This window comes from Mesoplodon bidens, assembly GCF_964165515.1.
Source record: "Mesoplodon bidens genome assembly, chromosome: 5".
In the NCBI taxonomy this organism is placed as follows: domain Eukaryota; kingdom Metazoa; phylum Chordata; class Mammalia; order Artiodactyla; family Ziphiidae; genus Mesoplodon; species Mesoplodon bidens.
In genome coordinates, this window is record NC_138161.1 from 3,672,034 (window position 1) to 3,798,412 (window position 126,379).

Below are 126,379 nucleotides of genomic sequence, written 5' to 3' on the forward strand. Positions count from 1 at the left end.
AACTATGTGTGTACACATGTGCCTATGTATCATTGCATGCTCATGTATGTGTATGCATGTGTATTACGATCATGTGTACAGTGCACAGAAGCATTGTGTGCGGACACCTGTGCATATGTGTGATTGCACATGTGTAAGTATGTGTGCATGTGTCGACATGTATATTGCCTACGGGTGGTTGCATGTATATGTAAGCGTGTGTGTATGCATGTGTGGATACATGTGTATGCATATGCCTGTGTGGACATGTGTGTGGACCTATGACTGTGTATATGTGCATGTGTGTTTGTGCATGTGTGTGCATGAGTGTTAAATTCAGTAATCATTGTATGAAGTTTGATCAGGGGTAGAGTTTGGTGAGGTAGGCATTCAGCGTAACCCAGCAGCCAGAAGGCACCATTCAGTGCACTCCCTCACCGACTGGGAGGGCGGGTGATGAAGTGTCTGTATAGGATGACGTGTAGGTTGAAGGCATCAATATCTAAACACCTACTAAGTTTGGGTTGTATTTTAGCCAAAGCTGCGGTATATACTGGCTTTAGCAGGATGAAAATGAAAAACAAAAATAAGAAGAGAGGCGGAACCCAAGCCCCCTCTCCATATTGAAGTGAATTCAAGAAGAGATGGAACATTTCACAGCTCAAGAATGAATTATTCAAAGATGGGAGGTAATATTCTGGAATTCACCAAGAGGGAATAGATGCTCCGAGGAAACTGAACCAACATGCAAATGAAATGTCCACAGAGCTCAGATTATGCTGACGGCCTTTAAAGTCAGTTTTTAGAGCAGATGCTTTTGGGGGGACAGAGATGGAGCTCACAGCCCCAGGAAGCACTGAGGAGTCTAAACGCACAGGGGGAGCAGGTTCTGGGTGGGAGCTCGGGCGTGTGCAACCTGGCGAAGCCCGACTGTGAACTAGCCTGGGGCTGGGTCTCCCCTTGTGGGCGCAGGGCCACCCAGGACGTCCCCAGCGCTTGCCCCTAAAACAAAGGCAGGAAGAGAAGGACAGCTTCATCCCCTGAAACGGGGGCCCTGAAATGTGCTGAGTAAACGCGGCTCCTTTGCCTGTCTGCCCACTTAAACGTGGAACTCCCGTGCTGGAAAGGGGCTCCAGCGTGTGGTAGGTGGTACCCCACGTGGAGTTCTTGGGCTCATGCTGCCTGCAGTCTGACCGAGCTGCCTCTAGCCTCACGTCCCTGGACACAGCCCCCAACATCCCCCTCGCAGCTCACAAACAGGACACGCACAGCCCCGCGCTCCGGGCACCGGTCTGACATTTAATGCTGAATTACACGGAGGCACACAGCACGTCACCCAGGCCATCACTCTGAGACGCACGGGCGAGGAAAGCACAGTGTCCTTTGTCTCCCCCTGGGAAGCGGGGGAGATTCCTGTGGTTTATCAAAAGCAGCCCGGGATACACAACACTACCAAAGAAAAAGGACAGTACCCATTTCTGTATAAGAATATATTATTTAAAAGACAGTTTAAAAATAAAAATTCTGTACAGCATCGTGAAGTCCTTTTTTTTGTGTCAGTGAACAAAATGGTTCTAGAAAACATGATCTCATGGTGACAGACGCTCAGGACCACTTCTCCCTGCAGGGATGATCCTGCAAAGCCCAGCCGGCCGGGTCCAGAACAGCAGCCCACGGCACTCTGCTTTCTTCAGGCATGATCTGCTTGGAAAAGGAAAAAGACGGCTGGTTTGTGATTGTGGGATCGGAAATGTGCAGGCAATGCCACAAATGTCACAGGCTCACACACGAACAATGAGCATTTGTTCTGTGCCAGCACTCTGCTCGTTTAATCACTAAAGTAAGAAGAATGGGATTATTGCCTCTAGTTTAGAGACTGGGGCTTTGCGGCTCAGAGAGGTTGAGACGCTTGTAATTAGCAAAGCCCGGACTCAGAATAAGGATTGTTGGATGCCAGGGCCTGGCACCTCTCCTCTATAAAACCAACCCAGTTCTCATGCCCTGTACCCGGACTGCTCTATAAGCGAGGGTCTCCCAAGTGACCCTCATACACGTGTGTGGCATGACCTTACCCCGCGGAGGCCGAATGGGCTGGCTTGCCTTCTACCCGGACTAAATGCAAGCGCGCAGGAAGTGCTCGTGGCGACATAAGCAAAGACTTGATTTTTGAAAAGCTTTTAAAAAGTGATTTTCCTTGTAAGTAGTACCTACGATAATCATTGATCTTTCTCTAAGGCATGGCTCCTTCTTTCTGAGCCTAATTGTAAAGATTATACGCAAGGAAGAAACGTTTCATTTAAAAACCTTCATACATTCAGATTCTCTCCCTTCCTGCCCTCCGTCCCTCCTTCCTTCCCAGATTTCCACGCCGTCCCCACTTCAGTCTGAACAACCGTACGCACTGAGACATCATTCAGAACAGCATTACCTTCACTTTTCCCCCCGTCTCGGCCTTTCTCTCTTGACGTGGTGCGCTCAGGTGTCAGACTCTCAGGCCTCTGCTGTAACCAGGACAGAGTATACGGAAGGCAGAAATCAGGCTCCGGGAGCCAGTGAGTGACTGCTTGTTTGCTCAAGACCTTCCCGGGGCTGCAGATGCTAAGACGTGAGACTGGGGTCTACAGCCTTGGGGAGCTTCCCGGACAACAGCTCTGCATGGGCCACCTTCCCTGCGGTCAGAGGCCTCACTGCACGCAGCCGCTGTCCTCTCACTCATGCTGGCCGCAGATGCGGCACCAGTGCACTGGTGGATGCGGGTGCGAAGTCCGAGGCCCTTTCGCCTCTTTTGTGGGTCTGTTCTTTCTGGGAACAGGAAGGGGCCCTGGAGGGTCCTAGCGGCCCTTCTAGGCGGCTGGCCTGGGACCTGGAGACTGAGGCCTTCGCAGCGATGGCTCTCAGTTGACCCTGGGGAGTCAGGCCCCTTTAGCCCTCCCGTCAGGGGGCTCGGCAGGGGGACACCGCCTCTTCCATCTGTTCTCTGCATCATTTGCTCTTAGGTTCTTGGAGCTTCAGGACCCGTCTGTGACTTTTTTTTTTTTTTTTTTTTTTTGCGGTACACGGGCCTCTCACTCTTGTGGCCTCTCCCGTTGCGGAGCACAGGCTCCGGACGGGCAGGCTCAGCAGCCATGGCTCACAGGCCCAGCCGCTCCACGGCATGTGGGATCTTCCCAGACCGGGGCACGAACCCGTATCCCCTGCATCGGCAGGCAGACTCTCAACCACTGCGCCACCATGGAAACCCCGTCTGTGACTTCTTGGGAGAAGAATCCAAGTAGAGGAATCGGCTGCCAGCCTGGATTGCCCATCGACCCATAAGCATTTACCGAGCAACACAATGCGTGCGGCATTGTACACGAAGTTGGTCAAGAGCTGCACTGAGGCTCAGCGGGGCGCAGTGGGAGTTCCTGGCTGCAAAGACGGGGTGGGGCCCTGCCCGCAGTGGGGACAAATGGCACAGAAGGGGGCCCTTGGGGGGGTGTGGGGGGGACACCGGCCAAGGCCAGAGGGGGGACCAAGCCCGAGGTGGCAGGGACGGGCCCCGGAGAGAGGGGGTGGGAGGGTGGACGGAAGGGAGGCCACACCCAAGTGGCTGGACGTCACGGGGGGAGGTCCCAGGGGTCCCAAGCAGCAGGGGGACCTGAAGCAGATCTGCACACACTGGGGTCCTGCCTTGGCCAGACCAGCTTCTGGGGCTTTTCTGAAAACCTCTACCCCGGCTCTGAGCCTATGAACTGGGCCTCCCTGAAACACAGGACCAATCCCAACCGCAGCCTAGAGCCAGACCCAGACCCTCCTCAAGGTGCCATGCTGCCACGTGGCAGCCCTGTGGCCGGGTCGTGGTGGTGGCTTTTCCCGGGCCAGGGGGAGCGTCTCTTCCGCCGCCCTCCCTCTGCACAAAGTCAGCCCCAGGAGGAGGTGAGGGACCTGCAAGGGGCCAGGGCGCTGCTCTGAGGGGATGCAGGCAGCCGAGGCGCTGTGATGCTCTGGATTTCCCATGGGCAATCACGACCACGGGGCACCGACTCCGCCCGAGGTTCTGTGCGTTCCATGCCGTGAGTTCCCCGAGGACTGACCCCTCTCCTCCGTGGGACGCACGAGCTCCCATCTGGAGGGCCCCCTGGGTCGCGTGGCCAGGCCGTGCAGGCCCCGCGGCCCCCGCGCCTGCAGCAGCCCGGCTCACCTCCTTCCTGGCGTCGTCCATTTGCTTCAGCTCCTCGTAGCGGTCTCTGGATTCCCACAGGGGCTGCAGCATGAGCTCCTCCACTGCAGGGAAGAGCTGCGAGGGAACAAACGGGCTCTCTCAACAGCTGGTCACCCTCGCAGAGAACGCAGGAGCAAAACCGTGCCAGGTCCCGCGCGTCCCGGGAGAAAAGCCGCACAGGAAACGTGCTTCTGTCCAAGGGGCACTTTTGGACCCTCTTGGGTCTTGGCTGCGGCGGAATCCAAGGTGCCCAAGGTTTGAAGCCGTCTGGTCAATGAGTCCGGGGAGCCCTCGGGGAGGGAGAGCCCCTGCTCGCTGCCCACCCACCCCTTCCAGGTCCCTGCTTCCCGCTCTCACACTGTCCTTGCGGACCTGGCAGAAGCCACCCCCTGCCCTCTGCTTGAAGGAACCCCCGACTGTCCACCCTGCAGACTCTCATCTTCCGAACACCAACCTCGCCCACTAGAGCCCTGGCAGCCCCGGGGTGGGAAGGGTGAGGCTGTTTCCCCCCGTCCCACCGCCGCGTGGCCCAGCACCCCTCCGCCCACTCCGTGCTCAGGCCTGGCCCTGTGGCTCCCACCGCCCCGGGTTCACCTGCTGAGCATCTTCACCTTTGAGACTCAGCTCTGAGGGGCTCGCCTCCTACTCCGAGACCCCCGGCAAGCCCCAGGGAGCCCCGTGCACACAGCCCTCCGCCCCTAATGCTTCCTGTGCTTCCCCAGCCCTGCTCCTGCCACCTGTGGGAGCCACCATCACCCTGCTGTGCACTGGTACCCGGTGCCCATGGGGAAGACCCCCCCAGCCTGAGGAAGGAAGCTGCAGGCAGGGAGACAAATTCTAGGAGGAACGGAGCCACGGGGGGTGTGTTGAGGGAGTTCTGGAAGGGTGCTGAGCAGGGCATGGGGCACCCAGGCCAAGGAGGGTGGGCTCAGAGGTGGAGGCTTGAAGAAAGGCAGGACCAGGAGGGCCTGGGAGGGGGGGGGAGCTGTGTGCCCTGTGCTGGGGGCAGTGTGGAGCCATGGAAGGTTCGGGAGAGAGGCGGAGGCCGTCTCCTTGCTGAGGATTAACCTGGTGTCAGCTGTGTGCTGGGTGGGGTGGGGGGCAGGTTAGAGGGGCTTCTGTAGGCGGAGTTGAAAGGCTGACAGGGCCTTGGCGGGTGCCCTGGGAAGCGGAGCCCTGGGGGGGCCCCAGAGACACCATGGAGGAGGGTGGCCAAGGATGGGGCAGCTTTGCTGCTGGGTCGCTGCCCGGGGGGGGCGGGGCAGGAGGCCAGGAGGCGGGAGTCTGTTTTGAACACGCGGGTGTTAAGATGGATGCGGGGCTTCAGGTGGGCGTCGGGCAGGCGGCCAGTGCACATGTGTGTGTCGTGTGAGCATGTGAGTGTACGTGCACATGTGTGTGCACACATGTATTTATCATGGCTGGGTCACCAGCTCGTGGTGATGGTCACTCACCTTGGTCACCGTTTCGAACATCGGGATCAGGACAAAGTTGATGAACCCAGTTTGGGCCGTGGCCTTGGTCACTTTGTCCCGGTCCATGAAAGGGGCCACGGGAAGGCCCTCTGACTTCTCGCGGTCGCTCTGCGGGGAAGGCAGAGAACACAACGTTAAAGAAAGAAACACCCGTGGAATCTGGGAGCTTCCAGGATCATTGTGTGAGAAGAAGAGAGAAACAGCTAATACCCCAACGGAACCACCCGCATCATGCACATTAGTGACCACGTGGGAAGATGGGGACGCCGTAAGTGCGAACTAGGTGCCCGCTGGGCCTGCAGGGTTGTGCGGGGGGGGGGAGCCCAGGGAGGGGGTTTAACTAGTGGTAACAGGGGCACTAATGTGGTAACAGTTTGACATTAGCTTTTCCTGTTGGTCCCTGTCTTTCGTGTCTCAAATTACACGTGCGCCTGCTGGGAAGGCTTCTGGAGGCGGTGATGCTGGAGGCCACCTTGGCCCATCCGTCACGCTTCCAAAAGGAACCCAGTTAAGGGGCTATCGAGCCCAGGAGGCGTGATGCTGCGTGACGCTGAGTGATGCTGCATGACGCTGTGTGATGCTCCTACCTGCATGAAATACTCCTCTAATAAACAGTCCACCCAGGGTTCCGCCACCTCCATCGGACGGACCTCGTTAGAGATGTCACAGCATTTTATCAGGATCATCTTCAGCTGAAAGAAGAGATCTGGAATCAGCTGTGCAACACGGGACACATCTCACAGCGCTGTGCGTCTGGACTCACCATCACCGGCCGGCGGGGAAGGAGGGCGGGTGATGCTGGCGGAGGGGAAGCCAGCATTGTTGCCCCCTGCCCCCGCAAGGGCATACTGCCCGCTGCAGGGGGAAAACGGGGCATCCCCGCACCCCCGAGGGTCAGAACCTTTCCTGGAGGGGCCTGAGTAGTAGGAAAGCCCCTTTAACACACGGACGTTTTGTCATACAAACTATACACTGCAAAGCTCAGAAGTATCTTCTTGATGTTGAGAATATGCAAAAAATGTAGACAGACGGTATTGTCTGGAGGCAGAGGTTTAATAGATAACGAAAAAAAACCCAGCGAGTGGAGAGTGCTGGGACCCCGGAGCACTGAGGAGGTGTGTTAGAGACACTGCGTGAAGGAGATCCTCACGTAACAGCAGGGAGGGTGCCCACCGGCCTCGGCGCCCACCGGCCTCGGCGCCCACCGCCTGAACACCGGGGAGGGATGCAGCGGTGGGAACCACAGTCCTGCCGGCTGGTCCAAGGGGCATCCAGGGCAGGACTCCACCTCTACCACCCCCAGCACGGGGGGAGCAGTCACACAACTGTCAAGGCGGCCCTGGCTTCTGCCCTCTGCCCTCTGCTCCCAAGCCTGGCACTCCCCTGCGTTGGCCGGGCCTCTGTATGCTGGCTTACCTTCACCTACTTATAACCTTCAAATCGGAATGAGATGGGGGAATGGAAAAGGGGTGACTTTAACTAGGAGAGGGGGTCCTGTTGGGGTGACGGGGGCGCTTTCCCCGTTAAGTGCTGTGACTTGGAAAACCGGCTTTACCGTCACCTCGCTCCAAGGCGAGGTGACACGTTTTCCTTTGGTGTTTTGGTTTCCAGTCTGAGCTGGAGGGTGGCGCTCACTCACCGGCCCCCCAGAGAGGGAAGACAAGCCGCTCACCAGGGTCATGTGCTCGTCGTTGCTGTAGTCAAAATTCTCCATTTTTTCCTTGAAAGAATCCATAATTTCCGCGTGCCTCGCCATGTCAGTGGCCAAGATCAGTGTGATCATCCCCTGAGAAGTGAAGGCGAAGTGTGAACGCGGGGCACGATCCCAACAATTCCTCAGTGAGCGCCTGCTGTATGCGGAGCCCACTGCTCATACCACTTCATCTAGGCCTCATGCCAACGCCACGGGCGTGTCTAAGAACCACTGTCCTCATTTTTATAAAGAAACTGAGAGCCGGAGAGGCTGGGGAGCCTGCCCAGGCCTCAGCTGGCGAGTGGAAGGCTGAGGGGTGAGCCCAGGGCTGCCGGACACAGGCTGTGTCCCTGGAGAAGGCAGCGCATCGGGCCCGCCAAGACCATTCACCTGCAGAGGGCAGGCTCAGCACGTGTCTCCTTGCGAAGTCCAGACGCTTTCAGCCAAGGACAAATGCTTCCCGCTGATTTAGTAATTTAGATATATGGTTTGTTCCTCCCAGAGCTTGTTGTTGGAGGTCAGTGACCTATTTTCCAAGAGTATTTTTTTTTCCTGTTATCTAATCTGTATGGGATTATATGTGCTCATCTTGCTTGGGAGTGATCAAAGTCTGATCATATAACAGCATTCTTCTATTAACGAATTTGTAGGTAAGGATGAAATAAAGGTTGTTTTGTTTTGTTCTTTTTGGCCGCGCCATGTGGAATGCGGGATCTTAGTTCCCCGACCAGGGATCGAACCCGCACCCCCTGCATTGGAAGCGCAGAGTCTTAACCACTGGACCGCTAGGGAAGTCCCCAAATAAGTTTTTTAATACAAATATTTTGACCTTGTTAACCCAGTATTGGTTTAGTAGAAATAACATAATTTGAAACCATGATCATCCATCAACCCACTCATCCACCCATCAATTTATCTGTCTACCCATCCATCCACTTGTCCACTCACCCATCCATCCATCCATCCATCCACCCACCCGTCCGTCCGTCCGTCCGTCCGTCCATCCATCCACCCACCCGTCCGTCCGTCCATCCATCCATCCATCCATCCAACCATTCACTTGTCCACTCATCCATCCATCCATCCACCCACCCACTTGTCCATCCATCCATCCATCTATTCAGTCATCCATCCATCCATCCTACAAACATTTACAGAACACACCTCTGTGCTGAGTATGGTGTTCTACTTTTCCAAGAAAACACCACCACAAACATCAAATACAGAACTCAAATCAGACGAGACAGATAAAAAATGGGGGGGGCATCACTGGCCTTTTGAATTGTGCCATTTCTCAGTAAAGATTTAATTGTATTATTAGTGAAGGATCTATTCCTATGATGAGTTATCCCTCAAAATATTCAAGGACGAAATATTATTAAAAATTGGGACAACGGATTTTACCCTTAGAAAGTGTTAATGTCAGTAAGGTGTTTGGGGCAAGATCACCCTGTGTCCCCGTGGCGGGCGGCATGAGGAGGGCCCCGTCCACTGGGGTGCGGCTCCTCCAGCAGGAGCGGGGTGCTGCTCTGACGACTCCACGCACAAAGGGGCTCAGCTGCTTGAATTCTCTGGGCCGAGAACCTGGCAGCGTTCCTCACCCGGCAGCCATCAGGGGCAGCACAAAGGCAGGGTCCTTTCTTCAGGATTTGCCCCTTTACCTGCTTCACAGAAAGACTCACTACAGCTAGTGGAACAACGTGTAGCATGTGCCTGCTGGGTGGCTCCATAAACGTGGAAGGGAGGCCAGAAAGCCAGCAGATAAAGGGGAGATAACCGTACCAGGAATCGGTGATTCAACAAGGGTGGTAATTAAGCCCTGATTGAGCTCTGACTTCCTGGAAGCTGGAAGGATGGGGAATGAGGCTGCTGTTGTCTGATAAGGTGAAGCTACCAGTTCTCCTGGAGGGAGGGGAGTGTGTCCCGGCCCTGGGCTCTAGTGCATCTTGGAGCAAGGCCACCGAGACACCGAACAGACACAGCGTGTGGCTCCTCCTACGCTGTGGACACGGCTCCCATTCGAGTCCCAGGGCTGCCGTGCTGAGTGCCACATGCTGGGGGACAGAACAGCAGGAAGGCATCCTCTCACAGTTCTGGAGGCCGCAAGTCTTGAAACCAAGGTGTCCCCTCTGAAGGCTCCGGGGATGGTCCATTCCCTACCTCTTCCTGTTTCTGGTGGCCCCAACGCTCCTTGGCTTGTGTCCACATCACTCCTGTCTCTGCCCCTGTTGTCACACGGCCTCTCTGTATCTCTCCTCTGTGTGTCTCTTACGAGGACACTTGTCATTGGATTTCACATCCACATGGATAATCCGGGGTAACCTTATCTAAAGCTCCTAATTTAATTATGTCTGTAAAGACTCGTTCACAGGTCCTGGGGAGTCAGGAAGAGGACATACCTTTTTTTTGTTTTTTTTTTGGTTGGGGGCTGGCTATCATTCAACCCACCTCACTCCTCCAAGATCTCTCTGACATCGCCCCTCCCCCGAACACGCCAGAGGATGGGGCACAGGGCTGCGTGCAGTGGGAACTCCTGTGTGTGTAGGGGCATCACTCTTGGTGAGTTGGAAGCATCTGACCCCAGACAGCTGGTCTCCCTCATCCTCTTCCCAAAGTGCCCCAAGCAGCAGAAATGTCTCTTCTGAAGTGGGTGGTGGGGCTGCAGGGGACAAGAGCAGGGCCTAGGGGACAGTGGTCAGGGTTCTGCTGGGCTGGATGCCACAGATGTGTCTGTCCAGGGCCTGCTCCCTTGAGCGAGTGACTGCCTGTGTCAGCCTCACTTTCCTGGGCTGTGAGATGAGAAAGGACCAATCTCAAAGGGTTCAATTAAATGGTGGCCGTGATCTGCAGGTCCACGGAACACCGTGCATACGTGCCAAACACACACCTCTTCCCGGGGCGCCACTTGGCCTTGGAGGAGGTTGGGGAGGAGGGCCGGTCCCCCAGGATCCCCGGTGGGGGACTGGGAGATCTCGGGAGCCTCAGGCACGGGGAGAGAGGGCTCCTACTCTCTGGTCGGGCTCACTGTCCCCCCGGTACCTCCCACTCTGCGGTGGGCATGCCCTCACCCCGCACACCTGTCTGATCTGCTTGAAGCCCTCCGCCGGCACGCTGGAGAAGATGTTGCACTCGGGCTGGCTGAGGATCTGGAAGGCCACAGCACAGTGGTGGTTCTCCAGGGGCGAGATGTCATTGTAGCGGATGGCCAGCTCCGTGCGGGCGTTGATCTGGTACCTGGGGTTGGAGGAGAGAGCAGAAGGGCCCTCGGGCACTCGCACTCAGAGGCACCTTTGAGTCAGGGCAGCAGCGCTGGCGGGGGGTGGGGAGGTGTATGGAGGCTGGAAGGGATGGAGGGGACCACACTCTGCTCATGCCAGGAGCCCCCTTCTCCTGGCTCTCCTGGGTCTCCGCTGCCCCTCCAGCTGGATACCTCCACGTTGCTGTAGTCCTACCAGTGGAGGTCACCAAGAAGCCTCAGCGCCTCCCCATCACGTGCCCTCAAAATGGTGAGACACCCTGCAGACATTTTCAGTATGTGGAGGAGGACCAGGGTGCATTTTCACGTCAGCTGCTGTGGGCACGGCCCTTGGCTGGCCTGAGCGCGGGCACGTCATCCGAGTGTGAATTGAGGGGATGGATGCCCACGGGGACGCCTCCTCTGAGGGGCACAAATGTCCACACCTTGGAATCCGCTCTGGTCCTGACAAACGACGGCACACTTCTCGGGCAGACCTGGTATCATCACCCACCCAGTGATACTAGATACGCAAATACACAAATTCGATAGAACCACCAATGTGCCACTAGGAACACAAACCAGCGCCACCCGGCCTGGACTCTGGCAGGTGCGTGGGGTGGCACTCGGGAGCCTTTGCCCCAGAGGCGGGAGTGGACCGACGTTCCAGCAAAGCCTGGCCCGTCCTCCTGGCTGCACGCCTTCCCTGGACCCTCCCCACTCCCGCTCGTCCACAACCCTGCTCTTGCTGTCACAGTCCCTGCCTCTGCCTTGCTCCTGTTGGAAACGGGCTGGGGAGGCTGCCCACGGGGGAGTGAGATCCAGAGACCAGGGCGGGGGCTGCCCCTCCCTGTCCACGTGTGTGCGGGCGTCCCTGCCTGCTTCGGGGGAGGGAGGTCCTGCTGCCGTCGGGGCTCTGCCGGTGCAGACGCAGAGGGCTATGGCAGCCCCTCTGGGTTTGGTAACCTCCAAGGGTCCTGCCCCGGGAGGCCCAGGCCCCGGACAAAGGCCCAAGCGGCGAGCCATGTCCTAAGAGGTGGGGGCTTAGGAGGCCTTGGCCGACATCTCCAGCTTGGAACTGGCAGAGGGTTGAGCTGAAAAGTTCACCTCTGATACCCAGAGGCCCCTTTACAAGGGAAAAAGAGACAGAGAAAAAGACCGCGTACGTACGTGTTGTTGTAGCCTGGATGATCCAGATCATGGCAGATGGCCGCTGTCATTAAGATCAAGATATCCATTTGGGAAAACTTCTCCTGGATTAGAGAGAGAGTGGGATGGGGTGAGGAGGGGGCTGGAGTGGGGTGGGAAGCGGGTGATACAGGCGGATGAAGCCCCTCCAGCTGCTGGCCTGGTGGGGTAGGACCTGCCTCTCCCGGGGCGGGGGGGGGTGGGCGCCCATTTGCTCACTGACGAAGCTGGGCAGGGGGCTCCCCCAGACCCACCTGCAGCCTGCAGAGCCAGGTCATGCTGTACATCATCTGGGTGACACAGAAGCAGTGACGGAAGTTGTGGAAAGGGTTGTTACGGTAGTTGTCGTGCACGCAGAGCTGCGGAGACGAGAGGATCCGCCCTGTGGCCAGGTGCCCACCCCTCCCCCCAGCTCCTGGCACCTTCATCCCAGTGCCAACTGCCTGCTCCCCGCCTAGTCCTCATCCAACTGCCCTCCCGTTTCCCGAAGGTGAGCACCAGGGGGCCCAGGGGCCTGAGGATGTCCAGGGGCCACGGCATGGCCCCCACGATCCCACTCCGGGGAAGGGGTCCCCAGGGGAGCCACGCTGGGGCGTGAAGCTTGGGGGGAGAGCTGGGGGTCTACATGCGGGGCGCTGGGTCCCCAGCCACCATCAAACCTTCCACAGGCTTTTAACATCTGGTTGTGAGCAGTATTTTATTAAAAAGAAAGATCTGGGGCTTCCCTGGTGGCACAGTGGTTAAGAATCTGCCTGCCGATGCAGGGGACATGGGTTCGAGTCCTGGTCTGGGAAGATCCCACATGCCGCGGAGCAACTAAACCCGTGCGCCACAACTACTGAGCCTGCGCTCTAGAGCCCGTGAGCCACAACTACTGAGCCCACGAGCCACAACTACTGAGCCCATGTGCCTAGAGCCCGTGCTCTGCAACAACAGAAGCCACCGCAATGAGAAGCCCACGCACCGCAATGAAGAGTAGCCCCCGCTCGCCACAACTAGAGAAAGTCCGCGCGCAGCAACGAAGACCCAATGCAGCCAAAAAATAATAGTAATAAATAAAATAAATTAATTTAAAAAAAAGAAAGATCTGCTGCTAAATACACACTCTCTCACACACACACCCTGGCAATCACACAAACGCAGTCACGTGCATACGGTTACACACGTTCACATGCACACGTACATGCACACGCCCCACAAGCATGCAGGCACCGGCACTCACACACAATCACACGCACACACACACAAATACAAACGTACACTCACATGCACGTGCTGCTTAGAACACCCTGCTTCACCTGACCCTCCCCGGTTCTTACTATTTTCTCGCTCACCAGAGCAGGGACCTAAGGGCAGAGAGTGTTTTGGGGGAGGGGGACAGGCAGAGACTGGCTGACCGTCCCCGCAGGGCTCTCATAGAAGCGTGGCTTCCGTCTGCAGGAAGCCCAGGGCCATCAGGAAGGCGCCCACAGTCCATTCCCATGAAACTGTGTTGGGGGGACGGGGGGCCTGACACTCACCAGCCACCTCTTGAGGGTGATGGGGTTGATGCCAAACTCCCTGACTAGGCCGAGGTCGTGGTACATGTGCTCTAAGCAGCTCAGCATCTGCGGGCACAGGAGCAGAAGGACGGTCAGGAGTCAGAGCGGCCAGGAGACGCGCTCAGGGCAGGCCGGGTGGCTTCTCCAGCCGCACAGAGAGTCTGCCGGGGAAACTGGAAGCCACCCCCAGCCCATCCCAGAACTGGGATGATGTCCCAGATGGAAAGTCCTTGATGGCCACCACACATGGCTCTTTCTCGAGGGCACGGCACACATGCAGACCGGGTGCCAGAGTTTGGAAACGGGGGCCTTGAAGGAGCCCCTGGTAGAGCGCTGGGACTGCAGGGTCCCGGGTGAGAGCGGGAGGGCTGGAGTCCAGGCTGCTGGCCGGCTGCTGCCCGGATCACCCCAGCTTTGCCAGCAGCACGAGCGCCCAGCCAGGGTTTTGCCGTCCAGAGGGGCTGTGGATCCAACAGCCCCGCTCCCCGTCCCACCAGCCTATTCGCAGCTGCGGGCAACCCCCCGGAGCTGAAATATTTGCTGTGAAATCAGAGTCAAGAGGCGGAGGTGATCGGCAGACAAAACCATCTGGTGCCACTTATGTGGCAGCTTCGGAGCAGGAGTGACGCGTCTGTGCATCTGCTCGCGCGCTGACACTGCGGCGGGCCCTGGGCTGGGCAGCTGGATGATGCTGTGTGTGGAGGACGCACGAGGTGACCGAGAGGCCCCGCAGCCTTCGAGCCCGCGCTCGGCAGACGCGGCGTCGGGGGGAGCACTCAGAGGTCAGCCCGCGAGAGGGGAGCAGCGGGAAGTCACCCCCCCGCCTGGTTTGCGATCGGAGAATGCTGGGCCCCTGGGTGACGCAGGGTGCGTCACCCCCCTTGAAGGGAGAGAGGTGAACCACCACCACCCGGGAGCCCTGATGTTCTTGGGGTGCGAGCTGCTGCTTGGGTGGCCAGATGCAGTTTTGGGGGCCAGGCGGACTGTTGAAGCTTTCAGGTGTGTCCCTGTAGCTGTTCACATTTGCCGTCCACACTCCAAAGTTCCTGGCATCCCCAGAGGCCAGGGCTCCTGTCTTTGAGCATCTCTGGTTTGCCACTGTGGGCAGCTAGGTGCTTTTCGGAAGCACTGGGACCCCTCCCAGGCTGCCCGGGGTCACGGAGGTGTGCTGGCGAGGGCCTGGGCCGGCAGACGGCCACACGGGCCGAGCCCACTGGCAGGGGGCTGGTCCCTCCTTTCATCCCCGCCCTGAGGGCGGCTGCACATACATCCCGAGTGTGGGAGGACCGCCTACGCATCCCGGATGCGTGGACCCTTCCACCTCTGAAAGGGAGGGTGGCGTTCCCTCTCTGGCCACAAGCAGCCGGTGCTCCAAGGAGACAGGAATGGCGGGGGTTCCGCCATCAGGGCCCCAGCTTTGCTCTTCCTCCCTGGGGGCTGCTGAGGTCAAAACAACTTTGGGGAGAGTGAGATGTGCTCGGTAGTGGCACTCGTCCACCTGCTGGAAGCAGGGCTGCGTGTTCTGAGCTCCTGTGCGTCCAGGCCAGCTGGGTCCCCTGTTCAGCGGGAGCTTTTGGGACAAGAGGTCCTAATGCTTCTCCTGGAAGATCTGACTCTTCTCCTGCCATGGTCCCCCTCCACCACGTCCATTTCTGATCATGCATCGGTCTGGCAGTTGACAGCTGCACACTTAGAATGCCTCCCCCACCCCTGAACTTGCAGCTCCAGCCCTGCGTGCTGACTGGTTGGACGGTTTGGAGCACACGTGTCACCTAGTTCCTTTTCTCAGGCGCCAGCCAGCACGCGGCTCTTCTTACGGTGGACCAGGCGGGGTGGAGGCGGGATCTGCACTTTCCTGGCCTCTCTTGCTGGGGCTTTTCTCATCCTGGGAGTCCAGCCAGGGAAGGCAGTTCACACAGGAGATTCCAGGCCCAGGCGGGGACAACCTGGATGGTGAACGCTCAGCGCACACCGTTCCTTTCCTGGAGCGCAGGGAAGTCGCTCTGTTGATCTCGTCCAAGTGGGTGAGCCCCTCCGGGCAGCCTTTCTGGGCTTCTGTGTTACCAAAAAGCAGGCAAGAGTCTGTGGATTCTGGTGGCCTCATGTCCACGTGGAGGGACTTCTTGTTTTCTCCGGGTTCACAGAGAGGAAGGTATAACTGATATTATAGACTAAACAACAACAAAACGATCCCCATGTTTGTGTTTTCTCAGCAAAAGAGGAATTTTAAAGAAGTGTGTTGTTGCTGCAAGAAGTCGCTCTGGGTCTCCGAGGTCTCACAGCGGCCCGGGTCGCCTACTCTCAGCAGCATGTCCAGGGGAAGCTCCTTCCTGAAATACTCCCCAAGCCCGGGAGGCCTGCGGAGTGCAGGCCCGGGGATCAGGACGCAGCCCGGGGGGCTGCTGGGCGGAGGCGGTGCACGAGCAGCCAGAGCCCGGGTTCGAGGCCCCGCCGTTCACCTGCTCCTTGGCTCTGACGCCCCTTCCCGAGCCCACCAAGGGGCAGTTTGGCTGCCAACCTGGAGAATCAAGTTGAAAGACAAACAAGACGGAGGAGAAGCCGAGGAGAAGAGCGATGGGGCCGCTCCCGTCTGGTCCCCGGAGGCCGGTCCCGGTCCCGGTCCCGGGCGGCTCCTGCACTCACCTCGTTGGGTTCCCAGAGCCAGACGTCGAAGGTGGGCTTCCGCAGGGCGTCTACGGTCTCGGGGGACAGCAGGTACTGGCGGGGACAGGAGAGCACTGTGAGCACGCACGGGGGCCTCTGGGTGGAGACGACGGCTGGCTGTGCCTTCTCCACTCTCCTCTCGCCCCCCTCTCAGGACACCTGGGTACCTTCTCAAAGGCTACACCCACGAGAATTCTGGAGGGGTCAAAACTACGGGGACGGACAACCCACCAGTGGTGGTCGGGCGCCAGGAATGACCGCACAGGGGGCGAGGGGGCGCTTGGGGGAGACAGAACGTTCACCCCTTGACCGTGGTGGAGGGTACGTGACCACGTAAGCCTGTCCCACTTGACAGCGCTCTGCCCTGCAGAAGGTGACCTTTACTGCATGCTAACGACATCCCGAGAAACCTGACTTTAAAAAATGCAATAAAGTGAAATCAAGGGAAATAATTTTTACTTGGCATAAATTCAAATAATCTAAGAAGCTACTTTGAGGTTTGCTTTCGGACGCTGTCACTGGTTTAGCCGTGGGCTACAACAGCCCAGCTTGCTGGGGGCAGGCGCTGGTTCTACGGAAGACCGGAGTTCAGGTTACATTGTCAGAGGAAACAGAAGGTTTTAGACCTAAGACAGTCACAGTGTTTTGGAATTAGATATAGTCGTCTCCTAGGTCCTTCCGTTTGTTTTTTAAAAGGAACCACTGTGGAGGACTGGCACCTTTTGTTCTGGGCCTAAGCTGGGCCTCGTGACTCCCTGGGGTAGATCCTGGGGTGTGGGTCACGTACTCCTGTGGGGTAGGGCACTCGTGTCCGTGTGAAAACCTTGGACAGTATTTAGCTTGTCTTTCGTATCCGAGCTGGGGAAGCCCCTGGCAGGGAGGCTCTGGGAGGTTCTTTGCTGCTGTGGGAAGTCGGGGGGTGGCCTTGGGCACGGCCAGGCGCCCTGTCTGCAGGATCCCGGCCACTGCGAAGCCCAAATCTTAGTGGGAGAGCATGCAAAGAACAGCTGGGCCAGGATCCTGCTCAGTCACCAGCTGCAGGCGTTGTGAGATGGGGGACCACCATCACCGGACCCCTCTTTTGCAGCTGTCTGAAGAACCCTACCCCCCGTTCCCAGGGCACTGCTGCTCTAACAAGGGCTGAGGTTCTCTTGTAATGGAGAAATCCTTTGTGACCAAAAAGCAAAACTTCTCACAACAACTACATGTTGTTCAGGGACAGGAGATGCAGCGAAGCAGATTTTAAGTAATTTAGTTAAAAATGAAAGTTCTTTCAAGTAACACTTGCACGTAAGAACCGTTTGTTCACTGAGCCGGCGATGGGCGCTGGCTGGACACCGGGGGGGAGCTCCGATCTCTTGGAGCTTGGTCTGGGACCACTGTGGCTAAACAAACGTCAAAGAGAAAATATATCCTGTCTAAGAAAAACGGGAGCGTTCCACAGCCCAGGGCCCGGGAGGGAGCTGGTTTTGCAGCTGTGCAGATGGCAGGGGCCGGGTTGGGAGGCCAGGGGGGCCGAGGGTGGGAGGCTGTGGACGCTGACTGTGGTTTCTTCAGGGACAGGATGTCACCTTACCTTGGGATAAGCGGGGACATCGCGTCGAGATGTCAACTTCTTGCTGTTATCCAAAAAACTGTACTTACAGGGACAGCTGGTCCTGAAGGGAAAAGCAAAGATTGTTTCCGGCGCTGCCACCTTGGTCTTGGTGTCACTTGGGCAGTGGATTGCGGGGACCTCACGGGAGAAATACCGAAAAATGCCAAACCCAACCCAATCCGCATCCCACAAACCCCTTTGGTCTTATTTGTTACAGAAGAATAAGTCATAAAGCCAGTGACGCCTCATTGCTAAACCCCGAAGACCCTGCCTGGACCTCCTGAGATAATACTGAGCTCTCAGCAAACATGGCATCTTCATTTTAGAGAAGCTCCGGCAAATCTCTTTTAAATGATGCGAGCAAAATACGTTTCTTCTAAAAAATTCAAAAAACACAGAAGCAAAGTAAAAAAAAGTTAAGTCCCCTTTCACCCACTTCTTTCCTCTAAATCTCACACCTGGCAATGCCTTCTGTTAAGTTTGGGGTACCTTTCCAGAACGTTCCTAGGTATGGACACACACGGACAGCCCCTGGTCCTTTTAAGTAAGGATGGAATTGTACCAGGCTTGCTCTCTGGCAACTTGCTTTTCCCACTACCATGTCACAAATGCACTGCTGCTGCTTCAAAGAGCTCGAGCTCATCAAAAAGCGAGACCTCCTCGGGACCTCGGTCGTGATGGACCTCGTAAGGTCATCAATCCCGCCTCCTGTGATAGACTTTCTGGATGTCCCCAACTGTTCCCCTTACACACACGCCGAGAGGCGAGTTTGATCTCTGACTCTGCTTTGCATTCCTTAACATCAAGGCATCAAGAACAGAACAGGGACTTCCCTGGCGGTCCAGTGGTTAAGACTTGCGCTTCCGATGCAGGGGGCCCGGGTTCTATCCCTGGTCGGGGAACTAAGATCCCACATGCCTCGGGTTGCGGCAACAAAAGCAAAACAAAACAAAAGAACAGAACAAAAGGAGCCTGGTGGTTTTGGAGGGAAGCCCCCTTCCGACATCAGGGGCGAGTGTGCTGGCCCGAGGGGGTCACAGCCAGGGACTGCAGGTCGGGGCTGCTCCAGGAGAGCCGGCAGCACCTGGGCTCCCAGCCCACATGGGCACCTTAGCTCCTCTGGAAGGAACTTGAAGTCCCCCCACCTCGAATAGGGAGCACAGCGGGGGTGGCGGGAGAGTCTAACACCCCAGTCCTCGCCCTGCTCCTGCCTTGCGTGAGATTCCCAGGCTGGGGATGGGGCCAGCACAGAAGCGCATGCATTTTGGAAATAAACTTCCATCTTCCAGGAGAGCAATTTATACTGTATTGTAAGAGCCGTAAAGAAATTCACATCCTTTAAGCTGCAAGGCTCCTCTGGAGAAGTTATCATAAGGAAAGAATTAGCCGTCAACAAACAGCTTGAAGGTATTCATCACAGTGTCATCTGTTGCTGCAAAAACACAAAACCAAACTAGAACCCACCGGAATGTCCCCCAGTGGGAAATAATTTAAACCATTATGGTACTTCAACAGGGAGGGCTATTATGTCATCTTTAATTATGAGTATTATGTGAAGCGAGGGAATTTTGGGTGAAAAGGGAAAAAGAAACGTTGCCTACAGTATGTCCTGAAAGGTACTGCAAGACAATCGACCACGGAATGAGGAGAAAAGAACTCAGTGGGTGGGTGAAAAGGAGTGCTGGACCGCGGCCTTCTGGAAAAATGTCTGAGGCTGCACTTTCTTCTACTGACTGTTTACAATGTTGTAAATGAAAAAAATTACAACAGTATTTCGTAGCTGTTTTTCACAACTGGCTATCTGTGCGTAGAACATCTGGGAAGCTCAGGACTGGGTTTTGACTGGGAGCAGCGAGGTTGCTGTTATTTTTACTGACTTGCCCCCCTCATCAGTATAGTCTGGAGGTTTGACAAGGTGCCTATGCCACTTGCAAACTCAGAGTAATACGCCTGCTTCCTTTATGGAAAAAGAGCCTCAGTATTACTTTCTTGGCGTGCTGCTATTCCTTCCCTCCACCCGATGCTAGCGAAAATCATCCGAGCTGCTTAAGACAGCTTCGTGTATGGAGTGGGATTTTAAGACAGATTTAGCAAATGGGTAACCAAATGAACCAAGAAAACGCGCCAACCAAACGCTTCCCGTGGTCGCCCTTGTCAACGAGAACTCCCATGTACACACAGATGTCTGAGCCGTGAGAACCTGGTCTGTGTGACTTAAGAGCACAGGTAGCATCGTCATTATTTCTTTTCTGCTTTTAACCTCTTTTGTACAAACATCCACACACGTGCCGTGCAGGTCAGTCCCGCGCCTTTCCCAGGAGGGCTGCGTAAGCTTCCACCACCGAAGATGATTTGACTGCTGGAATCCACTGCTTCCTTGAAAATCCCAGCGTTGGGAGGTCCCGCCTCGGCCAGGCAGCCCTGCCTGCTCCCTCTTTGCCCCGCCGCCACGGGAACCAGCGTCCTCCAGCTGACAGAGCAGCTGGCATGGCGCCTTTTCTTTTCTTTCTGTTTGGGGCTGGTTTTGGCTTTCATTTTCTGCGCTCCCAGCCTCCCCCCATCCTGGGGCTCAGTCCAGTGGTCGAGGCCATTTGTTTGGGATGAAAGCGGAGAGGACAGACCCCAGAGCCCTCAGATGCCGCCCCGTGTTCCTGCAGCCCCCACGTGCTCGGCGGGGCCGGGCCCTGCCCTGAATGCGGGCAGGCAATCCTCCCTGTTTCCTCTTGGGGAAAAAGCCAAGAGAAACCCAAGGCCTGTGTCTCAGGGGAGTGCGGCCTGTTCCGAGGGTGTCTGTGGGCCTGCGCCTCATCCGACCCAACTGCCATCGCTATTCCCTAGCGAAAGGCGGCTCTGGTCCACGCAGACCCCCGGCTCCAGGCCACGCTGGGGTGTGCCTGTAGGGGGTGAAGGTGCTCATCGCTTCGGGCTCACTGGCCACCCGAGCGGGTGCGGACCTGAGCTCAGCCCGGCTGCTGCCTTTGCTCCCCTCTCCGCCCCCGAGAGGCAGGATCACCGCCCGGCCGGGTGGACATCCTCAGAGAGAGCTGCTCAGCTGTGTGACTTCCCCCCCAGGTAACGAGCCTGGTCCCAGGACGCTGAATGACTGCACGGCCCCCTTGCACGATTAAGATGGAACCCAGCCGCCAACAGAGGTGAGGGGCAGTGCAAGCAGCTTATCCTTCATCTGAGTTAACTTCTCCATAAAGAAAAGGGCAGGGCTGCTTGTACGGGGCACAAAGGGCTGCTAGGCTCCTGGGCCAGGGTCCCAGGTGGGTGATGCTGCTGTGGAGTAGCCCTGAGCCCAGGAGGCTGCATTTCTTTTTTCGCAATGTGTCAGCACTGTTTGAGACTTTACGCCATTCTGTTTTTGATTGAAGAGTCACAATTACCCGTCTCTCACCTACCTGGGCTGCTGTGAAAACTGACTGCTGAGAAGATATGGCTCTAGAAGCGGCTGGGGCACAGGGAAGGCTCCTCTTTGGATCACAGCACTGTGAGTTCCAAAAATGTATTGATACTTCTTGCGGGGGGCGTGGGGCATGGAAGAGGCTTCAGTACTTGGATGAGCCCCGGCTCTGCCCACTTTGCCCCCGACGGGTGCCTGCAGGTGACATCTTGCTTCCCTTGTGCTCTGAAATCGGGCAGGTCTTCTCCACGTGGTCTATTGTGTCCCCCAAGAATCATATGTTGATGTTCTAACCCCCAGTACCTGGGGATGTGACCTCATTTGGAAATAGGGCTGCAACAGACGTAATGAGTTAAGATTGGTCACACCACGTAGGCTGGCCCCTCATCCAATACGACTGGTGTCTTTTTTTTTTTTTTTTTTTTTTTTTTGCGGCACGTGGGCCTCTCACTGTTGTGGCCTCTCCCGTTGCGAAGCACAGGCTCCAGACGCCCAGGCTCAGCGGCCATGGCTCACGGGCCCAGCCGCTCTGCGGCATGTGGGATCTTCCCGGACCGGGGCACGAACCCGTGTCCCCTGCATCGGCAGGCGGACTCTCAACCACTGCGCCACCAGGGAAGCCCTGGTGTCTTTTTTAAAAAAGGCCATTTGGACACAGAGACAGACACATACAAAAAAACAGGCCATGTGGAGACAGAGGTAGAGACTGGAGTGATGCTCTACAAGCCAAGGGGCCCCAGGAATTGCTGACAACCCCTAGAAGCTGGGAGAGAGGCATGGAACAGTTTCTCCCCGAGAGCCTTCAGAGGGAGCCTGGCCATCCTGACACCTTCATTCCAGACTTTTAGCCCCCAGAACTGGGGGAAAATAAATTCCTATTGTTTTCAGCCCTGCAGTTTGTGGTGCTTTGTTATAGCAGCCACAGGAAACTAATACCATTTGGACGAACTTTTGTTTTTTCTCTTGCAACCTGACCCGCAGGGCAGTGCACTCCAGAAAGCACAGCAGGAGCATCATGGTGCCCCTGCCCCAGCCTGGCTCTTACAGAAGGGGCGGCGGAGGGTGCCTGCGACACGGCCGGCGGGGCAGGACCAGCAGGCGGGGGCTCCTGACTCACCCCGGCTGCTCTGGGCAGGTGGCAGGATTGAATCATTTGAGAAGGGATGAGAGGCCTCATTATAAAACACCTTCTGCTTTTGAATCACTATGTCATGCCCCTGAAACTAACCTAACACTGAAAATCAACTATACCTCAAAACAAAACCCAAACCCAAACCCCGCCTCCTGCAAGTGCTCTGTGGGCCGTGTGGCTGTAGCATGTTTATGGGTGAGGTGACCCTACAGAGGGAACATGGGGGACGGGGCCCAGGGGCACCACCCGCTCGCCACAGCAGACACGGCACTCAGCCACGGGCCGCCAGTCTGAGGCTGCTCGCAGAGCGGCCGGGACAGGGCCTGGCTAATTAGCTTTTCTCCCCTGGGCGTTAGGACTGGCCACAGCACGGAGGTCCAGCACGTGGCAGCCAGAGGGCTAAGCTGAGCCGTCCAGATCCTGAGCCCGAGGACGACACCGTGACCAGGGGCCTCCTTCCAGCTGCTGAGCCAGGGCCCCGCCGTGGGGCTGCACGGGCAACTCCAGGGCTCTTAGTGGGTCACGTGAGGGATCTGCCTCCTGACCCCATAGAACCTTCCGCTTCAGGGACGGTGAGGACGAATTATTCACTCACAATTTTCTGTCGTCACGAACTCCTTTGCCCGACTTCCCCCAAATCCAATGGGATGAGACATCCTGAAGTCCAAAACACTTGACAAGTGAGCGGGCCACGAAAGTGGCGTGGTCCCCGGAAGACACGCACCAACAGGCTTGGAGCCCTTCAGGCTAGTCCCCGAGCCGCCCTGAGGCCGCCAGCCCCGCCCCAAGCCTGCGACCACCAGCTTCCCCTTTGCCTCCTGCACCGAAGGCCCTTGCATGCAGCCACACTCTGTAGTAAGCAGGTTGCCCTCAATTTTGAAAAGTTAGGAAATGATCTTCAAGATGTCGGGTGGCCTCATAAGCCAATTTGGTGTGCTTGCACCAGGCCGTTCGCAGGTTCGTTAGTCCTGTTAAATCCTGCTGAGCCCCAGCTGTAACTTCAGCCTCCTTAGTGGAGTGGCGTTCCGGGGGTGACAGGCCACACCGTCACCGCACGGTCTCTGGACGGGTGACCATGGGCGTGCAGCAAGGCGGGAGAGCAGACAGGTGCAAGCCGGTCCTGTCAGCAGGGCACTCGGCACAGCCCCGCACACAGCAAGCGCCCAGTGTGTGCAACATCCAGCATCACCTTGGCGGACATGCTGCATCTCTGCCCTTGACCTGAACATCTGCTTTAACCACGCTTTCGGCCAAGGGTCTGGCTGTAGCCCAAACCCCACTTTCCAAAAAATGCCTGGGGCATGTTTTTCCTGGATTTCGGCAGCCTGGGCCACCTTACCCTGGCTCCCCAGGGGCACGTGTGGAGGGACCCTTATTCCGCGGGACAGGTGATTTCTGTGTCCACAACGTGGCATCGCTCCCCTGACGGGCCGCTCTGTGCTATGGGGACGTCCGCACGGGATTGGGGCCTTGGGGACACCAGGACGCTCGTCCCCTGGAAGCCAAAGGCCTTTCTCCTCTTATCGTTCCCCTTTTCAAAACATCGGTGCCAACTTTGTTGAAGTTGGGGCCGTGAATCCTAACACTTTGATCTTCAAGCAGATTACTCTGCTTTTCCGTGAAGTCATCCTCCCAGCCTCCCTCTGCCATAAAGTCTCTTTTATGATAAGAAAGCTGTGTAACTGAAAAGCAAACCCCAGACGGTGCCCACCCCAGCCAGAGCTGGGATTCTCCAGCTTTGCTTTTGGGGAAAAAATCCCCCAGGGCCCCCCTCGGCTCCGCCTGGCCGCGCAGAGCCCGTCCCTGGCCATCTGCCGCACTCGCCCCTGGCCATCTGCCGCGCTCGCCCAGCGCAGACCTTACCTGTTGCTTCTGGCTGCCAGCTCTTCCCTCATCTTTTTAATGTCACTCTTGCATTTCTCAACCTCCACCACTTTCAGTCCTTCCACTGGAGACCAAGAGAAACAAGGGGGGTTACCATGGATACACGTGGAGGCTGGGGAGGCTGGTGACTGGGGGCTCGCCCGTGGCTCCCATGTCCCCGGGGGCGGGGGGTGGAAGCTGGCTCAGACACTGGCTCCCACTCCCGCCCATGCCGCTGCTTCTCAGGCCTCCCCCCTCACGCAGCTCAGCCACAGCCTGTGCATCACGTTCATCCACACGGGCCCTCGAGGACAGAAGCCCCTCCCCCTCCCCGCTTCCCGAATCTCCACTGTTCCCGCACCTACTTCTTGCTTCTTCTCCGTACCCCTAAGTGCCAGCTGAGGACACAGGACAGAGGATCTTTCATCCCCCAAAGAAAAAGGGGGTACGTGTTCCCAGGGTAGTAAAACGCAATGAAGGGCTCGGGGAGCAAAACCACAGCCTTCCCGGCAAGGACGAAAGTTTCGTTAAGGTAAAAGCTTTGCATTTGAAGGTCCTGGGTAGAGCAGTTAACCGGGACAAGTGTTGACTTGAAATGGATGAGAAATGATCGGGCCAGCTGAAGGACGGGCGGAACCTGCGCTTGGTCACATTCCCAGGGTCCTGCAGCTCGGGGTCCCCTAAGTCAGAACACTCTTTTTGTTTTCATCAAAGGATGAACTGGCGCTTATGCCTGCCAGTGAGCATTCAACTTCAAGACGTTCACTCTGGCAGGTGCATATTTAGCTCAGAAACGCTGCCAGTTTTGGGATGGCTTTCAGATTAGAGTCAGTTCATAAGAAATAAAAAAAGATTAGCTTTGTTACTTGGTAATCACACCTTGATTTTTATGCAGAAAGATACTACCCACGATGCCACTCATTCCCCTTTCCATCAGGCGGCTCGGGATATGGCTAAAAATAAAATGCAGGTGATTTCTAAAAGAAAAACAAAGCAACTCAGCGACTTCCGCGGGCTTCCATCCATCTCCCATCCGGAGGAACTGTCAGCGGTTCTGGAGCTCGCGGCTGGGGGAACTCTCCCAGCGCCGAGCCCCCGGGCAGCCCGCCAGGAACCACAACCTCCCAGGGTGGGATTTCTAAGCATTTCAGTGTCCGGGGCCAGGCGGGGGCAAGACTATGTGAAACCACTGCTTCTTTCCGCCCAGTGGCAGGAATCTGGAGGATCTGGTACTCGGATCTGGTCCCCGTGACCTGCTTCTGTGCCGTGCGGGATCCTAAGGGAGAGGCTCAAACACCATCTCCACCCTCCTGTACCAGGACGCGGGACCAGCGAGGTGGGGAAGCCAGGGAACTGGACATCGGTACTTTGTGCTCCCACCAAGAGCCCACACCCTCCTTTGGGGTGGGGTGCTCTCAGCACCTTCTTGCATCGCGGACCCCGTTAGGAGGTGGATGAAACCATGGGTCCTCTTCCAAGAAAAAGCACATCAGCACACACCCTTTACGGTTTGCATTTGGACCAGGCGTGAGCGGCCTCCCAGGCATTTCTCGGCCTCCGTCCCATTGCAGGACGCTTACCCCGAGGAGGAAAGGACCACCGCGGAGCTGCGTCTGCGGGTCTGCTAATGGGACAGATGGTAGATTCAACATCAGTGTCAGGAAGGGGCCCAGGAAGGGGCTGTTAACACGTAAAGGGCAGAAAATCTTGGAAAGTTGAATAGATCTGGAGAAGAGACCTGGCATGTGGCATAGACTTGGATCCAAAGAGTGGATCCAGCTGGGGAAGAGATGGAGCACACAGTATAGAGTCCAAACAGGGTAGCGGTGCCCTGCCTGTCAGGGTCCACGGGTACCATTCATTACGTTTCCAGCATCACCTCTCTGAATACAAAATAACCTATGATCATTGTAGAAAATGGAGGAAATACAGAGTATCTCAAAGAAGGGTATTTAAAAATTTATCCATGGGACTTCCCTGGTGGCACAGTGGTTAAGATTCCGTCTGCCAATGCAGGGGACACGGGTTCGAGCTCTGGTCCGGGAAGATCCCACATGCCGCAGAGCAACTAAGCCCGTGCGCCACAACTACTGAGCCTGCGCTCTAGATCCCATGAGCCACAACTACTGAGCCCGCGTGCCACAACTACTGAAGCCCGTGCGCCTACAGCCCGTGCTCCGCAGCAAGAGAAGCCACCGCAGTGAGAAGCCTGTGCACCGCAACCAACAGTAGCCCCTGCTTGCCGCAACTAGAGAAAGCCCGCTTGCAGCAACAAAGACCCAACGCAGCCAAAAAAAAAAAATTTATCCATGATCCTATTGGCCCAGAGAACTCATTTAATATTGCATATATTGGTGTGTATCCTTCCAGGCATTTTTCTCCCACCCCCATGCAATCTAAATATCTATTTATCTTTCTTAATTTAAAAAAGGCAGAATTGGGATCATGTTTTCTCATTTGCTTTTCTCCATCATCAACAAGTCAAGGATGCTCCTGTTAGCAGCTGCCTCCTAGCTCATGGTTTTTGGTGGTTGCCTGATGTTTCATGGTGTGGATATTGAAATTGATGTAGATCAGGTTCCTTGGCCATTTATTGGGGGTGATGTTAAGATTAAGCCTTTTGGGCAACACGGGATGATAGAATTTACTGCAGCGATGTTTAGGAAATAGAGCCTCGTTGCCAAGGAGATTGATAATGAGTAATGAGATGGCAAAAGTGCATTAATCAATGGAAGAGAAAAACAATGCGTCTCGGGATTGAAGAGCCAGACCGCCGGGAGGAAGCCAGGAGGCAGTGAGGGCGCTCGGCGGATTCAGGCACCAGCAGACCCAGGGCTGCCGCTCCCAGGCCTTGCTGGACACCAGGCTGCCTTGTGGAAGATCCTGGGGGAGGGAGAAGGCCGTCTGAGCTGGGCCACCCCCAGGTCCTGCACTGACACCAGGGAGGACTCAGGGTTGAGACGGATGTCAGTTTCCCACTTGTCAGTCTCAAACTTTAAACACAGGCGGGTGCGGACCAGAACCCCAAACTAAAGCACAGGCTCCGCAGCCCCAGGCTGACTGGCAGTGTGAGCGCCACCTGGCACTGCTGTTCTCTCAGACTTTAGAAGGGGTTCTGGGGGCCTCCGTAGGTCAGGGCCACCCTAGAGGACTTTGAAGAATGATTTTCTAAGAGGGACACTGGCTTCGGGGATGGGGCCTCAGCAGGCAGGAGTAACAGCACGGTCACGGTCAGGTCACGAAGGCAGCTCTGTCCTACTCCCTTCTCCCCCTGACCCGCTGGGCTCCCCCGAGAGGCCGGCTGTGGGCAGGCGGGGCCCTAGTTAGGCTGCAGAGCTTTGAAACTTGTTTATAGCCACGTAGGAATAGAGCCTCCGGTTTCAGCACTTCCTCCAAGGACTTTGGTAAAGAATTTGCATAAAGCACATTTCCCCAGTGACAAAAAGAAAAGCAAGTTTTGGTTTCAGTCTTCGGGGTTGTTTGCATGAGCTGGCTGTAAACTTTGCCCCATGGGGCCAGCTCTCTAGTCTGTAGGTTCTGGGCCAGGCCCCGGCAGGGATAAAGGCTGAACAGGGGCAGGACTGCCCTGTGCCCACCGCAGGGTGCCTGGGCCCTTCCCGCAAACAAGGAAGGAAGGGAGGGAGTGGCGCCCCGGGATGATCCATCCCCAACCGGGAGGTGAGGGGAGGCCTGGACGTCCTGTGTTTAGGAAATGACTTCTCACCTAAGCGAGACCCCAGCCTCCTGAAGAAGGAAAACATTTTGTAGAAAAGGAAGGAAAGCTTTTAAGGTGAATTAAGAGCTAAGGCAAAATTTACATTTGATTCCAAAGAATTATACACTTGAGAAGGTAAAAAAAAAAAAGGCAGGAAATTCCATTTAAAACAAGTCAAATCAATGTAATGTGGTTTACAGATGGGCAGTTCTAGCTGGTGCCTCTTTGAATTCAAGAAGCAGAGAACAGCTCTGAACAGCTCACACATACCAGACAAAGTGTGTGTGTGCATGAGCATGGTATGTGTGTGTGTGTTTCTGTGTGTATTGTACATGGGGGTTCGTGTATGTGTGCAAGTGTATGTGCCTACGTTTCTGTGTGTGCTTACGTGTGTGTGTGTGTGTGTGTGTGTGTGTCCATATCTGGCCGGGCCCAGCGGAGCAGCCTGGCAGTCATATTCCCGGCAGCCTTCCCAGGCCAGCAGCGCAGGCCGGCTTGCTTCTGGCAGCTCTGCAGGGTCAGGGCTGACCTTCTGAGTGGCTGGGATGACCAGTTCCCCAAGTGACCTGCAGGAGAGGTCCAGCTGCAGAACCCCTGAACTCAAAAGGCCTCCCCTGTCCATTTCCAAGGTCCCTGCGATGTCTTCGGGGGAGGCCCTGATTGCTGTGTCTGGGCGGCTCTTAGGAACTCACACCCCCCGGGGCTCAGCACTTCGCACTAACGCAGAGGCTGGTGGAGCCCGGGGAGCGGTCAGCCACAAGCACCAGGAAAGGATGCGCCCAAAGCCAGGTGGAGGTCAGGGAGGATGAGGGCCACCTCCGGGGGTGCGTGGGGCCCCCACAGCCACGTTCCTGTGGGCAGGGGGCAGCCAGGAGGAGGTGGGGAGGCCAGGGGCTGACCGCTGCCCACACCTGGCCACCTGATCGCGGCCCCTGGAACCCTAACCCTAACGTCCTCTTCCTCCTGAGAAATGCAAGCTCTCTCCATCCCACTCCTTCAGTGCCCAGGTCTCTGGTGCTAGAAATTAACGCCACTAGGAAAAACACTAGTAATTTTGGTCTGTGCACTGAGCCTGAGCTGGGGGATGAAGGGGTGATGCCATCCTCCAGGTAATTTATGCACATGTGCATGAATTATCTGCTTTACACAAGAGCCCAGGAGGAGATGCAAGCTGGTTCTGGAGGATTCCGGGCAAGGACGTGCTGGGGAGAAGGTCATCGGGGATCCATCCTTTAATGGTCCTCAATCCACAAGCCACTTGAAGGCAAAATAAAAACACTTCTCGGCCCGATTGGTGTCCCCTCGGTCAGATACCGGAAGCCTCTCAAGTTGAAGTCAACACAGCTCCCTGTAGGAGTTCTGAGAATTAATTAATGGCCTCTTCAACTTGCCTGTTTCCAAGGAACGGCGGCACTGGAGCTGGCTTCCGTGTGGGGCGGGGGAAAGTGGTCCGTGGCGCCGAAGGCGAGGAGGAAGCAGGAGGCGCCTGTCACCCCCCAGCCTCCCCGACCCCCGGCATCTGCTCTCCAGGTGGGGACTGTATGACTGTTCATCTCTGTGACTGTAGGTGGTGACTCAGCAGTGAACGCTTTTTGTGTTCTTTGGCTGAACCTCTTCCCACGTCCAGAGAGCTCCCTACTCCATGGGGCTTGGTGGGAAGCTGAGCTTGCCGCCCACGGCAGAAGATGGAAACCCCAATCGCTCACGGCAGTGGGTTGAACTGCGCCCCTGTAAAGGACAGGCTCACATCCTGACCCCCAGAATGAGAGTGTGACCTTGTTTAGAAAAAGGATCTCGAGATGAGATCATTCTGGGCCCTAAATCCACAGACAGGTGTCCTGATAGAAGGACGACCTGAATGCAGATGCAGGGGGAGGAGGCCATGTGCAGGCGGCGGCAGCCTGGAGTGATGAGGCCACACGCCAAGGCCCGTGGGCGCCCTGGAAGCTGGAGCAGGCCTGGGACAGATTCCCCTCCAGAAGGAACTGACCCTGCCGACACCTTGATCTCGGACTTCTGGCCTCGAGACAGTGGGAGAATTCATTTCTGTTGTTTTAAGCCCCCCAGTTTGTGGTGCTTTGTCATGAGAGCCACAGGACACTAACACTTGCTTTCTTTGGCCGTCCTTGCAGCGAGGGTGTGGGCACCTGATCCAGCTCTGTCCAGACTCTGGATCTGTAGCTCGTGTACAGAGAAGCAGCCTGATGTATGCAGCAGTGGCCACAGGGGCTATGGGGGTCCAAGCACAGATCTAGGGGTGCCGGGTGGGTACTGTACATCTGGGGCTCAGATCCGCCAGTCAGCATCCTCACAGCATCAGCTTTACGTGGGGTTTGGAGCATCGCTCCTGCTGCAGAGCTACTGAGCCCTGGTCCTGAGCCCTCCTGACACCCAGGGGAGCTCCCCCAATCCCTTAGGGCAAAACCTCTTTTCTGCTCAGTGCAGCCATGACCAGTGTTTGCGGCTGTAGCCGTGAGGTCAGCTGTCACAGCTGCTTTCTAACCTGCATCCTCAGGCCTTCCCCGCCTCGCTGTGGCACTGGCTCCCCATGGGGAAAGGGGATGGTGAGAGCGGCCCCACCAGGACCCCGGGGCTGGTCCCAGTTTTATTTACTTTTCCAATTTGCTGAATGAACTTGAGCAGGTCACTTAATCTCTTGGTGGCTCCTTCATCACCAACGGGGAAAATAAAACTGTTCTGAAGCTCTAATGACCAAATGGATTTTATTTTTTTACCCAAACCAAAGTTTCTTTATTATGAAGCTCTCTCTTTTGAAAAAACATCCAGCAGAAACAATGTGCTATATTCCAACCCCTTTAATTTTAGAGTATCAGCACCACTCCCAGAAAACTAAGTTCACAGCAGTTTCTGGGTGCCATGATTTTTGGGGGAGAAAAACAAAGCTCCCAGGGTGATACGACCAAATGGATTTTTAAAATGTTGCCATACTTTGAAAAGGGTAACTATATAAATCATGATTCAAGTTATTTAGGTGAATTGGTTTTGGACATGATCCTGAATTTTTTTTCTTGTAAAACGTCCAAGCAATTCATACAAGATATGAAAAGTGACATTCAGTGAGTCAGCCAGGTAGAGTCTGTGATGCCACGACCCCGATGGCCTCAGGTTTGGAGTTTGTTTACTCATTCCGGAAGTCAGTAAATGTGGTGCCTATGAGCCATTAACCTTGGCCTTGACACAGACAAAGAGCCTTCCCGTTGTGCACTGAATGGGGAATTGTGGGTCACGTGGAATCCAAGCTTTGCTCCTTATTTGATGGGTGGGAACACAGAGGGTGAGTGACTGGAAGCTGTTTTCCTCCCAGGGTTTCAGCTATTTGGTCACTGAATCAAGACTCGGTAATGACTTAGTAGACATCCTCCCCCCAAATTGTGAAACCGCAGAGTACGGGTCGGTGCATTCTCATTTTTGTAAAAAGACACACACACAAGTTATTCTGCAGAAGTTCTTCTCTGGAGGGGGCTACGTCTGGGGGCCTCACGGTTTCCTTCTGTGCTCTCCTGCACTGAAGAGACCCTATTCCAGGGGCTGTGCTACGATAAGTACCATGTTGCAAGTTACTGCATACTTATAAGATGGCACTTATAACACGTCACATGTTACTGAGTGAGTTACTTTTAAAATAGAAATAAAACACTTAAGATTCATCACTGTTCTAGCCCTCGTTAACTTCAAAGGTAACTTCCGCGCATTTCCCAAAGAAAAGACATGCTGTCAGCCTCACCTCCGTTGCCATCACCAAGCGCCCCGGTTTGAAGTGGTTACTTTAAGCGGAGGTAAAGGACAGACCAGCCAAAGGGAATCAACATGCCACTCACATTCAACGCGCTTCTCGAGCACTGCCAAGTGATGTGCAACTTCAGCTTTGAGTTCGTTGATTTTAAACGCTCTAGGAAGGAAAAACCAAAACAAGACAACATAACTCATCAAACTCTCCAAGTTAAAATGGGTTCGGCCAGCATCTGCTGACTCCCTGCCGTGGTGAGGCCTACAGGTGGGCTGGTGAGGGGCTCGAACGGAGGAGTTACTGTTAAGGAATTCAGGGAAGTTGGGGAGGGGTGGTGAGGGGGAGGAGGAGAAAGACACACCCTTGAATTATCTCACAGGTGTATTTTCCACGATGGGAACGTAGAGCAGGTATGCTTACCTCCCCATACGTGGGCAGTGAGCAGATGCCCTCCGGGCAGGACCGGGCCCTCTGCTCACACAGGGCACGGTCCAGCCCCACACCCTTCCCTGCTGGGCACAGACCACCTCAGGGGACCTGAGGTGCCCTTCTCCGGGCTCCAACCCATTCAGTTCAACAGCTCTTGGGCTTTAAGAAAATACCCTACGGGCCTTCCCCATTTTAACTACCCTCGGGCAGTGAGAGGCCACCGCGAGGTAACTGAGAAATGGAAAGCACTGACCCAGGACCGGCGGATAACTCAGAATGGAGGGGAAGCCGCACAGCGACGCAGGACCTCTGTGAAAGCTGTCAGTCCTCGGAGGTTGGAGTCCCAGCCCCAGAAGAGCCAGCTGGGAAGAGCAACACGGGCTCTCGTTCTGAAAACACCCACTTGACATGGTCTGTGGCACCTGGCGAGCGTTTCCTGGACCCCATCCAAGCTGGCTTAGGTACGTAAGTCCCCAAAGGATTCCACTGGGAGGCACCCCCCAGCCACGAAGAGAAAAAGCACCCAGCTCTGGAGATGATGTATCTAGAAGATTCTGTACCTTGAGAACTGCTCTGCTACCTGGGTCAGCACGCTCTGGATCAATTCTTCTTTCTCTGCAGACAAAGAAAGAAAGACGGATGGAAAAGGGCACGCTGTGCGGACCACGGGCTGAACCCGCACGTTGTGGGCAGGGGCGCCGACACCGTGCCAGGGAGCCACCCGGGTACCTGGAGGGCTGCTCTGGCCGCCTCTCAGCAGCAGGGCCTCTCCTGGGCCCGGGGTTTCCTGTCCACCTTCAGATGCTCTTTCCCTCCTGGACTGCTCTCAGCGGTGCCTGGGCAGAGGGACCGGGGCTGAGGTCCTCCCGCGGTCAGCACCAGCCATAAAAAGCAGGCAGGACTGGGTCTCTAAGTACGGGACATTTTCATGTGGTGCCCTGGTCCATTTTATGGGGGCAATTAGTATGACAAAGCGAGTTCAAGGCATATTTTGAGTGCAAAACAGTGTTCTCACGGCAGGTCCCAGAGAGAGGAAGCAGGCTGGGGTGAGCAAGTTTGTCCCTTTGTTGCCTGGCACATAAAACCGGGCTGGGTGGCTGGTTTTACAAGGTTCAGGTCCCAGGCTGAATATAACCTGACTGTTTTCCTGTTTCCTGACCGGGCCCAAGGCGGGATGCCTCATAGGAAGGTCTAGATTGCATGGCACTGTTCCAGCAACTCCACCCTCTGAGGAAGGGAGGGTTCTCCTCCTGGATCCAGGTGGCCATTTGGTTCACGCCCTGAAAGGTTGGGGACCTAAACAAGGCCTCCTCCTGAGCCCACGTCATCTTCTATATTGACTCTAAAACCAGCACAAGTCAAAACCAAACCAAGCCTGTCCAGACAAACAAAAAACCTTGATAATCCAATTTGGCAACAGGGCTGAAAAGCTAAAAATGACCCAGTGTCTTCGTTTCTAGGAGAAAGGTGTTCATCCCAAGGTTATTTAACACAGTGAAAACTGTAACAGCCTATATGCCCATCAAATGCACATCACTTATAGCATATAAATGATGGTTTATCTGTACTGTGGAAACATATTCTGCTATTAGGAATAACATCTTGGAAAACGTTCATGTCTATTGTTAAAGAAAAAAAAATTGTAGTACAGTGTGATCCCATTTCTGAAAACTTGGGAGGATACATTCCAAAATAATAATTGTGGTTACTTTTTGGTTGTAAGATTATATATACACTTTTTCCCCTTATTTTTGTTTCTCTATATCTAATACATTTCTATAATAAACATATGTTAATTTCATAAAAGTACTTTAAAAATTAATCAAAATTAACCTCTTGGACTTTATTCCTTCACTTGCCAAGTGAAAGGGTGGACCAGATGACCCAAGGTTTCCTCTGGCTTTAGCATTCTATAACTTGATGAGAAGAAGGGAAACAATGTCTTGTTGTATCTCTTGGAAATACAAGAGCAAAAATGTCAGCCAGGAAACTTCATTGAGCCATATGTTGAGCTGATCCAAGTTCTATCCTTCAGAGAGGCCCACACCTATCAGGGAAGAAAGGTGGTGGGTGACTCCACTGACAAGAATCACCAGAGAGAAGGTTTCACAGCCCTCCTCGGTGAACTCAGCAGGATTTTAGACCACTTATTCTGAAATCTTTTGCACAGCAAAGGAAACCATAAACAAGATGAAAAGATAACCGTCAGAATGGGAGAAAACATTTGCAAATGAAGCAACTGACAAAGGATTAACCTCCAAAGTATACAAACAGCTCATGCAGCTCAATATCAAAAAAACAAACAACCCAATCAAAAAATGGGCGGAAGACCTAAATAGACATTTCAGCAAAGAAGACATACAGATGGCCAAGAGGCATGGGAAAAGGTGCTCAACATCACTAACCATTAGAGAAATGCAAATCAAAACTACAATGAGGTATCACCTCACACTGGTCAGAATGGCCATTATCAAAAAATCTAGAGACAAATGCTGGAGGGTGTGGAGAAAAGGGAACCCTCTTGCACTGTTGGTGGGAGTGTAAATTGATACAGCCACTATGGAGAGCAGTATGGAGGTTCCTCAAAAACCTAGAAACAGAACTACCGTACGATCCAGCAATCCCACTACTGGGCATATACCCTGAGAAAACCATAATTCAAAAAGACACATGCACCCCAGTGTTCACTGCAGCACTATTTACAATAGCCAGGACATGGAAGCAACCTAAGTGTCCATCAACGGATGAATGGATAAAGAAGATGTACATATATTCCATATATACAATGGAATATTACTTGGCCATAAAAAGGAGTGAAATTGGGTCATTTGTAGAGATGTGGATGGACCTAGAGTCTGTCATACAGAATGAAATGAGTCAGAAGTGGAAAACAAATATCGTATCTTAACACATATATGTGGAATCTAGAAAAATGGTACAGATGAACCTATTTATGGGGCAGGAATAGAGACGTAGATGTAGAGAATGGATGTGTGGACACGGGTGGGGGAAGGGGAGGGTGGGATGAATTGGGAGATTAGGACTGACATAAATACACTACCATGTGTAAAATAGATAACCAGTGGGAACCTGCTGTATAGCACAGCGAGCTCAGCTTGGTGCTCTGTGATGACCTAGATGGGTGGGATGGGGGGAGGCGGGGAGGGAGGTCCAAGAGGGTCAGGATATAGGTATACATATAGCTGATTCACTTTGTTGTACAGCAGAAACTAACAGCATTGTAAAGCAACTATACTCCAATAAAAAATGTATAAATAAATAAAAGTTTAAAAAAGTAATGTATCACATAACCTTCAAGAGTTAGTGATCTGTCTCAAAGTCTTGAGATATATTTAAAAGTCTATCAACGGGGGCTTCCCTGGTGGCGCAGTGGTTAAGAATCCGCCTGCCAATGCAGGAGACATGGGTTTGAGCCCTGGTCCGGGAAGATCCCACATGCCACAGAGCAACTAAGCCCGTGCGCCACAACTACTGAGCCTGCGCTCTAGAGCCTGCAAGCCACAACTACTGAGCCCGTGTGCCACAACTACTGAAGCCCATGCACCTAGAGCCCATGCTCCACAACAAGAGAAGCCACTGTGATGAGAAGCACTGCAACGAAGAGCAGCCCCTGCTCGCTGCAACTAGAGAAAAGCCCACACGCAGCAACGAAGACCCAATGCAGCCAAAAATAAACAGATTAATAAATAAATACATTTAAATAAAAATGTTTAAAAAAAAAGTCTGTCAATGACTGCAGAACACAGACTCTTTTCAGGTGCCTACGAAGTGTATACCAAAATAGACCATATGCTGTCCACACACAGACACAAAAACCCGCAACAAATTTAAAGGAACGGCAACCACATAGAGTATGGTCTCTGACCTTTAAGAGAATCAAACTAGAAATCAGTAACAGAAAGATAGCAGGAAAATCTCCAAACACTGTGAAGCTAAACAACGCACTTCTAAGTAATACATGGGTCAAAGAGGAAGTCTCAAGGGATACAAAAACAGACTTTGAGCTGAATGAAAATGAAAGTACAACACATCAAAATTTAGCGGTGGGACACAACTAAAGCAGTGCTGAGAGGAATATTTATAGCACTACATGCTTGCATTAGCAGAGAGGAAAACCCTCAACACAATAATCTAAGAGCCTAGAAAAAGAAGAGCAAAATAAACCTAAAACAATAGCAGGAGGAAGGAGATGATAAAAAGCAGAAATTATGAAATAGAAAACAGAAAAGCAAGCAGAAAATCAATGAAACAAAGGGCTGGGTATTTAAAATTATCAATAAAGTGACAAATCCCTGGTAAGACTAAGAAACACAGAAGACACAGATCACTAATATTTGGAATGAAAAGGGGGATAGCACTACAGACCCTGCAGACATCAATAGGATAACAAGGGAACACTACAAACAACTCTAAACACATAACTTTGACATCCTAGATGAAAATGGACCAATTCCTAGAAAAGTATGAACTACTACACTCATCCAGTATGAAACAGGTAATCTGAACAGTCTGTATCTATTAAGGAAACTGAATTTCCAATTTAAAAACTAACCCCCATGGAAATTCCAGGTGCAAATGGTTTCACTGGAGAATTCTACCAAACATTTAAAGAAGAAGTAATACAGTTCTGAACAATTTCTTCTAGGAAACAGGAGAGGAGGGTACACTTCCCGATTCATTTTATGAAGCTAGTATTAACCTGATACCAAATCCAACAAAGACAACAAAAAAAGAAAACTACAAATCAATATCCCTCGTTAATGTGGATGCAAAAATCCTTAACAAAATATTAGCAATTAGAATTCAGCAAAATATAAAAGTAAAACCGATAAGGGAGTTCAGCAAGGTCACAGCATACAAGATAAATATACAAAATTGATTATATACTAGCAATGACCATGGAGACACTGAAATTAAAATCACAACACCATTTACAAACACTTACAAAAGCTCAAACAACTTAAGTGTAAATATAACAAAACATAAGCAGAAGCTGTGTGCTGAAAGAAATAAAAAAAGATATACAAATGGTGAGACCTACCATTTTCATGGTTTGAAAGACTCAACATAGTAAAGATGTCATTTCTCCCCAGATTAATATATAGATTTAGCACAATTCCTATCAAAACCCCATCAAGATTTTTTGTAGAAATAGACAAGATTATTCTAACATTCCCATGAAAATGCAAAGGAACTAGGATAGCTAAAACAACCTTGAAAAACAAGATAAAATGGGACAAATCAGTCTATCTGATTTTAAGACCTATTACATAGCTAATAATCAAGACTGTGACGTTCGTGGAATGTTAGACACAGATAACAGAACAGAGGACCCAGAATGATACCCACACAAATACGCCCAACTGATGCTTGAGCAATGAGCAAAAGCAATTCAATGGTGGAAAGACTGTTTTTCCAATGAATGGGGCTGGAGCAACTGAACTTTCACAGGCAGAAAAAATAAGCCTCGAATTAAACCTCACTGTTTATATAAAAATTAATGCAAAGTGGACCCTGGATGTAAAATAGAAAACTATAAAACTTTTAGGAAAAAAAATAGGGGAAAATGTTCAGGTTCTTGGGCTAGGCAGAGAGTTCTCAGACTTCACACCAAAAACACAATCCATAAAAGGGAAAATTGATAAACTGGGCTTCATCAAAAGTAAAACTTTTCCTCTGAGAAAAATCCTGTTAAGAGGATGAAAAGCTACAGTCTGGGAAAAAGATATTTGCAAACCACGTATCTGACAAAGACTTGAATATAGACGATGAAAAGAACTGTCAAAACCCTACAGTGAAAAACAGAACAACCCAATTTAAAAATGGGCAGAACACACGAGCAGACATTTTACTGAGAGCATATATAGATGGATGACAAGCACATGACAAGATGCTGAACTACATGAGTCACTGGGAAATGCAAATTAGAACCACACTGAAATATCACTGCACACTTATCAAAAAAGCTAAAATCAACAAAAAGTGACAACCCCAAATGCTGGAAAAGATGTGGAGAAACTGGATTACTCCCACATTGCTGGTGGGAATGTAGAACGGTACAGCTATTCTGGAAAATGGTTTGGCAATTCCTTAAAAAAAACTAAATATGTAACTACTGTACGTATGACCTAGCAATCGCCCTCTGGGGCAGAGAATGACAAGTTATGTTCTCACAGCTTTTGTGATGTTCAGAGCAGCGTTCATTTTTAATTGCTCCAAACCAGAAACAACCCGGATGCCCTTCAATAGGTGAATGGATAAACAGACCGTATTCCGGCCACACCATGAAATATTACCCAGTAATAAAAAGGATTGAACTTGTGATACACGTAACAACCTGGATGCATTTCCAGAGAATTATGCTGAGTGAAGAAAGTCAATCCCAAAACTCACCCACTGGATGAATGCATTTATAGAACATTCTTGAAATGACAAAAGTATATAGAGATGGAGAACAGATTAGTGAGGGCCAGGGGTTAAGGAGGGGTGGGGAATAGAAGGGAAGGATCTGGGGGAGGCTATAGAAGGAGGGCTCGTGTGTTGGGGGGATGGAATGCTCTGTATCTGGACTGCATCAGTGTCAACAGCCCAGGGGTGATATCTTACTACAGTTTGAAAGATGTTACCACTGGGGGAAAAAGGGTAAAGGGCGCCTGGGTCTCTCTGCCTTTTTTCTTACAACTGTATATGTGACTCTGTAATCATTTTAAATGGTTTAATAAAAAATTTAATAGATAGAATGGAAAGAAAAAGTTAAGGGGGAATTTTCCCTTGGACTTTTGAGGTGGGCTCCTTTGAGCATTATAGGATTTTGATGCTGAAATTTAATTTCCAGCCCAAGCAGTAATAATGCTTCTCGCTACTTCATCCCATACCTTCCCGCTCCCAGCTCAGTCCAAGGCGTGGACACTCATATTCCGGTCCACGTAATAGCTACACCTCAGCCCATGTGCCACCCGTGACAACAAATCCGATGTCCTCCGAAAGGGCACAGGCACAGAGGTGAGCTGGCGGCCAGAAAGCCTCGGAGCGCCACTGCCCAGGCTGCGGGGCTCACACCCCTGCCATGTATGTAATTTCACCCTGAGCCGCCTCTTTAGACACTGCGCCATCTGCATTCTTTTGCAAGGGGAAAAGAGCGAAAAAATGCCTCTATGTGAAAGGCCAGCCACACCCACACAACCACAAACAGAGCCTGGTCAGGAAGTGGGTGCCTCCACCCCCTGCACCCCAGAGCACTGGCATTCCTGTCGCAGGCCCCTGTTTCCTCCCAGGGGAGTTCCGAATTTAAAATTAATTGACTTAATGTGTGTAAAGTACTCAGGACAGTCCCTAGCCCGTGGCGAGCGCTCCTATGTTGGCTGTTGGTTGTTGCTGCTGCTATTATGTTGCAAGTGTTTTTACAACACTAAGGGTCCCTGACACCCACAGGTGTTGTTATTACATCACTAAGGGTCGCTGGCAGCCACAAGCTCTCTGACACCTTCTCTTGCTTTGAGTGTCTTCCCCGGTGCGTGCACTGTCCCTGGGGTCACAGGCAGAGTTCTGGGGGGGACCAGGTCCAGCCTGAGAAGCAGCCGCATCCTTCCTGAACTGTCCCGGAGGTGCTCTTCATTCCCCTAGAAGCCTCAGATAGCCCTAAACCCCCGGATCTGGGGGCAACAAGCAGCTTTCAGTCACAAATATTAGTCATGCCCAGCCTTGGTGGCCAAACCACACCCTATCAGAAAAGTCTGACAGCATGTGGGAAACCCATCTATTTCCTAGATGCTACGTGGCATATATCGAATTTTAAAAATCGAAGCATATTCAAGTGTTTTTGCTTTGCAAAGTTTAAAATAGCTTTAAGAGTAACCAGCCACAGCCAGGGACGCTGGCAATTCAGGGTTGGACACGATTGGGTCTTTGGGGTCTCTCTGGATCTCGAAGTTTTTGAGAAAATTGGGAGACAGGAAGTACGACTGAAAGAATGGGAGTCAGCAGAATGGTTGCCGGCCACAGGATGGAGGCTGAGAGGGAGCCAGCCGGCCACGGGTGACTCACGAGCTCTCCAGAGAAAACTCTGCCCCATGAGAACAGCTGACGTACCATCAGAAGCGTCCCTGAACCTAGCACGTGCTAGCGAACATCCGGGACACTGCTCCAAGCTCACCGTGATTTGCTCCTAGGCACCCACAGCTTTCATAAAAGCAAAAGATTTAATAAAGGCCAAATGGTCAGTCGTAAGCACAGAGGTCTCCGTAGGCTTATCATCAGCCTCTTCAGGTCTGGGCTGCTTTTTCCCTGCTTCCACCTGGATGGGCCTAGTCTAGATATTCTGGGGGCCTTACCTGGCTGGCCTCTCAGGTGACGGGCCCCGACGGGTAAATGCTGGGGCTGGCAGGGTCTCCCACACATTACAGAAGCGTTTAATTTAGTCCCAGGACAATCTTGGAGTCTGGCAGAATCCGAGTCCTGTTGTAAGGATGCTGCCAGACCAGTCCAGCTTCTGGCCGTGGATCTGCACCAGGGTGGCGCCAGGGGCTTCCCCTGGAACAGAACCAAGGGGTCTGGAGCAGCCCACCCTGTGGAGACGGATGCAGAGCCGCCTACTGGGGTTTGTGGGCAGGATGCCGCCCGTGGGCTGGCGGGACAGCACCCACCCCCTCAGCCCCGTCGTGCCCTTCCCCGATGCCGGCGGCTGTTCCCCGACTCCATGCTGGCCTGCTGCAGACGCTTCGAGGAACCCGCCTCCACCTCTCCCAACCCTTCCAGGAACTGTTTCCTTGTTTCAGACAAATCCTGAGTCTCTGCAGCACAGAAGGACATAAAAATCTGGTTTAACTGATCGACAGGACAGCCCGGCCCTCTCATTCCTGAAGGTCAACTTGAAGGTGATGCCCTGATTGGCTAGGCCAGCCAGCTGATGGGCACCTCTCTTCCCACCCCGTGCTGGACAAGACAATGACAGCCATGGCCATTCCTCCCTTTTCTGCACACACATACCTTCCTCCCCCGGTGCAAATGGAAGGAAACGCAGCCCTAGTAATATGCTGGCTCCACACCTGTGCATGCAGGGAGGGGACACCCTGCATGGGGACACCGGCATGGGCACCTGAAGCCCAGCCCCCAGTGGTGCGATGAGTGGACCGCCTGGAGTCCACGGTGGGTCCTGATCTCTCCTGATACGTCTGCAAGTGTTGCACAATATTGCTATTGTGTCTCCATGCTGTGAATATGATGTGTGAGCTGTCCGACCTGATCCACCTCACCTGAAGCCCTGAGCATCCTTCAAAAAAATACATACTTAACAGACACCCTCCCAAAGCTTTTTTTTTTTTTTTGGCGGTACGCGGGCCTCTCACTGTTGCGGCCTCTCCCGTTGCGGAGCACAGGCTCCGGACACGCAGGCTCAGCGGCCATGGCTCACGGGCCCAGCCACTCCGCAGCATGTGGGGTCTTCCCGGACCGGGGCACGAACCCGCGTCCCCTGCATCGGCAGGTGGACTCTCAACCACTGTGCCACCAAGGAAGCCCAAAGCTTTTTTTTTTTTTTTTTTTGCTGTACGCGGGCCTCTCACTGCTGTGGCCTCTCCCGTTGCGGAGCACAGGCTCCGGACACACAGGCTCCGCGGCCATGGCTCGCGGGCCCAGCCGCTCCGCGGCATGTGGGATCTTCCGGGATCGGGGCACGAACCCGTGTCCCCTGCATCGGCAGGCGGACTCTTAACCACTGCGCCACCAGGGAAGCCCTTCAAAGCTTTTTTTTTTTTTTTTAAATGGATATCCCTTCAGAAAGGGGTGTTTTGCTTTGCATTAGGGAAAATCACCCTTTACTTGGCCCAAAGAGACACCCCAAGGCCCTGAAGATTGGGGGTGCGTTTATTTCCAGGGCTGTGTGTAGGAAGGGCCTAGAGGGGGCTCCCTCTCTGTCCCCTCCTGCCCCTCCTTGTGGGAGGTGGCACTGCCCCTCTCCAGGAAAGAAGCGGGGGAGTTCACCTCTGCCCCACTTTTGCTCTCCGGGCCTCTCCAGCCAGAGAGGATGTTCCAGCCCTGGGCACAGTCATCGGCAATTCACTGTTTATGGATGTCATAAAGTAGACGTGCAGAAGGAGGACGTCTCCTTTACAACCCAGGAGCACAATAAAATGATATGATCAACAGTGACCTGGCCTCGCTCCTTAAAGGAACAGGTGCCCTTTCCACGGTCCGTCCTGTCGAGAAATCACCCTTGTTTATCAGCAGCCAAAGGGACGTCCCAGGTGACCCACGGTGTGACTCTGACTAGATGCTTTTGCCTCCTGTTAGCCATTCAGATGTGACAGAGAAAGCCAAGTGGACCAAAGGGCCCTGGCGGCCACATCTGACATTTGGAGAATGTCTCATAACTGTCTTGGCCGAGTCCTCGCAGGATCACCGCAGACTCGCCGGACCTCTGCGGCGGGGATTGGATTGTTTTCTTTTCCCCTTCCGCTTTTGGAGCTGGGATCTGTACTCTGCACAGTTGAGTTTGATCTCAGGTGTTGGATACAATTCCCCCCTATGCCCTCCTGTCCGCTTAGGCTTAGTTTTGAGAAAAATGCCTCGGAGGGAGAAGCTTCTGGGACAGCTAGCGATGCAATTTTTTCTTTATTGTTCTATGGATTGCAACAACCAAAACAGTCTTTATGGAGCACTTTCTAGGTGCTAGGCACTGTTCTGAGTGGTTTGCCCATGTTGATCAGGTAAGCCTCCTAAGAGCTCGAAGTGGCTGCAGAGAGAAAGCCATGGCATGACCCGGCCAAACCCACCTTGCCCCCCGCCCCCCACCAGGCATGTTCCCACGTAGGACTGCCAAGATGGGCAGTGTCGCACTGAGCCCAGGGGGCAAAGATATTCTGCACACTGGCCTCCTCCCTGAGAGCCACCCCTCCTCCATGGTGTGGTCGGGCGGTGGACTTTTCAGGGAGGAGGATGCGGGTGTGACGTTCTCTTGAGGATGCCCTCAGAGGAATCTGAATTTGAGATCTAGCAGCTGATTGACTGTACAAGCTGGAGGGACTCTGTCCATTAGGTGATAACCTTGAATGTCTCAGTGAGGGGACACTCTGTGGGAACATTTAATTACGGTGAAACCAAAGGGAGTCAAGCCTGGTTCACTGCGTCTGGGCTCTGACGGTGTGTCACATGACCCCAGAAGACCGGTGTCAGGGAAAATTCTGTCAGGATCAACTCCGATCCAATAAGACGATCAAAGGTGGCTCACACGACAGGAGGGCGCCTGTAAAGCTCTATTAAGAGACTGAATCCTTTCTGAGAACCATCTGTGGACGTTAATGTTGCACAATTGCAGAGGCTGCACAAGATAAACTCAAAACAAAAAACCCCACATGACACAGAAGTTAAAATGAGTGTGTCCTTATGATTGCTTTTTATGTGGCAAATATAAGTACATCCAAAAACTAAAGAAAAAAGATGTTAGTAAGTAGTAAACAGACGGGATCTTAAAAGAGGAATCCATGAATAAGAACAGAATGAAATTGTTGAATTTAAAAATGTATCTGGACAAAAAATTCACAGATGGGTTTATAGCAGTTTGGAGTGAGCAGCAGAGCCAGGGGAATTGAGGGCAGATCATTAGGAATTCTCCAATCTGAAGAGCAACAAGAAAAAAAGTTTAAAAAAATAACAGAGCCAGTCACATGAGGGATAAGAGCAAACTTTCTAACATGCATGTAATTAGTCTCAGAAGGAAAGGGGTGAGAATGGTGCATAAAATACACTTAGTGGAAAATTTTACAAATTTGATGAAAATCACATTTATATACCATGGAAGCTCAACAAAGGACACCAAGCAGGATAAACAAAAAGAAAACCAGGGCACGACATGGTCAAAGTGCTGAAGCCCAGATATAAAGGAAAAACACCTTGAAAGCATCCAGAGGGAAAAAAGGGAATGATATGATTCATAATGAAATGATTCACTTGCAGGGGAAAGAGACCATAAAAGCTGACTTCTCAGCAGAAACAATGGAAGCCAGGGGAAAAAAAAATAAATAAAGGACATCTTTAGACCTCTTTTAAAAAACAAACACAAAACAAAGCTCTGAATGCAGCAGTCTACACCCTGAAATATGTTTCCAAACGAGGGCAAACAGAGACATGTTCAGAGAAGCAACAGCTGAGGGAATTAGTCACTAGCTGTTCTGCACTTCAAGAGATGCTCAGAGAAAAAAGAAAATTTTCAGGCTGAAGGGCTATAACACCACTCAGGAGTCGGAATCTACGGGAAAAAATAATAAAAGCACCAGAGATGGCAAATAGGTTGGTAACTACAAAAATTTTATCTTTAAGTTTCTTTTCATTATTTCTCCAAAAGACAGCTGGCTGTTTAAAGTAAAAATTTTAATACTGTATTATGGAGTTTATACTGGATGTAGATGATCTTGGTTGCTCCACCTGCTCTAAGAGACTACCAGAGACTCGGTGGCTTGTAAACAACAGAAATTTACTTCTCACAATTCTGGAGGCTGGACGTCCAAGATCAAAGCGCCAGCAGATTCAGGGTCTGGTGAGAGCCCACTGCCTGGTACCTAGATGGCCATCTTTTCAGTGTCTTCACAGGGCAGAAGGAGCGAGGGAGCCCTCTGGGGTCTCTTTTATTAGGGCCCTAATCCCATTCATGAGGGATCTGCTCTCATGACCTACTCATCATTCAAAGGCCCCACCTCCACACGCCATCACATTGGCGGTTAGGATCTCAGCATGTGAATTTTTTTGCGGGGTGGGGGGACGCAAACATTCAGTGTGAAGCATAGATGTAAAGTGTATTGCAGCAATAGCTCAAAGGTTGTGGGGAGGATTTTACCGCTGCAGAGTCCTTACTTTTTATGTGAAGTGGCACAACATTAATTTTAACTAGGCTAAAAAGTTAAGGATGATTTAAAAATGGGCAAAGATCTGAAAAGACACTTTGAGAAAAAAAAAGATATACAGATGTCAAATAAACATGAAAAGATGCTGAATATCATTAGCGAACTGCAAATGGAAACCATAATGACATACCACTCCACACCTATTAGTACGGCAAAAATCCAAAACACTGACAACACCAAATGCTGGTGAGGATGTGGAGCAACAGGAACTCTCATTCACTGCTGGTGGGAATGCAGAATGGTGCAGCCACTTTGGAAGGTATTTTGGTGGTTTCTTTTTTTCTTTTTAAAACATTTTTAAAATATTTATTTATTTATTTATTTAGGGTGCATTGGGTCTTAGTTGCGGCACAAACGATCTTTCATTGCGGCGCATGGGCTTCTCTCTAGTTGTGGCGTGTGGGTTTTTTCTTCTCTAGTTGTGGCATGGGGGCTCCAGAGCGCGTGGGCTCTGTAGTTTGCAGCACGCAGACTCTCTAGTTGAGGTGCGTGAGCTCAGTAGTTGTGACGCGTGGGCTTGGTTGCCCCGCGGCATGTGGGATCTTAGTTCCCCGACCAGGGATCGAACCCGTGTCCCCTGCATTGGAAGGCGGCTTCTTTACCACTGGACCACCAGGGAAATCCCAGTTTGGTGGTTTCTTACAAAATTAAATGTATGATTCAGCAATTGCACTCCTGGGTAGTTACCTAAAGGAGCTGAAAAGTTATGTCCACACAAAACTTTCCCACAAATGTTTATAGCAGCTCTGTTCATAACTGCCAAAACTTTGAAGCATCCAAGACATCCTTCAATAGGGGAAGGAATAAATCAGCCCTAAGAAGAAATGAGCTATGAAGCTATGAAAAGGCATAGAGGAAGCTGAAATGTATAGTACCTAGTGAAGGAAGCCAATCTGAAAGGGCTGTGGACTGTATGATTCCAACTATGGACATTCTGGAAAAGGCACCACTATGGAGACAGTAAAAAGATCCGTGGTTGCCAGGGGTCTAGGGGGAGGGAGGGATGAACAGGTGGAGCACAGAGGATTTTTAGGGCAGAGAAACTACTCTGTATGACCCTGTAGTGGTGGATGCAGGTCATTATGCATCTGAAAACCCACAGACTGTATAACACAAAGAGTGAACCCTGATGTAAACTATGGACTTTGGTCGACAATGACGTGTCAGTGTTGGCTGACTGACTGGGACAAATGTAAAGCTCTGAGGCAGGATGCAGATGGTGGGAGAGACTGAGTGAGTGTATAAGGAGGGAATATGTGGGAACTCTGTACTTTTCACTGAATTTTGTGTTTTTATTGATCTCCAAGAAATAAAGCCTGCAATTAAAGAAAAAAGGTTAAGGATGCACGGTGAAATATAACAACCAACTAAAAATAATGCAAAAAGCAGAGGTAAAGAGTCAATAGAGGGCTTCCCTGGTGGCACACTGGTTGGGAGTCCGCCTGCCGATGCAGGGGACACGGGTTTGTGCCCCGGTCCGGGAGGATCCCACATGCCGCAGAGCGGCTGGGCCCGTGGGCCATGGCTGCTGGGCCTGCGCATCCAGAGTCTGTGCTCTGCAACGGGAGAGGCCTCAGTGGTGAGGGGCCCGTGTACCGCACAAAAAAAAAAAAAAGAGTCAATAGAAGAGGGACTTCCCTGGTGGTCCAGTGGTTGAGACTCTGCCTTCCAGTGCACTGGGTATGGGTTTGATCCCTGGTTGGGAAACTAAGATCCCACATGCCTCGTGGCCAAAAAACCAAAACATAAAACAGGAGCAATATTATAACAAATTCAATAAAGACTTTTTTAAAAAGAGCTAATTTCTTCCGTTAAAAAAAAAGAGTCAACAGAAGAAATAAAATAGAATACAAAAGTTTATCCAATGAACCCAAGAGAAGGCAGAAGAGGAGGAACCAGGAAACCAAACCCAAGATCAATAAAAAAAAAAATGGCAACATGGTAGATCTAACCTCAGGCATATCAAGAAATACATTACATGTAAATGAATATAGGAAGAAGTAACCCCAAAATTACATAAAATCTTTCAGAAAACAGAGAAGAAAGTAAATCCCCCAATATGTTTTATAAGGCCACCATAACCCCACAGTCAAAGCATGACAAAGACATTACAAGAAAAAAGTTATAAGTCAACATCCTACATGAGCATGGACACAAAACTCCTTAACATATTATTAAAAAATAAAATCTAGCAATATATAAAAAGGGACTACATCTTACATCAGGGTAGAGGTCCTGTATACCCTTTGTTAAATTTATTCCTAAGTATTTTCCTAGGAACACTTCCTGGGAATACAAGTGGGGTTATCCCAGAAATGCAAAGTTGTTTTAACATTCGAAAATCAGTCGGTATAATTCACTGTCTTAACAGAATAAAGGAGAAAAATCATATGTTATCCCAGTAGATGCAGAAAGAACATGTGGCAAAAATCTAACACCTATTTATGATGGAAAAAAACATTAGAAAACTAAGAATAAAAGGAAACTCCGTCAACCCATTTCAGTCGATGCACAAAGAACATCTGATAAAACTTAACACAGAATTTTGTCAAAGAAGATTTGACAAAAAAAAACCTCTTTGTAAACTGGGAGAAGAAGGCATCCTCAATCTGATAGAGGGCATCTACAAAAAAACCTGCAGCTCACGTCACACCCAATGGTGAAAGAGTGAATGCATTTCCCCTGAGGTTGGAATGAGGTAAGGATGTCTGCTCTCAGTCTTATTTAATTGTATTGCAGTTTCAGCCAATGCAACAAGACAAGTAAAAGAAATAAAATCCAAAAAGATTGGAATGTACAAAGTAAAACTGTCTTTATTTTTAGAAGATATAATTGTCTCTATGGGAAATCCTAAGATTCTATGAAACAACTACCAGAACTAACACATGAATTAATAAGCAAAGTCACAAGATACTATGTCAATACACGAATATCGGTTGTATTTTTATAAATGAGGAGCAAACAAATGGAAAATTACATGAAGATCCCATTTACAATAACACCAGAAGACAGAGAATGCTGAGGAACAGATTTAACAGGTTTAACAGATATGCAGGACCTCTATTCTGAAAGCTATAAGCGTTGCTGAGTGGAGGGATGTATCATGCTCATGGTTGGAAGACTCAATATTGTTTAGATTTTATTATTCACAAATTAATCTGTATATTGAATGCAATCCCAGCTTAAGTAGAGAAGCCTTTTTGAAAGAAATTAACAAGTTGATTCTTTATTCTAACATTTGTAGGGAAAAGAAAAGGACCCATAGAACCAAAACAACCGAAAAAGACGTACAAATGTGGAAGATTACCGGATTCCAAGCTCTAGCAATTAAGCCAGTGTGGTCTTGGTGTCAGGACAGACAAACAGATCCATGAAACAGAACATGGAGTCCAGAAAGGGACTCACACATAGAGAGTCAATTAATTTTCAATAAACATTCCAGAGTGGTTCAATGGAAAAAAGAAACTCTTTTTTAACAAGGAATACTGTGACAACTGGGTACATGTATGGAAAAAAAAAAAAAAAAAAGACCATCAACTCCTACCTCACACCGTACACAAGATTAATTTGAAATGGATCACAGATTGAAATATAACAGCTATAACCCTAAATTTCCTGAAAATGTATCTTCATGACCTTGCGGTAGAGAAAGGATTCTTAAAGAAGACACAGAAGGTACTACACATAAAAGAAAACTTGTTCAATTAATTTCATCAAGTTAAAAACTTCTGCTCATCAAATGACCTCTTTAAGAAAATGAAAAAGGTAAGTCACAAACTGGGAAAAGATGCTTGCTATATATACATCTCACAAATGAATTATATCCAGAATATATGGTTTCTTATAAACCAGTGATAAACACTAATACAACAGTCTAAAAACTGCACAAAAATACTTGGAACAGACACTTCACGAGGTAAGATATTCAAGTACCCAATAAGCACAGGAAACCATGCTCAACAATTATTAAGTCATCCGAGAAATGTAAAATTAAAACCATAGTGAAATATGATTCTACGCCTACTTGAGTGCCTAAAATTAAAAACATTGAGAAGGCCTAGTGTTGGGTTGGATGTGACAACGGGATCACTCATACATTACTGGTGGGAACAGAAATGGTACAGCCACCTGGGAAGACAGTTGGCATACGAACCAGCAACATCACTCCTAGATATTACCCAAGATAACTGACAAGTATGTCCATAATAAGACGTGCACAATGCTTACCGTAGCTTAACCCTAAACAGGAAATGTCCATCCACAGGAGAATTAATGACCAGTGGTGGAGTGCTCATGAAATAGAATACTACTCAGCGATACAAAGTAAATAAACGACATGCATGAACCTTAAAAACATGATCCTGAGCGAGAGAATGCAGAACCCAAAGAGCTCACTCTGTGTGATTCCATTCTCATGAAATTTAAGAACAGGAAAAAGCAATCTGCCTGCGGCAAAAGAAGCAGTGGTTTCTCATGGTGCGTGGGAACAGATTCGAAGACAAGCACAAGGGAATTTTTCTGGGGAGATGGAAACGTTCTTTGTCTTGACTGGTGTGGTGGCTACACGCGTGTGCTCTTTTATGGAAGTTCATCAGATGGTACCCTTTATGTCTGTGCATCTCACCGCACAGTTAGAGGGGACATGAATATGTGTGTGCCTGGTTTTTGCAGATGCCTAGCGGCGGAGAGCGTTTGCTTTGCTTCCTAGAGGTATGGTCAGTCCTCGGTATCTGCAGGGGATTGGTTCCAAGACCCCTGCCCCCAAGGACAGCAAAATCTGCTGATGATTTTGGTACCCTTAGTCGGCCCTCCGTATCTGTGGATGTGGGACCGCGGACACCAAGGGCCGACTGGACCAGATTCTGTAGTCATCACATGGTGATTCTGTGTCCCGTATTACCGTTTGCCACCCGCCTCCCTGACAGTGATGTGCTCAGTGTTCCTGCTGTCGCCTAGACCGCCCCACGGAGCAGGTGAACACGCAATTCCATAAAGCTAAAGAAAACAGAAGTGTGCTAAGCCCCTAAGAGACATCACAGGAGAATAGGAGCTTTCATTTTGTACACTGAACCCTTTTTGTTTTCAAAAGAATACAAGTAAAGATGACTAAGGCTACGATGACCAAGCTGTGGGCAATGAAACTGCACTAAAAATAAAAAATATTATTAAGAAGCATTATTATTTCTTCTAAGCACCATGCTTGTGCTCAAATGTCAAGCATTAACTCGACTGGCAAGTGAAAAAGGGAGCCAGCCCTCCACGTGCAGGTTCAGACCTTAGGAAGCAGTCCTGGCTCCATGAAAATTCAGCAATTCCAGAGAGACGCAGCTTCAGCCATGCAAACGTGTCCTCTAGGTCATTGTAAATGATAGCACCATTTAGCGAGCGCTCCCCAAGCGGCACGCCCCGTGCTAAGCATTTTGTATGAATTACTTCATTTATCCTCGTAAGAACCATGCGGGTGTGTATCCTAATTCCTACTTCGCAGGGTAACTGCAGTGTAGCATGGTCAGTCGCTTTCCTGAGACCACTTCACCCAACTGACACCTGAACGAAGGCAGCTGGACGGTCCCTGCTTCTTAGGTTTGGATCTTCCAAAGCCGACCTGGAGACAAGGAATCAGGGGCCAGCAGGGCACGTGGAGGTGGTCCCAGGAAAGCTGGGGGGTGTGGGGAGCGGAGGAAAAGCAGGGAAGTGTGAGCCGATGAGCAGGGGCATCTGGGCTGATCGTTCTGGGGTCCCTTTGGGCAACTGCATATTCGATGCATGAACGGTCCCCACCGCTCCACCCAGGGGCAAGGAAGCCAAACTGTTGCCCGCGGCTCCCTCTCTGGCAGGAGGACCGTTCTCGGGGCGTCAGCCCTCAGAGCTTCCCATGCAGAGGGAGTCCACAGGCAGGGGACTCAGAGGAGGAAGCCCTTAGTCTGCATGTGCTCTTTTCTTAGACCCTTCCTCCAAGGTGGCTGGGCTCTTGTTTTTTTAACTGAAATATTTTATCTAACCCAACTTATCTCAAAAATATCTCATTTCAACATGTATCATTCCTAGGAAAATTTGCCCACACCTGTCCAAAACTGCATCATTTACATTAGCCAAAAAGTGGAAACCCCCAAACTGTCCACGAGCTGATGAGTGGAAAACACCACGTGGCTCTTCCACACAACAGGACGAGCGTTGACCTTCGCTACAACACAGAGGAACCCCGCCTACATCAGGCCAAGCGAACGAAGCCAGGTACAAAGGGCCACGTACCCTGTTACACGACACGTCCATGACAGGCCTACCCACGGGGACGGAAGGCAGACAAGTGGTTGCCAGGGAACAGGGTGAGGGGATGGGAGTAGGTGCTGGCAGCTATGGGGCTTCTTTTGGGGGTATGGAAACCTTCTGGCATTAGAGAATGGTGATGGTTGCAAAACGAGGTGCATACATTACAAACGACTGAATTTGCGCACTTTAAAATGGTGGATTTTATGCTGTGTGAATTACATCCCAATAAGAAAACATGAAATATAAACATTATTCATGAGATATCTTACATTCCTTTTCTCCATGCTGAGTCTTCAAAATTCAGTGTGTATTTTGCGTTTACATCTGCAGCTGGACGGTGGCTGGCCTTCTTATACACGTGGTGGCTGGGTCAGGACTGGCCCGTCCTTCTCTTCTACGACAAGTCATGTTTTTCACAATACTCTTCTCTTCACTGTTTCCTAATATTTAAACAGCAAAACAGGAAGACTGGGGCATTTCTGCACTGCCTGGCCCCACCAGGACCGCTAGGAGCGTTTATTGACACGTGAGGCTCAGAGGATCAGCAGAGACGGTGGGGCCCCCAGCAAAGGCCAGGCCCACGGGCCCCGGCAGCTGCATGTAAGTCTGGACACAAGGTTTCTGAGTCCTCTCCTGAGGTTGTTTTTCCCGCCATCGTGAATGCGGCCTGGCGACTGCAGGGCCGGTGGGGCTCCTTACAGGCCCTGACTCAGGGCTGCATGGCCAGAACCGGTTACTGAGCGGGGGTGAAGGCCGAGAGGCTCCAGGAAGCCAGGCCAGGTGTTGATGGATGCGAGACGGAAGGCTATTTCCAGAGAGAGAAGCTCAAAGAGTTAAAGACTCCTACGAGCAATTCCCAAAGGGCAGAGAGTCACACAAAACCCTCTTTCTTCTTCCTCTAGCAAGGACCGTGCAAACATCTGATCACGCAGCCACGCCCCCCAGTCTTCCTCTCTGGAAGCTCATCGCTGTCCTGTCCACCTGCTCGGCTTGTTATTTTCCCCTTTGTTCTTTAAAGGGACCCTCTTCTGGATGGTGCCAAGTCGTCAGCGGCCAGCGCAGGGAATGCTGTCCCCCAGTGTGGCGTCTTAGGGCTCAGTCCTCGGTCCCTCCCTCACTGGGGAGCTCATCAGGCCCATGGCTGCAAACACCACCCACACTGACAGTCCAGTGTCACGTTATCACCTCCCCAGCTCAGGTGTGACGGCTCCCCCAGACCCATCTACCCAACATTGATGTCCAACAGGCAAACCACGCACCCCCAGCCCCGCTGCCGCCCTGAGCCCACGTCACCCTCAGCTCACATCCTCACGGGGCTGCTGTTCCATCCTTTCTGTGGCTCAGGCTGGACCCCCGAGTCTTCTCTGACTGCTCTTTCTTCTACATCCCACTTCCACTCAGTCAGGAAATAAGCCTGGTTCTTCCTTCAGAACACGCCAGGATCTGATCACTCCTCACCACCTCCCCTGCCCTTCCCACATGGGAACCATGGCACCAGCTCCTCATGGACCTTCAAGGTCCCACATGACCTGCCCCCAGCAACCTCAAACCTCATTTCCAAATGTCTGAGCTCCGAAGAGCTGGAGTCAGGAATGCTTGGTGGTCACCAGGACGTCAGTGGAGACCCCACAGGGATGGCGCCTCAGCTGCAGGATGGAACTCTCCCTGGAGTAGGGGTTCTCTAGAACCGTCCTACCAAAGCTAAAAGACAGGTCTCAAAGGCATCAAACTGATTTGTAAGTAGCTTAACTGTCTGCCAGGACAGAGCCTATGCTCTTTAATGGAAGAAAACAAAATCCAGATGATCCACAACATAACAAAGAGGCAAACATGAATATACAAAGACATGAAGAAAAAAATATAATTGTTGAAAGCAAAAATTGATAACAGTGTATCATGGGGTTTAAAACATATGTAGGAGTAAAATGTATGACATAAAGCACAAAGAATGAGGTAGGAGAAATGGAATCATGCTATTCTGAGAGTCTTGCATTACTGTGAAGTGGGGTAATGGAACTGAAAGGCAGACTGTGATGAGTTGATGGTACATATTGGAACATCAAGAGCAGCCACAAAGAGATAAGACAAAGAAGTACACTTCATAAATCAAGAGTGGAGGAAAAAAAATGGAATTAAAAAATGCTCCGTATCCAAAAGATGTAGAAAGAGTGGAAAAATATCAAAAAGAATAATGAGAAAAATAGAAAATGAGTAACAAGGAAGTAGATTTAAACCCAACCATATGACTAATTACATTTAATGTAAATGGCTTAAAAACTTAATTAAAAAGCTTAATTTGCCAGAATTGATAATGCCACCTATATAAAAATTCCACTTCAAATATAAAGACATTAAAAGTAAAAAGATGGAAAGGGGTATGGCATAGGAGCACTAAGTATAAGTAAGCTGGAGTGGTTATAATAACATGAGATAAAGAAGAGTTGAAAACAAGGAATAGTACCAAGGATAAAGGGCAAATTTTCATAAGAATAAAGGGGTTGATCCATCAAGAAGACACAACAATCCTAAATAAGTATGTGTCCAATAACAGAAATTGAAAAGCATGAAGCAAAACCTGAGAGAACTGAGAAATGGAACAACCCATCCACAACAGAGTTACATATTTTAATACTCATCCTTCAGTAATCAATAGAACGAGCAGACAAAAAATATGTAAAGATACAGAAAACTTGAACTACACTATTGACTAACTTGACCTAATTGACATTTATAGAATCTTTCATCCAGTAACGACAGTACACGTTCTTTTTTATGTGTGCATGGACCAGTCACCAAGATACACCATGTATCTCAATAAATCAAAAAAGACTTAAGTTACATAGTCACAATGGAATGAACAGAAATCAGTAACAGAAAGATAACTGGAAAATACCCAAATATTTGAAAATTAGATAATATACTTCTATATAACAAATGGATCAGAAAAGGAACCACAAGGTAAATTAGACAATATTTGAAGGTGAATAAAAATGAAAACACAACACATCAAAATTTATGAGATACAGCTAAAGTATGCTTCAAGGGAAATCTCTAGCTTTACATTATTATTAAAAAAAGAAAGATCTAAAATCAATGATCCAAGCTTCTGCCTTCAGAAGCTAGAAAAAGAAGAACACATTAGATCTGGATGAGTAGAAGGACAGGAATAATAAACATAAGAGAAGAAATCAATGAAACAGGAAGCAGACAAACAATAGAGAAAACCAAAGAAACTTATTTCTTTGGAAAAAGAAATCAATACAATTTATAAATCTCTAGTTAGACTGATCAACTTAAAAAGGGAGAAGATATAAATTATTAATATCTTGAAAGAAAGGGGGAATTTCACTACAATCCCCTAAAGAGGATAACAAAGACATATTTCAAACTACATCATACCAGTATATTCTTAGATAAAACTTAGGTGAAATGGACACAACTTCCTAAAATTAATACCCAAATAAATAGAAAACTTGAATGTACCTATTAAATTGAATTCATAATCTGAAACCTTCCCAAAAGAAACTCCAAACACAGATGGATTCATTGGTGAATTCTATTAGACATTTAAGGTAGAAATAATGCCAACTCTATACAAACTCTTCCACAAAATAGAGGAGGGTGGAACACTTCCCAACTCATTTTATGAGGCTAGATGTATATATTATAAGAAAAGAAAACTATGGACCAAAGTCCCTCATTAATATAGTTGCAAAAATCCTTCACAAAATATTTGTAAATTAAATCCAAAACAAAAAGAAAATATGCCATGGCCAAATGGAGTTTATACTAGGAATGCAAGCTTAGTTTAATGTTTTAAAATCAATCAGTAAAATTCACTACTAACTGGAGAGAGGAAAAAAACATGATGGTCTCAAAATAGCCAGAAAATGCATTTGACAAAATTCCAAATTCCAACACCAATTTATGGTTAAAAATCTCAACACATTAGGATGAGAAATTTTAAAAAAACAACAAATAAACCCTCAACTTGATAAAGGGTATTCACCAAAAAACCCTATAGCTAACATCAAAATTGATGTTGAAAAACTTCATACATTCCCTCTGAGATTGAGAACAAAGCAAGAATCTTCACTCACACCTTTAATTCTTCTATTGTACTAGATATCCTAGTTAGTATAATAAAGCAAGAAAAAGAATCTGATAAATGGCGTCAGATTTGAAAGGAAGAAGCAATTCTATCTTTGCATATGTAGAAAATCATAGGGAATATACAAAAAGATACTAGACTTAATAAGTGAGTTTAGCCAGGTCAGTACACAAAAGCCAACTGTATTTCTCTAAACTAAAATCTACTGGAAATTGAAATTTTAAAAAATCCATTGACAGTGGCATTAAAAATATGAAACACTTCATGATAAATTTATCAATATACATTCAAGAACTTTACACTGACAACTATAATACATTAGTGAGAGACACTAAAGGAAACCCAAATAAATTGAGAGAGACCATATTCACGAATCAGAACACTCAACATTACTAAGATAGTAGTTCTTTCCAAATCGTCAATATATTTAACATCGTTTCAATCAAAATCCCAGCAGACTTTTTTGGGTAGCAACTGACAGACTGATTCTAAAATTTATTTGAAAATAAAATGAACCTGGAGTAAACAAAACATTTTTGAAAGATAAGAATGAAACCCAAGGACTTGCACTCCCAGATTTCAAGACTTACTAGGAACCTAGGAAACCAAGACAGTGAGGCATCGGGTAAGGATGGACATGGATATTAATGGAGCTTGACAGTAAGACTCACACATTTATGGTCCACTGATTTTTGACAAAGGTGCCATGATAATTCAATGGGGGGAAGGATAGTTTTTTTCAACAAATGGTGCTGGAACAAATGGATATCTGAGAAAGTGAACCTCAATTCTTTTCTCCCTCCCTTGAAGGTGGGCTATACTTAGGGACTTGCTTCCAAAGAATCGAGCAAGGAAAGGGGAAAATAGTGACTTTACAGCGAAGAAGCCAGTGATTCATGTGGGTACTATGGCCTCCTTGTATTCTTTCCAAAAACCCACATCCCCAGGCTGATCATGAGAAAAGCATCAGACAAGCCCAGATTGAAGGGCATTCTACAGACTCTTAAAGACTGCCAAGGTCATGACAAACAAGGAACATCGGAGACACTGTCAGACCAGAGAAGACTGGAAGGCATAAAAACTACGTGTGGATTGAATCTTGGATCAGGAAAGGGACATCAGGAAAAAAACTAGTGAAGCCTGAATAAAGTCGAGGATCTAGTTAATAACAACAACAAAAAACAATAATAAAGTTTATTGTTAAGTCAAGGGCTTGATAAGTGCTTTTTATGTTAATAAAAAGTTATTGGGCTTCCCGGGTGGTGCAGGGGTTAAGAATCTGCCTGCCACTGTAGGGGACATGGGTTTGAGCCCTGGTCTGGGAAGATCCCACATGCCGCGGAGCAACTAAGCCCATGCGCCACAACTACTGAGCCCGTGCTCTAGAGCCCGTGAGCCACAACTACTGAGCCTGTGTGCCACAGCTACTGAAGCCCACGTGCCTAGAGCTCATGCTCCGCAACAAGAGAAGCCACCGCAATGAGAAGCCCACGCACCGCAGCGAAGAGTAGCCCCTGCTCACTGCAACTAGAGAAAGCCTGTGCGCATCAACAAAGACCCAACACAGCCAAAAATAAATAAATAAATTTATTAAAAAAAAGAAAGTTATTTTCATACGAAAAAAAGTTAGAACTCATATTTTATTCTAACATCTACTATCAAAAGAACTGAATTAAGAGTTTTCATGAAGAGCTACTCAGGCATAAAAATATTTAAAGCAACCAGTGCTCCTATGTAAACGTTGTCACTTTAAAGATGAGACCCTGAGACACAGAAACATCAGGGCCTCACTCACACACCATCCAGTGCAGTATGGGTGGCATCAAAATTCTATTCTGTAGACATCAATTTTGAAAAAATTAAAATTAAATTAATATTAAATTTTAAAAAGAAAAATAAACCTCAACTTTTGCCTCAGGCCATACACAAAAATTAACTCAAAACGGATCACTGACCTAAATGCAAAAGCTAAAACTATAAAACTTGTAGAAGAAAACAGAGGAGAAAACTTCACAACTATGGGATAAAATAAGATTTCTCTGGACACAAAAAGTACAAACCATAAAAGAACAATTGATAAATTGGGCCTAATCAAAATTTAATTCTCGTTATTGAAAGACACTCATAAGAAAATGAAGAAGCAAGTTGCAGGCCAGGAGAAAATATTTACAATATCTACCTGACAAAAGGTGTGTATCCCAAATATACCAGGAATGCTTTCGATTCAAGAGTAAGAAGGAAAACTACCCCCCCCCACACCACCACCACCAAATCAGAAAAGATTTGAACAAATACTTCATAAAAGAAGATTTAAGAATGGCCAGTAAATACGTTAAAGCTACTCACCATCATTAATCACTAGGGAAACACAAATTAAAACCAAATGCAGTACCACTCCACACCCAGTAGAATTGATTAACACAAAAAGGACTGACAATGTCAAGTGCCACTGAGACTGTGAAGCAACGGGAGCGCTCGTACCTTATGGGTGGGGATGCAAGATGTGCAGGGAAATTGCCTGGCAGTACTTTTTATAAAGTGAAACATACACTTAACCATGTGATCCACCAAGCCCATTCAATCCCATTGACTCCAAGGGAAATAAAAATATATGTCCCTATAAATGCTTGTATTTGGATGCTCACAGCTGCCTTATTCATAAAAGTCCCCAACCTGAAAAAACCCAGATGTCCTTCAACAGGTGAATGGATAAACAAACTGTGGTCCAGCCATACCTGGAACGTTACTCACCAATAAAAAGGAGAGAATCGCTGATACACACAACACATGAACGAGTCTCAAAAACATCAGGTCGAGTCAAAAAAAGAGTACACATGTTACGTAATTTCATGTTCTATGAAACTCTCAAAAAGACAAATCTAATCTATGGTGTCAAAGAGCGGTTGGTGGCTGACAGAGACCAGGAGCGGAGGGACAGGGGTTAAGCGGGAAGAGGCACAAGAGAACTTTTTCAGGTGATGTAAATGTTCCCAGTCTTGGTTTTGGTGGTAGTTAACAAGGATGTATAGAACGTTCAAAGCTTATCAAAATATACACTTAAATGGGAGCATTTTATTATGCATAAATCATACATGTGATCAAAGATCCAAAAGGAAATGGGATTTTAAGAAAACAACACACCTGACTGTATGAGGCATCCTGGGGGCTGGCCTTTTGCCTCACAGTCTGAATGGTCAGGACAGATACTGGGCCCAGGGAGACAAGAGTGGGGTGTCACCCAGTGTCTGCTAAGTCGTCAGGACCGGGTGGGAGGGGGTGGGGCTGGGCATCCTGGGGGTTTGTGGAGGGCAGAGCATGGCTGTCTCTGCAGCAGTACGCGGCTTTAGATTCTGTAACAGTACTGGGCTTCAGATTCAACGCCTAACTCATACATAGTCAATCACAGGCGCAGCCTGGAGCTTTTTTTTTTTTTCTTTGAATTTAAAAAATGATAGCAAGGCCTTACCAGAGAGCTGCTTGATGGCCACAGGTCTCACTTTGTAGGGAGTCCTGCAAGAGAGAAGGCAGTTAGTTCCACTGTAAGATGCTGTCAAAGATGTTCATGTACATCTGGTTCGAGAGAGAAGCACTTGGGCTGAATTAGAATTCAGTGAATTAGGTCTTTTTACAATGAATTTCTTTGGCAGGTCTGAGCTTTCTCATTCAGAAGAAATCTAAATACTTTAAATATAGCATTTAAACAATGGACCTCCTCTATAATGTTCATATTTGGTTAACAAAATAAACATGTTGAATGCAGCTGGGAAGGCACAGAATTGTCCTGGTCTGTCCTGACACCTGACTGATGCAGGAGGCTCTCCCTCTTTTGCTTTGAGCTCCTGGAGACTGCATCCCCCAAGTGCACAAGAGAGGATGATGTCAATAACTCAGTCGAAAATGTACTGGCACCTTGGTGATGTCACCACTGGTAATCATGAGACCCACAGTGGGTGGGGAGAGGATACTGGTGATAGGAAAGACAGAGTAAAGGTCACTGTCCCTGACATACAAGGACCTCTGGCAAAGGTGGCGGGGAGACAAGTCAATGGAAAATAGGCAAAGAATAGGAACAGGCCATCATTGATAACAGTTAATAAAAATAAAAAGAGGGACCTCAAGAAAGAGGCTATTTTTTTACCCAAATTTTAGAACCTGGTAACATGAATGCTACGAGGGCACAGGGACTCAGGGTCTCAGAGGTATTGCTAGTGGGAGTACGGATTGCCATCACCTAGGGGAAAGCAACCTAGCAGCGCTGATTCAAATGTAAAATCCTTTGTCTCAGCATGTGAACCTAGGAATGAAAGTATTAACTCTTCTGGTTATCTTACACAGGGATACCTTCATATGACACTCATTCATTCAACACATTTTACACTGAGTGCTCAGTGTGGTCGGGTTCTGGTGATATAAGAGTGAATCAGGGCTTCCCTGGTGGTTCAGTGGTTAAGAATCCTCCTGCCAATGCACGGGTTTGAGCCCCAGCCCGGGAAGATCCCACATGCTGTGGAGCAACTAAGCCCGAGCGCCACAACTACTGAGCCTGCGCTCTAGAGCCTGTGAGCCACAACTACTGAGCCCTCGTGCCACAACTACTGAAGCCTGTGCGCCTAGAGCCCATGCTCCGCAATAAGGGAAGCCACCGCAGTGAGAAGACTACGCGCTGCAATGAAGACCCAATGCACCCAGAAATAAATAAATAATTTTTTAAAAAAAAAGAGTGAATCAGACAAGAACACTCTGCCCTCACAGATCCCACGTTCCACGGTCAAGTACACGTGGAAAGGACATGAATGCTGCCGTCTGAATGGCTAAGAAATATCCGGGCCCCTCTCCGCCAGGGCCGGATGACACATTAGCTGAACTGTGGAGTGTCATTCAGTTGTCCAAAAGATGGGGATGAGTGATCAAGAACTGACGGGGAGGGAGGCCCACAGCATCTCGTTAGGGAGACACGGCCAGTTACAGGGTCACAGACGGAGATCAGCTCAGCGATGGGGAAAGAAAGTACAGAGACTCTGGAAGGAGTTACATCAAACACCAGGCTCTTAACAGTGGCTAACTGGGCATCCTACCTGAGGTTTAACAGTTATAGGGCACACGGAAGATTGTTTACATTTAAAATGCCAATAAAGTATAAAAATAACAACTGCGTGGCACAGACAAGCCCACAGTGATCTCGAGTCCCGCCTCCCCAGGAGGGTTTCCTCCTGGTGTAGCCCGTGAGGGGCAAGTCACCCCCACCCATCTCTCCCGCAGGAGCATGCACCTTGCTTGGGGAAAGGTCCCCGGAAGTTGGTTATTTGGGACTTGGGGAACATGCCCTACAGAGATTTCATCATAATGGTGTTTGGGTCCTGGGAGATCACAGAACCTCCTGCTCAGAATCCACGCGGTTTGAAGTGTGGCTCCACCTGTAGAGCAGGTGAGATGCCCGGCTGGGGCGGGGCTTGGCCAAGGCGGTACTAGCTGCCTCTGTCCTCACACTGGGGGCGAGCAGGGCGAGTCCACCCTCCCCGGGCCCTCCCAGCGGCCATCAGCCTCGCCAGCTTGCAGGTTTCCAGGAGCCACCGCTCAGGGAAGCGGGGGACCTCCCTGAAGCCCACCGCGTGTGTGGGGCTGACTTTGAAACAGGGGCGTATCCAGAGCACGTGTCAGTGCTGCCTGGCGGGGCCAGGGCTGCGGCGATGGGGTGAGGGGCGCGGAGAGCCAAGGCGAGGTGGGCGTCACCTCTCCTCTCTCCTCCTCCCTCAGCCCCATGAGCAGCATTGATGCTGGGGCAGTGGGTGGAGAGACGGGATCCCAGGCCCGAGGGGCGCAGAAAGGGGTCTTCCCTTCCCCTCTTTCTCTTCTCTCTCCCTCCCCTGCTCCCCACAGGCCTGCGCTGGCCGGAGGTGACAGTGACGGCACAGAGGAGGTGCCACAGAGGAGGTGCCGGAGGTGTGGATGGGGAGAGAGGGAGCCGCGCGTCCCGAAACGCCCCCGCTCCCCGTGTCAGAGGCGCTGACCACAGCGGGCGCCCCAGGGTCACTCTTGGCCTTTGGCTCCTTAATCCTCTTCACTCAGCAGCAGGAATGTTCTCAGAATCAGTTATGTTGCTTCCACGATTGAATAAACTCCTGCCTCAGCCTAAATTGAGTTGCAGCTTCATCATTTCTTCCTTAACAACAGAATTGAGATAAACCACTTTTCATTTGCCTTGAACCTGTATTTGTCTTTTTCCAAAATGCCTCTTTTCAAACACGTTTAGTGGGAGCTGCGCCGGAATCCAGGAAGCATTTCTCCCCAGCTGAGGGGATGGTCACACACACCATCCTTGTAAGTGCTCAGCCATTTCATCTGGTGGACAGCTTCACGTATCACAACTTGGCTAAAACTGGAAATAAAGGAGCGTTTGTATCACGTGTGTGCCGTGCCGTCCTGGCTCTCCCCTCTCTCCACACGCCCCATTTTTCCCCATACTGCTTAAGGGTCTGTGTCTCTCCTTCAACAAGGATCTTGAAGCAGCAGAGGCGGAAACGGAAGGGTGGTCAAGAAGCAACACGCTGGTCAGCGGGACACCATGGGATCCACAATGTCCCCTTGTCCAGAAAGGAGCACTAGGACCAGACGCTCAGTACCGCCGAGCGTGACATGAACGAAGCTGGGATGTGTCTACTTGTGTTTGTTAGTCTTTAGGAATGAGGGTGATTAGCAATCAATCACCTTTCTTATCAGTTCCAAAAGAGAGAGGAAGCTACTCAGCCCATTGCTAGGTTAGAGCCTCTCTGACTTAGGTAAATATGTACCAGGTTATTTAAAATGCTGGTCTGAACATTCTCTGATCGTTAAGGGAAGAAGCATTTTGAAGGAAGAGTCAGAAGGTCATGAGATTTGGTTTGAAATGAGCCGAAAAGTTTAGTGTAAGAGATGGGAAAACTGGGACCCCGACTTCTTTCTCTCTCTCTCTCTTTTTTTTTTTTTTTGCTGTACGCGGGCCTCTCACTGTTGTGGCCTCTCCTGTTGCGGAGCACAGGCTCCGGACGCGCAGGCTCAGTGGCCATGGCTCACGGGCCCAGCCGTTCCACAGCATGTGGGATCCTCCCGGACCGGGGCATGAACCCATGTCCCCTGCATCGGCAGGTGGGCTCTCAACCACTGCGCCACCAGGGAAGCCCAGGACCCCGACTTCTGATCAGTAACCAGGTGGTCACAGTCAAGAGCCCTTGTAATTTGGAGAAGAGGCTGTGAAAAGCGGCCCCTGCGAGTGTGAACTGGGCAGAAAGCAGGCAAGGTGGACGAGCTGGCACCTGCAGGAGCCTCTCCCGGGAGGTGGTTCCTGAATCCGAGGCTGGGGGCAGGGTACAGGTGTTGACAAGGCTGGACTGAAGGGCTGCAGGGTCTTCAGTGGTGGAGGAAGCTGGAGGGACATGACCTGACTTGACCATCTTCCGGGAGGAAACAAAATTCATCCAGCACTTTCCGAGAAGGGGAAACCCTGTGTCTGGTAGAGGTGACCTTCTGGTCACTGGCAGGCTGAGCACCCACCTGGGGGTCAAGAGTAGTTTCTTAGGTTTTGTCCACTTTACACCAGTGATTCTCACCCTTGCTACATGTTGGAATCACTCGGTGAGCTTTAAAAAAAATCCCTCAAAAATCCACATTTCCTGGGTCCTAGTGGGGCTCTGGTCACCAGAGCCTTTTTGATGATCCCTGGTGGTTTGAACCTGCAGGCAGGGCTGACGGTCACTGGTTTGGCTGGACTAGGTTATACCACGCATGTTTAGAGGGGGCGGGACCCCCGACGGCAGCTGGAACCGTGGGACCGGAGAATTAGAAGCAAACGGAACAGATCGGAGGCCGCGCTGGGGCTCGTGTGTGACCCGGGAGGGGGAGGTGAGCGGGCGGGAAGGGAACCTTGGGGAACGCCGCCTTTCAGGGGCAGAGTGGGAAGCAGACCCAGACGGGGGGAAGGTGATGGAGGCAGCTGGTAAAAGGAGAAATCCATGATCTCAAATGTGGGGAGCAGACAGAGACAGGGGAGGGGATGCCCAGTGCTGAGAACAGTGATTAAGGAGGTCCCGGCCCACAGCATCGCCACCTGGGAACCTGCAGAAGTGCCAGTTCTGGGGCCCCGAGGGGGTGGGGAGAGGGAGGGAGGGGGCTCTGCTTCAGCCAGCCCCGCGGGGTGTGCGTGAGGCTGGTGGCCTGGGGGACCCCGGGCAGCTCTGCGACGAGAAAGCCATGGGGACCACATCCACCGGTTCTCAGCCTTGCCACCACTGACGTTTGGGCAGGTGAGTCTGGGGTGGAACCAGTCCTGGGCACTGCGGGACATAGAGCAGCAGCCCTGGTCTCTGCCCGCTGGATGCCAGAGACCCCATCCCCTGGCGTGGCAGCCAAAATGCTCCAGACTTCGCCAAGTGTCTCCTGGGGAACCAAACTGCCCCCCGTTGAGAAGGGCTGGCACAGAATAAAGAGCCAAAGGAGATACGATGAGGAGACAGAACAGAAGCGACAAACTACAAACTGCTTGAAATTAATTCGGGAAAAACGCAGCTTTGCCCCATCAGACACCGGCTTGCGCGGACAGGGCGCTTCCCCCTGACGACATCGTGGTATCTTGTGGACGTCAGGGGTGACAGGTCACTCGTGACTTCCCTTATGAATACACATCTGGGTCAGGCTGGAGCTTATGCCACAATTTATGACAATCTTCCTGGAGCCTCTGGGGATTCAATTAGCATCGCTCCTTCCGGGGAGCCCGGAACCGATAATCAGAGTGTAATCAGAGCCAGAATGTGTGGGGCCAGAAGCTCCTGATGACGAAATTAAAAATTCAGGGGAAAAAAAAATTCAGGAGATTGATGGATGCTGTGGAGGGGGAGGGGAGACCGGGCGGAAGCACCCAGATGCTTGGGGAAGGACAGTGCTGGCCGCTTGCCACGCAGCTCGGAGGACACTGGAGGCTGTTCAAATGTTCTAGGACTTTGTACCTCCCAAGGGTTTGTTACTTGCCGGGCTTTCTGCACCAAAGCCTGGCAGTCTTTGCGGGGTCTTGAGCCCTTGCCTGGGCCAGGCATCCTGCACCCAGGCCGGCATGGATGGCTGACAGGTGGCTTCGGGGGACAGAGGAAGAAGAGCTGGTGCCCATCCCTGGGCGCTCAGGTGTGCACACACCTTTGGTCGGGGGAACCTTCTGGGCACCTACAGCGGAGGTCCCAGGGACCCCATCATGGGAGCCCAAATATTCCCATGCTGCCATCAGGGGGCCAGGGCCCTCCAGTGGCCGGGAACTTCGAGGGTCTGCCTGGGCATGCTCTCGCCTGTGGCTAGAGCAGCTGGCCTGGTTCAGTCGGGGGGGCACACCCTGATGGCCGGATTGACACGTGTCCCTCGCAGGGGGATGCAGCGAGGGGCAGGGGTAACAGGGGTCCCGAGGGGCACCCCACTCCCAATCATGCTCCTGCTTCTGGCCTCGCAGGGCACGTGGGCTGGATTCTGCCTGGCCCTGCTGCAAATACAAAGTGTGGACCACCCGGGACCTCGCCAGCCACTGGGCAGAGGGGTGGGCGTGAAGGGGAGAGGCTCTGCTTTGAGCCCCTGTCCTCCCTCCGGCCACATGCACCCGGGCTGTTTTACAGATGTTCACAGGTGCGTTTACTGCCCAAGCCTTTTCCTCTCTAGGTCTCTCCTGGTTTCGGTCCTCTGGCCCCCAGGCTTTCCACTCCCAAATGTCCGCCGTCTTAGGCAGAGTAGCCGGTGGACAGTGCTTGACAACTCCAGGACTTGCCCCAGGGGGTCAACGCCCAGCGCTGCCCAGGGAACCTGGTCGGGGAATCTCCTGCCCGGATGGACTGGGGGCAGCTCTGCTACTACCACTCAGTGCCTCGGTTTCCCCATCTGTAAATGCCCCCCTCAGAGGGCTCCGGTGGAGCCTCGGAAAGGTCACACTTAGAGCTGCTACTTTCTTGCAAAGTGACAAGTTCTGCAAAGGAACCAGCGGCCTCCTTCCCAGACCCTCCCATCTTTGGTGTAAATTCAGATTTTCCTGCAGCAGTAATTTAAAAAACAACCATGGAGACCCTGCCGTGCATGCAGAGAGCTGTCAGACACACCACGAGAAGGAGCTGACGTAGCCCACCAGCCGCTTACCGTTCCGAATTGGTAGGCATGGTGGGGTCGATGGAGACCATGGCGTCGTCCGTGGTCAGGAGGGAGATGGTCGTGTTCCTGGAAGACAGCAGAAGCCAGTGTCTTCACCCCGCTGTTGTCCCCTGGGTGCACACTTGAATCTGGGCCTCCCATGAGGTAGGAGCCCGGGTAGCAGGGCTGTCCTGCCCAAGGGGCCATGAGGAGTTGGCCTCAGGACACTGGCCCTTCAGCTTGTAAACCAAGTTACGGGCTGTGTGTGTACTTCTAAATCCTCAGTAGATGTGTAAGTAATTTGAAATGGGAATTGGAGAAAGTGTCATTGGTTGAGTTGGAAGATTAAATTGTGATAAAGTAGAAATGAACATTTGTATCAGCCAGGGATGAATTCAGGGTTTGCCTTTCTACTTCATTTCCTGTGGGAGTCTATCTAAATGGGCAAAGAGCTCTCCTACCAGACAGTTTTAAGTGGATACATTGAATCTTCCTCCAACTTCTCATCTGTGGGGTCTTTCACGCGAGGTGTTGCCTTAACCACGTGACTTAACTCTCTGGTCTTCAGTCGTGTATCAAAATCTGTGCAATGGGGGTGACACCTGAAACCCAGGTTGTTCTGAAGAATAACATTTATTTATTTCTTAGCACGTTGCTTAATAAAAGATGCCCCAAACTGTGGGCTATTCCTTGCTGCTACAAACCGCTACTTGCTGTAACTTCAGGTGTGTAATCTCATCCCTGACTCTCCTTTTACTCACCTGACTCTGAAAGGCTCCTACTGTCCTTGTCTCTCACCCTTCTTGACCTGGGTCATAACTTTAGTTAACTGCAGGCCAGAGCTGCTCCTCATCACTCTCTATAGTTGGGAAGTTAGGACAGAAAATCCACTTGCTGGAACAAAATGTTGATTTGGGGAAAATAATTCTTCTGGAATTCTTATGGTTCTATAAGGTAGATTTCCAGTCTTTTCAACCTATTTCTGACATCAGTCTTTCCCTAAACCTTGATCTGTGATGAGCCCCTCTCTCCCCCTTGCTGGATCATTTGGGGCTGGGGGACCAAAGTCTAAACACTACCACTGTCCTTTACCCTTTCTCCCAAAGCAAAGGAATAAGTGAAAGAAACTCTTAAGACAGTAGTTTCTGCCTAATTCCGCCCAAAGGTTCCTTCTGTGTAGCACAGCGGTGGCTGAAAAAACCTCCAGGGACTCATCCACTGACTCGAAAGGTCCCGAGTGCAAGGTACAAGGTGAGCCCATGGGCCCTACCACACCTCTTGTCCCCTAGACTCGGCCACTTGCCCTCCCAGGTACCTGTCCCTCCAGGTGAATTTAAAGGCGTCCCTCTGGCGGGGGCAATTCCGGGTCACTCACCGAGGCAGGCCGGTGGCGATGCAGAACAGGTCCATAATGTCGCTGGAGTTGCAATACTTGCTGAAGACCACCTGCAAAACAGAAGCAGAAGGCCGTGAGGGACAGGCGGGAGCAGGGCAGCTGGTTTCCATGGTGACGTCAGATGCCAGAGCTTTCTCTCCGGTCCCGACCTGCAGGTTAATTTTACAAAGAAAAAACGAAATAACCGTGGGCACTGGAATGTTACACGCACGTCTCTTCACTGAGTCGATTTATACAGGTTGAGAAAAACGTCACTCTTTTGTTCGCTGAAAAGAGTTGTGAAAAACAACGCTATCACCCACGTAAGGACACCTGCACTGACATGCTGCCTCGTGCCCCTCATGGCGATGTCCGACGCACCATCGACAACCTCGGCTTAGTGATATCACACCGCAGGGGGTCTCCAACGACCTCCGGGGCCATATGCAAAATAAATTTAAGATCATTAGCTTAAAAACAAAAGATTGCCTTTTAGGATTTGGGGGCTGAGGTGCAGGACCAAATCCAAGAGGGAATCACCCTGAGAAAGGGTCCGATTGGAACCGTTGGTCTGCATAGTGAACAAATTTCACTGGAGGCAATTTTACACACGGCCTGGGTGTCCAGTCCCTGCTGGACAGGAGAGAAACATGTCACATCAGCATCTTTTGTCCGAGGGGCCCCGATTGTGAATCTGGGCTCCGGAACCCCTCCCTGGGAGAGGGGGCTTCACGTACAGAGAGGGGGGTTGCTCTCCAAGGCTGGACAGTGAACGGGACAGTCCACGCCAAGGCTCCCATTTTCACCAAAACAGAGGTTTTCCTTCACCATCTTCCCTGGCTAATTGCTGTAAGGCCCCTCTTGCTCACCAGGAGTCTGTGGGCGTGGGGAGAGCCAAGCTGAGGAGAGTGGGTATTTTTCAGTGCCCAGAGCGCTATTTTTTTCAGCCAGATCAGTTTGCATCTTTTTTTTACTGGAAACAGTAAAACAGAGTAAGCAGAGATTTTTCCCCGCAAACATAGCTGTTCCCTGACTACCACGGCCTCCTGTGTGCTACTGGCCTGGCTACGCTGAGACTCAGCCAGCACCACTGTCTGGGCTGCCTGCTTGCCCCCCGAGGTGGTATTCGCACCCTTGGTGACAGGACCTTTGTTCAGCACTGTCCACCCCACGGCCATCGGCCTGGCTCGGAGCTGGTCCTGCCTGGACCCCTGCAGCAGCCCCTGCACTGGCCCTGCTGGGTCTCAGCCCAGCACCCACCCTTGGTTTCTAGAACTCAAACCTGGTTGTACCACTTTCCTGTGCAGATGCCTCTGCTGCCCCGCACGCCCACCGGAGAAGGTCCACCTCCTCGCTGGGCACCTGAGGCTCTGGGGTGTGTCCCTCGAGGCTGTGCCCTCGCCAAGCTCCCGCCCCTGCCTCACTCCGGTCCATGGGTGCCCCTCCCTCGCCCTCTGCTCTGGGTTCCCCCTTCCTAGAGACCCTCCTCTGCTCTCCCTCCTCCCAGCCCTCGGGACTCAGGGGCAGTTTCTCCACACGGCCCCCCGACCCCACCGCCAGAGGAGTCTTGTGCCTTCGTCCCCTGGCGTTTTCACAACAGTGCGTCCCAGCGCCCCCAGCACAGGCCTTAGCTCACGCCTCGACCTTTGCAGCTGTGCCCAAGACGGTGAGGTGCGGGGTCCTGGCTGTTCGCCCACTGACACGGGACCATTTCTGACTTTCCCACTCAAGCCTTTGTGAAGTTCGTGTCCACCTGGTGTAGGCTGACTGCGTGGGTTTATTCCAGACCCCGGTAAAAGGCGAGGGTGGGCCGAGGCAGAGGACAAGACAGCTCTGTCTGTGAACATTCGATCTGCCCGGAGATCCCAGCACAGGGCGAGGTGGCTGGCAGGTCACGACCAGATGCTGGTCAGGAGATGAGCGTGACCCCAGCAAGTCAGTGCTGACAAGGCCCTCCCCAGGGAGGGAGGTGGGAAGAAAGACCAGGAGCTTGGAATATCCTGGGGGTCTTGACAAGAGGTGAGTTTGCCCAACTTTATAAGCACTGCAGATGAAATCTGGAGGAGCGAGTCTTTTGTGATGGCTTCTTAGCCTCGGGATAGCAAATAATAGAAGCTTTAAAAAGTCCGGTTATGAAGCAGCAAAACAAACCCAGAAGGGCCCACAGGGCACCCTGACATTCTCGCTGCCCCTTTGTAAGCAATCCAGCCCAACCTAGTGAGGGAGGCTGGCCTTCTTCTGGGTCCAGAAGAGTCTTTGAGATTATTTTTGACCGGGGGGCGGGGGGATGGAAGGAAATCAGAAATAAGCAGAAAAGATTGCATCGGGTGTCTTCCATTACAATGGAAAACCATGCCGTGTCCATCTGTAAATCCATTTCAACATTGCTCTACTGTATAGAAATGCAGGGTTCTCTGCTTGCACTTCTGAACTGGTTGTAACATGTTGCCGTTTCCCTTGTTCAGCTAACAAGTTAGTTTGACGCGTGGCCATTTCACATCTGTGCGAGAGTCAGGCTTCTGCCTTATTTAGTTAGTTAGTCAATGAGCCTTTAGCAGGGCCAACGCAGGTGAGAGGCTGGGGTGAAGCATCCCGTGAACCCTAACATCGGAAGTGCTTGGATAGCCTAGTTCTCGGCCGGGTGTCAGGAGAAGCTCCCAGCCTAGATGGGTTGTTTCTGGTGTGGGAAACCAGCCCTTGTAGCACAAAGGCTTGGCTGGCCTGAGAAGAAGCCCTCCCCCAACCCCGTCACCAGGCAGCCTGGTCAGGAGGGCACAAGGCTTTCTGTTCCCAGGCTGAATCATTCTGCAAATCCTTTATCCTCTATCCAGAAATAAACAGCGGGGGAAAAAAGCGCTGGTGACATGAAATTTAAACGTGAAAAGTGGAGGCAGCATGATTAACAGAGAAATAAGGGTCTTATGTTGTCCCGGGGCTGCGGCTCATCAGTAAGCATGGCAGGTCACCCCAGACCCTTTCATGTGGCTTGGTCGGCAGCACCGCGATGTTAAAACAGGACAAGAGAAAACAAGGCGAGCCCAGAGGCCTCCCTTCTGCTGGATGCTGGTGCTCCCTCATATCCAGCTGGGACCTGTGAATGCCAGAGGGCACTTCGGCATCTGGAACCTTCCTGCTGCCTGCAGAGCTGGGTAACAGATACTCATGGAAACCAGCCACCCGCCAAGCTGTGTTCTGAGGGGTCCCCAGAGGAAGCAGCACACAGAGCTGGATGAAGCTCCCCTGGGCCCAGCCTGCGAGGGGTCAGGGGGCCAGGGGGTCAGGATCACAGTCAAGGCTTCCCTCTGTCCAGCAGACACACGTGACCCAAACAGCTCTGACTCGCAGGCTCTGTGTGGCGTGAAATATCTGTATTCACCCCCCGCCCACCCAGCGACGGTGTCCTGGCAAGAGCAGGGGGTCCTGAGCTCCCCATCGGTTATTCTTCTATCCATCGGCTCCCTCCCAGTGCCCTGCCCACCCCTCCGCGTCATGGGCAAGACCGCCACCACCCCATAGCCTCAGTTTGCCTTTCTGCGAATGGGGTCCATCACGCCAGCTGCACCTGCCTCTCAGGGCTGAGTGGGCAACATGTGGGGGAACGTGCTTGAACAGAGCCCTCAGGACGCTGCCGCTCTGACACAAGATTCAGCTGTGCACCAGCTCTGCTGCTGTGAATCTCCCGGTCCCCACTGGCTCTAAAATCCTGACTGTGGATGGAAGTCTCCGGGGCTGTTCAAGTTGCCAACCGCACCCAAAGTGACCTGTGGCCCTCCTTTGTCTGGCACCCAATTTTATTTCAGGAGGATCTCAAATGTACGACTGCAGGATTTCCAGAGTGTGAAGAAAGGACATGTAACCCAGCTCCTCCGTTTCCACTGTTTCTTGGTAGGCGGGGGACCCTTGGCTCCAGAAAGGCAGGGATGGAGCCCGGGTGGGAGCTCCAGGCCGCGGGCTCTCAGCAGGATGGTGCTGGGGCTTTGTGGGGAGCGACCAACAGTCAGTGCAGATGAGGAAGAGACGTGAGTGTCCCGGGGCACACACGGGTTGACCGGGCTTTCTGGCTCAGTGCATGGTTGGGACTGGCCTTGAGCCATCCCAGTCGGGCAGCCCAGGAAATGGGCCCAGGGCTCTGGTCAGGGCTGTGAAGACATCCTGCAGGCCTGTCCTTACAGGTGGGGACTTGGGAGCGAGACCCAGGGGACTGCCGTGGCCCAGCCACAGCCCTCAAAGCACAGGGCGCCTCCCTAGAGCCCTGGCCGGGCAGCCCTGGCCCCTGGGGACCCTGCCCCTGCCCGCAGCCTGACCTACAACTGTCGGGCCAGCACACAGTCTCCTTTCCTCGGGAGGACTTCACTAAGCGATCCGGAGCTGGTGGCAATTGGGGTGAGTCACAGGGTCACGGGGAGCCTAACCTGGGCTGACCACACTAGGCCACCCACGAGATCACTAAGGAGGCGCAGCCCCCGGAGAAGTGGGGGAGGGAGGCCAGATCACAGCGGGCAGAGGGGAGGGGCAGGGGGCAGGAGAGCCCAGTGTCTTGCCAGATACGCACGGTTCTGTTTCTTGGTATCAAAAGCACCTGCATCAACATACTTAGAACCCAGGGCTGGTAACCGTGGAGCAGATGGTCAGAGCACTGCCCGCTCGCGTCCAGGGCTTAAAGAGACAGGACGGCACTTTCTAAAGGCCTGGGGGTGACTTGTCCATTCTGAGTCCAGAGGCCTCTTCCCGGGACGGGATTCTATTGTTTTCCTCTCTCCCCCTCGACTCCCCATTCAGAGGCTCATGGAGGGGAGAATGCAGGAAGCAGCCCCTGAGTTCCCGTGTTCCAGCCACACACTGCTGTTGGAGTGTCGAAAAGCAGGAGGACAGATGGTCTCCGGGCCGCCAGGCAGCTCAGATAGACGATCACCGAGTTTCCCATTATGAGGTTAGGAGGATGGAGATTTGATCATCGCCCAGCCGGGGCTCCTGGAGGGCACTCTCTGGTCTTCTGAAAACCAACCCAGCATGAAAGGGTTTCCACGTTCCTCGGGAGAGATTCCAACCAGGACCTTCCACTGGGAAACGCAGCTTCGTGTTTCAGCATGAGGACAGCGTGCAGGGAGCGGCTGAGATGTTCTGGATTGGAAACCAATCCCGATGGGCTGTACACTGGACGGGAGACGGGACACAGGCAACCCAGCAATGACGGGGGCGGGACTGGGGCCCTCGTTGTGGGTCAACGAGACCCACAGAAGCCCTGAGATGTTCATCCACGGATGGGGGCAGCCCCGCCTCTGCTGGACCTTTCCCGGGAGGGTCTTCCACCTCTTGTGAGGGCCCTGCATTCGGCTTCCCCACCTTCGGCCCTAGAAGCTTCCAGCGTTCCTTCCAGTCTGCCTCTCCTTTCAGGCTGTGCTCTGGCTCACCTGCTGTGTTTTTGCGAATCTAAAAGGTGCAGAATTAAGCCCGATGTGTCCCATTCTCCAGTTTGGAGGGGCTGGTTCAGCAGGATACCTCTGGTGACCAGTCCGTCAGTTCAGCAGCGGACTCCGCCACGGGGAGGCTGCCCGGACCGTGACACACACGGTTTCACCGGCTCAGGCTCCGTTTCCCTTGCTCCCGGCTCCACTCCCAGCCCCCGTCCATGTGTCCACAACTGTGGCACGTGGCTGACCAGCACCTGCTTCTATGTCTGCCCCACGATGGTCGTGGCTGCCATGCTGGTGGGTTTTCAGACCTGGAGGCTGAGTCCCGCTCTATCCGTGGGCCCAGAGCCTGGGGCTGCTGGCCCGGGTGGGTGCCCAGGTGGCGCAAAGATGCTGTATTCCATCTTTGCCAGATATTAGCTCTGATTTTTGCAGCATGCATTTGAGGATCATGACCCCTGACGCACAGGACTTAAAATCCACGTATGGTTTCATGCAGGTGAAGCTTCTTAAAAGAAAGTTTCAAAAAAGTGCTGGTGTTGATGTCCATCACCCGCTGTCCTCTGCCTTCCTGCCTCCCCGCTTTAAGGCGGTGGATGGAGGAGAAGTCGTGGGGGGCTGGCTGCTGGTGCCGGGCGTCCACGGTCCAGGCACAGGATGAGCCTGGCTGCTGGAAGGCGGTGGAGGTGGGGGAGGGCCACCCTGGGGGCGGTGCTCAGGCACGAGAAAGATTTCGAGTAGAGCATCCTTTCATTTGGGCTCCACAGGTGAAAGCGACTTGTCACTGTCCCTGCCCCATTTACGCTGGTCATTTAGGCATCTGTTCAGTGCAAATGTTGTCGGCAGTGGCTGCTGAGCACACAATTTCCTCTGCTGGGTAATGGGGAGCCCGCCCCGGAGGGGCAGTGATAACAGAGCAGATAACCAGAAGGCAGAGAGACAGCACCGCCCCCCGGTCCCCGGACCCCGCACCTCTAAGCACCCTCGGGGGCTGGGATGAGCACCCTTTGTGCCTGCGCTCGGAGAGGGGAGCCTGACTTGGGTTTCCTATTTCTATCTGAGGCACTTCCTTGCAGCTGCTGAGAACATTTCTTGCTGGGTTTGTCAAATTTTGGTTTGGACTGGCATGGAGTCAGTGACCACTGGAAGCTGTGGGTTTCTCACTCAGACACCTGTGGCTGTATATTGCGAAATGCTTCCAGTCCTGGATAAAATAAGATAACCAAACGGCAATTTAGGTTTGGGTCGAGAAAGACAAAACCCACCACTATCACAAAAGAGAAGTTCAGTTTGTGGATGCTGGAAGGGGACCAGGGACCAGGCAGGGAGGGGGACGGTCAGAGGCCTCCTGAGACTGCAGTGTGTCCCCGGGAATTTTCTCGGCCAGGCCGGCTACAATCTTCTTCACCAGGGAGACAGCTCACGGAGCTCGTAAACCAGGATGGTATTAGTTCCCTTTCAAAATCATTAAAAGCTATCCATGTCAGGGAAGTTGTGCTTTTGGGGTTGGCTGCTGTAAAACATGCAATTACGTTCGTCTTGCTGTTACGCTCACACCGCACGTGAAATTTTTTATTTGACTGCATTAGCAACAATTTTCACAGAGCGTCTTTGAACTTGGAGTAATGAATCTCGAGCAAAATTTTCCTCATTCTAATTCTTCTGCAGCTTTTCCCCGAAGTGATTTTAAACGGCTACAGCTGAAGCTGAGAGCTGGGGTGCGTAGACACCAGGACGCCGAGGTCCTGAAGCGGGCACGGAAGAAAGGCACTTCTCCTTTCCCAGCAAGTGGTCCTTCCTGAGGGCACGTGGCGAGCTCTGTTCCTCCACGCGGCACCCGGCTCCGGTTCCTTCCTCTGTTAATGAGAACTCGACGCCTCTTCCAGCAACGTGCACTCTGGCCCCTCCTCGCTCCATCCACGTCGGCTATTGATCTCAGCCCCCCGGCATCTTAAATCTCAGCACTGACACTTCATCATACTCATATTTACTTGATGATGATGAATTTTATGCGTCACACGGCATCAGAAATCTCCACCCAACCAAACTAGGGTACTGACTTCTAAAAATAGCCACATTGGCCTCCAAGAAATGGAAGGCAAACCACCACATTGGTAGGAACGAAAGAGTGATGGAGAGCCCGAATCTGGAAGCAACCCAGGTGCCCTTTAACAGGTGAATGTTAAACAAACTCTGGTCTGTCCACACTGTGGGTGAATTACTGATCTACACAACTGAGATGGATTCCAAGGGATTTATGCTGCGTGAATAAAAGCCAACCCCAAGAGGTTACATGCTGTATGATTCCACTTATACGACATTCCTGAAATGACAAAATTATAGAGATGGAGAACAGTGTTACATACTGTATGATTCCACTTACATGACATTCCTGAAATGACAAAATTATAGCGATGGAGAACAGTGTCAGGGATGGGGGTGGGGGGTAGGAGGGTGGGGCTCCGGGGGGAGGATGGAGGTGGGCGTGGTCACAAAAGGGCCGGAACTGTCCTCTACCGTGACTGTGGTGGTGGATAAGAGACCCTACATATGTGATTGAATTGTACAGAACTCAACATGCACACTCAGATGAGCACAACAAAATGGGGAAAGTCTGCATAAGGCAGGGGACTGTCTCACGGTTACATCCTGGCAGGGACCCTGTACCGTGATTTTGCAAGATGTTACACTGGGGGAAACGGGGTGAAGGGTACACAGATCATTCTGCAGTATTGCTCACAACTGCACGCTAATCTCCCATTGTCCCCAAGAGCTTATCTGAATCAAGTGAAGGCACCAACTCTGGCTGGCAGTGGGGAGAGGGATGCCCTTCCAGGAACGTGTGTCCAGACAGCGCTGCTGGGAAACAGTGTGGCCATATGTGTGCCCTTTGACCTGGAATCCCATTTCCAGGAACTGCTCTTAAGAAAATAACAGCAAACGGGGCTTCCCTGGTGGCGCAGTGGTTGAGAATCTGCCTGCCAATGCAGGGCACACGGGTTCGAGCCCTGGTCTGGGAAGATCTCACATGCCGCGGAGCAACTGGGCCCGTGAGCCACAACTACTGAGCCTGCGCGTCTGGAGCCTGTGCTCCGCAACAAGAGAGGCCGCGACAGTGAGAGGCCCGCGCACCGTGATGAAGAGTGGCCCCCGCTTGCTGCAACAAGAGAAAGCCCTCGCGCAGAAACGAAGACCCAACACGGCCAAAAATAAATAAATAAATTTTAAAAAAGAGACCATAACAGCAAACATAATAAAGAGAGCATTTATTAAGTGCCAGGCAGTGTTCTAGTCACCTCCCAGGCTTAGGCCCAAACCACTCCCCTGCATGGCCCCTTTGCAAGCAAAGAGCTAGTGGGGTTGTTCCTTGTGCGTTAGTTATTGCAGAGAAATGGAATTAAGATGAATATCTCAAAGCAATGAAATGATTACATCTTAGTAAGTCTCAACGATGGAACATTATATAGGCATTAAAATCATGTTTTTGAATACCGCTAATGTAATGCTGAGTGACAATGATCAAAATACAAAATTATGTAAACGAAAGCGATTCTCTCTCCCTCTGTCTCTCTGAAAAGAAAACACCAGCAAGGAGAGGTCCTGAAATGTTCGTACTGTCTGGTGGAATAATGGGTTCTTTTCTTTTCTTTTTTATGCTGCTCTGTATTTTTCAAATATTCTACGATGCATACGCAGGGCGTTTATAACCAAGAGAAAGGTTACCTAGATCTAGAAGCTGAGGTTAATAACTGATAAGAGAACTGGCTTGTGGATATCTCTTCCTAACAGCGGGCTGCGCTGCATTTACATAAGATTCTTAGTAGAGGAAAAAAAGGTCTTTACCATTTTTATTTGGAACGAATACTCTTTGGCTTTAAGCCAAGCGGATGAGAAAATTAAATGACAAGTTAACCAGAGGACAAAAATCAGAATTTAAATAGCATTTGGCTAGGAGGAGAGGGAGCTGGTGCGGAGCCGGAGGCACCGGGAGAAAATCAGAGGCGACGGAGAGGCAGGGACCCTGCGGATGGGAAGCGAAGGGCAAGCTGGGTGCCTCCCGGGACAGACAAGAAAGCAGGTCCCACGGGTCTGTGCCAGCGGCAGGGACTTGGGGCTGGAGGGATTGGCCGTGGCCCCCGGGGGACCCGAGGCCGTGCAGACAGAAGGGGCCACAGAGAAGCCGCATCCCCCATCCTCCTCCCCCCTCCCGCCGCCCCACCCACCTGAGACTCATGGCCCATGCGCCAGAACTTCCCGTTAAAGGATTTCTACGGCTTCAGACCCTAACCTGCTGTGCCTCACATCGTGCATCTTCCAGACTCACCCCAGTGAGGTTTTCAGTGATCAGGATGCGTGTGGGGTCCTCCTAGGGGGCTGCAGTGAGCCTGGGCAGAAACCCCAAGGGGTCCAGACCAGCAGGTGGGGTGAGACCGGCCTGGGCGGGGGAGCCACGCCCCAGACATGGGAAGGGGGCATCTGGTTGACCAGCACTGCCCTGGGGCAGGAGCAGGGGCAGGTGGTGGAGGCCTGCCAGCACTGGGCTCAGCTTTCCTCACGTAAAGGCTCCTTTAGACACTAATTATAAAGCGAGTACTCAGCTGTAATAACATAAATATCAACGCAGCTGAGGAGGGACATGTCATCTTTGGGGTCGGTACCCACGAGGCTGCCCCCGACTGCTGTCCTGAGACCTGAGTGTCTTGTACATGCCTCCTGGCCGGCGAGTGGCAGGGCCGCACTGCCCGGGCCTTCGGGCCTCTCCACGGCCTCAGGACCGTGCAGGTCAGGGCCCTCCTCAGGCAGCGTTCTGGGGGCCAGTACAACGAGCTGAGGGTAACTGATGCTGAGGCCAATGCAAGCCTGCGGCTGCCATTCTGAACCCTAATTCCAAACACGGTGCTCACACAGGGACCCGCTCTGTTCCCAGTAATTCTCTGGTGGGTGCCGTAGATTTGAACTTACAGAATAAATGGGTACTAATACATGGCACTTAACTGTTTATCCAAGCTTTATATAGTAGGACTGTATGTAAAATTTTTTGAGAAAGAAAACAGTTCAGTTGCTAAAGTTATGCAATCACTGCACTACTTCTTTGGCCATCCAGGCAGAAGGGGTGCCTGGCTGCGAGGACAGTCAGTGAGTGACTGCCCTTAGCGGGCTACGGCTGACGGGTGGGCGCTGGGTTGGCTGGAGCCCATGCGTCTCCCGCTGTCTCACATCCCAGGATTGCCCTCGGCTGGGGCCAGAGCCGCACACTGCTCCAGGCACGTGCAGGGCAGAGGGGTGGGAAGGGAGGGGTCAGGGACGTGAGTTCACTTCCAGTCCCTCCTCCTACCAGCTTGACCCAGGGCAAATTTCTTCACCTTTTTGAGACTCTGATTCTTCATCTGCAGAGTGAGGATTATCATACCCCAGAGAAGGTTTCATCATGACATCCAGAGGGCCTGGTACATAGTCAGTGCTCAGTTAAGCGGCAGTTGTGATGACAGGGAGGGCCCCTTGAAACTTATGGATGTCTTCCCTAGAGACACAGAGGCTCCTCCTTGACCCCTCCAAGGCCATTTCACAAGCAAGAGGCGCTGAGGACGCACAGCCTTAACTTCAACATGTTGGCGTCTCTGGGTGGTTCATACGTCGGGACATGAGGATACCTTAACCTGGGAAGGTCACCACAAAGCAGGCTCTGACGCGCTAACTGACCTCCCTGTGTTACCAACCACACCCAACCACGACCAAAATGCAGTGAAGACCAGGATGGTGTCAATAGCAATGTGTGTTAGTCAACAGGATCACCACATGGGATTTAAAAGACTCTGACGGGTTAAATGATCAATTCGACGTCACTGTGGTTAGTGTCAGTTTTCTTCTGGTAAACACGGAGCACAGTCTTTGCAAGGCGAGGTCCTTGTGGGCAGGACCCTGCTCAGCTCCTCTGTATTCCGTCTGGGAGCACAGGGCCTGTGCATCTGATCACGGGACACCGGTGCCCAAGTATCCTCCTGTGTGAACAGGCTGAGGCTGAATTTTGCATCTGCTGGTTTTAGGTTATACCACTAAGGATGCCAATTCCACCACCACCTCCACCATCACCTCTAGTGTCACCACCATGACTACCAGCACCACCACCACTGTCACCACCACCATCACCTCATGATCACCATCACCACCACCTCCACTGTCACCACCACCATCACCTCTACAATCACCACCACCACCTCCACTGTCACCACCACCACCGCCATCACCACCATCACCACCATCACCACCACCCCCACTGTCACCACCACCATCACCTCTACGATCACCATCACCACCACCACCAACTAGTGAGGTTGAACTCATGCTTGGTCCAGAACCTGAGCCAAGCATCTTACACCCTATGACCCTGGGTCCTTGGAAGGACCTCATAAGCTTGGGGTATCCTCCTCCTCCTCACAGAGGAGGACTCTGAGTCACAGAGAGAGAACCTGGCCTGGCCGGGTCCCTGTGGTCCTGGATACAAACTCGACCCACCTGGCTCCAAGCCCAGAGACGCGTGCAGTGCCTGAAATCAGCCTTTTGAGTGGTGGCCCACGTGGGAGCGAGAGGTGGTCTCTGGGCCTCTCTGCCACTCTCACTCTCCTGTAACACTGTATGCATCCTCTGTTTGCCTTGTTCTCAAATGACTGATATTTCTGATTGCATACTGGAATGAATATTGATTTGGATCCCACACTTGGAAGAAAATAAACCAATCCAAATTCTTTTGCCTTTGTCTATCAGACCATGATTCATTTTTTAATAGCTTTTATAAACTGTGAAGCTTGTATAGGGCTTTGTCTACCCTCAAAGAGTATTTCAGTCTGGCCCCAGGTCCACGAGAGAGATTGGAAGAGGCTGGCCTTGAGGACTCGAGGGATGAGGCTGCAAGCCAAGGTATGCTGGCAGCCGCAGGAGGCCCAACAGGCAGGGACGGATTCTCCCTCAGGGCCTCTGCCAACACCTTGATTCCCACCCCCGTCATACTGATTTAGAACTTTTGGCCTCTGGACCAGGGAAAGAATACATTTCTGTTGTTTTCAGTCACGCTGTTCATGGCGATTTGTTACAGCAGTCCCAGGGAGCTAACAAACCCTCGGCCTCCATTCTGAGAAGGCTGGAATCTTTTATTGCAGGTGATGGGAGTCCTTGAAGCTGCATGAGGCATGGAGTGTCTGTAGGATTGGGACCAAACTGCAGGACGGGGCCAGGGAAGCACGGATTAGAGGGTGGAGACACGGGAAGCTCGGGAGCGGGTCAAAGGCTGTGATTCAGCCCCTAAGCGCTGCTGTGGGCCTGGGGGACGGTGAGGCGGGGAGGCTGGAAGGAAACAGCCCGGGAACTGTCCAGTCGCGGGCACTGTCCTGGATGTGTGCATGTTCCCTAGCAGGACGCGGCCAACCGGACTCTGTAAACCCCCACTTGCTCAGACTCTGGGCTGCCCTGAGGCTCAGCGGGATTTCAGGGCCCACTTTCCCGCTCAGGTCTGCAGCAGCCTCCACCCTGAATCCATCTGTCATGGCTGGTCCACTCACCGCTCTTGTCATCTTTCGGGGTTGCTTTGTTTCTGTTTTTTCTCGCTTCTAGTGTCTGAGGCCAAGCTCCATTGTTATAAATAATGGATCCCAGGGGACTGAAAATGCACAAAGCCAGGAGCCGGAAGAACAAGAAATGTGCTGAGGCGGAGTTCGACTCGGAGGGCTGCTTGACGCTAGGACGTGGCTGAGGGCGTCTGTCTGCTTCCCATTTGCTTTACTTCTTGAGATCTAACCCCAGTAAGAGGCGGCTCGTGGTCCACGAGCCTTGCACTTCCCCTCGATGGGCCCTCATCCTGCCACCCTGCCTGCGTCTCCCAGGCCTGTCTCAGCTCTGCTGCATCAGGACTCCGAGTGTGGTCCCGGGAGACCCATCCTGGGCTCAGGGCTCCTGGGTGCCCCGGCTGGGAGGGGGCAGGTGGAGAGGACCTGGCGCCGAAGCCCCTCGGGGACCACCCATGGGGAGCCTTCCCGCAACATGCAGTCCCTCTGGCCCTGTTTCAAGGCAAAATGTGAGTGTGGCGGGGATCGGGGAAAGGCGAAAAGACAAGATGTAGAAGAAACTGCAGGAAAGCGAGACCTGTGACCAGGAGGCGGGAAGGGCCCCTCTCTCCAGCTCAGGCCAGAGAGCTCGGCTGTCCTGCAAAGCAAGCGTCCACGTCCCACTGTCATTGCCAGTGGGAATGAACCGGGAATCCGAGGGTTCTAGGGAAGCTGCGCCTTTCAGCCCTTTCCAGAGAACGATCAAGGCTTTCGGGGGAGGGCTGTATTTGGAGAAAGTCTTTAAAGAGGTAATGAAGTTAAAATGAGGCAATTGTATGAGTTTTCTGGGGCTACTGGAACAAAGTGCCACAAACGGGCAGCTTGAAACCACAGAAGTTTATGCAGGCCGGGAGTCTGCAGTCAAGGTGAGGGTGGGCTTGGGTCCTTCTGGACACTCTCAGGGAGCGTCCGTCCTCGTCTCTCTCAAGCTCTGGTGGCGGCCAGCAACCCCTGGGGCTCCCTGGCTTGTGGACACACGACCCCGGTCTCCACCTCCACCTTCTGTTCTCTGTATGTGCACATTCACTTCCCTCTTCTTAAAGGACACAGTCATGTGGGATAAAGGCCCCTCCTCGACCAGCATGACCTCGTCTCACCTTGGTTACATCTGCAAAGACCCTGTTTCCAAGCACAGTCCCATTCACAGGTACTGGGGGTTAGGACGTGGGCATATCTTTTGGGGGGGACACAATTCACCCCAAACAGTGGGGACCCACGGGAACAAAGACAGGACGAGGTGACAACGCAGGCAGGCGGGAACCTGCCAGAGGCACCTGGGGCCGTCACGCGGGCGCCCTGGCGAACAGTGGCGTGTGCACTGAGATGGGAACTCGGGGAGAAAGTCCAGGGAGCTGAGCTGGCCGTGGGGCGTGGGGGAGCCGAGAGGCTTCCATCTGCAGTGGGGGCGGCCTTCCTACCTCCCTCCATCACCTCCTGTATTTCCTTCTCTTTTTCTTTCTTTTTTTTTTTTTTTTTTGCGGTACGTGGGCCTCTCACTGTTGTGGCCTCTCCCGTCGCGGAGCACAGGCTCCGGACACGCAGGCTCAGCGGCCATGGCTCACGGGCCCAGCCGCTCCACGGCATGTGGGATCTTCCCGGACCGGGGCACGAACCCGTGTCCCCTGCATCGGCAGGCGGACTCCCAACCACTGCGCCACCAGGGAAGCCCTTCCTTTTCTTTTTATTGCTTGAAATTTCATTAGAAAAATTGAGCACAGTTTTTCTGCCAGAAAAGAAATGTCTCTGGGCATGGGTGACGCTGGGGGCCCTGAGCGGGTCCAAGCCCCACCGTCCTGCGTCTTATCCAGACGGAGGCCGGCGTCCACCGCTGGGAGAAAACCCCCCGGGCATCCTCTACGGCTGCTACAAGCGCCTCCAAAGATCGGGGTTTCTGCTCAGTGAGGCTGCACTTTCGGGGGTGCTCGTCCCTGATGTAACGTCAACCGGGCACAGTGTCTCCTGGGCCACGCCGAGACGCCCACTGTCCCACATCGCGCGGCACCCGTGCCACCCAGCATGTGGAGGCCGTGTCACCCGTGCAGCCTCTGCACCGAACCAAACAATCCCTCTGGGGCTTACTAGTTTTACTTTGATGCGTGGGGCTCACAGCGGTTGGCTTAAAGCCACGAAACCCTGGCTTCTTCTTCCAGAAGCCAAGCCTGGCACGTCCAAGGGTGGGTGGGTGGGAGCTGGAGGCTTCGATGGGGGCCCTGTGGTGTCTGGACCCAACCTGCGTCCGCTGGGAGCTGCCTGAGCTGTCCCTCTGGAGCGTGTGGGGAGGGGTCACCACAGGGCTGCAGACCGAGTCAGAAACCCCAGACGTAGAGGGGGCCCCGCTGCTCCAGCACCAGTGCCCAGAGTCCCCCATCCCTGGAGAGGCCCTGGGCTTCAGGGAAAGGCCTGGGAGGGGAGATGCCGTGCACAGGACGAGTCGGAAAAAATAGGGTGCAGGGCTTGGCATTCTGTCATGTTCCGGGGGGGGAAATATGGGGTGCAGGGCGAGGGGAGCAGGTGGAACGGGGTCTGGACGTGTCCATGGCTCAGAATATCAGCCACGTCCGCCGGTGCACGCAGCCCGCACCCTCCAGGCTCACTCACGGGAGCCCTGAGAATCGGGCCCTGACGATCAGGCTTAACATCTTAGGTGCCCAGGACAGGCCAGCGAGTCTGACTCTGAGAAGGGCCGCCCTCACCCTCTGCCCACCCACCTCAGCACCCTCGGGCATCACCCAGGCATCACCTGCACGGGAGTGTCCTCTCCGTCCCTGAGGCTGGGACCCATGTCATCCACCTTTTCTGCCTGGTGCCGGCAGCACTGCTTCAAGAAATACTCCCGGAGAACACTCACTGCTCCCACGTGTGCCCCTTATAACTCTCTGCCACAGGAAGTGCCTCTCCGACCCTCAGCCCTTGGAATATTCTGGGCCGTCTTTGCCAGGAGGGCACAGGTGCCATCTCTCATCTCTGCTCTTTGGGGCTCAGCCTTCAAAACACCCCCTGCAAAATGGGTCTCAAATACATGCGGGACCACCGCTGCACATCCTGTCGGCTCCGGGGGGCGTCTTAAGCCACCTCTGAGTCACGTGTTCCACTGCTTCTTGTGTTTGCTCTTTTTCTGTTATTAATAGTGATGGTAAGGCATCTGAGGCTTACGTAAGAAGCTTCATTGAGAGATCTCAGAGTATGTGTGACCATGAATTTAGAGCCTTTAAGCACTGCCCACATCTTGACTTTTCCCCCGTGAAGCTTATATAACACAACTCTGAGCGCAAACATTTTGGGGGCTGCTCCCCGAAGCGCTCTGGAACCGGTGCGCATGGCAGAGGGGCTCCAGACGAGCCGCCAGCCACGCCCGGCTGCTTCTGCCGGCAGTCAGCCTTTACGTAACAAGGAACGATGCTCTGGGTTAGCTGTTCTTGCAAATGGGAATTGCGGGTGGAGAGATTATTGAAGATCTCTAGATGATGATGTCAAATGCACTGCCCCTTTTTCTGTTATTTGTAAGGCTATAAATGTAAAAACAAAAAAATCCCCAAGGCAGAAGCTGCGGGGATAAAGCCAGCCTGAATCGCTGGGTCTGCTAACCGTTCTGCCTACAGAATGAATCAATGCACCTTGCAGCTGGCCTCGGGGATGCCTGACCCCACCTGGACAGCACCCTGGTTCCCGGAGCCTGCAGCTGGGCGGTGGTGACTGCAGGGCGGTGGCCGCTTTTCCTTGCGGCCGTGTTCCCTCTCGGCTAAACCGAGGAGGGTCTGCCTGTGACAGAGCGCCCAGGGCCGAGCAGCTCTCCCAGGCTGCACATGGGGGCTGCGGGAGCACAGCCAGCATCCAAGGGACAGCGACCAGCCGAGCACTCTCCAAACACCGCTCCTTTCCACAGCAAGGCTGATTTCGCCTGTAAAATTATTGTTAAGTGCCTTGTGGGTACCGCTACCAACCCCTCCAGCAAAACAAACGAACCAGAAGCCTGGAAACCCTAATGCAGCGGGAGAGCATGCGGGCATGCAGGCTGCCCCACGTCACCATCGGGACTGGCGGTCCTAGAGCATCCAAGCCGAGAGCCTGCACTGGGCGGTCACGTCCCCCCTCCCCTGCCCTCCCTCCTCACCGCTGTCCTGATGGAGCGCTACCTCCGAAACAGTCGGAGGAGAAATGAAAGGCATTGGCGGTCTTTTCTTTGCTGGGAAGAATGGGGGAAGGAGGGAGGTTTGGGGGCCGACCTGGGGAACACAGTCACCGGGTATCACAGAGCTGGATACACCCGAGGGGCTGGGCCGGCCCCCTCATTCCACAGAGCACTCCTGGACACACGGCCCTGTGCCTGGAACGACGGCAGGACACACGGGGCCACACGTCTCGGGAAGGTTCCCCCAGCCAGACACGGGGATCCAGCGGCTTGAATCCATGACATGCGTAAATAATAAACAACAAGTAAAAATAACACGACCTTCCTAAGCATACACCACATGCCACCCCGCTTCAGTACACATGCTTGAATTTAATCACAGCGGCCCTCTGAAGTGGACGCTGGCTTCCCCCCACGTCACAGAAGGAGACACCGAGGCATGTAACTTGCCCACACGCTCGCGGGTGCAAACGCAGACAAACCCGCCCCAGAATCGGTGCTCTCGACTGTGATGTCACGTTGCTGGTAAACGGACTGAGTGTCATTGAATCTGAAAAGCATCTGTCTCCCCTGAACAGTGGACTCCCGTCCCCGCCTGTAACATTTCACTTCATCGACCACACCGCACACAACCGCCCTAGTTGAGCACGACCAGGACCAGGAAATGCGGGAGGGCTTTGGGAACACAAAGTTTTCCAGAAGACACAATAATTCACTATTGCGACAGACCTACGCTTTGCAAACTGAGGTGATAAGAGTGGAAATGATTCAGGTTTAAAAGATAGCAGGCAAATTCGTTGACGAATAAATGGAATGTGGTCCAACCACACAATGCAATCTTATTCAGCCTTAAAGAGGAAGGACATTCCGACACCTGATACAACAGGGATGAACCTTGAGGACATTAGGTTCAGTGGAATAAGCCAGTCGCAAAAAGACAAATCCTGTATGATCCCACCTAGAGGAGGTCCCTAGGGGACTCAGATTCACAGAGACAGAAAGTAGAGCGGTGGCTGCCGGGCGGCTGGGGAGGGGGGACGGGGAGTCAGTGTTTAGTGGGGACAGAGTTTCAGTTGGGAAAATGAGAAAGTTCTGGAGACGGATGGTGGTGATGGCTGCACAACAATGTGAATGTATCCACGCCACTAACTGTACACTGAAAATGTCGAAGGCAGTAAAATTTTATGCTACGTGTATTTTACTACAATTTTTAAAAATTAAAAAAAAAATGGGATTCCCTGGTGGTGCAGTGGTTGAGAGTCCGCCTGCCGATGCAGGGGACATGGGTTCGTGCCCTGGTCCGGGAAGATCCCACATGCCGCGGAGCAGCTGGGCCCGTGAGCCATGGCCGCTGAGCCTGCGCGTCCGGAGCCTGTGCTCCGCAACGGGAGAGGCCACAGCAGTGAGAGGCCCGCGTACCGCAAAACAAACAAACAAACAAACAAAAAATTCAAAAAAGTGTTAGGCAGGGCATCTAAAGCCACTGAACAGAACGTTCTGGCTCTTCTTTAATTGTGTCAAGACCAAGTTTTCAGAGGTGCTGTGAGTTTCTGTTCAGGCAGAAGTCCCCATCGGGTGATCAGCTTTGGGAATTGAGAAGGAGATGTGGTGCCTGGTGGGCTGATGGGGTGGGGGACAGGTAGGCAGGGCTGCGGACAAGGCAAATAACCACACCATCGACTGCAGAGGTTATGTTTTTGAGACTGAAAATGTTTGGTGCCATTTCCAAGGCACCTGAATGCACTGTACAGTGACCCACAGCACGGCTGTAAACCCGGTGCCCAGGGAGAGACGGGTGCACTTTTTATACTCCCACGGCTGGATCTTTAAGCGTGCACTACCTTAGAATACTTTTTTCTCAAAAAGATTCAGAACCCTGGAAACGCAAACACTTAACCACAAAAGTGGGAGGAATTAGCCCAATGAGCTGACCTAGAGGCTATGGCTCCATCTCAACGTCTTTCGAGCTGGGCGGCTGACATGCCTCCTGCACTGGCCGCGAGCCATCCTCCAGGCTGGAGCCCATCCTCTGCCACACCTGGGCGGGGGCTGCCGGGGCCGCCCCTCCCATCTCATGGCCTGTTCGGCCGAAGGGGAGGGGATGGGAGCATGGAGGAATCCTTCACTGGGGCAGGGCTGGGCTGCAGCTGTCTTGACAAGGACACCTGAGGTCCCTCTGTGTCCTCTGGGGACCCTCTCAGCTCTTCTTGCCAAAGACCTCCCCCAGTCCCCAGGAGTGCAGCCTGCCACCTGCAAACCGCAAACCCAGCCTGCAGTGACCCAAGGCTGCCTGACTGCCCAGCCCCTGCTGCCCACTGCCGGGCTTGTTTCGGGGTCCCCGTGGCTGGCACCTGCAGGGCTCAGCATCCTGGCTGAGTGTGCAAATGAGGGTTCCCAGAAGCTGTCTGATGGGGCGCCCTGCCCTTGCTTTTCCTCCCTGACACTCAGAGCCGTACTCTGCACGTTTCTGAGGCCAAGCAGCCGCTCAGCCCACAAGGGCTCTGGTGAGGCCACTGGCCCTCTCGCTCAGGGCAAGAGATTCGCTTCTGCCGGGTCGGAGAGGGAGGTGCCCTGGGCAGTGGGCCCAGGGTCTCGGGGCCTTGGCACTGCCCCCCCTCTTTGTGGTTGTCTATCACAGTGGGCTGGCTCACAGATATGAAATCGGGGACACCAAGGCACTGCCAAGGCTTCTTCCAGAGTCTCCGAGTGGACAGGGCAGAGGGAGGGGGCCGGGGGACAGGACGTGCTTACTGAGCCCCCCTGGGTGGCCGGCTCCGCCCCGGGCTCTGCACGAGCGCTACTCAGCGCCATCCGCATCACCCCATGTGGGGCGTCAGCACTGCACCCACCTCACCGAGGAGAAGGTGACCTCTCCGTGGCAGAGCCGGGCACTGAGAGGCTGTCTGTCCAGCACCACGGCCTCTGCCCCTCCACGTGTCCGCCGAGAGCAGCTCCGGCCCCCCTGCACTTGGCCGGCAAGGTCTCCGTGTCATTATCCGTCAACCCTGATGACATAAGTGAGGTTCGGGCCTCCAGCCAACCCCGTGCTGGGGCGTCCGGATGTCAGAAAGTGTCTGGTTTAAGAGGTCTTCCGACCCTAGCTAGTGGGAAGGAGGGAGTCCAGCAGCCTCCTGAGTTCTCCACGACCTCGGGCTAAAATTTGAGAGACTGAGTTTCCAAGAGGTCTTATTTGGAAGCATCTGATACGGCATCTCAGGAGTCTGACTTACTGTAGTGGCTGATCTACTTGTTGAAAAAGAGCCTGAAAATGCAGACGTCAATGTTCACAGCCCAGCTCTGGCACAGCTGCAGACAGAGGGTCATCACAGGCAGGGGCTGGGTCTTCTCCCCATCACGACCAGCCCTGTACCTCCATTTGCACCAGAATCCCTGAAAGGGCATGGAATGACCCCCTTTCTCCACCTTCCCTTGGTTGCAATTAGCTTATTACCATTTCAATATCTTTTTAAAGCTCTTACATTATGAACATTAAAAGGAGGATAAATGACTTGGCTGGGACTGCGGAAGGCGACCAAGGGGAGTCGCTGTCCACCTGGCAGCACAGAAGCCCAGAGGACTCGCTGGGTCTGCCTGGCCAGGGAGTGCCTCCTTGTACAGACGGATATAGACCCTTCCGGTCGGCAGGCCAGGGATGTTCTGAGCGTGGGGCAAAGCAGGGGCACACATCTGCGGGCAGAAGGGAATCTCCACTAGGCTTCACCAGGCAGCCAGCCAGACATTCCAGGAGGGGAAAGACATTCCATGAGCCAGGGAGGGACTCCAGGCCCCTCCATGGGGACCGCGCTGGACCAGACGGGGGCAGGTGCACCCTGCAACAAACAGGCTGAAGACGAGCAGCCAGCTTGAAGCGCTGGTTCGTGTCTGCACCAGAGGCAGCGGAGGCTGCCCTCCTCAGAGGGCACAGAGCCAGAGCAGGGCAGGGGGGCACAGGGAGACTGCGGCAGAGCGGGCAGAGCCGGGCTCCCAGCGCAGGGAGGAGGGAGGGCCTGAGCCCCGGGGAACCTCTGGGGAGGGGATGGCAGGCCCGGCCCCGCAGCTCCACGGGGGCTGAATGCCAGCTTCACGGCCTGGGGTTCCAGGTGTCAACAGGGCCGGGCTGGGGAGAGGGCAGCAGGGTGGAGAGAAGGCCCGGCAGACGGGGGCTTAGCCCAAGCGGGGAAGGGGGCACAGTCACAGGGCGGGGAGAACCAACCACAACAAGGCGTTGGACCTGGGAACAGCCTTCTGTTGACATTTTAACAACGTTCCGATGCTCTAACTGCTCTTCCTTTTGGATTTTTCTCATTTGTTCCATCATTTTAGAGCAGAAACAACTTAGTGGAACTCAAGTGGCTGATCGCCCATTAAGACCTGAGTTCCAGCTGCAGAGCGAGGCGGGAACAAGGACGTGGCAACTCAGAGAGGCCAAGGGTGGTCCCAGCAGAGCCAGGTGGTCCCCCTGACAAGGGGCTGTGCCCCAGGGGGCCGCTAGACCAGGGTGATGCACCAACAGGCAGTCCCTTTCAACGGCACTTATCCTGGTCTCCAGGATGGTCAGTCTTGCCCACATGAGGCCTCTCACCAAACCCAAGCCCAGGGCCAGGTCCGGGGGTCCCACAAAGGCCTCACTCAGCCTCATTCAGGAGGTGGGCAAACCCACGCCCGGACGTGCCACCAGGGAGGACCCCTCAAGCTCCCTGATGCCAAGGGCATCGTCCCGTCATGCCCCGGGCAACTCAGCCGAGCTTATCCTTGCTCCGGACATGGGTGGGAGAAAGGGGCAGTTGCTGAGGTCAGGGGAAGCTGCGGAGAGAAACAGCAAGCCCTCTGGGTAGGGACAGGACGCATCAGCTCCTAGAGCAGAGTCCTCGGAGCTGTGGCTCTGGTTCTCTGGGCTTGGGGGCTCCCACTCCCTCCTCCTTCACTTGGGGCTGGCAGGTGCCAGGTCCCACCTTCCCCCCTGGCAGGTGGAGGCGCAGGCGATGGGGATAGGTGTGCAGAGGTGTTGCTGGCTGCGTGAGGCCACAGCCCTGGCCATACGGCAGTTCCCGGCCTGGGTCTTCCTGAGGCCACCCAGTCTGCAAGAAGGGCTCCTTCCCCACAACGCCAGTCTTCTCTGAGGAAGGAAACCTCTTCATTGGGCCCCATGTACGGCCAGCATCACAGCCCCTTCCCGCCAGCCGAATCCCGCGGTGTCCTGCCCGGCACCAGGCACCCTGCAACAGTGTCAGTTTACTATCTGTCCCTCCCAGGGGAGGCAGGGGGCAGAGGGGCCATGGCTCGGGGGGACTCACCAAGCTGGGTCCCAGCTCTCAGCACATAGCAGCTGCTCAGTAAACTCGTTTGGATAACTAAGCTATTTGTCCTGTCTGCTTTGACTCCTACAACAAGCAGCATGACTGGCAGCCCCGCATGACAGTGGAGAAATCCAGGGCAGAGAGAGGTTAGGTAACTAACCCGAGGCCATGGGGATGGTAGTGGAGGCGCTTAGGACAGGACCACCGTCTGGCTCCTGGCATGGCTGCCAGCCACCTGGGATGCTGCTTCTGTGTAGACCCAGGAAGGAGCCAGACCCGGGAAGATAAGCCACGTCTGCCCTCTGAGCCTCCTCTGCACAGCCTCTGCAGGAGAATCCGGCGGATGGAACACGGATCCCTCAAGTGGACCCCAGATCCCCGTGGCGGCCTCCCACTGGATGCCTGAGCAGGTGAAGTGACCGTGTGTACTGGAGTCTCCTTCACACCGAGGAAGCAGTGAACCAGCCTCCCGAGGGCCGCCACGGTTTCTCTAGGAACCTGGAACACCTACGGTACGATCACTACGGTACGGCCTCAGACGGGGACGCTGGCTGGCTGTCCCTACGGACGACGTTACGTCTGTACCCCAAGCTTTGCTGGAGCAGACACCATCTGCAGAAGCCACTGTTCTGACTGTTATCTTCTTCTTCCCCGCTGGGGCCCTCTCCGGGGGGAGCAGGGAAGGACCAGGAGCCGGGGCACTGGACGGACAGGGAGCAGAAACAACGTGGGGCCCGCAGGAGGGACGATGGGCAGACAGAACAGCACACGCGCCAGAGGCGGTACCTGCCTCACCCCCTGACTCCGACTCCGCGGGGCTCTCCCCTCAAGAGTGACCTTTCCCGGAAAGGAGACGGGATGGGGATAAAAGGGAGAGAGAACACGACTGCATGCTGGGAACTTTAGGAATGAACCCGGTGCCTGGGACTTTAAGAAGAGAAACTGCAGCCGCTGGAAGCACTGCTGCAGGAGCTCTCAACCCAGGATGAAAGTCCCAGCAGTGCTGCTGGGTGTCGAGCGTGAGGTGAGCGCGGGGCTATGACTTTCTAGCACAGCCTGGAAGCCCACATGCTCCGGTTCTCCCCCAGGGCTAAAGGTGCAGCCAGGAGCCCCCAACAGGGCCGGCAACAAAGGCAGAGGGCGCAGAGGAAGGTCAACAAGCACTGACCGAGACGGCAGAGGTCTGAGGACCACGGCCCGCCTCCCCCGTTTTGTATCCGTTACAGGCATGGACGAAACAGAGAGAGAGCATCACGCCCGCGGTGTTCCAGAGTGTGCCAGGCACTCTGTCTGCATGGCCTCCTTCACTGTGCACGAGAGTCTGTGAAGCAGATGATTTTGTTCCACTTTACTGACCAGGAGGCCAGCTCAGAAGAGCCAAGGGTTAGATGCCCAGGATCCCAGAACGTGGTGGAACCAGCACTCAACATCAGATCTGGCACCCGTGAGCGCAGGTGCCCGCGGTCTCCCAGGGCCACCTGCAGGGCTGCTTTCGTGGAGGTCACCCAAACCTTGAGCATCTCAGCCGCAAAATGCCCCCAACGACAGCTGAGCCGAGCCCGCCCCTCACCGCCGCCCCCCTCTGGACCCTCTCGTCCGCTGTTCACCCGCGCGTCCCACTGGGTGTCTCCGGGGAACCTCTGGGAAGTTCCTGGGAAGGAACTGTCACTTCTGATGGTGACAGCGTCTCATCGCGCCTCTTTCCAAAGATAAAAAGGGCCGACCTTTGACAGGTCTCCTCCGCTGGGGTAGAGAGAGCGTGTGTGCTTGTGTGCGTGTGTGCATGTTTGCCTGTGTGTGTGCGCGCGCGTGCGTTTGTGCTTGTGTGTGTTTACATGTGGTGCGTGCACATATTTTTATGTGCATGCTGTGTGTGAATGCACGTGCACACGGATGTGCCCAGGTGTGTGCATGTTAGTGCATGTGTGTCCATGCTGGAGCAGGGAAGTACTCAGCGGAGGGCACTTTCTTCCTTTGGGGAGGCTGTTAAATTCCTGTGCAGTCACAGGTGCCCAGCCCTGGCAGTCAGGGGATCTGGGGGAAGTACTGCATCAGGTCACCACCTGCCCTGTGCCGATGAGATAAGAGGGGTGGACCACCTGCCCTTGTCTCAGCTGCTTCCTGTTCCCCGTTATATGGTTCCAATGAAGCGGGCTATAGTGGGACAAGGGGAGCCCATACTTCTCCCTTCCTGGGATCAAGCAGGGGATGGGCTGAGAGTGAAGCAGCTGGCAGAGGCCTGTGGGAGAACTGAAGACACCCGAGCCCCCGAGGCTTCTCCGTGCCTGGCTGGGGCACCTCCCCCTGCTTCCCAGCTCTGGGTGCGCCACCTTGAGAAGAGCAAAGTGAGCCGCAGCAGCGGCAGGGTTTCCCTGAAACGTCCAGCTGAGATCTGGGAGCGTTTCCCTCACTGTGGCCTTCCCTGCCCCCTGCGCCCAGGACCTTAGGGGGAGCTTAGAGAAGCCCGCTCCAAGCCAGCTTTCTTATTGTCCCTCTCTGCCAGTGAGAAGCAGGAGATGCTCTGAATGTAAAGCTGGTCCAGAGGGTCACCCAGTCTCTCCGCAGGCCCAAGAGGTAGCGCAGCCCCGGGGTCACCCCTGACGGTCAGAGCCGACCACCTGCTGGGATGGGTAACTGAAGGAGGTGGGGGGATGAGCAGCCCCTGCTGAGCCAGCCTCTACCGACACCCACCCACCCCGCCACCAACCTGCTCCCTGCTGGCCGGGAAGCAGTGCCCGGTCCCCACAGGGGCTGCGAGCTCCAGGCACCCTCTCCCTGTCTGAGGACTCTGCCCGGCAGGTCTGCCCACCGGCTCCCGGGGTGTGTTCCACCGGAAGTAAAAGGCTTAACGGACCAGCCTCTGAACGAAGGAACTCAGCCTAATCAGATCTGTTACAAAGAAAGCTCTGCCCACGAAATGGAAAAAATACCCCCTTGCAGTCGCGCCTTTCCACGGGGCCGCGCGTGGGGACACCTGCCCCGCAGAGCCCCACCAACCCCCGGCCCGAGTTGTCGAGGGCCGCAGCAGGCTCCACGGATGCCGGTTCGCTGGACCGCCGTCCCCTCCCCCGCCGGCACCCCCTGGCCGGCCCCCACCCGCCTCCGGGACCCCGCGCTGTCACTGGGGAGGGGCCGCCGCCGGGCTGGCACCGCAGGGCGCGCGCCGGGAGGGCGCCCGCGCCGGGCTGGGAAGCTTGGGGAGGGGCTGGCTACCTTCTGAATGCGTCCATCGATGTCCAAATAGATGGCCTTGGGCCGGTAGCTGGAGGAGCCCGTTCCCATCTTGACGAGCGCTGCACTTGGACTTTTTACTGTACTTTCTCGACGCCAGCCGCCGCGGGGAGGGCGGGGAGTGGGAGGAGGGGGCGGGTAGCGGGAGGACGCGGGGACCAGCCAACCAGCGCGCCGCCGTGGCCCGTGCCGCCGGCTCGGCCCCTCCTCTCCCCGCCCCCTCCTCCTCTCCCGCACTCCGCCTTCCTCCCTCCTTCCCCTTCCCTCCCCGTTTCTCCTCTCTCCCTTATCTTCACTCCCTTTTCTTCCCCTCCCACATTAAGGCACACCCCCTCATCTTCCCTTTGAGTCCAGCCGCCTTGGGGACATGGCCAAGCAGCCTGTCTCCAAGTGCCCTCTGGACAGGTGCTCATAGCGAGCGACACCCTGTGGCTGCAAAGCTGGTCACCTTCCCATGTGACCAGATTCCCATAGCGACCCCCTCTGGCTGCAGGGCTGGTCACCTCCCCATGTGACCGGATTCCCATAGCGACCCCCTCTGGCTGCAGGGGGCTGGTCACCTCCCCATGTGACCGGATTCCCATAGCAACCCCCTCTGGCCACAGGGCTGGTCACCTCCCCAAGTGGACAGTTGCCAGCTGGGACTCCTTTGCCGCAGGTGGATACTCCCATCATCAGCAAGCACCTGGCTGGCATGGGGCCGTAAGCTATTTGTGGTCATGACCTAAACCCAAGCACCACTTAAGGCTAGGAGAATCCCCCTGGGTTCCTGCTTTCCCTGCTGTGAGTGCCCTTCTCATTTAATTTCAACAGGAGACGGGAAAAGTTTCTTCTCCGTGTACCTCCTTCCCCTAAGTTTTCTGTACATCCTCGAGAGTGGAAGCTTTTTCCCGCTGCACCCAGAGCTGAAATGGCAATGTTATTTCTGTCCTTGACGTAGCCAGAGTGAGGATTACCCAGGCACCAGTTATTTGCTGGTTTCAGCACTGTTCTGGTCCCCACTCCCCTTGTTAATTGCCACAGGGAGTGTGGGAAAAAAGGGAGGGACTGCAGGCAGGTCCTGACCTGCAGATCACAGCGCGGGCTGCCTTTGCAGCTCCCCAGCTCTCTCAGGGGGCGGGAACAAGTTTGGGGAGGGCGGTGATGCCGAATGGCTCTCGGGGCCTGTTGCTTTTGGAAGCTGGTGTCGAGAAACCAGACAGAGAATGCACTTATTGTTTCGTTCTAAGAGAATTCCAAGCCACTGCTTTTCATCTGTTGAATGTCTGGGGCTTGCTTACTGAGAGAGTGGCTGGAGCACACAGGCTCCCTCCTCCCTGCCGGTCCGCCCAGGCTTGGCTGACCACGGCCACGGCCAATGGTCTTTGCTTTTCCTTCCCTGACCATCTGGCCTCCACCTGGTGGATAGTCACTGGCTTTCCAGACTCTTCCCAGCTGCCTGGAGAGTTGGCCAGGCTGGAGTCCTGGGGAGCGTGGGGTCATCGTCTTTAGGTGAAGTGGTCTCCCTCAGCCTTTGGACAGTGCAGCCCATGTTGCTTCACGTCCCCTGCCTGCTCTGGGGTGGGGTGGGGGCCGATGGGCCCTCAAAGAATGATGATGGTTTTGCTCTGGCATCCAGCGTGGTGACGGGACCACGTCAGGACCTGGGCACCACGAGATTTGCTTTACACGTGGCTGGAGGTGAGAAGAGGCACCAGAAGGCCTTTGGGGTGGAGGGTCAACCCTGCTGGGTGGGCACAGCTGGCCACTGGACTCACAGTTGTGAAAATGTATCCCCAGAAAATTGGAAGGAGCCCTGTTATTACAGCTCACTTTTGTTGTCGAACGTTCCGATGTTTTGGGGGCTCATCTGGTGACCAATCTGCAGAGCTATTGTGCTGCCTGGCATGGAAACTTCACCGCCCGGCAGATGGCTCATTAGCTTGGTGCGTATTTATTCTCCGTGTCTTGTTGTCATCTGACCTTGCTCGCTCAGACCGTCTCTTTCGAGCGCCCGAACACCGAATGCAGCTCTTCAGGGCCGTTTACCACCGATCAGAGGGTGAGGCTCTGTGACGGTGCATTCCGTACCACTGTGTGTTGAGGGTGGCCCTTAGGCTGTCTGGCTCATTCTGCATTCAGAATAATGATCGCCCCATAAGTATTTGCCCAGCTAGGCTGCTGTCCAGTTCTCCATCCCTGAGCCAGCAGACCCTGCCTCTACCCCGCCCCCAGGAGCCGAGGTTCCATCCTTCATCAGGGCCGCCCTTGCTGTGTGTCGGTGCTGTTCTAGGCCCCAGGGAATTAAGTGGAGCATAAACAGAAATCCCTGGTCTGGAGGAGCGGGCATTTTAGTGGGAACCAGATGAGATGGTGTAAATAAATGCAACATGTAGCATGTTGGATAATAATTAGTGCCAAGGAGAAAAGTCACGTGGGGAAAGGGGTGCGCCATGGAGTGTGCAGGGCTGACGTCGGCGGGGTGGCTGGGCAGGAACACGCAGGGGTGGAGAGGGAGCAGGGGGCCCGTGTCCATCGGAGGAGAGAGCCTTCCAGCAAAGGGAGCAGCCTCAGGCCGAGGCCCCTCCCACAGGAGAGGAGGGCGGGGGTGGTACGGGGGGTGGGGGTGGGGGCCTGCAGGGGCTGTGGGTCAGAGAGGTGAGGGGTGGCAGGGCCATACCAGGGACGCGGTTCCACTCTTTCAGATGGAGCCGTGCAGAGGGCTGAGCAGAGGAGGGACGCGGCCCCCTCGGGTCCAGCCGCTGCTGGGTGGGGACGCCGTAACGGGAGGGGTGGTGGGAGTCCAGGAGGAGCTGCCTCCGTAATCTTTGCAAAGAACCACAGTGGTTTGGGCTACTGGGGTGTGGAGTGGTTGGACTCTGCATCTGATTTGGAGATCGTTCGGCTCTTTCATGAAGGCTCAGTGCTTACGGTGACATTATTTCTGCGTTTTGCTCCTCTTCCCTTCCGCGGAGTGGGGTTCTGCCTAAATTCGTGCTCCTCCACCCTGGACGGGCCCTGGGGTTAGGCTCCAGCAGCCACCCCTCCCCTCTGCCTGCACCTCATCAACCCAGAGGCTCCCTGGCGTCCTTGACCTGCATTCCTGATCCTGGCTTGGCCACCAGGACTGCAGCCAGTGTAAGTTCCCAGAGCCAAGATAAAGCGGAAGGAAACTGCCTGCCTCTGCCAGGAGGGCTGGGTCCGGATGACTGACGAGCCAGGGTGGGGCAGGAGGCCTGGGGCCTTGTGGCAACTTGGCCACTGAGTTCAGAGCCCTGAGGGGGTCCAGGGGGCGAAGTTTCCAGCTGTCTGGGGTGTCAGGGTGTGAAACCCTGCCTGAATCTCGCAGGGACGGGGCGGAGGTGAAGGAGCTCAGGGAAGTGCACAGCCAGCCCCTTGGGGGCTTCAGCCTCGGTCTTCAGCCTCCATGTGGGCTGAAACGTCTCCTGGTGCCATCCGGCCTGCACACGGGCTCATCCCTGCATGCAGAGCTCACCCTTTAATTGCCATAAAGACCTCATCAAGGAAGAAGTTCAAATTAAGAAATCAGAGCCGAACTGCAGAACGGAAGGGCGGAGACGGTGGCCTGCGGAGCTGGATGCTGGTTCCCGGGTCCCACACCAGCTCTTCATCCCTGGCAAGAAGGGGCGGAGCCGCGATGAGGAGGAAGAGAAGGGTCTGCCCTGTGCCCCCAGAGTGGGCGGCCTCCAGCAAGGATGCAGGGATGGGGAAGGAAGTTCAGAGTGTACTCAGGAAAAGTCCGCAGGGTGTCTGTCGGTGGGAGGAGGCGTCTGTCTAGAGTGGCCGGGCCAGGCCAGGTGGAGCATCTTTCCCCCCCAGCCTGCAGCGCCCCCGGACGGGCTGGGCCAGTGGGTCTGCAGGCTGCTGCTGATCCAGCCCCGAGGGCATCCTCTGCCTAGTCTGTCTTGGGTCTAACTGGTGTTTTTAATGACTCTTCTGAAAATAATCCAGTTGCTTCCTGTGCTAATTCTTCCAACCTGTGGGGCGGGGGGCGTACCACAAAATGAATTTGTCGAACAAGCAAAATGTATTAGCGCCTACTGCATACAAGGCACTGAGCAGGCCTTGTTAAAGGGGATTGGAGTAGTTAAAGGGGGTCTGGAAACACCATGGGAGAGGATTAACATGAACCAACTGGTCAGAGGTAAGATGCTTTATGTTCTGAAAGTTTTACCATCAGCCTCTTGGAGGAATCAGCCTGCTTTGTGCATTTATAACAAAGCGAACACCCCATAAACTGCTCTAACCTTCTGGGAAAACCATCTGCCAGGAGGCACCAAGAATGAGAGGAAGGGTGTGCCCTCTGGCCCATCTGCCCCAAGCTTTCGTGCCATGGCAGTGTCAGTTTTAGTGGTACAATATTTGATTTACACACACATCAACTTACTTCTTTTTATGGCTTTGGTAATTACAAAATTATTACTAGTTGTAAATATTTCAAACAACGCAGAAAACAGGCACAGTCCCATCCAGGTCAGAAGGTGGGGACTCACCCCTTCTTAATGGTCAGCCAAGGGGGTCGCGGAGATACATGTGCTCTTACCCGCTCTTACCTATTTATCAGGTTCCCTATATGCTGGGCACTGAGATTTTCCTCATCACTGATTTCTACTGGCTCCTTTTATATTGCACAAAGGATAGTAACCCTTTGACTATCGTATATTTTACAGATATATTCTACTAGTCAGTGGCTTATCTTTTAACTTCATTCGCAGTATCTTCGTAACGTGGCGTTGCACATTGAAGTAATCAAAACTGTACCTCTTTTCTGGTCAGCTTTCTGGATTTCTTGTTGGCTTAGAAAGGAGATATCATTTATAATAGAAAAATTTTAAAAGAAATAAAGAAAGATGTGACCTGGATTTCCAAAGACTGGGACTGCTAATTAAATTGTGGCACATGTGCCAGAGGGAATATCAAGGACGATGCTTATGACGGGTTTATGGAGGCCGAGGGTAGTGACAGCCCCGCCAGTGACGGAGCGGGATCCGCAGAGGCGCTGACACCCTGACCCTTCACTCCCGCCCCGACCCGTTTGTCAGCAAGCGCCCCAGGCCCGGCGACGCAGGTCTGGCTGTGGACGGAACCAGGCCCTGCTTGACGGGTTTACACGCCGTGTTAGGCTCTGTGAACCCTGGCGGAGAGTTGAACCGATGCAGGAAGAGAACACGAATGGTTGCTTTAGGTTGGTAGGGTTCTAGGCATTTTATAAAAAACATTTTTTTCTGATGCTGTGATGTCATTTTTGCCGTAAAACGGGGAAAGGGGGAAGAGTTAAAGTGATAAACAAGTAGTGTGCACGAAGCAGCATCCTCCTGCTTTCTTGGAAGTGGCTGCATAGGGAAGAACAGATCTGCTTCACAAATGTGGTGCCGTGAGCCTTCCAGACCCAGACAGACCCTCGAGTCTGCTTATGGCGGTGGCGTGGAGTCACGCTGCTTGCCAGGGCCCTCAGCTGGCCCCCCTTGTCGCCTTCTCGTGGGTGGTGACTCCCTTTCTGGGCAGCTGGCGGGTCAAGACATGCTTCCATCCTCTCTCGGTCCGTTTTTGTGGCCTCCTACCTGCCTCGCCTCCCTCCCCCCTCCTTCGTAAGTATGCGTCCCTGGATCTTCCTATTTGGCCCAGCTGCCCCGGTCATTTCCCTGGCTGGCCTCCTTGGGGACCTCCCGTGTGACACACCTGGAGTCTACTGTGTGTCCTGTCCTTCTCCGTCCCCATCCCCCGAAGACAGCAGACACTGTGCTGTGATATTCGTGACTGCTTTTCATTTCATCCGAGAATAACGTCCCTCCCTCTTTCCTCCCCTTGATCACCTCTCCCTTAAGATCCATTCAGGTGTCATTTACACGGTGCCATCTTCCTGAAGCCCCAGACCTCTGGACCAGGGTGGGGAGCTCCTCCCCGGGTCCCCGAAGCCCGGCATCCTGTGTGATTCCCGCCATGTAGCCCCGGATGATTTGCATGTCCTCCCAAGCTTGACTCCTCGTCGATCAAAGGGGGTGACAACAGCTGCTCCGAGGTGTCCTGAAGATGGATGGGAGTGGGTGATAACGCGTGAACATGCGTTAGCCCGGGCCTGGTGCACCGTCGGAGCTCGGGGCTGCCTTGTTGTACTGTTTGGAAGAGCAGCATTGCTGCAACCCGCACTCACCCTGTGCATTGTCGCTGCCGCCGTGTCCCCACTAAATGATGCCCTTGCGAGGCAAAGACGGAATTGTGGACGGGCTTCAACGGGGGTGGCCCTCCCCCTGGAGCTGAGTGGACAGTCGAACAACCTTCAGCAGGTGAATGCCCTTCTGTGACTGGGCAGCCCCCATTCCTCTGTACAAAGCCGATGACCTGTGTTGAATTTTTGACCTTGGCTTAATTAGCATTAAAAGCGGTCGTAAGAGCCAACCGTGCATTCCCTGCGCTTTGGCTGAGATGGTTTTTCTGAGTTTCTGAGGAGGAAAGTGCTGCCTCGGGCCCACCCCGGGAGGCCTTTGCCCCATCGGCCCCGGTGAGAACCTGTTTCTCCGCTGCCTGCCGCGGGAAGCTGGAGCCCTGCACAGCCCGCGCGGGTCAAGGGCCACCACCCAGCAGCCAGCTCCGCAGCGCCGGGGACCTGGCTCAGCCCCCTGGAAACAGGGACAGCCTCTGGGGCCAGGGCGCTGAGGCTGGGCCCTCCCGTCCCCTCTCATGGTGACACGCCACTTGCCACCTCTAACCCATCTCTCCCGCAGGGACTGTGGCTGCTGTCTTTTCTGGACCTCTAACTGTTCTTCCACCTGCTGGCCCCTCAGGTCACTCACCTGGTAGGGGCTCCCAAGAACTGGTATCTGGGAGGGAGAGACCCACACCCTGGGGGGCTCAGGCACTGTAGCTGCACAAGGACCCTGACTCTCTCTGGACCACGTTCCCTGCGCTCAGATGGGGGTCAGAGCCCGAGAGCTCATCCCGATGCACAGAGCTGCCCTAACTGGGAGAGTAACAGGGCGTGACGTCATCAGAGCTAAGGAGGCTCCAACAGGGCGCAGTGGGGTGAGGCAAGGCTTTGTGTGCTTTGGGCCCAGTCACCTGGGGGACGATGCCAAGACCTGCCACCGGCAGCGGCCGCTCACCAAGGACCTCTCATTCCTGTAATGATCTCACTTTCTCTTGTCACCCCAGGTTCTTTGGCGAGGGGGGATGGCCGTCCACCACACGCCAACTCAACAGGCTGTTTTTTTTTTTTTGTTTGGGCCTCTGGGTGAGCGTCGGAGTCTGTTCTCAGCCTCCCCTGCCTTCAGGAGCCCCAGGGTGACTGCCCCAGCAGGTGCAGGAACCTAAGTCATTGCCTAGCTGATCCGAGCACCCAGGTGAGCCCCTGGCTCTGACTCGACTCAGTAGTAAGTCTGCTGTTGTGAGTCGGATCCACTGCAAACTGATGGTCTCATTTCCAGAATTAGGACACAACAGCCTAATTTGTATGCAGACCTGTACGTGAGTATCCATAACAGCTTCTATCTGTAGATCCTGGCGTTCCGACTTAATTGCAAGCTCTTTAAAGAGGAGGATACTGTCCTATTTATTTTGGATGGCTTCCGAAGCGCCTAGGGATGCTTTAAAAGATATTCCGAATGCTAGTTTAGGGGCCAGAGCTGGTATATCCTTCAGTGAAAGAAACTCTTCTGTAAACTGAAAGCTGGACAGTGGTCATGCCTCTTGTAAATCTGTGACTAATTTCCGAAGCACCCACCTGTCCAAATCAGCAGGAAGTTCCCTGTCCTGTACCCCAAGAGTGTCCTTCTCCCTCCCAAGTGTCCCAGACCCCAAGGGTTTACGAAGGTCAAAGGGAGGGGCCACTGAATCCTTCCCCTGGGGAGAGGGCAAGGCCCCAATCAGCCCATTTCTTCTCCTATTGCTTCCCACGAAAGCAAGCAAATATACCAAAAGTGCCCCTCCTCCAACATGGGAGAAAGATTAGATTTTGAAAATTGAAGGATGATGGAAGAGAGAGATCTTAACAGCTGAAAATTCCTCTTTTTCTTTTTTTTTATATTTCTTAGCAGTTGAGCCGTGACTGATATTTGCTCATTTAAATAATTTGGGTCTGAGAGCCATGCGATGTGGGTGATGCTCCAGGCATCCCCCTGACGGCGGCTTTAGGGAACTGGGTCTCGGGAGACCCCGCTGTCGGCTGCCTCCCCTCAGACGGGTCCCCTCATCCGTGGAGACAGGAGACCGGCTCTCCCCACAATCCACGGCCTCTACGACCTCTTCCCTCCTCCTCTCTCCTCTCTTTCTTTTGGTTTAGTTCTTTCAACTCCATCTAACCTGTGGATTTCCCTGTCGTGCTCCTCCCCGTCCTCTGGCCCTGGGGAAAGCCTGTGGAATTCAGTCCCAGACCCTCTGGTCCCCTAGCCTTTGGGGTGAGCCCATTCTCAACACCATGACGCCCTTAAGTGAGGGAAAGCACTTTTCTTGAACACAGAAAAGACTGAGTTCTAAAAAAGAAGCTTCTGCTAAGAAAAAAGGATTTGCCAAAGTTTGGAAACATGAACTTGCGATGGCCTGTTTCTGATCAGAACTTCGTAAAGGCCAACCTCAAAGCAAATGGACGGGCAGGACCTGTCAGGCCTCCCAACCTCTGAGCCCAGCCCAAATTCAGACAATTGCAAATAAACACTCACTGAGCTCAGATCAGGGTGAAGCACTGGGCCTGGAGCGGGGAGTTGGGAGCCGGGAGCAGGGATCGGGGCAAAGATATATGTGGCTGGGCCCTGCTCTCTGACAAGCTCATAGACAGACAGTGGAGGAAGATTTGTAAGCAAGAGATAGTGCCCATCTCCCCTCACCCCCACCCTACACATACATGCAGTGTGATAAGTCCCATCTCCAGTAGACATTTGCAAAAAGCTCTATCAGTTAACAAGACAGGCAGGATTCTACCAACCTGGGACTTCTATTCTAGTGGGGAGACAGACAACAAACACTTACCTGGGACTCATATTCTGGTGGGGAGATAGATAATAAACAAACAATAGATGTATAATTCCAGCACAAAGATAAGACTTATCAAGGAAAAAATAAAGCCAAGAAGGAGGATAGAGGATTCCTCGGGCTGCTGTTTTAGATATTGTGGTCAGGGAAGGCATCATGGAGGGGGTGACATTTGAGCAGAGACACAAATCAAGTGAAGGACTTGTTTGAAGGGAGAGCTGTCGAGGAGGAGGGAACAGAAGCAGGGCAGGCCGGAGGCAGCCAGGGCTGGGGCAGGGAGGTGGTGGAGCAGAGGCAGAGGACAGCGGGGGATCAGAGCGGGCTGGCCTTGCAGGGTTTGGGGTTTTACTCTAGGTGTGGCCAAAGCCACAAGAGGACCGAAAGCTGTACAGTGACCCGAGCTGACTTGGATGCAGGTGACATGTGCGCAAGGAGGCCAGGCAGGGCCAGCAGGTCCTGGGATGTGGTCCGTTGGGGTTTGAGTCCAGCTCTTACTTGTTGGGCAACCCTGGATAGATTGCTTACCCTTCCCAAGCCTCAGTTTTCTTCTCTGTGAAATGGGTACATAGGGCCTTTGCAAGGATTAATGGTATAAAGCGTGCAAAGCACTTAGCCCCACATAGCATGACTTTATCCATGCCTTTCTTCTTCCTCGTACTTCTCTGTTCTGCTTTCTGTATAACAAGCACTAGATCACGGTTGCCATGGCAGTTGTAATTTTTTTCACTTGGGAGTGTAGGCTTAAGAACTGCTGAAGAGGCCCCTTCAGAGCACTGAACACTCCAAAGAAAACTTCTGCTCCCACATCAGGGCGGTCCGCAATCGTTTTCCTTCCTGAGATGCTCCAGGTGACGGCATCCAGCAGTGGGGACGGATGCCCGGATCAGCGAAGAGCTTTAATGGGAATCACCTGGGGCCTCCCCTTCTCCATCTTTCCTTGCTGCCTTCCGGGAATGGAGCCGGTCCTGCTGACCATCAACCAAAGCATGTGTGGGATGCTGTGTGCGCCCAGAACCACCTACTTCAAGGCTATCTCCCTGGCGACCAGCTGTCCCCATTCACACAACATTTGTACAGCAGCAGCTCTGTACCTGTGGTGATGAAACACAGCTGGGGGGTCGCTGCCGTTGCTGTTTCACATACATCTGCTGCCCCCTCCTTCTTTTAAGTGCAAAGGTAGGAGTGGGTCTAACAGCCTACCAGCAAAACTTCAAATTGCCATTATCTCAGGGCAAGCTGGTCCTCAGCCACGTAATAAACAGGGTGAAAGGACACAGGTGCTCAGCCACTGCGTACAGGAAAGTTCGGTGCTTTGGAGGAAAATAGATTTGAGGCTTTTCATCTGTGAGGTGTCCCATAAAAACATTAATTTTTGATGATGTAAGATACGGTTCCCCAAATTTCTTTTCTTTCTAAAACATAGGGCCAGCGAAACATGGATTACATCCAGGGCTCATTAGATGCTTCATTTGCAAGTGACAGAATCTCAACTCAAATAAATGTAAACAAAGGCTACGCTTTGACTTATAAACGAGAAGTCCAGGGGTCGATTTGGAGTTAGAGGCACATGGATCCGGGGTCTCCGTCCACATCCGTCTGTCTGTCTGCCCCCAACCCACCGCCGCCACAGGGGGCTTTCCCCATGTGGCCAGTGTCGTGGCTGCCTGGCTGCCCGGAACTCACATCCTGCTGGCACCGTCACCCAAGTAGAACGAGAACTTGGTGGGAACTGAGCTGGAGGGAGAAACCCACGGGGCCAAACTGGGTCCAGCATGAGTCATTTCATCAGGGAGCCGGGCGCTCTGATTGAGGTGCCTGGTCACTTCACAGCAACATCCATGAGTCACAAGCTTAATATGCTCATTATATTGTTTTAAATAAAATTTTACTTTCGATCTGTTTTAAATTTACAGAGAGAGGACAAAGATAGGACGCAGAGTTCTCGTGGCCCTGTGCCAGTTTCCCCTGTGATCAACATCTTACCTCAGCGGGCTACTCTTATCAGACTTAATGAACAGGTATGGATACATTATTCTTTTCAAAAAAAATTTATTGAAGTCTAGTTGATTTACAATGTTGTGTTTAATTTTTGTTATACAGCAAGTGACTCAGTAATACATATATGTATTCTTTTCCATGTTCTTTTCCATGATGGTTTATCTCAGGATATTGAATCTGGTTCCCTGTGCTCTACAGTAGGACCTTGTTGCTCATCCTTTCTATATGTAATAGTTTGCATCTGCTAATCCCAAACTCCCTCTCCATCCCTCCCCTCCCCCATACCATTGGGTAACCACAATTCTGTTCTCTATGTCTGTGAGTCTGTTTCTGTTTCATAGATATGTTCACTTGTGTCATATTTTAGATTCCACATATAAGTGATATTATACGGTATTTGTCTTTCTCTTTCTGACTTACTTTGCTTAGTATGATCATCTCTAGGTCTATCTGTGTTGCTGCAAATGGCATTATTTCATTCTTTTTTAGGGCTGAGTAGTATTCCATTGCGTATATATAGACCACATCTTCTTTATCCATTCATCTGTTGATGGACATTTAGGTTGTTTCCATGTCTTGGCTAATGTGAATAGTGCTGCTATGAACATAAGGGTGCATATATCTTTTGGAATTGTAGCTTTGTCTGGGTATATGCCCAGGAGTGGGATTGCTGGATCCTATGGTAATTCTATTTTTAGTTTTTTGAGGAACCTCCATACTGTTCTCCATAGTGGCTGTATCAATTTACATTCCCACTAACAGATATTGATGCGTTATTCTTACCTAAAATTCGTACTTTGTTCTTGTTTTCTTTTTTCCTAATCGTTTTTCCTGTTCCAAGATCCCAGCCAGGAAACCATATAACATCAGTCATCCTGTCTCCTGGGGATCCTCTGGCCTGTGACAGCTTCTCAGACTTTCCTGGGTTTTGATGCCCTTGAGAGTTTCGAGGAGGACTGGTCAGCTGTTTTGCAGGATGTCCCTCACTTGGGATCTGTCTAGACGTGTTTCTGATGGAATTGGATGGGGTGTGGGTTCTGGGAGGGGGACCACGGAGGTGAAGGGCCGTGCTCATCACCTCCTATCTGGCATCTGTGCATCAACATGACACATCGCTGCTGGTGTTGATGGTGACCCCTGGCAGAGGTGGGGCTGTCAGGTTTCTCCCCTGAGAAGTTACTCTATTTCCCCCTCCCCACGCTGCCCTCTGTGGGAGGACATCCCTGTGCACAGCCTGCCCCTTAGGAAAGGGGAGGTGTTCTCCCTCCCCCAGGGCAGAGGACCTGCATAAACCCTTCTGAATTCTTCTGCAGGGAACATCTTCTCTTCTCACCCTGTGTATTTGTTTATTCAACCATTTATTTATCTGGACTCATGGATATTTATTTTACTCTTCGTGCTATAATCCTTACTACTTTGTTTTTTTGCTCAAATTGTTCCACTTTGGCCACTGGGGGCTCTTTCAGTGGGGTCCTCTGTACCTCTGACGTTCCTCCATATGCTTTTTCTTTCTTTTCTTTTTTTTTTTTCCCCAGCACTTCTTTACTTTCTGAGACCACAAGACGTTGCAGCTCATCTTGTATATTTCCTGCCCTGGTCCTAGAATCAGCCATCTCTCCAAGGCACCCTGGTTCTTTTTACTGGAGAATGGTATTAAGAACCAACATCTGGTCCTGAGTGTGCTCAGTGCTGCTGAAGTTGCTGCAAGGGTCAGCTGTCCCTTACAGCTGACTGAGCAAGAAAATATATGTGAATCTCCTGAGCCATGTATATACGCATATCTATAAATATTTCCACGTAGAACCTCGGTATCTATGTTAAGTCAAACATAACCGTATTGGTATCTCCCGCTCGAGTCCATTACCACGTGGATCGTTCCTGCCCCTCTTCTTGCTCATCTGTTACCTCCCACTCCCACAGTGAGAAAGCCACCGCCTACCACCCATTACTCGTTCAACTCCGGTATCTATGTGTTCGGTGTTTGCAGGGCTTGTCAGGGGTGGGCGGGCTCTCAGGGCCTGGCCATCTGGATGCAGAGGTGAGGAAGGGCTGGAGGGGGTTTCTGGCTGGGAAACCAGTCTACCCTGTGAGCTGCCCGCTCCCAGCTCCATGACCACGGTCACCGAGCAATCCAGGCTCCCCAAGCTGGAGGCTGAGGCCCAGCGGTGTTGCAGGAGTTCATCATCTGCTGTGGAATTCACAGTTGACTGAGCTGCTTCTCTGCAGAGCGTTCGATAAGGGCCCTGGACAGGTGCTCATTTCTTCCTCCCAGCCCGGGCAGAATGCGGTGGCTGCAGAAAGAAAGAGGTGATAGGAAGGATGTTTTGATGAGCGCTCACACGTGGCGGGCAGGAAGAATGCACAGCTCGGCAAACCGCCCAAGGCTGGAGGGAATAAATAAAGATGCTGGGAAGGGACCTATCAGATGACCCTGAGACAATCTTAAACCCAGGAAGGATGTATAAGGAATGAAGAGTCTCAAACAAAAAAAGACCTACTGTATACACATGTAACTGTACTCAATACTTTTCCCTCAATAAGGGAAAAGAATCTGAAAAAGAATAGATTTATATATGTATGTGTATAACTGAATCACTGTGCTGTACACCTGAACTAACACGACATTCTAAATCAACTATACTTCAATTAAAAAAATAAAAATAAATTAAAAAAAGACTCTCCATGTGCTGGAAGAGGAAAAACAAAAGTTGTGTTTTTTTTTGCAGTACGTGGGCCTCTCACTGTTGTGGCCTCTCCCGTTGCGGAGCACAGGCTCCGGACGCGCAGGCTCAGCGGCCATGGCTCATGGGCCCAGCCGCTCCGCGGCACGTGGGATCTTCCCGGACTGGGGCACGAACCCATGTCCCCTGCATCGGCAGGCAGACACTCAACCACTGCGCCACCAGGGAAGCCCCAGGAGTTAATTTTGAACTAAGCAGTGAATCTCTTGATGAGAAGCCCGAGGTTGCAATGGCAACTTCAAAGCAAAATGTTGAAAGGTAGCTTTTCATCCAAAAGTGACCTCCCCCGCCACGGGGCTTCTCTGGTGGCGCAGTGGTTGAGTGTCCGCCTGCCGATGCAGGGGACACGGGTTCGTGCCCCGGTCCGGGAAGATCCCACGTGCCGCGGAGCGGCTGGGCCCATGAGCCATGGCCGCTGAGCCTGCGCGTCCAGAGCCTGTGCTCCACAATGGGAGAGGCCACAACAGTGAGAGGCCCGCATAACACAAAAAGTAAAAAATAAAAAAAGTGACTTCCCCTTTGAAAAGTCCCCAATCCAGACCCAGGTAGCGTGGGCAGGGCCCCAGGAGCCCACCTGATGAGACTGATGGTTTCATAAGGGTTCAGCACGGGGTCTGCTCCTGGAACAGGGCTCTACTGGGGCTGGGGTTGAAGCCCTTCCTGTCACTTTGCCCTCCTTGGAGGACATCTGAGTTTGGGGCAAGTTACTGGCCGGCTGTGGTCATCCCACGCCATGGCCAGGAGCCCCTCTGTCTGTGCTTTGTGGATCAGCAGAGCTAGCCTGAATATTTTGCTCAATAGTAGCTCAACACTGTCAGTGGACCCAGGAAGTCCCCCATAACCTGACCCTGAGGATGGGTTTTTTGTAGACATTTGTAGATTGCCAGGAGAGTGAAGAAAACTTCATCTTCTCTGTCCCCCTGACACCACCCCAAATATAGCTGGGACATTGCATCAATGTCATGTTTTCCTTTCTCCATCTCTGAGACGTTGATTCTCATCAGAATTTGCAAGAGAGGTCACAGAACTCATAGCTCCATGGTTCTGGGAAGCAGGCGTGGGCTGTCAGAGGCAGCTTTCCCCCAGTGTGTGCATGTGTGCTTGTGTGTGCGTGTGCCTGTGTGTGCATGTGTGCCTGTGTGTGCATGTGCTTTGTGTGTGTGCCTGTGTGTGCGTGTGCTTTGTGTGTGTGTGCCTGTGCGTGTGTGCCTGTGTGTACATGTGCGCCTGTGTGTGCCTGCACCTGTGTGTGCCTGTGTGCCTGTGTGTGCCTCTGTGTGCCTGTGTGCCTGTGTGTGCATGTGTGCCTGTGTGTGCGTGTGCCTATGTGTGTGTGCATGCTTTGTGTGTGTGCATGAACTCTGTAAAATTCTATTCATGAGCCAAACTCCACACGAACCCCTCTCAGGTGTGTGCTGGTTAATCTAATCCCACCCACAAAACACAGGGAGCCTCCAAGGCCAATTCCATGAAAACCTCATCACGGCAGCTGACGAAAACACACAGTCTTTCAGTTTTCTAGAACTAGTCATTTTTATCATTTTGCAATCCGGATGGATTCTTTGAAGGGATGTTGTTCTCAGGCACGTGGGTTTGATGTAATTGTGTTTGTGGTAACAAAAACACCACCAGGCCAGGAGCTCCCAAAATGCTATTAACATCCCTGTTTGTCAGTAGGTTTTACACACTGGCCTTCCACCCACTTTCTAGCTTTAAAAAAGAAAAGAAAATGGTGTACAAAATGGCATAAAACTGGAAAAGGCAGACCTCTTTGGAAGCACTCCTCAGCCGAGATGCGGTGTTTGTAGGGCTTTGTTATGATATTGGTATCACCATCCATGTCAGTGTGGAAGAGTTAGTCAGATGGAATATTCGTCACTGTGTGGAATAAACATCCAGTTATCTGACTGCATGTAAATCTTTCCCATGATGATTTGATGTTCGGTGACAGAACTTAAATGAATCATTGTTAAATCTATTTAGCTGCCTCACAGAGAAAGGAAAAACGCTATCTCTGAGTAAACACAATGAAAACCAGAGTTCTCTGAGTTCTATTCTTTGCTTTAATTCGGGGGAAAATAAGAAAAACGGCTACAATCAGCCAGGGCTTCCCTGCCCACCCCTTGCGGGTGTGAAAATGTCCACCTTGGGCCCTCCATCACTGGGAGAGCTCTTTTGCATTGCTGAGGAGGTGAGCTACGGTGACCTTAGAGCAGGCAAAGCTCTCTCTGTCCATGGCATTTACATCTCAGGGTCGCTGTGTGTGTTTCAACACATTATCTCCGGAAAAAGAAGCCAGGGGAGGAGTTAAAGATGAGGTTACTGTCCTAAGCCATGGGCACTGGGTGGAGAGATGCTGGTGCTGAAAGAGACAGCTGAATATATCTTAAATGGATGAATGGACATATGGATGTTTGGACATATGTATGGACTGATATCATGGATGCTTAGATGAATGCATGGGTGGGTGGATGGGTGGATGTTTGGATGGATGCTTGGATATATGTATGGATGCATGTATGGATGACTGATGGATGTATGGATGCATGCACGGATGCTTAGATGTATGGATAGATGAATTAATACATAAGATGTTTGGTGTGGGTTGGACAAATGTCAGCACATTCACTCCCAAGTCTAGTAGGCAGGTGGACACACACTCATTGAGTACCTGTTTTGTGACAGGCACTGCTCCAGGTGTTGGGGGCACATGGTTCCTGCCTGCATGTGGCTTATCTTCTAAGGAGTGGGGACAACAGGGATCTAAGAGAGTCAGCAAGGCCTCTGAGGAGGTGGCACTGACCTGGGCCCAAATGAAGAAGAGCCAGCCCTGAGCAGGTGGGGCCCGGCCTTCCAGCACAGGGGACGGCCTTGTGACGGCGGAGGGCAGCACACAGGGCTGCAGGGCGGCAACACTGTGCTGTGGGCCCCACCCCTGCAGGTCCCCTATCCCTCCTTCTCTTTGCCTGTCCTGGGGCTGGCCCACGTGGATGCACCACCAGGCCTCTATCCTCTGGCTTCTGTTGGGTTCCGCCAACAGGGAGCCCTGGCGGGAGCTTGGTGGTGGGAGGAGAGCCTCTGGCCGTTGTCTCCCTTGACTGAAGGTCACCGCTCTGCTCATGGTGGCCTGCTGTCCGTGGGCTTCTTTCAGGTTCCTGGTGAGTGCTCACCCACCCACCCCATGGGCCCAGGGTGGAAACAGCTCCACCACGATGATCTCCAGGTTTCCATCTCTGAGGCTCCCCTGTACCCTGCCCACATCCTTATAAAGAATCCCCCCAGTCCTGTCTGATAAGGGAGTCAGTACAAGGGGTGACCCAGAAAACAGATGCTCAGAGTGGGGGCTGGCATTGGGTTGGTCATAGATGCAAGGTAACCTCCTGGCCGGGGAAACAGAACACAGGTAAACACGGGTATCACAGCATCTTGATGATTCCCATAATCAGGGGCCAGCCTGGAAGGAGGCAAAGCACTAGGGGAGAAACCGGGTTGTCATGGTTTCCTAGTGGAGACGGAAGAGAGTTTAGCTTCCGGGCTTCTTCTTAACCTCCACAGGAAACAAGGAGAATTCCAATTACCGGATAAGCAAGGAAGACCCAGAGGGGCAGCTGTGAAGGACCCCCATGGCCCCTGCAGCCTCAGGACCGGGACAGGGGTCTGGCTGTGAGGCCGCCGAGTGAAAGTTCTTGAGCGTGGCCAGGTCTCTGAAGCCAAGCACAAGTGTGTTCACAACCAGGGCCATGTCACCCCCCAGGGGAAGGTTGGCAAAGTCTGAGGATATTTGGGGTTGTCACAACTGGGAAGGGTACTACTGGCATCTAGTGGGTAGAGGCCAGGGATGCAAACAGGACGGCCCCCCAGCAAAGAATGATCTGGCCCAACATCAACAGCACAGAGGCAACTGACATAAGGGCCCTGGGGGTAAAGACAGGGACCCTGAGATGGGGGATGAGGCCAGGTGAGTGGAACGTTTGGAGCTTCTGAGTTCCCTGAGCCTCCTCCCCCCGCAGAGACAGTCTCCATCCTTGATTATTTCCCAGACCCAGGACATAGAGGGGGAATGAATGTGCTCAGCAGCTGGCCGAATGCCCATCGTGGTGGAAGGGGCCGAGGAAGCCCTGGAGCTGCCCCCACACAACAGCCCCGTGAAATAATGAACCAAGCCCAACACTGCATCCTGGGAGAAAGCAGTGGACACGGGAGAGGTGTTGGGGCAGAGATTCATACCATAAGCCCATGTAACTCACCTGTTGCACAGGTGCAAACATCCGAAGGACCCCAGAGCATGACAGTGGGTTTTCACGAAGCTCAGCAGTGGTCCAGAGGTTGTATCCTTACTGGAGAAGGTCAGTGCAGCTCCGGCAATGGCTACGCGGCTATTGCCCAGAGAAAGCCTGTTCTCCATCCCGATCAGGAAGGAGAGGCATAAGCTGCCTGCTTTTGCAGGGTGGAGGGTCTGCACCACCTGGTCCACGTGGTCTTCCTTCCACCAAAGCCAGCCTGGCTCTCCCACCGCTGAGTGCCGCCCTGGACCACTGCCGAGCCACCTGTGTCCCCTCATGGGACGGGCTGACTTCCTGGTGGCCGGTGAATTACACCACTAGCCCCGTCACTCACGGAGGGGCAGATCTCTGTCCTCACGGGGATAAATAGGTTTCCCTTCCTGCCCTTGGTCCTCCGCCAGCACCACATTCTTGTACTTACAGGGTCTCCTCCATCACTGTGGTCTTCACACTGCATCACTCCCGAAAGCTAAGACATTTCATAGCAAGGAAGTGCAGCCACCCCCTAAAAGAGGTCTCTGGGGACCACGTGGCCCCAACCATGATATTGGAGATGCACAGTGGAATTCCGCAACAGACAGAAGTTTTCGTGGGACGACCAGGCCAGAGCAGCCTGGAAGGCACTGGGAACCTGTCTGAGCAGGGAGCTAAGGCCCTGTGGTCCCGTCGGCTCCGTCTCCACCTCTTCCCCAGCCCAAGCCTGGGGCCCCTTCATGCAGGAGATGCGTGGTCCTGGTGAAGAGATGGTTCTGTGCATTTTGCTGCCACCAGCTGGGAGTCGCGGTCGGTGCGCTGCCATCAAAGTGTCACTGGAGGACCCTGGTGAAGGGATGCTCCCAGTGGGCAGAGTTCCGAAAGGCACGGCCAGCTGTCGTCCCCCTCCTGCGACTGTAGCGCTGGCCGGGGAGCAGATCTCGGTTGATTCATGGTGGGTGGCAAAAGGGTTAGCCTTTCGGCCAGAGACGTGGAAGGAGCACAGGTGGAAAACTGGTGATGAGGTGGGCCTTAGGGAGACACTGGTGGATCTCGTGGATGGGCACGTGGAAGATGTTTGTGGCCCATGTCAATACCCACGGGGGGCATGGGCGTGGGCATCTCAATATTCAGGGGGCCAAGGGTGGCCCATCTTATAGATACCAGCCAGTCTTTTCCTTCAACCACCCAGGTGCTTGCTCACTGGATCCATGTAAAAGAGGCAACATTAAAAAAAAATTAAATTGAAAAAATGCACCATCAAAAAAATTTCAACATTTAAAATAAAAACCAGTGCAGCACCAAACCTTACTGAAGTGTGAGCAGGGCAAGGGGGCTGGGAGCATTGGGAGGGGACATGAAACCTTGGTGTATTAGTTTCTTGGAGTTGCTGTGACAATTTATCACAAACTGGGGGGCTTAGAACAAGAGGAGTGTATTCTCTCCCAGCCTGGAGGACAGGAGTGTGGAATCAAGGTGTGGGCAGGGCAGGTGCTTCGGAAGTCTCGTGAGTCCCTCCCAGCTGGTGTCCTCGTGTGTCTCCTCCCCTTCTTGTCTTTTATAAAGACACTTGTCATTGGCTTCAGGGCCCACCCTAGTCCGGGACGACCTCACACTGAGACCCTAACTTGGTTACACCTCCAGAGGCACTTACTCTAAACAAGGTCACATTCATGGGTTCCAGATGGAAACACCCTTTAGGCGCGTGGGACCACCACTCAATGCACTACACCTGGCTTGCATGGAAGCGGACTTAATAATATTTTCCAAAACTACTGGTTTGCTAATCTTATGTTTTAGATTTATTATTTTTATTAAGACTTGATTTTTTTAGAGAAGTGTAAGGTTCACAGCAAAATTGAGGGGAAAATACGGCAATTTCCCACATCCCCGCTGTCCCTATGCATGCACAGCCCTCTCCCCCATTAACGACACCCCTTACCTGAGCGGTTCATTTGTCATAGGTGGTGACCCTACATGGATGTGTCATAATCACCCAAGTCTGTGATTTACCTTACAGCTCACTTTTGGTGTCGTACATTCTTTGGTTCAGACTATTCTTATTTTTACTTAAGATTTTCCAGGTTTGACAATTTTTCTTATCCAAGTAATTATCTTAAATAATTTTAAATTAACTTAAGTTGAAGTAAGATTATAATTAATTCTGTTTTGATATAAATAAAATAGTGTTGTACGGTGTTTTTTTGTTTTGTTTTGTTTTTTTTGTGGTACATGGGCCTCTCACTGTTGTGGCCTCTCCCGTTGTGGAGCACAGGCTCCGGACACGCAGGCTCAGCAGCCATGGCTCACGGGCCCAGCCGCTCTGCGGCATGTGGGATCCTCCCGGACCGGGGCACGAACCCGCGTCCCCTGCATCGGCAGGTGGACTCTCAACCACTGCGCCACCAGGGAAGCCTGTGTTGTAGGTTTTAATACATCTACTTTGCAGCTTTTTATCTTTGCAACTATTTTAATGCTCTGGCCAAGACGTGACCGTATAAAACGACATAAAACATGTGAATAGGGGTGCATCTTTTCCCTTTTGTCTCAGGCTCCACTTTGGTTGGCACAGCACTGCTCAGCTATCAACATGCAGGTAGGGCAGCAGGAAAGCAGGCTGGGGTCCCCAAGGGAAGGACGCCCTGAGGGGGCAAAGGGAGGTGGGTGTTGAAGGATGGAGGGAAGGAAAAGCGCCCACCTCCCTGAGAAGGCGTCTTGACACCAAGAAACGAGGCAGGCAGCTCCATCTCATCAATGGGTCGGTTTATTTTTAGGTAATTTACTGGCAGGGTGGATCGGGCAGGCAATGATCCGTATTCACATCTGCACTCTGCACCCCTGAGGGGCCGTTGGGACAGTTTTACGGTTAACCTAGGGCATGGGGACGCATGCTTGGAAATAGGACGTGCATTCCTAAGTCAAGAAGATTGAATGGGCAACCACTCCTCATGCTGGGAACACATCGGCATTCATCATTGTTTGGGGACTAACAAAGCATAGAAGCCACCTGGTCCTAATAATTATCAAATGATATCTATTAACCTCAGAGCCTGTGATGACAGAGAGGGGATTTTCTGCACAGTACAATCCTGGGTAGGGTCAGCGGAAGGACAGGAGGGACCTAGCGGGCCCAAGATGGCGTCACTTACGCCAACAGCCGGCGGGTGCTGGCACTAAACACGTCTGTCCGTGACCCCCAGAGCTGCAATTTGGATGAGAGTTTCAACCCCTGCTGCCCCTGGTCCAGGCGCCTCTCACAGTTTTGGTGTCTTCACTGCAGCTGGGGCACCTGATAAAGACCTCCCAGCTTGGACATGAACGTGGAATCAGGATCTCAGTGCAGTCCAGGGCTTCAGGGGCTGTAGGAACAGGCTCAGTCGCCCGACTGATTCCTTGTGGCCCCGGTGGATCCCACATCGAACACACAGTGAGGCCTGGCTGTGCTCTCAGATGGACAAGCCAACGCTTCCTGGGCAAGGTCCTTGGAATATCACACAGACAAGGGAGCACATCATGGTCCTCGGTGGGGAAGAAACACGGACAATTTTACATAAAGACATGCCGGGGTGATATAATCTGAAGAGCTTTCAAATATTCTCTGAGCTGAGTCTCTGCTGGATTTGTAAAGGCTGCTGGGTGAGCGCTTCCTTCTTGATTTTATAAACTGGGACCAAGGTGTCAGCATGAAAAGATCCTGGAAAGCGGAATAGTGCAGGTGGGGCCGGGGACCCTGCTGTGGTGATGTGCCCTGGGGTCCCCGACTCTGGGGAAGGCCAGATTTCCAGTGGACGTTTGTCCCCCGTGACCTCACCCCCTCCCTGGGAGAGCAGGGCCCAAGGACAGGCTCAGCGTCTGGCGGCTGAATGGAACAGGAACTCCCAGTCCAGTGCTCTGTGCTTGACCATCATGAGGACTGGAGATCACGCGTATGATTCATGTGGCCCCAGGAAGAGGCACGTGTTGGCCTGGGGTGGGATGGGGACCTGGTGTGGAGGAATCAAGGGGGACGCTGTCTCCTGAAGCGTCTGGGACAGACGAGCAGTGGGTCAGCCGATGCAGGGAGGGAGGCACCACGCAGAGCTGAGGCCAGGGAGGTGCGGATGAGGAGGTGGCAGAGAGATGGGCAAGCAGAGAGGTGACTCCCTGAGTCCCGATTCTCCGAGGTTAACAGCCCCTCGCAGGGACCCCTCCCAGCCAGCAGGAGCTTCACAAAGCGCCCTGGTCAGAGCACCCTTGCAATTTAACAAACGTCGTAGACTGCTGGCTTCTGTCTGCCTTTTCCCTCTTGTGTTAAATGTGAGTTTTGGCACTCTCGAGGTTGGATTTTGTACAGAAAACATAACTCAGAAATTGGCTTTGGTTTTAAAAAATAATCTTCATGTTATCAAAGTTGAGAATTTGAATAACTAGTTCTTCCTTGTATTTAAGAGTAGCTCATATTTATAATTTTGGTAACTGGAAGCAGTTCCATTTTTTTAAAAATAGGCTTTGATCAATGGAAGCAAATGTTAAACCCCTCTGAATATTTTAAACTGCATGTGTAAGTTTAACAAAGTTAATTTTCTTGGTGAGAGCTTCAGTTATTTGATTAACAAATTAAACTTTACCATTGATCTCATTATCTGAGAAATTAACTTTCTAAACATGGCGACTTCTCTTGTATGTTTCAAAACTGAAAATAAATTTAGTAAAATTTCTATTTCACATCCCAAGTCCAAATCAATTACTCCTATATTCATTGAAAGGAGAAACCAGGCAGGGCTTTTATTGCAGTGAGCAGATAAAATTATGAGCAGATAAAACTTCAACTGTCCATACATTCCTTAACCTGAAAATACTATAGGCTATGAGTTTGATTTTCTTAAAGTTTCTGTACATAATTCCAAATATTTCTGACGTTGAAAGGTCCTAAGAAGTGAACCCTAAAAGGCCACTATGGAAACAATAGCTTATCCCCAAACCACCTGGGGGCAGTGGAGTCTTGTCCTGCTGCAGTTGTGTGTGACTGTCTACACTGGCCAGGATGCTAAGTGAATTATTTTTGACAGCACGTTTGGACATATAGAGCCCCACTAAAAGGGGTGGTTTCATACCACAAATCCCTTCTTTTGAATCCTTGTTTTCACATCCGAAAGATTTAAGCTGTATATGACCCAAGTTTTCTGTCCACTCACAGAGTCGTCAATTCCCACCAAGACTGTTAGACCCCCTCCAGGCTTCAGGGAGACTTGCCTTTTCTTGGTGCTCAAAACATGATCATCATGAAAATGTCCAAATATGCACAAAGTAGAGAGAACAATGAACCCTCTGTTTCCATCTTTAATTTCCATTCATTTAAGATATTTAAATAGTTTTTCATCTATTTGCACTGACCTTTAACATTATGGAATCCTGCATTTTTTCACAATCTTTCTTCTTTTTCTCTTATAGATATTAAAGTGATATACAAGTCATTTCTGGGTTTCCCTCCTGGTTTTTTTTTTTTCCTATTTGGTTACAAATTCTACGATGAGGGGAGGAAATGATCATAGAAAATACTGGAAAAATCTTAAAGAAGATAAGACAGGAGAGAAAATGGTATATAAATAGTGGAAACCAGGAAAACAAATAGTACAATGGTTGTCACGGCCCAAATATACTAGAATTTATTGAATTAGGTGAAAAAATGTCTAAAAAGTTAACAGAGAAGACATGCATCCTATGGGCACGATGAAAACCTAAAGACAGTTTCTGCCTCCTGCTCCCCGGCAACCTGCCCTTCACCTCAGGCCGGTCCTTCCTCTTTGCAAACCAGCACTGTTCTCTGTGGGGAGAGGGTGGGAGGCTCGCCCGTCCCTTTCAGATGCCAGTCTGTCTAGACTGAGCTGGGAGATGCCCAAAGTGAGGCAGACACAGAGCGGCCCCTGGTACCGGAGAGGCAGGTGCAGGGCGTGGAGTCCTTTGATTGGAGCGTTAGGAAGAGAAGAGCATCAGTGCGGGAAGCGTGTCTACACGTCTGTTCTTCCTAGCACCTGTCCAATCACATGGCACCAAAGAAGTAAAAGATGAGCCAGGAGAGCTGGAAAGAGCCTGCTCTCGTCTGTGATCAGCTTCAGGGGAAAGTGCAGCCCAGCTCGAGGGGCCTCTTCGCAGAAACCCCACCCGAGGCCACAGCAGCAGACATCCTCCTCCCACCCACTCATGCTTACGGAGGCCAGATGGGGACACTTTTTCCTGTGTCTCCTTTTCAGAGCAACTCTCGGGTTTCATAGATTCTCAGCAGCACCTACCTCTAGACCATGACTTTTAAAACTCACATTTCATTGCAGGGACCTTTTAAATAAGATGGGAGGGAATTCCCTGGTGGTCCAGTGGTTAGGACTCTGTGCTCCCAATGCAGAGGGCCCGGGTTTGATCCCTGGTCGGGGAACTAGATCCTGCATGTCGCAACTAAAGATCCCACATGTGGCAACGAAGATCCCGCATGCTGCAACTAAGACCCAGCGCAGCCAAATAAATAAAATTTTTTAAAAAAAGGAAAAAGATGGGAAAGTTGACTGTGTCAGCCTTTCAGGAACACGAGACAGACAAGGCTGCCACCTGCATAAAGATAAAATCACTCACTTTTGATAAAATTCTGCAGAGACTGAAAAAGCCTCTTTTGGAAGATTGTCCTTTGCTGTTAGTTGTCCTGTGTTTCTTCCACATGGACCGTCAGACTCTAGGTTCTGAGTGGACAGAGACTTGTCAGCCTCCTTCACTGCTAGAGGCTGCCCCTTAAACAGTGTTGACTCAATAAATCTTGGTTGAATAACTGAACACATAAAATAAAAGTAAGTGAATAATTCAAGGATCGTAGAAAGCAAAGTACAGCTCTAATGGAAACCGTGGCTCTACAGAGCAGAGGACCAGGTCCCCTGTCCCTCTCACTGGAGGATCCACGGCACACGTGACTCCCTCTGTCAGCATCCCTCACTTGTCAGTATCCCTCATCTCTCAGCATCCCTCACCTGGAGTGGGGGAGAGGGAGCCGGCTCCAGGAAGGAGTGGGCTCCAGGAAGGAGATGCCTGTGGGTGGAGTTCCCCCTCCAGGAACTGACGATGACCACACTTACTCCACCCTCGGGCTCCACCTGTGTCACCGTAAAAGGTGCTGAATTTGCTCCCCTCTCAGGCGCCCTCCTGACCCTCCATCTGTCTGTCCATCTGTGAGTCAGACGTCAGTTGGGCCCAGTATGGCCAGGCTGTTGAGTTTTGCAGGTGGTGGGGTGATAATACCAGAAAGGTATCTGGAGCCAGACCTGGGGAAGCCTGAATCACCTGCCCGATGACCTTGACCTCACTAAGTAGTGAGGAGAACCATTGGCAGGAAGAGAGTAACAGGGTTGGGGTGGATCTTTGTCTGCTGGGGCTGCTGTAACAAAATACCACAGGCTTATACGACTTGAACAACAGCAGTTGATTTTCTCACAGTTCTGGAGGCTGGACGTCTGAGATTAAGGCACCAGAAAATTCTGTTTCTGGTGAGGCTTCACTTTCTGGCTTGTAGATGGATGCTTTCCTGCTGTATCCCTGTGTCCTCATGTGGCCTTTCCTTGGTTCATATACTCAGTGGGGGGGGTGTGGTAGGGAGAAAGTAAGAGAGAAAGAAAGAAAGAAAGAATGAAAGAAAGCAAGCAAGAGAGAAAGAGAGAAAGATGTAGAGAACAAATGTATAGACACCAAGCGGGGGAAAGCGGGGGCTGGGAGTGGGAGGTGGGATGAACTGGGAGATTGGGATTGACGTATATACACTAATGTGTATAAAGTAGATATAACTAATGAGAACCTGCTGTGCAGCACAGGGAACCCTACTCCACTTTGCTGTACAGTAGAAACTAGCACAACATTGGAAAACAACTATACCCCAGTAAAAAAAAATGAAAGAGAGACATATTTTATGATTGCAATAATCACCTTCCAAAGTAATAAGCTAACCATTATCTAAATGGTTTTATTTTCTAAATCATCATTTATTTTTATTTTCTGAAAATGATGTGAATAAATGTCATTTAAAAAAAGAAAGGAAGGAAGGAAGAAAGAGCTCAAGAGAGTGAGCTCTGGGGTCTCCTCTAATAAGGGCACTAATCCCACCAGACCAGGGCCCCACCCTGAGGACCTCATTTAACCCTAATTACTTCCTCACCCCAACTACAGCCACGCTGGGAAGTTAGGGCTTCAACCTATGAATCTAGGGGGTGGACACAGCAGGGTGGTAGTTTAGGAAGATTCACTGGGGTGGCAGAGAGGGGAGCTGATGGAGAAGGAAACACATTTTTCAAGTACCTATTATATACCTGTCTGTGTTAGGGATTTTATGTACCGTTCAAACCTCATTCTCATCTTCCTTTACAATCAGGGAACCGGAGGCCAGGAAGTGAAAGAACTGTCCACAGGGACACAGCCCTGGGGGTGGGACAGGAGGGGTCCTGTCCCTGAGCCCAGGCCTGGCTCTGTGGAGGCCGGGGGAAGAGTGCCTGGAGGGGAGGTGAAGGGGGCAGATGAACTTGGAGATGCTTTGGGCTCCTGGGCCCAAGGGAAGAGAAACTCTGAGAATCCCTCGAGTTCAGGGGGGCTACTTAAGGGCATGCCTATGAGGTCTGTGGGAGAACACAAGTCGGAGAGAAGGCACAGACCGAACCGGTCAGCAATGGCCTAACAAGCCTCTGTCTGCTGGGACCAGGGGCCCAACCCGGGCCTGGGAGGGAGGAGCCTTGTGGTCCGAGCGTGGACCTGGAGCATGACGGGGTGCAGAGGTCCTTGCAGGGGCTCTGGGGGTGGCAAGTGCTGCGGTTGACACCTCTTTACCAAAGTAGATGTGTTGGGGTGACGTCAGGGCTCCGGGGAGGGGGTGATTTTGGCAGGAGGGAAGATACCAGGCAGAGGCGGCTGCAAGCTTCTGTGTGGGAGAGGAAGGAGAGTGAGGTGCTGCACGCGCAGAAATGGGGCCACGGGGTGGGGGCCAGCCCTCCCCTCTGGTCTAGGGGAGGATGCCTCACCCTTTGAGTTGCTCTGAGCTACAGTGGGAGAGGGAGGGTGGGCTGCCCTCCAAGGCCCACTGGCTGCATTTAAGAGAAAGCGCTTCCCGAGGAGATGCGGGCAGCTCTCTCTCTGAGCCCAGCGGAGGAGTTTCCTTCCCTTCTCAACACAGACGTGTATTTTCAAACAAACAGACACACACACACATTCCAACCCTGCTGTTCCTGGATGTGGTGGGAGGACCAGTTATTGCCCAGGGAACACCTCCTGTCCAATCACACTCTTGGGCCACAGCAACCGGCTTCCCTAGCATCTCCTGATGTACAGGGTTAAGTGCGTGACCGGGACATAGGTGTAAATTCTGGGTGGGAAGCGGGGCTGTGCAGGCAGCCCCTCAAGGCTACCCACCTTGCCTCAGCCCAGGGAGGCTGTCCAGCCCTGCGAGTGGCCACAATCACAACCTGTTTTATTCCCTTCCCTCATCCCTCCCCCACCTCTTGAAGGCGGCAGAACAGAGACTCCACAGCAGGGGCGGCTCTTTGTTCTTCACCTTCGGGCTCTTCTTGCCTTTCAGGACGGGGTTGATTGGGGATCCTCTGCCCTGGGCTCACTCTTGTGTGTCACACCGTGTCGGCTGGGCGCTCGGCTGCCCTGGGTTTCTGTCCCGGTGGCCCCAGAGATGGGCAATTCCCCGGCCAGTCTTTCTGTCCTTGGTTGGGTCTGTTTTGTTGACGGTCCATGAAGGCTGAGCTGGAGAAGTGGAGGTGCTCCTGCGGTCCCCCCACCTGGCGACAATCCACTTAGACTACCGAGAGGGAGTGGGTGTGACAGCTGCTTCCAGATGAGGGCCCTCGGGGTCCCACCCTGTGTGGGGTCCTCTTCACGGGGTGCAGGGCAGACTCAGGGCACAGACACACTGGATGGAATCCAGGCGGGGTGGCCAGATGCGTTAGGGCTCTCCAGAGAACCAGATACACATAAACTTATTCTAAGGAGCTGGCTTCCATGATGAGGGAGACTGAGAAGTCCTAGGACCCGCCGTCGGCAAACTGGAGGCCCGGGACGGCCGGCGGGCAGTCCCGTCTGAGAATTGGGGAAGCCGATGGTGCAAATCCCAGCCCGAGGGCAGGAGGAGACCGAGGCCCCAGCTCCATGGTCAGGCCGAGTCCCCGCCTCTAGTTCTGTTCCCGCTCCAACAGACTCAGGAGTCTAGACTCGCTGGTGGAGGTCAAGGGCGCCCCTTTGCAGTGTCCTGTGCCGACTCTGTGACCAGACCGGGAGATGAGCTGGGTTTCAGCTCCACTCAACCCTCTGGTGGCACCGCTGTGGACAGCAGAACCACCTTGGTCTACACAGCAAGCCTAGTTGTGTTGCTGTGGACGAGGGGAGAGTGGGTGGGAGTGGTGCTCCCCAGAACGTACTGTGTGAAGCAGGAGTTTAATGGGCGCTTCTGGAAGATGAAGGAATTATGGAACTTCCCTCCAGGTGGCAGCTACATGTAAAGTGGAGAAGCTCTAACAGTGAAGGGAAGACGTTGGGGTGTTAGCACCGCAATAACTGTCCGAGAGCCCAAAGGGGACAGGAGGGAACGGAAGCCGGTGTCCGACGTCGGGATGGGGGCAACCAGTCTGCGGGGGCAACAGGGGCAGCCCTGTCAACTCTCTTCCTTTGGGGTCAAGTACTGCCCGGGGAGGATGATGGGAAGGGAGGTGTGGTGGCCTTGGGCAGTAGGGTCTTTGCGGGGCACGGCCTGTCTGTGCTGGGGACCTGTCCATAGGTAATGTGGCCCGGCTTTCGTCTCTCTCTGGGTCAACCTGTGACCAGTGCCACGATCATAATGAAGATTGACCATTATCCATGAATAACATCAACCAAAAAAAGAAAGAATAGAAACAAATAATTAGGGGGCATGGAGAAATCTTCTCCTGGGATAGAAGGGAATATCTCAGTCTTAGCACAAAAAATGGCCATGCCGCGAGCATCCGCGGTCTTCCAAGTTGAATACATAGTCCAGCTCAGCTTGAAGACGTGACATCGACTGCTTTCCGCTTCAAGGCCTGGTCTTGTCTGTGTTAGGAAAGTTGTGAACATCACAGCAGCTTCTCCGCCCGTGGGGCTGAGGCCATGCTGGTCTGTGTCTTGCCTCCTTGCAGAACTGGGAGGCCTGATCCCTGGACCAGGTGTCTGCAGGGTCTGTAGGAGCTTAGACCACAGTGAGTACAAACCAGGCTCCTCTGATGCGGCAGGGGGCTGTGGAGCGTAACTCCAACACTTACCACATCCTGGACCCCGGTTCTGGAGAAGAATGTAGTTTCAGGTTAATTTTATGACTAGTATGGGTGTCTGTTTTATACAAAATTTCACCGTCTAAATCGGTAGATACGAAAAACAGCCATTTTACTCCATTGTTTTGGAAAAGAAATAATAGCTTCTCATGTGAAATAGGCTAAAGCAGTTCAAGAATTTGAGAAGTCACTACTTTAATTCAAGCAAAGACGCTTTGAGGGATGTGCTCCAGAGCTGGGTACAAGCCGAGTCCAGGAGAAAGAAGACCCTTTGCTAGGGCTCGGAGTCCTAGAAAAGTTCTTCCAGCCGAGCGGGGTTCTCAACTCTGGGTGCCCTTGGGTATCTGCTGAGGAGTTTTTAAAAATGCTGATGACTGGGCCCACCATGGACTAAGGGAATCAGCATCTCTGAGGGTAGGCCTGGGCAGATGTATTTTTAAAACAGCACCTGGGTGGGTGCTGAGAACTGTTGCGCAGAGTTTCCTGATTGCCGCAAAGTCAGAAGCCAACTGTTTTGGCGCCAGGGGTTTTGTGGCTGGGACTGGCTGGTGCAGGGAGCAGGGTGGGTGTTGCTGGTGAGGAAATGCGGGCCCAGCGTCCACAGCCAGGCTCCGTGGGAAGCCCCCATCCCCTTTGCCTCTTGATCAGGATTATCCAGGGGGCTGACAACCCCAGGCAAGGGTGTGTGATGGGCATACAGGGAGGTTATAAAGTGGACGGATGCTCCCCATCTCGACAGCTCCTCCAACAGGCAAGCTCTCATCAGTTCTTCTTCTATGTGGGTCATCCTCCAGTTGCCCCTAAATTAGCCTGCTCATCTCCATGTGCATCGCAAGGAAGCCGTGAGTGACAGCTTCTCCCAAAGTGGAAATGCAGATGACAGACGCTTAATCAAAATAGAATAGATAGTACTTTTAAGACCCCACACGTTGAGGCATGGCTCGCACTGGGAATGCAGTCGTCGTGAACTTGAGTCAGTGAGTTGAGCTGTGGGGACGTGACTCAGCAGGGCCGAGGGGAGGCGTTGAGCCTCAGGACTTCTCCCTGCGGTGTCCCTGACTCCAATCACGTCCCATTCCCAGTGGGCTGTACACTCCTCCAGGGCTGGGACTATGTCTTATTCACCTCGGTCATCTGCATGGCAGCCAGAATGATGTCAGACACATAATAGAAATACTTTTTCTCTCCTTTTTTTTTTTGAGGAATGAGAGTAAAGGCAGTGATGTCTGGGAGGTAGAAGATGAAACCAGCTTCCATGAGGTGACAGGAGGCACATCTCACTGGGGACTGAGATTCCTCCTGCCCCAGGATGACCAGGGAGACAGGCAGATGCCAGCTGGTATTTCCAACAGGGCGGTGACCAGTCCGGTTCTGAGTCCAGGTGTTGGACTCAGAACGGGTTTGGGGGAGGTGTGGCGGGGAGTCACGTCTTCATCAGGAGCGGGCATGTCACGATGGCTGAATCCTGCACCTGAGACCTGTGGGCAATGCTCTCGTGAGGGGCGACAGCAAACTGGCCAGGGCACCATTTGTACGCCCACGCCTTCATCCCGCAGTGTTATTTTGAACGTCAGGATGTTCTGGGCTCTGAGCTGGGCCCCAGAGACCCAGGCTGAGGGACCACAGCTTGTCCTCATAGAATCAATGCCCAATGTGGAGACAGACTCTGATACAAACAATTTCAACTCCATTCAAGGGCTGGAGATGGCGCCTGGGGACCAAGGGGCTCCAAGGAGAAGTACACACCCTGCCTGGAGCGGGGAGCAGCCCACTTGTCGTGGGCATTTCTGATCCAGAGGAGCTGGGGTAAAGGTGGGAGCAGGCCTCCTGTTCTCTGGTTCTCTGGCCACTTAACATTCTGGGTTAACGGTGCGGATTTTAGGAGAGTGGGAAGAAGGCCTGGGGTGGGGTGTGTGTGTGTGCGTGTGTGTGTGTGTGTGTGCACGTGCGCACGCGTGCGCGCCTTTGGAGCATCTGTGCAGAACCTCAAAGCATAGAATTGTCAAACAAGAGTATTGGACTCTGAGTTTATGGTGAAGTAGGATAAAATGTGTACCTTCTACAAAACTACTCAGAATGCTGTTAAATCAGTCGTCTTTGGTGACAAGAACAAGTGGTTTTGCTGAGGGTCAAGTACAGAGTGAGCTGAGGATGTGGAGTGGATCTTTCATGACCAGTTTAGTCACCTTTGTTCCCTAACCGTGTCTTGTTTACATTAAGCTCCCAATAAATTGCTGGCGAACGATAAATGGATGAGCTTAATACCCACGCGCATGCCCGCCCTGCATGGGGACAGTTGCAGTCGCCTATTTATTTATTATTTAAAAATTTTTTTTTAAAATTTTTTGCGGTATGCGGGCCTCTCACTGCTGTGGCCTCTCCCATTGTGGAGCACAGGCTCTGGACGCGCAGGCTCAGTGGCCATGGCTCACTGGCCCAGCCGCTCTGAGGCATGTGGGATCTTCCCAGACCGGGGCACGAACCCGTGTCCCCTGGATCGGCAGGCGGACTCTCAACCACTGCGCCACCAGGGAAGCCCCAGCAGTCACCTTTTTAAATGTTTTTGTGTCTTAATGGTAGACATTTTCCTATTTTTAGCTTTGAATTGCGTTCATTGCAAAACTAATACAAAAGAGATGGTTTACGTTTCTGGACGTGTTTTCACTCGTCCATATGGAAGATAGTGTGCTTTGGAACAGATGTTTGCATTTATGCCTGAGATCTGCTATTTCTACCCATCTTCTGCTGCCAGAGCCAGTGCCTTGTAATCTTTTTGAAGTAGGGATGGAGATCAGATTTTTTGTTAGCGTTACACAGAACATGAAAGTACTGGGATGAGAAGAGAGGATTCAGCTCAAAGGGCCCAGCTGTGCGCTCGGGCGCCATTTTCCAGGTAGCTGTGAGTTAACTCAAGTCATCTCAAGTTGGCAATTATTCCAGTGAGCATGGCCTCGTCCATCTTCACCTTTAGATGCCTGTGGACAAAGGTGGGGACTTTCTAGAATACCTGCTTGGCATGAATCCCACTCACGTTGGGTGTTCCCACCACAGGCACCCCCTGGGACAAGTTAAGTCTCAGCAGAGATGCTAAGAGAGCAGTGGACGGGGTGTCCTGCTGGCAGCGAGGACGAGGCAGGTGCCACTTCTCACAGGACAAGGGGCAGAATTTTCCAGTTTTAGAAGTCTGAGAGAGGGACTTCCCTGGTGGTCCAGTGCTTAAGACTTCACCTTCCAAGGCAAGGGGTGCGGGTTTGATCCCTGGTTGGGGAGCTAAGATCCCACATGCCTCGCGGCCAAAAAACCAAAACATAAAACAGAAGTAGTATTGTAACAAATTCAATAAAGAGTTTTAAAAATGGTCCACATCAAAAAAAAAATCTTTATAAAAAAAAATCGGAAAGGCAAAATGGGCCCGTTTGAGATTTTTGCTCTGTGCCCTCCTGAATTCTTGATGAGGTCCTGTCTGGGTACAAGGCCCTGCTGTTTGAAGACAACCACTTAACCTAAAATGTTTGTTTTTCTGGACCCACCGTGACAAGAAGGGAAGGGAGCACACAAGGGGGCTGCTGTCTGATGTGCACGGCACCCTGGTGCCTGTGGGAGGGGTTGGTGGCCTGGGGACCCTATAGAGAGACTCCCCAGTGTGATACCCAGTTAAATCAGAAACTAACCCCTTAAGTCTCCTTTGTGACAGTTTTTCAAGAGGTAATATCTGTGGCAAACATGCGAGCCTTGGTCCCAGGATCCACCAGAGGGTGGGAGCTGCAGAGGGTCGTGAGGGGAGTGACAGTTGTGTGTGGAAAGCAGTTCGGACACTGTCTGATCCTCCCCTTCTAACAGACACTGTCAGATTCCCTCTTTCTTCGTTTTTTGTTTTTTGGCCACACCGTGTGGCTTGTGGGACCTTAGTTCCTCAACCAGGGATTGAACCCGCGTCCTCAGTAGTGAAAGCGCGGAGTTCTAACCACTGGACCACCAGCGAGTTCCCCAGTTTCCCTCTTTCTGATGAGAAAAATAATCCACCACCAAAAGGCTCCTACGTGCCAAATTTCTCTTTAATAAATGCACTGAAGGGTCAAAGATATTCACGGTGATCTTCTGGTTGGGCTGCAGCCTGGAAAGAAAAACAGAGCCAATTACTTCAGACATCAACAAGAGCATCTGTGGTTAAAAGAGTGTGTGCCGTTGGGGTACCTGCCTGCTGTTCCAATCGTGGGTGCCAGCCTGGCTTCTTGTTTTGAAACAATAGAAAGCCACCCTCACTGAAATAATGAATGTGCATGGAATCAAAGAGAAGCTGGAGAGACGGGCTCAGAATGGGCCGGGACTGGGCAGGGAGCAAGCAGGGCTGGCAGCACAGTCAGATGATCCTTCAGACACTGGCCATCGTGGCATAGCCACCTCTGGACACACCCCTCTCCGCCACAGCACACAGGTGTAGGTAGCCAGCTCAGTGAAGCCAGCCAGTCATCCTTGACGGTCACCATCCCCTCACCGGGCTGTGTTCGCTGTGCTTGTCTATTGACCATTTGAACTGGACATAGGAGAACAAAGATGCCCCAGGGGATTAGATGGGTACCAAGCACATCTTTACATGTCACCAGCCCTACAGCCACATGACGATCAAGGTCAGTTATCCTGGCCAGCATGGTGATACCTTGCCCTGCCCGTTGGTCTCTTGGCGTGAGGAGCCCCAAGTGCTGTTGCCACCCTGCCTGTTCCCCCTGGACCCTCTTTCCTACAATTGCCAGGAAGCCCCGGGCTGCAAGAGCCTGCCCACCACCTGCCCTGTCCTACAGAGGCCGGCCCCCACGGAC

General features: G+C 52.4%; 1 protein-coding gene across 1 annotated transcript; it reads right to left on the reverse strand.

The window, feature by feature from the left end:
- Window positions 1–1,447: 1,447 nt before the first annotated feature.
- Window positions 1,448–92,375, reverse strand: PDE9A (phosphodiesterase 9A; the record flags this gene model as incomplete). Its single annotated transcript, XM_081234809.1, has 19 exons — window positions 1,448–1,680; window positions 2,408–2,480; window positions 4,160–4,255; window positions 5,635–5,763; window positions 6,243–6,347; window positions 7,328–7,441; window positions 10,426–10,582; window positions 11,754–11,836; window positions 12,026–12,130; window positions 13,292–13,378; window positions 15,956–16,030; window positions 17,553–17,634; window positions 23,975–24,059; window positions 31,529–31,599; window positions 32,427–32,481; window positions 58,628–58,671; window positions 65,296–65,373; window positions 66,662–66,732; window positions 92,307–92,375. The coding sequence occupies 19 exons, from the start codon at window positions 92,373–92,375 to the stop codon at window positions 1,670–1,672; spliced, it is 1,590 nt and encodes a 529-aa protein (XP_081090935.1). The 3' UTR covers window positions 1,448–1,669.
- Window positions 92,376–126,379: the final 34,004 nt, after the last annotated feature.